A 144,179-nucleotide genomic window follows, 5' to 3' on the forward strand; every position below is an offset into this window, starting at 1 on the left:
TGCAACATGTGGAGCGACACCGATTGTGAAACATTAAAGTAAGGTATCAGATCAATTGTCTTAAGAGCACCTTTTTATGTTCAAGAGACTTATATTATTGTGGTTGGCACACAGACATCAGGGAGTCCTGCTCTTCCTTATATCCAGCACAAACATAGAAGCATGGAAAACCTTATATGGCAGTGCTGAGCAAGCTGTGCGGCTGTGAATCCAGCACTGAAGTGTTTACTTTGCTCCATCTATCTGAATGTTTGATATTGGGTATTTCAGCATTGTCCCATTCACTTGAATATTGCATTTTGATGGCACTGATACCCCGGCCGGTGGCCAGATGGAATATTGTCTGCTAAATCCTGGAGGATGCAAGGAAACCAAACTTAACAGAAGCTAAATGAAACCTGAAGAAGGTGTCATGATGGTCTGGGCAAGACAGAAAAGAAGTGGAAAAGTGTAGGACAACAATCAGAGAAGATATCACCTTTGAGTGGCTGTCATGCCAAAAAATGCTAGTAACCTAAAGGTTTGGGGTTAGTTAATCTGAAGGTTAATAGCATTCTGCAACTGCTTCTACCGTGGGAAAAGCATCGTAGCCACCGGCTTTCAGTCTTAGATGGATGGCCGGTATAGCTTCAGGCCCCACTCAGTACATACTGAGGGATGGCTGTAACCAAGCCTCGGCACTAACTGAAGGCAGTGTATTAGTGCAGAGACGGCTTTCAGTCAGTGCTGGAGCGTGGTTACAGCCGCCGCTCACTACGCACTGAGCAGTGAGTGAAGTCATGCCGGCGCGCCACTATGACTGAAAGCATGAAGTTAATTTCCTCCTGGTAGCTGTGCCCGAACGGCATTAGAATGATATTAACATACAAACTGACCCCATAGCTGCAGGCTAATAGCATTTGGAAACATGACAGGTACTGTAATTTCCCCCGGGATCAATAAAGTGTATTGTATCGTATCGTAGGTTCCCTTTAACTGCTGTTTATTCTGCCTCTTGATAGTCTTCGCACGGTCATCTCTTACAGTTCATTGCAGGTGATGAGAGAATTTGATTAGTCTGCTAGCTTTATTTATTTTTTTGGAAAAAAAATGTTTGTATCTGGAATATACATACTGTATAGGCATATGGACACCTGCACTTGCTCCCATTTTGGTCCTTTGGGTGTATCCTTATATTCTTGGAGCTATTAGCTCTTTAGACAGTGTCAGACTATGTAGGAATCCATCCTATTGACAAGGGGAAATGGTGACATTCAGCTGTCAAGTTATTCATACGTTTCAAGGGCGAGCAGAGATCTCATTCTTCACATGCGCCACCTCCGGCTCCATTTTCCTGAAGATCGCCGGAGGTCGATCTGCACATGCGCCTGCGCCATTTTCATGAAGACCGCCACCAGTGAGAGCGCTGCCGACAACTAAGATGGTGCCAGTCCAAAATTTAAATAAATGCATGATGATGAATGTAGCAGAGGTAGCAGAGGGGCCATGGCTGAGCCCTCTGAGCCGAAGACCCTACCCACAGCCCTGCACCAAAGTACAAAGCCCCGTGGAAACCGAAATGTATCATTATCATTTAATAAAAAGCAGGCTGCAGATTTTTACACTAAATGTATGTATTAAATCAGTATGACCGCGCCATTCTGCTCATACCTTTAGTTTAACATGGATTATCCTGACCCCATACTTTCTGATTACTTTTGACTTAGGGACTTGACCTTCACCTGTCCAAATGACTTTATAGGAACCACTGACTGGTATAGAGTTAAAAAAAAAAAAACAGACTCGACTCCATCACAATGTCTTGTACCAGCAAGTTTATTAAGAAAATCATATTCGTTGTCATATTTAGCGCAAAACAGTCATTTTGTTGTTTCATTGCCATTGTGAATTTTGGGACTGGGAGGAAGTCACCTGGTCATCGCCTCCCCTTTCCCACAAAAAAACAAAACAAGAAACTATGATACAATAACAGGCTTAGAATAAATAGTATAAGGTAACATTTCTTTTTTTTACATGATTCAGTTTTACATGTATTTACAGTTGTGAACATCGCTGAAGATAGCTACAAGCAGTGAACACACAATGTACATTATTACAGCCTAACTACAGATATTTATATCCTATTTGTACACATTAGATTGCTCATGCCGCTTACTACTACTGTGGTATGGCTTAAAGGGGGTTTTCTGGGATTTCAAGTTCAAACTTTAAAAGTAACGTCTCAAGGAGGGATTCTGCCCCCAATTTCCATTTTTTAAAGTATACAGACATTTAAACTTTATGTTTCATAGGCAATCCATGGGCTCCAATGCCGCATACATATGTGTATGTGTAGCAGAACCCATGGGTGATATGATATGATTATATCACATGATCAAATTAGAGTGACATCGTTTACTTAAAGGGGTTGTCCATTGAATACAAGTTATCCGTAAAATAGATGATCAGTGTGGGACCCCGATCATTTGTCGGAAAGAGGTATTTTTTTTTCTTTATCTACGATGGGCAATTTGTTTCCCCCAGTTACAGAATGGAGCAGCAAGACTGACGCCAGAGGGCCGCACCATTTATTGCTGGAAATAATGGAGTGCAGTGCTAAGAAGCCTCATAACATATTAACGGAGCTATAGGTGAGCATGGGGATAAAAGTTGCCCAATCTGATGATCGGTGTGGTCCCCAGCAGTGAGTGCCACCACCATCATCCTGTGGATAGGTGATACGGTAATTTGTTTTCGACAAACAGCCCCTTTAAATCCAGGAAAATCCACTTGAACGGCATTTCCTCTTGCAATAGATAATCAATAAATATGAGTTCTTGTTAAAAATTTTGCATATTTCCAAATTGTAACTTGATCAAAAAAATCTGCCATGTTATAACTTAAGTCTACAACAAATGTTTTTTATAAGGCAAACGTTCCTTACCACTGAAATATAAATTTGACGGGGTTGTGCAGGGTTAGAAAAAGATGGCCATTTTCTTACCTAAGGAAAAAATAGTGCTCCCATCTGGTCCACAGGTTGTGCGTCGTACTACACCTCTACTCCGTCCGCTTCCATATGAGCAGGATTAACAGATGCAACTTATTGACAGGTATGGGTATGGGATGTGTCTGCAAGAAATCAGCCGTGTTTTTCTAATTCTGTATAACCCCTTACTTCTCAAGCAGTGCTTAACTACTATACAGTGTCGGCATTTCCACAATTTTGGTAAAAAGATAAAAATTGAACATACAGTTTGTGAAGACAAAAATGACAAAACTGACAATGGTTGTAGTCGAACAGTGCACTGTATTGCTCGGTGGGCTCCCATGGTGAATGCTGTAGGAAGCTCACATACGTCCTGTGCATTGTAGAGACATCGATACATAAAAGTGACATTAAGGTTTTGGGTCTTGGATTGTTATAAACTAGGTAAATCATGCATCAGGTTCATGCTGCATCCAGCTCGAAGCAATATGGCCGTCTATAGTCTTTAGTATTTTATCTTCCATGTGTCTTAAGTTCTATCAATACTGATTCATTTTTTGTACAAGAATGTAACCTTACTAAACCAATGATCATAGGAGGTTTACACCTTTTGTAGGGTAATATTCAGTAATACTAGGGCTCCCTTCAGGCCACAGTACTGGATCCAGCGAGCACAGTTGGTACTTCTTTGCCCCCTTGCTATCATTGTGATCATTGGGTCAGTCTCCGTCCATTATTTACTGATACTATGGTGCCTATACTAGTAGGGGAAACGGTAAGGCTATGTTCACATGATGCGGATTTGCTGCAGATCCGCAGCGGATTTTTCAGTGCAGAAACGCTGCAGAGCCGCACTGTGATGTACATTATAATATTATTTAATGGGGAAAAAAAAAGTGCGGAATTGCTGCGGATTTCAAAGAAGTGCATGTCACTTCTTTTGTGCGGATCTGCAGCGTTTCTGCACCACTCCATGTTAAAATTCCGCAGTGGCAAAATCCGCAGAAAATCCGCACAAAATCTGCATAAAAACCGCGGCAAATCCGCGGCTGCGGATTCTGCCAGGAGATGCGGATTTTGTGCAGAAAATTCTGCACCTCTTTTCCTACGTGTGCACATAGCCTAAAGGTTCTTTCTGCTTACGGGGTACTGAACTGTCTGGGAAAGAAAGGAAGAAAGGAAGAAAGGAAGGACGGAAGAAAGGAAGAAAGAAAGAAATCTATTGAACACGCTTAGACTCTAGATAGTTGATGATTTTTCAAGTGATCTGAGTTTTATCAGTGTTTGTTCTGTTGCCAGTTTTTACAATCAGTGATTTTCACATACGGAAAAATAAATAAATTGCAAATATTCCCCTATCCTTTACAATGTTGATCACGGACAGACTGTACGCTGATGCCATCCGTGTGCTGTCCGGGATATTCTCCGACTCCTGTACTTGCATGGGTAATTTTGCTCCATAACTTTGCTCAAAAACGGACATGTCTCCATGTTTTTGTTTTTGCAGATACACTGTCCACAAAAACAAAACATGGACACGAGAAAAGCAGCATAGAACTGTATAGGTTTGTATTCTATCTGTGAAAATTGAAGTTAGGGCTAGTATACATCGGACGTATATATCTGTCAGTGGCAAAAAATTGATTTAACTTTCATATCAGATGTCGAGTACCCATATAAGTCTATGGGTTCGTGGGAAACATCAGACTGCACTCGGATGGCATCTGAGTAAGGTCTGATTTCCGCGGACTCACAGAATGGAGAAGGTGTAGAAATTTTGTTCTCCATCTTCTCCTCAGTGTGCTCCAATTCTGTCATCCGAGAGAATCTGGTCAAAATATGCCAACACTTGGATCAAACGTGTCATTTCCATAATCGACCCTTAGAAGACATACGAGATTCAAGGACGTCTGAATGAGGCCTGATAGTTATACCCGGGTAATTGCTCTTGCCCTGTGAGTTCCCCCTGCCTTCTCAAAAGAAAGTGAACCAGCCAACGTCATCTTATCAAATACTGTAATAATGGAACAAAAAGGCATCCGAGTGTGCTGTACATAATCCATTCTTGTGACTGAAATACCGTAAATGTATCCAACATAATGAATCAAGAAATACTGTATGTCATTAGTAGCAATATATTTTCATGGGCTAAAAACAAAGTATTTCTATCAGGAGCTGAATATCTGTGAAATATACGTATTTGTTTGGCACAAGGCACATTTTTAGAAGTGTGTTTCCAGCGCCTGTTTTACACAAGGCAGAAAGAGAAAGCCTAAGGCCAGTCTCACACGTCCAGATAATTCCGGTACCGGAAAAATCGGTACCGGAGTTATCCGTGTCCGTGTGTCCGTGAGCTCACGTGGCACATCAGTGTGGCACACGTGCGGCAGCCGTGTGCCGACTGGGTACCACACGGACCGTGCAGGAGACAGCGCTACAGTAAGCGCTGTCCCCTGCTTTGGGTGCTGAAGCCGGAATTCATTCCTTCTTCCCAGCAGCATTCGCTGGAGAGAAGGAATGAAAAATCATTGTTTTTTTATTTTTTTTTGTGGTTGAAATAAAGTTCCCGGTAACCATAGGGGTGGAGCCGCATATTCATCCCTGTAATGAGCGACACCACGTGACCGCTCATACAGGACAAGCTGTGACGCTGAGAGGAAGCATCGAGGGAGCTGGGTGAGTATTTTATTTCCGGCGGGCGGGCGGGCGCACAGGGGGTGGGAGGGGGTGGGAGAGGGGTGGTAGGGGGTTGGTTACCGGGAACTTTATTTCAACCACAAAAAAAATTAAAAAACAATGATTTTTAATTCCTTCTCTCCAGCGAACGCTGCTGGAGAGAAGAAATGAATGGCGGCTTCAGCACCACAAGCTGGGGGGACAGCACTTACTGTAGCGCTGTCTCCTGCACGGCACACGGACTGCACACGGACAGCATCCGTGTGCGGTACGTGTTTTACACGGACCCATTGACTTTAATGGGTCCGTGTGATCCGTGCGCTCCCACGAACACTGACATGTCTCCGTCTTTTTCAAACGGACACACGGTCCGTGAAAACACGCTGACATGTGCAGAGACACATTGATTTTAATGTGTCTATGTGAGTCAGTGTCTCCGGTACGTGAGAAAACTGACACGACACGTACGGGTGCCACTGACGTGTGAAACCGGCCTTAGGATGAGCCCCCAACCTGGGACCTGAGGCTTCACTGTACCAAAGTGGCGATGTCAATTAGTTTAAGATGTTTATCTAATCAAAGGAGTGTCCACGGCTGTGTTCAGACGTTGCAGCCGCAAAGCCATTTTTTTTGTTCTGCAACGTGCAGGCCAGTTTTGACAATATCAATAAATTGGGCATGGCTATACAATTTACAGTGGTTGCATCCAATATACACAGTCGTGGCCTAAAGTGTCGGCACCCTTGAAATTATTCCAGAAAATGAAGTATTTCTCCCAGAAAATGATTGCAATTACACATGTTTTGTTATACACATGTTTATTTCCATTGTATGTATTAGAACAACACAAAAAAAAAGAGAAAAAGGCAAATCGGACATAATTTCACAAAACCCCCAAAATGGGTCAGACAAAATTGTTATCATCCTCAACTTAATATTTGGTTGCATACCCTTTGGAATAAATAACTGCAATCAATTGCTTCCTATAACCACCAACAAACTTCTTACACCTCTCAACTGGAATTTTGGATCACTCTTTTTTTGCAAACTGCCCCAGGTCTCTCATATGTGAAGGCTCCTTCTCCCAACAGTAATTTAAGATCTCTCCACAGGTGATCAATGGGATTTAGATCCGGACTCATTGGTGGCCACTTCAGAACTCTCCAGCACTTTGTTTCTATCCATTTCTGGGGGCCTCTTGAAGTAAATTTGGGGTCCTGCTGGAAGACCCATGATCTAGCACACAAACCCAACTTTCTACACTACATTGTGACCCAAAATCCACTAGTAATCTTTAGATTTAATGATGCCTTGCACACAGTCAAAGCACCCAGTGCCAGAAGCAGCAAAACAACCCCTAAACATCTTTGAACCTCCACCATATTTGACTGTAGGGACTGTGTTCTTTTCTTTGTAGGCCTCATTACGGTTTCAGTAAACAGTAGAATGATGTGCTTTACCAAACAGATCTATCTTGGTCTCATCTGTACACAAAGTTCTTTCCCCAAAAGGATTTTGGCTCACTCACATTTTATAAAACTGCAGTCTAGCTTTGTTATATCTCTGTGTCAGCAGTAAAGTCCTCCTGCGTCTCCTGCCTTAGCATTTCATTTCATTCAAATGTCGACAGATAGTTCGCACTGACACTGATGCACACTGAGCCTGCAGGACAGCTGGAATTTTTTTGGAACTTGATTAGGGCTGCTTATCCACCATCTGGACTATCCTGCGTTGCAACCTTTCATCAATTTTTACTGCCGTCAATGTCCAGGGAGATTAGCTACAGTGTCATGGGTTGTAAACTTCTTCATTATGTTGTGCACCATGGACACAGGAACATAAAGATCTCTGGAGATGGACTTGTAACCTTGAGATTGTTGATATTTTTCAACAATTTTGGTTCTCAAGTTCTCAGACAGCTCTCTTCTTTTCTTTCTGTCCTCCATGCTTAGTGTGGCACACACACAGACAAGCAATGCAAAGATTTTTATCTGGATTCAGGTGTGATTTTCATATTGCCCACACCTGTTACTTGCCACAGGTGAGTTTGAACGAGCATCACATGCTTGAAACAATGTTTTTTACCCACAATTTTGGAAGGGTGCCAACAATTTGTCCAGCTCATTTTTGGTCTTTCGGGTGAAATTATGTCCAATTTGCCTTTTCTCTCTCTCTTTTTTTTTGTTTGTTTGTTTTGTTCCAATAGACACAAAGGAAATAGACGTGTATAACGAAAAGTGTAATTGCACTAATTTTCTGGAACAATTTCAAGGGTGCCAACACTTTTGGCCATGACTGTCTGTATTTATGTGCAACAGTCATGTGGGTGTTGTTAGCGTAGTTGATACATGGGCCCCAACAGACTAACTCGCCTCAGAAAAATGTTGTTCATTACAACCAGGAGTCATGTTTCATTTTTACAAGAGAATCTCATGATGAATGCTGGATTTTAATTGGTTGCTACGGGGAACAGGTATGCTTGTTGTTTGGAACAGTTTAGATATATGGAACCTTTGATTAAAAAATAATATACCAACCTTCAAGTTTTTACCAATAAAATTTACCTCATACTATTATTATATTATAGAAAGCATTTAGCATTAAACATTGTATGGTTTGATAACAATTGGGCTAGATATATTAAAACTGGTGCAAAGGAAATGTGAAGTAGTTGTCCATAGCAACCAATCAGGTCACATCTTCCATTTTTCAACAGTTCTCTAAAAGATGAGAAGTGGAATCTGATTGGTTGCCATGGGCAACAACTCCAATTTCCTTCCTTTATGTCCTCCATTTTGTGTCTTTTACAGAATCTGTATTTGTGTATTTTGCTTCAAAACTAAATCAACCATGTATTAACCAAATATTAATCTTCACAACGATTGTCCTCATTAAGATATTGTAATTATTCTTAATATTTCTCTTGAGGTTTTATTCATGTAAATTGAAATTTGTTGCAGTGCTGAATATTTGAGGGTACTTTTACAAAAATGACATCAGATGCATGAAGAAAGAAATCAGTCAACAACAGTAAGGATTTCTATTATGCCACCATAATGGAGAGACAGTGCACCATCACTTTGGTTTGGGTTTGGCACTTCACTTAAAAAAAAACACATTGGGGAATATTTATCAAGATAAATGTTATAGAATTTGGGCGTGATTTGCAAATAAAATAAAAAAAGAAATACTGTGTTTAATTACTAGCTTCATATTTATTACATGTTTTAGACACTTTTTACGACTTGTCTGACTAGAGGTTGTGGCGTTACTGAAAAGGGCCATGACTTATTAGAATCGGGGTCTGACAATGTGCATGTTCTGATTCTCTAAAGGGTCGGACGTTCTGATTCTCTAAAGGGTCGGACGTTCTGATTCACTAAAGGGTCCGACGTTCTGATTCTCTAAAGGGTCCGATGTTCTGATTCTCTAAAGGGTCCGACGTTCTGATTCTCTAAAGGGTCTGACGTTCTGATTCTCTAAAGGGTCCGACGTTCTGATTCTCTAAAGGGTCCGACGTTCTGATTCACTAAAGGGTCAGACGTTCTGATTCTCTAAAGGGTCCAACGTTCTGAATCTCTAAAGGGTCCGACATTCTGAATCTCTAAAGGGTCCGACGTTCTGATTATCTAAAGGGTCCGACGTTCTGATTCTCTAAAGGGTCTGACGTTCTGATTCTCTAAAGGGTCCAACGTTCTGATTCTCTAAAGGGTCCGACGTTCTGAATCTCTAAAGGGTCCAACGTTCTGAATCTCTAAAGGGTCCGACGTTCTGATTCTCTAAAGGGTCTGACGTTGTGATTCTCTAAAGGGTCCAACGTTCTGATTCTCTAAAGGGTCCGACGTTCTGAATCTCTAAAGGGTCCGACGTTCTGAATCTCTAAAGGGTCCGACGTTCTGATTCTCTAAAGGGTCCAACATTCTGATTCACTAAAGGGTCAGATGTTCTGATTCTCTAAAGGGTCTGACGTTCTGATTCTCTAAAGGGTCCGACGTTCTGATTCTCTGAAGGGTCCGACGTTCTGATTCTCTAAAGGGTCCGACGTTCTGATTCTCTAAAGGGTCCGACGTTCTGATTCACTAAAGGGTCCGACGTTCTGATTCACTAAAAGGTCCGACATTCAGATTATCCAAAGGGTCTGAAGTTCTGATTCACTAAAGGGTCAGACGTTCTGATTCACTAAAGGGTCCGACATTCTGATTATCCAAAGGGTCTGACGTTCTGATTAACTAAAGGGTCCGACTTTCTGATTCTCTAAAGGGTCCGACGTTCTGATTCTCTAAAGGGTCCGACATTCTGATTCACTAAAGGGTCCGACGTTCTGATTCTCTAAAGGGTCCGACGTTCTGATTCTCTAAAGGGTCCGACGGTCTGATTCTCTAAAGGGTCCAACGTTCTGATTCACTAAAGGGTCAGATGTTCTGATTCTCTAAAGGGTCTGACATTCTGATTCTCTAAAGGGTCCGACATTCTGATTCTCTAAAGGGTCCGACGTTCTGATTCTCTAAAGGGTCCGACGTTCTGATTCTCTAAAGGGTCCGACGTTCTGATTATCTAAAGGGTCCGACGTTCTGATTATCTAAAGGGTCCGACGTTCTGATTCTCTAAAGGGTCCGACGTTCTGATTCTCTAAAGGGTCCGACGTTCTGATTCTCTAAAGGGTCCGAGGTTCTGATTCACTAAAGGGTCCGACGTTCTGATTCACTAAAAGGTCCGACATTCAGATTATCCAAAGGGTCTGAAGTTCTGATTCACTAAAGGGTCAGACGTTCTGATTCACTAAAGGGTCCGACATTCTGATTATCCAAAGGGTCTGACGTTCTGATTAACTAAAGGGTCCGACGTTCTGATTCTCTAAAGGGTCCGACGTTCTGATTCTCTAAAGGGTCCGACGTTCTGATTCTCTAAAGGGTCCGACGTTCTGATTCTCTAAAGGGTCCGACGTTCTGATTCTCTAAAGGGTCCGACGTTCTGATTCTCTAAAGGGTCCGACGTTCTGATTCACTAAAGGGTCCGACGTTCTGATTCTCTAAAGGGTCCGACGTTCTGATTCTCTAAAGGGTCCGACGTTCTGATTCACTAAAGGGTCAGATGTTCTGATTCTCTAAAGGGTCTGACATTCTGATTCTCTAAAGGGTCCGACATTCTGATTCTCTAAAGGGTCCGACGTTCTGATTCTCTAAAGGGTCCGACGTTCTGATTATCTAAAGGGTCCGACGTTCTGATTATCTAAAGGGTCCGATGTTCTGATTCTCTAAAGGGTCCGACGTTCTGATTCTCTAAAGGGTCTGACGTTCTGATTCACTAAAGGGTCCGACGTTCTGATTCACTAAAGGGTCCGACGTTCTGATTATCCAAAGGGTCCGATGTTCTGATTCTCTAAATGGTCCAACGTTCTGATTCTCTAAAGGGTCCGACGTTCTGAAACTCTAAAGGGTCCGACATTCTGATTCTCTAAAGGGTCCGACGTTCTGGTTCTCTAAAGGGTCTGACGTTCTGATTCACTAAAGGGTCTGACATTCTGATTATCCAAAGGGTCTGACATTCTGATTATCCAAAGGGTCTGAGGTTTTGATTCTCTAAAGGGTCCGACGTTCTGATTATCCAAAGGGTCCAATGTTCTGATTCTCTAAAGGGTCTGACATTCTGATTCTCTAAAGGGTCTGATGTTCTGATTCTCTAAAGAGTCGGACGTTCTGAAACTCTAAAGGGTCCGACATTCTGATTCTCTAAAGGGTCCGACGTTCTGATTCTCTAAAGGGTCTGACGTTCTGATTCTCTAAAGGGTCTGACGTTCTGATTCACTAAAGGGTCCGATGTTCTGATTCACTAAAGGGTCCGACGTTCTGATTATCCAAAGGGTCTGAGGTTTTGATTCTCTAAAGGGTCCGACGTTCTGATTATCCAAAGGGTCCATTGTTCTGATTCTCTAAAGGGTCTGACATTCTGATTCTCTAAAGGGTCTGATGTTCTGATTCTCTAAAGGGTCCAACTTTCTGATTATCTAAAGGGTCCGACGTTCTGATTCTCTAAAGCGGGGGTCCCCAACCTGTAGCTCGGGAGCCACATGTGGCTCGCTGTCCCATAAATTGTGGCTCGCGACTGTCTACCAGCTTGGTGCATTAGTTCCAGGTCTAGCAAACAGGTATGAAGAGCACATCTCAAAATTATTAATTTTGTGAGCAGCCCTGCACTGAAGTGCAGATCTGGATGGATATTTACTGGTCTTAGGGGTTTAGAGATGTTTTAGGTATGGTACGCTAGAGGATGGTACTACCTGTTAGAGGAGGTGCTTAAAGCTGGATGTGACAGTGTGTTGGGTGTCTTGATGGGAGAAGGCTGAATGGGGGTATTGTGGGAACCCCTGGATGTCAGTTTACTGCTTTGGAGTGATTTCTGTGCAAAAGCTTTGGTTATCATTATACCTGTAATGGGGGCTTTGGTTGACACTACTTTGAAGGGGGTGGGAGCTAGATGTGGCTCGCGACCCTCTCTCAGTGCTGAATGTGGCTCGCGACCATTTCTCTAAGCTAAATGTGTCTCTCAAGGTCAGAAAGGTTGGGGACCACTGCTCTAAAGGGTCCGACGTTCTGATTCACTAAAGGGTCCGACGTTCTGATTCACTAAAGGGTCCGACATTCTGATTATCCAAAGGGTCTGAAGTTCTTATTCACTAAAGGGTCAGACATTCTGATTCACTAAAGGGTCCGACGTTCTGATTCTCTAAAGGGTCTGACGTTCTGATTATCTAAAGGGTCCGACGTTCTGATTATCTAAAGGATCCGATGTTCTGATTCTCTAAAGGGTCCGACGTTCTGATTCTCTAAAGGGTCTGACGTTCTGATTCACTAAAGGGTCCGACGTTCTGATTCACTAAAGGGTCCGACGTTCTGATTACCCAAAGGGTCCGATGTTCTGATTCTCTAAAGGGCCCAACGTTCTGATTCTCTAAAGGGTCCGACATTCTGAAACTCTAAAGGGTCCGACGTTCTGATTCTCTAAAGGGTCCGACGTTCTGATTCACTAAAGGGTCTGACATTCTGATTATCCAAAGGGTCTGACATTCTGATTATCCAAAGGGTCTGAGGTTTTGATTCTCTAAAGGGTCCGACGTTCTGATTATCCAAAGGGTCCAATGTTCTGATTCTCTAAAGGGTCTGACGTTCTGATTCTCTAAAGGGTCTGATGTTCTGATTCTCTAAAGGGTCGGACGTTCTGATTCTCTAAAGGGTCCGACGTTCTGATTCTCTAAAGGGTCTGATGTTCTGATTCTTTAAAGGGTCCGACGTTCTGATTCTCTAAAGGGTCCGACGTTCTGATTCTCTAAAGGGTCCGACGTTCTGATTCTCTAAAGGGTCCGACGTTCTGATTCTCTAAATGGTCCGACGTTCTGATTCTCTAAAGGGTCCGACGTTCTGATTCTCTAAAGGGTCTGATGTTCTGATTCTCTAAAGGGTCCGACGTTCTGATTCTCTAAAGGGTCAGATGTTCTGATTCTCTAAAGGGTCCGACGTTCTGATTCTCTAAAGGGTCCAACTTTCTGATTATCTAAAGGGTCCGACGTTCTGATTATCTAAAGGGTCCGACGTTCTGATTCTCTAAGGCTAGGTTCACACTGCGTTAACAGCAGCCCGTTCAACACATACGTTACCGGGCTGCTGTTAACGCAAGTGCCGACTTGTCACATCGCTAGCGCAGATAGAGCATCTGCTAGCTCTATCTGCGCTAGCAGTGACGGACCCGGAAACGCTGCAGCCCGCGTCCCAGGGTCCGTCACTCAATGACGGCACATGGCTAGCGCACGCCCATTGTGGGCGTGCGCTAGTGAAGTGCCCGACATAGAAGTTAATGGCGGCATTAACAGGCTACATTACACCGCGTTATGCCGCGGAGTAACGTAGTCCGTCTAATGGACGCCACAGATGCAGTGTGAACCCAGCCTAAAGCGTCGGACGTTCTGATTCTCTAAATGGTCGGACGTTCTGATTCTCTAAAGGGTCCGACGTTCTGATTCTTTAAAGCGTCGGAAGTTCTGATTCTCTAAAGGGTCTGATGTTCTGATTTTCTAAAGGGTCGGACGTTCTGATTCTCTACAGGGTCCGATGTTCTGATTCTCTAAAGGGTCCAATGTTCTGATTTTCTAAAGGCCTGTTGTTCTGATTCTTTAAAGGGTCCGAAGTTATGATTCTCTAAAGGGTCCGAAGTTCTGATTCTCTAAAGGGTCTGACGTTCTGACTCTCCAAAGCGTTGGACGTTCTGATTCTCTAAAGGGTCCGACGTTCTGATTCTCTAAAGGGTCTCATGTTCTGATTCTCTAAAGCAGGGATGGGGAACCTCAGGCCCCAGGGCCATTTACGACCATTTATCAGGCCCCCGGGGCAGATTCTCCAGGGGCCGCATTCTTGGGCAAGGAGGTGTATTTTGATTGCCACCAGCTCATTAATTTCTTCTTATTCTGTTAGCACACACACGCAGTGTTCACTACTGAACATTGAAGGGCATGCAATGAAAGATTACGTCCTGAAACCAGTGCCAGAGTCAGGATGTACTTTGTGGGTTGAGTTTGTACGGCCCCCGAAGGATGGTATATATATATATATATATATATATATATATATCCAAATGGCCCTTGGCAGAAAAAAGATTCCCCACCCCTCATCTAAAGGGTCCGACGTTCTGCTTCTCTAAAGGGTTGGACGTTCTGATTCAAATTGCCTGACCTTTCTTTATCTACCCTGATATCATCATCTTTCGGGGACCAGTTGGGAGGCCCTACGTACTCTAAATGGTTAGCTAAATTAGACAATATCAGCCGGTTTGGCTATAATTTAATGGAGTCCATTAGGCTCACTACCACACACAACCAATAATGAACCAGGTTCCTTACACCCTTGGCTGAAAGTATGCCAAGACAAGGTAACAGTAGGAGGACCCAAGGCATGTATCTCAGGGTCTTTACTAATTTGGGGGCATACAAAGTCATCCTCACCATCTTTGCATACCCTCATCACATATGACAGGGCATACCCTGGTTCTGTAATGAACTTAAGGGTCCTTTTAAAATATTGCTGTAGACCTCAGCATTTTTTATTTATACCCTTAGTAGTGAATAAACTACCCACATCTGTGATCCCACCTTTCAGGAAAATGGCCCCTTGATAAAGCTTGGCGATCTTATCCAGCTGAGACATGACGAAGTCTAAAAGCGTTGGTTGCATGGCTGTCTCCATAACGTTTCTAGACTTCTGTGGAGAGATCTACTATACATGCACATGCACTCACCTTTCCTATTTTTTATTTTTTTTTTAATTCTGGGTTTTATGGGGCTCCAAATGTTTTGACAGAGGCCTGCACAACTCTAACCTGGCTCTGTCTGTGATTGATGTAGGACCCTGCAGCAATTATAAGGGCTGCATCAATGGCACATGTTCTCTACCCTAAGATGATGCCATAATTATCAAAATGAAGTAAAACAAATCTAAAATGCAACCTCCTTCTTCAACTAGTTTTAGCCCATTACTCAAGTCTTATTGATATATGACCTAAGGATGAAGACAAGACTAAATCCATTTAACAAATAAAGACAATAATTATGAATATAATTGCTCATTAAATCCCAGTTCAATATACTGATGAGGGAGGAATGCTTTCTTCCATGGCACCAAGAATTTTTTTTTTCTATGCATGTTCCCCCATACACAGCCACTTAGTATACGCTAGGTGCAAATAATAAATTCGGTCCCAGGAGTAACATTGTTACTGATGAGACAGAAGGAAGCAGCAGAATTATTACATTTTTAGCACTATAGCGGCTCAGAACAAATCTTTCGTTATTTATTTGCCAGCCCCGTTGAGCCGAGTTTCCCACTGTGATTGATAAGTGCATTCATTGACACTGATAATGAAGAGGTAGTTTACTCTGCGACATCATTACAGATACTATCTGTCTGTAATGGGGAACATGGCTTTGGTGCATTGATAGAATCCCTGATTTCCTTTACATCAGAAACACCATTACTACAGCGCGATCCATCACTGGTCTTGTGATTGCTGGCAGATGCAAGTGCTTTTGTCTCATTGATTTCTTGAGGGCTGGATGCTGCAGATACCAGAGACATCTCTTTAGATGGCCTTCTGGGAATGAGAGATATTGCATAATCTGCAATAATAGCGCCAAGATCTAATTTACACGCCTGGTCAAATTCAGTAAAACCAACATTTGCATTAGCCTCACAAACCACGAACGATCCATTATCCTTCAGGAGAAGGTCGATGCCGCATATGTCCATCCCCAAGATGTTTGACACTTGCATAGCTAACAGTTTGCCTTGTTCACTAAGAGGGAACGTGGAGCCCACGCCACCTGTTAACACAAAATAAGGTCGGTTAAAGCATATTTTAGGCCGGGGGCTATAAAACCTTACGTTTCTTTCCATGCAGTTATTCTTTATGCAGCAGCTACATCAATTATCATATATAAACCAAAACTGTAGGAGTAGAGGAGAAGGTCGATGTCATCCGAGTGCAGTTCTATGTTTTCCATGGACTCATTGACTTGCGATTTGAATATTGGATCAAACTCTCATGTTCACATGTTTTTTTTTCCCCACAACGGCTCGGTCCAAGGAAAGAATAGGACATGTGCACGGCCCCATAGCATAACACTGGTCTGGGTGCGATCCGATGTTTTGTCAGATCACACTAGGAACATTAATACGATCATGTCCACATCTGCGCGTGTTCAATCATATACTCCTCACAGCTTCATTAACACTTACCCAAACAGCAATTACTCTGCATTCTGCCATCAGTGGAACTTCGCAACATGGATCCCACGACGCGTCCGCCAACAATCACCACCCGGATGTCTTTTCCATGAGACTCCTTTACATACTTCTGAAACAGATATGGCGCATCATGTCGCACTAGGTGGGATATGTCCAACAAATGGTGTTTATCCCGTGCAAGAAACACAGCCTTTCCTGGTGGACAAAACAAAACCAGTGTATAGAATGGCCACGGTAAAAAAGAGGTGCGTAACGTGCTCCATGGTACAAAGCCATTATTCAGGGTATTCTGATACCCATCTATTCCATTAGATCTTGGGCTGTATTTCTCATATGTTTTTATCTTTTACAGGTGTCCTCTTCAGCGCTCACTGTCATCTCTGCTGATTTTTTGTATGAGTGAGTCAATGAAAGCGTATTTCGAAACCAATAAACTCGTCAGTTTTCAAGTTCATGCAAGTACTTTATGGTGAATTTACTATATCAAACTAATTCTAGGTTTTTGTAAGTTATTTCCTGCTTTTGATCATAGCGTGAAATAAGATGTTATCTTATATGTTACTCAATATGAGGTGACTCACAAGTGCCGAAAACAGAACATGGACACTCTGATGACTCACGTGTATGGTATATCCTACATGACAGGATTAAGTATTGTGTGTGATCAACAAGTCTCTAAAGTTGGGATTTTTCTATTTAGAACTGATAGGTCTTCCACCTCCTCCTTGAAGTCAAGTAGTAATGTCTCGCTTACAGAGGCCAGAAGTCCCACCTACAGAGGTCAGGGGCATAACTCAAATGGGTGCAGGGGTTGCAGTCCAGGCCTTGGAGCCAAAGAGGCCACAAAATGTCCCTTTGACCCATATGAGAAGATCAGTATTATTAATGATCCATGACAGTTGGGAGTCCTGTTGGAGAATTTGCACTGGGGCCATCGCACTACAAGTTCCACCACTGGACATAGCCCACCTCTAGACTACATAAATTCTTTCCTCTCATTGCTTCTGAGGATATGCCATACAGGGCACCATGTATGACATTTGGTAGAATTGTGCCAAAATTAAAATTATAGAGACTGGGATATAACCTAATTTATTCATTCACCTCCACTAATTTGAAGAAAGACCCCCTGCAAGGTCTCCTTAATGAGCAAATTCCTCAAATACAATCTCATTCCCATACTTTTATCTTTTTAATTTTTCCAGCAACTAAATTCACAATAGCCTGCTCACAGAAGTCTACAGTTTTACCCTTTGATTTATGTACTAAGCCTGTCATCTTGAAAAGTTATGTTTACCTGCAGATACTGTCATGGCCGAAAGTTTTGGCACAAATGAAATTGTTCCAGTAAATGAAGTATTTCTCCCAGAAAATTATTGCAATTATACACGTTTTGTTATACACGTTTATTTCCTTTCTGTGTACTGGAACAACAACAACAAAAAAACAGAGGGAAAAGGCAAACTGAACATAATTTCACATAAAACCCAAAAATGTGCCGGACAATATTGTTGTCACCTTTCTAAAATTGTGGGTAAACAACATTGTTTTAAGCATGTGATGCTCGTTCAAACTCACCTCTGGCAAGTAACAGGTGTGGGCAATATGAAATTTTTATCTGAAACCAGATGAAAAGGGGAGATGTTAACATCAACAACCTCAAGGTCCATCTTTAGAGATCTTGATGTTCCTTTGTCCATGGTGAGCAACATAATCAAGATGTTTACAACTGATGGCACTGTAGCTAATCTCCCAGAACGTGGATGGCAGAGAAAAAAATTGATGAAAGGTTGCAACACAGGGTAGTCCAGATGTTGGACAAATATCAAAGACTGACCCTCACTTCCAAACAGAAAACATGTGTGAACAGGTGCATGCTAAGGGTAGCCATCTCCATATATAACTAACAAATAAATTTGCACTCTGTAATGCTATAACATACAAACATGAAATATATGAAATTGGATTTGCAATACTGCTCTAGAAAACAGGTAAAAATGAAGATACTTAGCGCATAGATTTGGCAATTCATGTGTGCCGAGCAGCCAAAGACAAGGTGATCCTCTTTGCTGGGAATCTATGCTAATATGATACTTCTGGGCTGCTAGCCCACAATTATATGGGTAGGCAGTGATTAAAACCACCATAGGCTGGGCACACATAAATTGGTGAATTTATGTTCTAAGTATCTTTATTTTAACCTATTTTCTAGAGCAGTAATGCAATTCCAGCTTTATATATTTCATGTCCAGATGGTGGATAATCAGCCCCAATCAAGTTCCAAAGAAATTCAAGCTGTCCTGCAGGACAGGAGATCCAGGAGGATCCCACTGCTGACACAGAAACATAATAAAGCTAGACTGCAGTTTGACAAAATGTACGTGAATAAGCCAAAATCCTTCTGATAAATCGTTGTGTGGACTAATGAGACCAAGATAGAGCTTTTTGGTAAATCACATCATTCTACTGTTTAATGAAAATGGAATGAGGCCTACAAAGAAAATAACACAGTACCTACAGTCAAATATGGTGGAGGTTCAAAGATGTTTTGGGGTTGTCTTGCTGCCTCTGGAACTGAGTGCAAGGCATCATGAAATCTGAAGATTATATCAAAGGACTTTGGTTTGCATTGTAGTGCCCACTGTCAGAAAGCTGGGTTTGCTACCTAGGTAATGGGTCTTCCAGCAGGACAATGACTCGAAATATACTTCAAGAAGCACCCAGAAATGGATGGAAACAAAGGACTGAAGAGTTCTGAAGTGGCCGGCAATGAGTCTGGATCTAAATCCCATTGAACATCTGTGGAGAGATCTTAAAATTGCTGTTGGGAGAAGGGGTCTTCAAATATGAGAGACCTGGGGCAGTTTGTGAGTCGCCCGGCAGGGCAGTATGGTACTTGGTACAGGGTGCGGTACTTAAAGGGACGTGTCGCAGTGGTGACCTGGTCCGTGGCCCTGGGCGCCCATGTTAAAGGGAAGGTCTTTAAAGGGGCTTTTGAAATAAAGAAAGTTTGTGAAGCCACCTGTGGTATTCGGTCAGAGGTGACCAACGCTGCTTAAAGGGGTCCTCTCGGGTGATGTTATGGCAGCCAGATGGTATAACTTCCCACAGGTGAAGTAGGTCCCCAGGGCTCCCGGTGAATAGATGGAAGATGGTGAGTGGTGCAGTAAAGAACGAAGGACGCAGTTGTGCAGTCTTTTTACCTGGTTTACTGATGGTAGCAGGTAGCCACAGTCCAGGGCACCAGATCACAGGTACAGGCAGGGTCCGGCCGGCTTGTAAGCGAGTTCTGCTATGTGTCTTAGAGTCCCACAAAAGCCTCGGTCTTCCGGCTACCGGTGTCTGCGCTCAATCAGGGAGGTCGCCCAGTCGCTGCTATTCTCCCCTGTTATCTCTCTCCTGTGCTTCACTCTCCGGCACGTTAGCTAAAGGCTGTTCTTGCTTCTGTATCTCGCTATCTAGGAGCTACAGCACTTCAGGCTGTACGGCCCCTCACCTGTCCTTCTGCCTCAGACTGCTCCAGTCTGCTGTCCGGCACCAACTGTCTAAATCTTCCCAACTGCCTAGCAACTGACTAGCAACTTGACTCCTCCTTCCGACCAAAGAGAGAGCAGCTCCCCTGATTTTGGGTATAGAGCTCCCCCTTGTGGCCTGAAGTCAGAATGGTGTTGTATGTGCCAATTACCTGTTAAAAGGAATCCTCCATTGCTTCCAAGCATGACATCACTCTCCCCGTGAGGAAAAACAATGCCACTGTGACAACCAGGACCCTGGGGCATCACATTTGCAAAAGAAGAGTGGTCCAAAATTCCAGTTGAGCGGTGTAAAAATCTTGTTGTTGGTTATTGGAAGCCATTGATTGCAGTTATTTATTCCAAAGGGCGTGCAACCAAATATTAAGTTGAGGATGACAACAATTTTGTCTGGACCTTTTTGGGGGTTTTGTGTGAAATTATGTGCAATTTGCCTTTTTTTCTCTTTTTCTTAGTTCTTCCAATACATACAAAGGAAATAAACATGTATATAAGAAAACATGTGTAACTGCACTAATTTTCTTGGAGAAATACTTCATTTTCTAGAACAATTTTAAGGATGCCAACGCATTCCTCCATGACTGTATAGGGTTAATCTGCAGGTAAATAGCTTTTCAAGCCTGCCTTATGGAAAGTGCGGCTATCAAAACAAAATGAATTTATTCCGGGGTGGAAAGTGCGGCTACCAGAACAAAATGAATTTATTCCCTCCCCGGAGCTGCCAGCTTTAAGTCATGGGGGTGTTCATGGGGAGGCTACAGTCAATGCTGACAGCACCGCTCATTTTACTTTGAATGGCTCTAAGAAAGCCCTAGCACTTTGATTGATATTCGTGCAGAGCCTGCTGTCCATCGCTGTCCTGTGGCATGCACACGCCACTGGTCACAGTTTAGTAAACTGTACTGTGAGCGGTGACTGCTGCCGCTCCACGCAGAGTAGAAGAGTGAAGTCTGACATTAGAGGTGAAGTCAGCTAGCAATCAACAGAAAGCGGGAGGCCCCAATAATGTTAATAACTTGGGAGGCAGAGTTTTACTCAGTGCTTTATCCCGCCCACTGCACTTAGGTACTCATTCACATTCAGCAAAAAAAGTGGGGATCTATCAAAATATGGGCAACAGAATAAAAATATACAGGTACCAGTGAGGTTAATTTTCTCTGGGACACATGCATAGACATGTTTTAGAGGGGGTCAAATTTACTGAAGATTCCCTGTAAATAAGACTAGCTTAGTGAGATGGATATAATATTTTTCTTCTTCGTGAGTCTTGGGGGAAGGAGGTCTCTACACAAATTGGAGGGGATTTTGCCCCATGTTAGCCACTATTCTTCTATTTCTTTATCCTGGCTTTGTTACATTACTGACTGTTATGTTCTTATCCTCCACCAGGATAATGTTTTGGGCTTTTTTTACTCAATCGATACAGCAGTATCGTCGTAAGCATTGTTAATTACTCCTATTTTATTTTTGTTGAAAAAGACAATTAAATCTTGAAACAGAACTGGTACATCGAGCCGTGCCTCCCACTTTCTAGGCTTTCCAAAGTCTTACCTAGGATTCCTCATTTTTCTACTAACGAACGATAGTGTATCAATAGAGGTCGTTGTAGTCACATTGGACCTCGCTGCCACAAGCCCATAGGACCCAGCTGTCAGGCACTGATTGTGAAGATTATGATGTTGGGTAGGAGCCCAGATACAGCCTTTGCATTAGGACCAAGCTTCTGGCTATGCATGGTACACCTCAGAAGGCCATTCATTAAGTTTTGGTTTTTAATCACTTATATCTTAATTGTCCAGCTGAGGGCTATTTTACTACAGCTGAAACACTGCCTCTGGCTACCAAATGAAATATCCATGGCTTTAAAGCACCACTTCGGCGGTATCGGAATGGTGCTACTAACGTAAGATCCCTTGCGCTAATATTATACTTCACCACCCGCCGTCTTCAGCTGTTCCCAGCACCGTTTCGGTCTTATGACGCCACCTTGTGCCCCCAACTTCTGACTAACCAGAACAGTCAGAGGTAATAGTCACAAGCTCTCGATGCAAGTCTATGAGATCCAGAAAAAGGCTTGGAAAGTGACCTCCGGCTCCAGCAAACACTGAACCGAAGTGGCAGATCACAAACTGCTGGAGACCAACAATAGCGGCGTGGATAACAGCAGAAGACTGTGGCTGGTAAGTATAAGGCTAAGTGCAGGCGCCTTACTTTAGAAGCACCACGCCAGCCCTGCAATAAAAAGAACCCCCCCTGGAGTGGTGCTTTTAACAATGATTCAATGTCAAAAAGTTAAAGAAACAGGTACAGAGTGTAGAGAAAGCCATTGTTTAGGTCATCGACTAGGTATACATCAAAATAGCAAAACTAAGGACCTGGTCAGGTCTCTCAAGCCTCCTAAACCACCTCCATTAGTAGAGTCCTAATTCTGCATCTCAATCAAGTCCTTCTATGGCGAAGAAGAAAGCAGCACTCCAAAACCTCGAAAGGAACGCAGTTCATTTATCAATCCCAATACAGATACCATGAAATGTTTCAGATCCTCTACACAGCCATTTTCGAGCTGAAACGTTGCATGGTCTCTGCATGGTGATGGGTTACTAAACCCCTTTTCCTTTGGACTTTCTTGAGTCATGCTTTGCTTTCTTCTTTGCTGTCCTAGAGATTTTGGGGACTCAAATCTATGTATTTGAAGCTTGAACCTACCCAGGAGGGATTCTTACTATGATACTTCCTTTTTTCCCCCAATCAAGTCCTTGATAGGCCTGACTATCAGCATAATGGTGGCAGTTTGGAAAACATTGGGGTACTAGGTAGAATATTCTGCTGCAATCCTCAACGTGTGGACATATCCTTACATTTCAAAGATCTGCACGCCCATATGTAGGATTTGGGTAGAATTGATCGAATTGACAGTCTCTTTAAGTGACATTAACCACATCCAGTACATAATAAATTACCTTGATGCCCTCGAGTGTTTTTCACAACAACAGGATATCCAAGAGGTTCTGCTGCATCTATCATTTTTGCAAATTCATCGTGTCCACCTGCCATGTTAAAAAAAAAATAAAAAAAAAAATAATGTAAGACATAAATTAATTCCCCCAATAATGTATACAGTACAGAGCAAAAGTTTGGACACACCTTCTCGTTTAAAGATCTTTCTGTATTTTCATGGCTATGAAAATTGTACATTCACACTGAAGGCTTCAAAACTATGATTAACACATGTGGAATTATATACTTACCAATAAAGTGTGAAACAACCGAAATTATGTCTTATATTCTGGGTTCTCCAAAGTAGCCACCTTTTGCTTTGATGACTGCTTTGCACACTCTTGGCATTCTCTTGATGAGCTTCAAGAGGTAGTCCCCGGGAATGGTTTTCACTTCACAGGTGTGCCCTGTCAGGTTTAATAAGTGGGATTTCTTGCCTTATAAATGTGGTTGTGACCATCAGTTGTGTTGTACAGAAGTCTGGTGGATACACAGCTGATAGTCCTACTGAATAGACTGTTAGAATTTGTATTATGGCAAGAAAAAAAGCAGCTAAGTAAAGAAAAACAAGTGGCCATCATTACTTTAAGAAATGAAGGTCAGTCAGTCAAAAAATTTGGAAAACTTTGAAAGTGTCCCCAAGTGCAGTGGAAAAACCATCAAGCGCTACAAAGAAACTGGCTCACATGAGGACCGCCCCAGCAAAGGAAGACCAAGAGTCACCTCTGCTTCTGAGGATAAGTTTATCCGAGTCACCAGCCTCAGAAATCGCAGGCTAGCAGCAGCTCAGATTAGAGACCAGGTCAATGCCACACAGAGTTCTAGCAGCAGACACATCTTTACAACAACTGTTAAGAGGAGACTTTGTGCAGCAGGCCTTCATGGTAAAATAGCTGCTGGGAAACCACTGCTAAGGACAGGCAACAAGCAGAAGAGACTTGTTTGGGCTAAAGAACACAAGGAATGGACATTAGACTAGTGGAAATCTGTGCTTTGGTCTGATGAGTCCAAATTTGAGATCTTTGGTTCCAACCACCGTGTCTTTGTGCGACACAGAAAAGGTGAACGGATGGACTCTATGTGCCTGGTTCCCACCGTGAAGCATGGAGGAGGAGGTGTGATGGTGTGGGGGTGCTTTGCTGGTGACACTGTTGGGGATTTATTCAAAATTGAAGGCATACTGAACCAGCATGGCTACCACAGCATCTTGCAGCGGCATGCTATTCCCTCCAGTTTGCGTTTAGTTGGACCATCATTTATTTTTCAACAGGACAATGACCCCAAACACACCTCCAGGCTTTGTAAGGGCTATTTGACCAAGAAGGAGAGTGATGGGGTGCTACGCCAGATGACCTGGCCTCCACAGTCACCAGACCTGAACCCAATTGAGATGGTTTGGGGTGAGCTGGACCGCAGAGTGAAGGCAAAAGGGCCAACAAGTGCTAAGAATCTCTGAGAACTTCATCAAGATTGTTGGAAGACCATTCCCGGTGACTACCTCTTGAAGCTCATCAAGAGAATGCCAAGAGTGTGCAAAGCAGTCATCAAAGCAAAAGGTGGCTACTTTGAAGAACCTAGAATATAAGACATAATTTCAGTTGTTTCACACTTTTTTGTTAAGTATATAATTCCACATGTTAATTCATAGTTTTGATGCCTTCAGTGTGAATGTACAATTTTCATAGTCATGAAAATACAGAAAAATCTTTAAACGAGAAGGTGTGTCCAAACTTTTGGTCTGTACTGTATATTGGCCCAAATGCAAGTGGATCCATTCAAAAACCCATTTACTGCTAGTTATTATGTATTATGTATACACAAGTACCGTTTACATCAATTTTTGATCCGGTCCTTGGCATTGATTATGGTATTGCTGCATCTGTCCGGTTTGACCACTCCGGTAGCTGATCTGCTAGCCACACCATTACTATGCAGAACACTTTGGCCTTGCTTCGGCTGACAGCCCTGTTTTAAAGGTAAATTCTATTTTTATGTTTCAGCACGAATAGAAAAGAATTCACTGTCCTTCCAATGAACCTGTAAATCTGTAGTGCATGCTGGGATTTATGTAATTACTAGGTGCTCTATGGCAAATAAATCCCAGCTGGCATTGGTTGCCCTCCATGTAAGAAGGCACTTGTGACGACAATGAGAAATCCCTCATCTAAGGGCATATTCACACTGATGGCAAAGAGTCCCTTTGCTGGGACCACCAGCGATCATCTATGGAGGACCTTGAAAACAATTATTTTTATGGAAGGGAAAATTGAAGATTACACAGTTCTATTAATATTAGGTTTGCATGTGTGATGCAGGACAGGACAGTTCCTCCCTATTTGCATGTGTGACGCAGGACAGGACAGTTCCTCCATATTTGCATGTGTGATGCAGGACAGGACAGTTCCTCCATAGTGAGAGAGGTATGTGCACTCAGATGACGGTGGAAGCACCAAGTTTTCCAAGGTGACGGTGTTTCAAGAAAAGCCAGGACTCGTTTTCCTAAATAGGCTTCACTGGACGCTTTGCCATTGTTTTTGTAGCAGTGTTTTTGCTATATATTGTCAAGTATATAAAGCGGGCATGCACAAAAAACAAACATGTTACTTCTTTTAACTGCTTCAAGGTTTCCAAACCCTGAAACCATTAAAAGAAGTGACATGGGCTTGAACTCCATATTTGCATGTGTGATGCAGGACAGGACAGTTCCTCCATATTTGCATGTGTTATGCAGGACAGGAACGGTCCTCCATAGTGAAAGAGGTATGTGCACTCGGCGTCTTTAACACAGCAATGTCATTTTGACATTGCTGTACACTATGTTAATTTTTTTGCAGCGCTTTTTCAGGTGGTTTCCAGTCTGAGACACCCTGAAAGAGACGTGGTGTGCACATACCCAACATTTTCAACTGCTTTCACTCTGAAACTCATTCTCCAGTGCAAGCTCCTGAACATACAGTCATTACCGCACTGTGAGATAGCAATCATTTTACACTGCAATCTTGCAAGTTATCGCCAGTATTGTAAGACGGCATGGGATATTAGACTAGATTATATGATAAGACATCAAATATAAAAAGTTGCCATAGAGCTCCAGCTTTGGGGTCTATTCTCACTTGCTAGTAGGCACTCTGGCATGATCCTTGCAATGTACGGGGGCCTCCATAGTCCTGTGCATTGCTGTACAAGCTCTGTCAGACTCCATATATACAGAAATATGTGCCCCAGGAGCAATGCTTTCTAGTGCATAAAGAGTCTGGAGTCTGATAGAGCATGCCACAATACATCGTACCTCCTTGTGCAAATACTAAAAAAAATTCCAGTGACAAGGCCACAGAGTTTCAACAAATCTCATCTACATGTTGCTAAAATTTCTTTGCAGACTTTGACTTGCACACCAAGTAAGCAGCGTGTGAATTTAGAATTGAAGTATGTTCTAAAAGTTGCATATTTCCTATAGGTTTCCAGTGCGGATTAAGGGGTAACATTTCTCCTTGTGGAGAGTGATAAGCCAGGCCTGGCTGGTCAGAGTGAGGAGACTTCTAAGCCATGCAATGCTCCTCTGGGAAATTAAATATGCAAATTGCCTCTTCAGAGAGGAAGATGGCTAGAACTCTAGTGCCACCTATTGGAAGCAATTTCCCAGATGAGCATGCATGACTTATACGTCTCCTCACTCTGACAAGCCAGGCCTGGCTTGTCACTCTCCACAAGCAGAAACTTTACACCTTAGACCACAGTCCAGAGCCTTTCACCTAGCCAAATCAGATCTCATACTTTTCACTGATGAGGGGCAACACCCCGAAGTCATATTGCAAGGCTCGTTAAAAGGTTCATATTGACTTTTAAGATCGCTGCTTCCAATTGGTGGCGCTAGGGTTCTAGTCCTTTTCCTCTCTGAATAGTCAATTTGCACAGAGTGCATTATTAAATTACAACTAAATGGGTGAGATTTCATCAATTTGCATCAACAGAATGCAGAATATTTCCACATGGAAAAATTGCAGTAGGTCAATTCATTTCGGATCTCACTCTTTGCAAGGCAAAGGGTGAAAACTGCAGCAAATCTGCAACAAAAATACACACCAAAATCTGCTTGTGACACTTGCAGATTTTGCTGCATATAAAGCCTTAATCAGACATCCGTTTTTCATGTACTTGTTCTAGCCATGTTTCTTTATGGGGCTTTTCGCATATCTGTTTGTTTTTTTTTTTTTGCCTGAGTGTCTGCAAAAGAAAAAGACGTCCATTTTTTATTCATGTCAAACTCTCCCAAATCAATGGGTCAGAGAAAAAATAAAAATAGCACACGGATGCCACACTGGTGGTAAAAATGGACGCATGGACCAAAAACGAATATACCCTGAATCTCTGAAACAGGGTTTAGTTGTGGAAAAACCTTCTATGTGTGAACACACCCTTATGACCTGGAACGGACTGGCCAATAGGGTAACAGGGCAATCCCCGGTGGGCCCCCAACCCCAATATATGGGCAGTACTTGGCATAATTCACAGAAAAAAAGCAGTATCTCATCATTCATTAACCAGACTTGGCAATTTATTATTATATAGAGATATAGGTAATTTGTGAGCGAGGGTAGCGTAATATTTGTATGCAGGGGAAAAGTGGGCCCCCAAAGTCAATGTTACTGGTGGGCCCTTGGCACCCCAGTCCGACAATTCTTATGACCACAACACCGGACCCCTGTGGTTTGAGTGTTGGAGGAGAAACTATGGAGGCCAAAATGCCGTATCCATAAATTGGTCCATGTATCGCCCCGCAATAGCATATCGTAAGGCACTAAAGTCCCCCATTGTACGTGACATGACTGGAAACAGCTCCTGGGACTTACCATAGGAGAAAGTATCTGGTAAAGGAATTCCATGTCCAGCTAATTCCTGAAACGTCCAGAACTTGTTAATGCAGTTTAAAATGGCTTGTGGGCGATTGACAAGACGGCAACCTAGCTTCTCAAGGTGTCGCAAAACAGTTATATCGCTATCGGATTGCACTGTCGGAGTTGGGACCCGAACCAGTATCACCTGAGGGTAAGCAGTCACAATCTTCTGGTTAATTTGCAACCCTGGAACACAATTGTATGAAAGGTTAAAACGCAGAAAGAAAATAAGTCTATATCACTACAATACACAACAAAATACAAGGGTGAGCCTGACAGCACAAAACGACTGTTCAAACCAAGCACACCAACATAGTCCTAATGCAAATTACATATTTAGCGTCGAAATCCTGTTTTGTTTTGCCAGAAATTATTCTTTATTCCAATAAAAGAGGTGCTCTTCTTACCCTTTCCATCTATCGCCACCCTCCTGTGGCCAGAGCAGACAATCGAGGAAAAGACAAGCTGAGAGATGTAAAACAAGTAGTGTACTGAACGGCTCGGCCGTGCAACAAAAGCCAATGCCATCCCCCAATGGGTTAAAACTCACCCATTTTGCCAGTAATGTAAAATACAGTGAATTCTACATTCATAATATCTGCACATAAAATCTGAACCAAATATGAAACATGTAATTCCAGCAAAAGCTATTTTTTCTTTTATTAGGTTTATGTTTCCTACAAAGTGCAGTGCTTGGTTTGAACAGTCATTTTGCTGATAATTAGTCATTTCATTGATTGTATTGAATTGATTTTTACGTGATGCGGATGGGTTTTGTTATGTAGCACACATAAAGATATATTTACATGCACATATTTTATGGCATTTTTTTGCCTCGTGTTTGCATAACTACGGGTGTGTTTGCACAAACTGTGGCAAAACACCACAGAAAGAGTGTAACTACAGTGTAAATACACCCAACACAGCCCAAAGTTAATAGGTGATAACTAGATTAGAGGGACCCCCACCGATCACCAGAAAGAGGCATATTTCTCCCCACTAGATTGCGCATGTTCATTCCCAATGAGACTGCTGGAAGAAAATGAGTGCAGCACTCTGGCAGTCCCACAGGGAACGAATGGAGGGGCAGTCGAGCATGCACACTGCCATTATGCTTTAAGAAGAGTTCTTGGTAACACGACTGTTTTCTCCATATCTGACCAAAACAGTTTGATTACTCTGATCAGAGTGGCATCTCGGACGTAGCGAGAGAGAAAAAAAAAGGTTCTCCATTCTGTCAGTCTGTCAAAATCAGACCTCACTTTCATCCAAAACCAGGAGTGGGTGATAAATACAGAAGTGGTGACGTGTTTCTATTATACTTTTCCTCTGATTGTTCCACTCCTGGTTTTGGCTTATAAATACTGATGTAAAATATTGACCAAATAATGAACATGTGAACAATTGCCTTAAAGCTATTCTCTGTGAATAGAAAAAATGAAATAATTAAATAAAATGTCATTATAAAAAAATTACTGAATATCTTTAATTAGCAAACTACAATAGTTTTGTCTAGGGAGGTAATCACTATAGAATTAAAATGGCTGTCTATGAGCACGTGCAGTAGGAAGTTCTGCCAACTCCATGTATGAAGAGAAAATGTAAACCCAGTGGCTATTCAGATTTAATACAGGAGATACCAAAGGTTCTGAGGTAAGAAGAGGCTGCACACACTGCTGTCCACCCTATCTATCTGCTCTAATACTGGAGATACCAGAGGTGCTGAAGTAAGAAAAGACTGCTCACACTGCTGTCCACCCCGTCTATCTGATCTAATACTAGAGATACCAGGAGTGCGGAGGTAAGAAGAGGCTGCTCACTCTGCTGTCCACCCTGTCTATCTGATCTAATATTGGAAATACCAGGGGTGCTGCAGTAAGAAGAGGCTGCTCACACTGCTGTCCACCCTGTCTATCTGATCTAATACTGGAAATACAAGGGGTGCTGCAGTAAGAAGAGGCTAATGCATGTAGAAAAGCCGCGGAGACACCATCACGTGTTTCTCAACGCAAGCAATGAATAGCCAGGTCTTTCACCAGGAAGGAACAACCACGGGAAGGGCAGCATCCAATAAAGGAAAACCACCTATGCCAAGCATGGTATCCATCCACAGACAGCTGTTTCGGGGTATTTGCCCCTCATCAGTGTGGAGTAGGAAACTGGCTATTAGGAGCAGTGCCTGGTGAAAAGACTATAAACATAAGGGTGAATGACTTCGGGGAGATCAAAACATCCAACACTGCGGAGACACCATCACGTGTTTCTCAACGCAGTGATCCAGAACACTGCCCCCATCCCTAAAGGGAAATATGCAAATGCATGTAGAAAAGCCGCGGAGACACCATCACGTTTCTCAACGCAAGCAATGAATAGCCAGGTCTTTCACCGGGAAGGAACAACCACGGGAAGGGCAGCATCCAATAAAGGAAAACCACCTATGCCAAAACATGGTATCCATCCACATCATCTGTGGATGGATACCATGTTTTGGCATAGGTGGTTTTCCTTTATTGGATGCTGCCCTTCCCGTGGTTGTTCCTTCCCGGTGAAAGACCTGGCTATTCATTGCTTGCGTTGAGAAACGTGATGGTGTCTCCGCGGCTTTTCTACATGCATTTGCATATTTCCCTTTAGGGATGGGGGCAGTGTTCTGGATCACTGCGTTGAGAAACACGTGATGGTGTCTCCGCGGTGTTGGATGTTTTGATCTCCCCGAAGTCATTCACCCTTATGTTTATAGTCTTGTCACCAGGCACTGCTCCTAATAGCCAGTTTCCTACTCCACACTGATGAGGGGCAAATACCCCGAAACAGCTGTCTGTGGATGGATACCATGCTTGGCATAGGTGGTTTTCCTTTATTGGATGCTGCCCTTCCCGTGGTTGTTCCTTCCCGGTGAAAGACCTGGCTATTCATTGCTTGCGTTGAGAAACGTGATGGTGTCTCCGCGGCTTTTCTACATGCATTTGCATATTTCCCTTTAGGGATGGGGGCAGTGTTCTGGATCACTGCGTTGAGAAACACGTGATGGTGTCTCCGCGGCTTTTCTACATGCATCTGTGGATGGATACCATGTTTTGGCATAGGTGGTTTTCATTTATTGGATGCTGCCCTTCCCGTGGTTGTTCCTTCCCGGTGAAAGACCTGGCTATTCATTGCTTGCGTTGAGAAACGTGATGGTGTCTCCGCAGCTTTTCTACATGCATTTGCATATTTCCCTTTAGGGATGGGGGCAGTGTTCTGGATCACTGCGTTGAGAAACACGTGATGGTGTCTCCGCGGTGTTGGATGTTTTGATCTCCCCAAGGTCATTCACCCTTATGTAAGAAGAGGCTAACACAGCATTAGAATCAGGCTTTCTGTCCCTATGTTATTCTTTCTTCAGATTGAGAAGAATAAAATGAATGTCAGATTTCCATTAATACATGGCAGCTGCCTGTGATACCACTTGATATATCATATTGATTCTTTTACTACTCGATGTATGCACACAGCCAACAACAAACCACTGCAGGCAGCATACTCTGAATGCCAACCTAATGCACAAGAAAAGTGATTGCAGAGACAAGCTATAATTATAGATCCATTTCAGCTAAATGGTTTAATGTGCTGCATTTATATTGATGACTTATGCCTTTTAAAATGTGCAGAGCTGCAAATGTTTAAATAACTTGGACGAGGAATATCCTGCACACCAAATGCACTTAATGCGGGCTGCAAATACAGTGATGAGCTGACTCATCTGCGCTACTTGTCACCTTCAATAAAAGGGAAATGTCAAACTAGGGCAGTGTGTCAAGTGCCTCGCGGAACAGACTGCATGGATCATAAACTGAGTGGTGTGCAAAATGCTAAATATATGACATATATGACATAATTACAGGAGCCGCCCAAAAGTAATAATCTGACATGTCACATTGTCGGAATATGTGAGATTGACTCTTCCGTATGGTGGTTGAAGAACTCAACAACATGCGCTACATATCGTGGGTTTTTGTGGAAATGTCAATTAACTGACAATTGTGTAGTAGGATTCCCCTTGTCAATGGTGGGTGTCACTACACATTGTGTTTAATCAGGGCTGATCGTGTTAGATATTGTAGGGACAAACCCTTACTGACCGGGGTATAGCAGTCAACTTATTCAAATTCATACATTTGCAGGAAGAATAGGGGTATGTTTCCACGGTCAGGAAACGCTGCTTATTTGACGCTGCGCAGAGCTGCAGCGTCAAACAAGCAGCGTCCAGATGTTCCAGCATAGTGGAGGGGATTTTATAAAATCCCGTCTCCACTATGCGTGGAAACCCGCACGCGGCGGCCCTGCGACTACGGACATGCTGCGCGTCTTTTCAGATCGCAGCATGCCCGTACACCTTGCGGGGACGCAGCGTCCCCGCAAGGCATATCACAGGGCCCTATGGGACAGAGCGATCATCCCGGATGTGAAGAGTTAACACATCCGGCATGATCGCGTCCCAGAAAGGGGGCGGGGCTTAGCGCCGAGCGGCTTCGCCGCTGCGGCGATACCGCCGGCCATCCTGACAGTGGAGACATAGCCTAACAGAGGGATAACAATGCAGAATGTTTTTCAAGTTACTAAAACCAAAAAATAAATATACGGAAATGTGCAAAAATTTTAGGCAGGTGTGCAAAAAAATGCTGCAAAGTAAGAACGCTTCAAAAATAGAAGTAATAGATTTTTTTTTCTATTTTTTTTTCTATTAACAATTTGTGAAGTGAATAAAGAAAAGAAAAATCTAGGAGAAATATTTTGTGTGACGGCTCTTTCACTGGAGAGCAGGACAGTAATGAGTGTGTGGAGACACTGCACTAACACCTATATTACATAAAGCACACTTAGGGCACGTGCAGATGACCGTTTTAATAGGTTGAGTGCTATCCGTGGTTTTGGCTGCTAGTATTCATACATATGTAATACTATGGGGCTGTGCACATGTCTAAAAAATTGCAGCATGCACGATTGACCTTTAAGAATCGGGAGGCATTCACCCATTCATGTCTATGGGTCCTTTAAAAAAATCAGACCCCACTCGGATGACATCCAAGTGCAATCTGATTTTCACAGACTGACGTAATCGAGAAGGTGGAGAAACTTTTTCCTCTCCACCTCCAAGAAAATCGGATCCCACTCTAGTCAGTCTGATGGGCATAATAGGACCAATTTTCTAGGATGGAGAGAAAATGGTCATCTGCACTTGCCCTTACTCTGCAGCTTTTTTTCAGAGCTGCCTAAAGATTTTTGCACAGTACTATATGTATGTATACAGTACAGACCAAAAGTTTCTAATTTAAAAAATGTTCTGTATTTTCATGACTATGAAAATTGTACATTCACACTGAAGGCATCAAAACTATGAATTAACACGTGTGGGATTATATACTTAACAAAAAAGTGTGAAACAACTGAAAATATGTCTAACATTAGAGGTTCTTCAAAGTAGCCACCTTTTGCTTTGATGACTGCTTTGCACACTCTTGGCATTCTCTTGATGAGCTTCAAGAGGTAGTCACCGGGAATGGTTTTCACTTCACAGGTGTGCCCTGTCAGGTTTAATAAGTGGGATTTCTTGCCTTATAAATGGGGTTGGGACCATCAGTTGTGTTGTGCAGAAGTCTGGTGGATACACAGCTGATAGTCCTAAATAGACTGATAGAATGTGTATTACGGCAAGAAAAAAGCAGCTAAGAAAAACGAGTGGCCTCATTATTTTAAGAAATGAAGGTCAGTCAGTCCGAAAAATTGGGAAAACTTTCAAAGTATCCCCAAGTGCAGTGGCAAAAACCATCAAGCGCTACAAAGAAACTCGCTCACATGAGGACCGCCCCAGGAAAGGAAGACCAAGAGTCACCTCTGCTTCTGAGGATAAGTTTATCCGAGTCACCAGCCTCAGAAATTGCATGTGAACAGCAGCTCAGATTAGAGACCAGGTCAATGCCACACAGAGTTCTAGCAGCAGACACATCTCTGCAACAACTGTTAAGAGGAGACTTTGTGCAGCAGGCCTTCATGGTAAAATAGCTGCTGGGAAACCACTGCTAAGGACAGGCAACAAGCAGAAGAGACTTGTTTGGGCTAAAGAACACAAGGAATGGACATTAGACCAGTGGAATTCTGTGCTTTGGTCTGATGAGTCCAAATTTGAGATCTTTGGTTCCAACCACCGTGTCTTTGTGCGACGCAGAAAAGGTGAACCGATGGACTCTACATGCCTGGTTCCCACCGTGAAGCATGGAGGAGGAGGTGTGATGGTGTGGGGGTACTTTGCTGGTGACACTGTTGGGGATTTATTCAAAATTGAAGGCATACTGAACCAGCATGGCTACTGTTATGATCCTTAGTGGTTGAGGATCACAAATTACTCCAGCAAGGTGACTAAACATAGGACAAGCTCTAGGGAGGTGGAAAACTGGACTGACTGCAAAACTGAACCTATCCAACCACACTAGAGGCAGCCGGTGAACGTGTCTAAAATCCTAGACGTCTCGAGCCAGCCTGAGGAACTAACTACCCCTAGAGAGAAAGAAAGACCTCTCTTGCCTCCAGAGAAATAATCCCCAAAAGATATAGAAGCCCCCAACAGATAATAACGGTGAGGTAAGAGGAAGGCACATACACAGGGGTGAAAGCAGATTCAGCAAAAGAGGCCCACTAATTCTAGATAGCAGAAAATAGAAAAGGGGTCTATGCGGTCAGTAAAAAACCCTTACAAAATATCCACACTGAGATTTCAAGAACCCCCACACCAACTAACGGTGTGAGGGGAGAAACTCAGTCCCCTAGAGCAACCAGCAAGTAAGAAATCACATTTTAACAAGCTGGACAAAAAACATGATGAACGCTGATAATCAGAAACTGAACAAACAAAAACTTAGCTTGTCTTGGAGAGACTGGGAGCAAGGTAGTCACCAGGAATCTGAAGAGCACTGAATACATTGATAGCAGGCAAGGACCTGAGTATCCAGGTGAGCTAAATAGGAAACCAACCAAGGATAACGAACCAGGTGATGAAGCCAACCTGCAGAAAGACGACACTACACAGTACCGCTTGTGACCACTAGAGGGAGCCCAAAAATAGAGTTCACAACAGTACCCCCCCCCTGAGGAGGGGTCACCGAACCCTCATCAAGACCCCCAGGGCGATCAGGATGAGCTGCGTGGAAGGCACGAACCAAATCGGCTGCATGAACATCAGAGGCGACAACCCAGGAATTATCCTCCTGACCATAGCCCTTCCACTTAACCAGATACTGAAGTCTCCGTCTAGAGATACGAGAATCCAAAATCTTCTCCACCACGTACTCCAATTTGCCCTCGACCAGCACCGGAGCAGGAGGCTCAACAGAAGGAACCACAGGTACCACATACCTCCGCAACAAAGACCTATGGAACACATTATGGATGGCAAACGATGCCGGGAGATCCAAACGAAAAGACACCGGGTTAAGGATTTCCAAGATCTTATAAGGACCGATGAAGCGAGGCTTAAATTTAGGAGATGAAACCTTCATAGGAACATACCGAGAAGACAGCCATACCAAATCCCCAACACGAAGTCGGGGACCCACACCGCGGCGGCGGTTGGCAAAGCGCTGAGCCCTCTCCTGTGACAATTTCAGATTGTCCACCACATGGCTCCAAATCTGCTGCAACCTATCCACCACAGAATCCACCCCAGGACAGTCAGAAGACTCAACCTGGAAAAACGAGGATGGAAACCAGAATTGCAGAAAAAAGGCGAAACCAAGGTAGCAGAACTAGCCCAATTATTAAGGGCAAACTCGGCCAATGGCAAAAAAGTCACCCAATCATCCTGATCAGCAGAAACAAAACATCTCAAATAAGTCTCCAACGTCTGATTAGTTCGCTCGGTTTGGCCATTAGTCTGAGGATGGAAGGCCGACGAAATAGACAAATCAATGCCCATCTTAGCACAAAAAGTTCGCCAAAACCTGGACACAAACTGGGATCCTCTATCAGACACAATATTCTCAGGAATGCTGTGCAAGCGAACCACATTCTGAAAAAATAGAGGAACCAAATCGGAGGAGGAAGGCAGCTTAGGCAAGGGCACCAAATGGACCATCTTGGAAAAACGATCACACACCACCCAGATGACAGACATTTTCTGAGATACTGGCAGATCCGAAATAAAATCCATGGAAATGTGCGTCCAAGGCCTTTTCGGGACAGGCAAAGGCAAAAGCAAACCGCTGGCACGAGAACAGCAAGGCTTAGCCCGAGCACAAATCCCACAAGACTGCACAAAGGAACGCACATCCCGCGACAAGGAAGGCCACCAGAAGGACCTAGCCACCAAATCTCTGGTACCAAAAATCCCAGGATGACCCGCCAACACCGAAGAATGAACCTTGGAAATAACTCTGCTGGTCCATCTATCCGGGACAAACAGTCTCTCTGGTGGACAACGGTCAGGTCTATCCGCCTGAAATTTCTGCAGCACTCATCGCAAATCTGGAGAAATGGCAGACAAAATCACTCCCTCTCTGAGAATACCAGCCGGCTCAGAAACTCCCGGAGAGTCAGGCACAAAACTCCTAGAAAGTGCATCAGCTTTCACGTTCTTCGAACCAGGCAGGTATGAGACCACAAAGTTGAAACGGGAGAAAAACAACGACCAACGAGCCTGTCTAGGATTCAGGCGCTTGGCAGACTCGAGGTAAATCAGATTTTTGTGATCAGTCAGGACCACCACATGATGTTTAGCTCCTTCGAGCCAATGTCGCCACTCCTCAAATGCCCACTTCATAGCCAACAACTCCCGATTACCAACATCATAATTTCGCTTGGCAGGCGAAAACTTTCTTGAAAAGAAAGCACACGGCTTCATCACAGAGCCCTCAGAGCTTCTCTGCGACAAAACAGCCCCTGCTCCAATCTCGGAAGCATCAACCTCGACCTGGAAGGGGAGAGAGACATCTGGCTGACATAAGACTGGAGCTGAAGAAAACCGGTGCTTAAGCTCCCGAAAGGCCTCCACGGCCGCAGGAGACCAATTAGTCACATCAGAGCCCTTCTTGGTCAAATCCGTCAAAGGTTTAACCACACCAGAAAAATTAGCGATGAAACGACGGTAAAAATTAGCAAAACCCAAGAACTTCTGAAGACTCTTAACAGATGTGGGCTGAGTCCAGTCATGAATAGCCTGGACCTTGACTGGGTCCATCTCCACAGTAGAAGGAGAAAAAATAAAACCCAAAAAGGAGACCTTCTGTACTCCGAAGAGGCATTTTGAGCCCTTCACAAATAAAGCATTAGCACGCAGGACCTGAAACACCATCCTGACCTGCTTCACATGGGACTCCCAATCATCAGAAAAAAACAAAATGTCATCCAGATAAACAATCATAAATTTATCCAGATATTCTCGGAAAATGTCATGCATGAAGGACTGAAACACAGAAGGAGCATTAGAGAGTCCAAAAGGCATCACCAAGTACTCAAAATGGCCTTCGGGCGTATTAAATGCTGTTTTCCATTCATCTCCCTGCTTAATGCACACAAGGTTATACGCACCACGGAGATCTATCTTGGTGAACCAACTGGCACCCTTAATCCGAGCAAACAAATCAGACAATAGTGGCAAAGGATACTGAAATTTGACTGTGATTTTATTCAGAAGGCGATAATCTATACACGGTCTCAAAGAACCGTCCTTCTTGGCCACAAAAAAGAATCCTGCACCAAGAGGGGAAGAGGATGGGCGAATATGTCCCTTCTCCAAAGACTCCTTTATATAACTCCGCATCGCGGCATGCTCTGGTATAGACAAATTAAAAAGTCGTCCCTTAGGGAATTTACTACCAGGAATTAAATTTATAGCACAGTCACAATCCCTATGAGGGGGCAGGACACTGGACCTGGGCTCATCAAATACATCCTGGTAGTCAGACAAAAACTCAGGGACCACAGAAGGAGTGGAAGAAGCAATAGACACCAATGGAGTATCGCCATGAATTCCTTGACAACCCCAACTAGACACAGACATAGCTTTCCAATCTAAAACTGGATTATGAGCCTGCAGCCATGGCAGACCGAAAACGACAACATCATGTAAATTATGCAGAACAAGAAAGCGAATCACCTCCTGATGAACGGGAGTCATGCACATTGTCATTTGCGTCCAATACTGAGGTTTATTCTCAGCCAATGGCGTATCATCAATTCCCCTCAGAGGAATAGGAAATTCCAAAGGCTCCAGGACAAAACCACAGCGCCTGGCAAATGACAAATCCATCAGATTCAGGGCAGCACCCAAATACACAAAGGCCATAACCGAGTAGGACGACAAAGAACAAATCAAAGTAACAGACAAAATAAATTTAGGCTGTATAGTACCAATGGTGACAGGTTTAGCAACCTTTTTAAGCGTTTAGAGCATGCTGAGATAACATGAGTAGAATCACCACAGTAAAAGCACAACCCATTTTGACGTCTATGACTTTCTCGCTCAATTCTGTTCAGGGTTCGATCACATTGCATAGACTCAGGTCCCTGTTCAGAAAATACCGCCAAAGGATGAGCAGATTTGCGCTCCCGCAAACGCCGATCAACCTGAATGGCTAAAGCCATAGAATCACTCAGACTTGTAGGGGTGGGGAACCCCACCATAACATCCTTAATGGCTTCAGAAAGACCTTCTCTGAAATTTGCAGCCAGGGCACACTCATTCCATTGAGTAAGCACTGACCATTTCCGAAATTTCTGACAATACACCTCTGCTTCATCCTGCCCTTGAGAGAGGGCCAGCAACGCTTTTTCTGCCTGATTCTCAAGATTAGGCTCCTCATAAAGCAATCCAAGAGCCAGAAAAAACGCATCCACATTAAGCAATGCAGGATCTCCTGGCGCCAGAGAGAAAGCCCAATCCTGCGGGTCGCCACCCAACAAGGAGATAACAATTTTTACTTGCTGAGCGGAATCACCAGAGGAACGAGGTCTCAGAGATAGAAATAACTTACAATTATTCTTAAAATTCTGAAACCTAGATCTATCTCCAGAAAACAACTCAGGAATGGGTATCTTTGGTTCTGACATAGGGCTATGAATAACAAAATCCTGAATACTTTGCACCCGTGCAGCAAGATGATCCACACTAGAAGTCAGAGTCTGAACATCCATGTCTGCAGCTGAGCTCAAAACCACTCAGAGTTCAAGGGAATGAAAGAAGCTAGACAGACTGCAGCACAAAAAAAAAAAAAAAATGTACTCAGGTCTTCTTTTAATCCCACTTCTGCGATGCAAAAAACACTTTTTGGCCTGCTATACTGTTATGATCCTTAGTGGTTGAGGATCACAAATTACTCCAGCAAGGTGACTAAACATAGGACAAGCTCTAGGGAGGTGGAAAACTGGACTGACCGCAAAACTGAACCTATCCAACCACACTAGAGACAGCCGGTGAACGTGTCTAAAATCCTAGACGTCTCGAGCCAGCCTGAGGAACTAACTACCCCTAGAGAGAAAGAAAGACCTCTCTTGCCTCCAGAGAAATAATCCCCAAAAGATATAGAAGCCCCCAACAGATAATAACGGTGAGGTAAGAGGAAGGCACATACACAGGGGTGAAAGCAGATTCAGCAAAAGAGGCCCACTAATTCTAGATAGCAGAAAATAGAAAAGGGGTCTATGCGGTCAGTAAAAAACCCTTACAAAATATCCACACTGAGATTTCAAGAACCCCCACACCAACTAACGGTGTGAGGGGAGAAACTCAGTCCCCTAGAGCAACCAGCAAGTAAGAAATCACATTTTAACAAGCTGGACAAAAAACATGATGAACGCTGATAATCATAAACTGAACAAACAAAAACTTAGCTTGTCTTGGAGAGACTGGGAGCAAGGTAGTCACCAGGAATCTGAAGAGCACTGAATACATTGATAGCAGGCAAGGACCTGAGTATCCAGGTGAGCTAAATAGGAAACCAACCAAGGATAACGAACCAGGTGATGAAGCCAACCTGCAGAAAGACGACACTACACAGTACCGCTTGTGACCACTAGAGGGAGCCCAAAAATAGAGTTCACAACAGGCTACCACAGCATCTTGCAGCGGCATGCTATTCCATCCGGTTCGCGTTTAGTTGGACCATCATTTATTTTTCCACAGGACAATGACCCCAAACACACCTCCAGGCTGTGTAAGGGCTATTTGACCAAGAAGGAGAGTGATGGGGTGCTACGCCAGATGACCTGGCCTCCACAGTCACCAGACCTGAACCCAATCGAGATGGTTTGGGGTGAGCTGTACAGCAGAGTGAAGGCAAAAGGGCCAACAAGTGCTAAGCATCTCTGGGAACTCCTTCAAGATTGTTGGAAGACCATTCCCGGTGACTACCTCTTGAAGCTCATCAAGAGAATGCCAAGAGTGTGCAAAGCAGTCATCAAAGCAAAAGGTGGCTACTTTGATGAACCTAGAATATAACACATAATTTCAGTTGTTTCACACTTTTTTTGTTAAGTACATAATTCCACATGTGTTAATTCATAGTTTTGATGCCTTCAGTGTGAATGTACAATTTACATAGTCATGAAAATACAGAAAAATCTTTAAATGAGGTGTGTCCATACTTTTGGTCTGTACTGTATATATATATATATATATATATATATATATATATATATATATATATATATATATATATATATATATACCTCACTGATTCCAAATACTGATTCTGTTTAACCATGTGAACTATATCTCTACAAATATATATGTGCAGATATATACAGTATGATCGCATCAGCTGTATTAACGCAGCGTGAATGTTCTGCAACTGAAGCTGAGTGAATGTGACACATAAGCTTCCAACTTGTCTACTAGATCAAAAGCAAGGTGGCAGCTTTTCACTTGCAGGCAAATGACTCTTGCTGGAACAGACAGGAAGCTCAGAGTATGTCTTACACTTCCACTGCATACATAAGCAGCACTGGAAAATATTCAGTGGACAAGCTCAGGGCAAGAGCAAAATTGGAGGTGACTTGTGAAACTGACTGACCTCAGCTGCTTCAGAACCCGCAGGAAGGATGCAAAGAAATCCATGTTAGCTGTCTGAAGAGCCGATGTGCCAGGGATATCCCTGATTCATAGATGTGGGTATTTTGTATACATGAGGAAGAGACTTTCAATTATAAGCTATGAAGAAGAGCCAAGCCAAAGGTGCAGAGGTAGAAGTCACACTAAGAGTTCACCCAAATGGCTGCAGTTAAAGTGTTACCCTCCTGTACCGGATCCTTGCTTTGCTTCCCTCACCCCGGTCCGCAAGACTCTGTTGTGCTCCATAGCAGGCTTGCAGATGGCCCGTCATGGTCCCATGTGAGTGGAGCGCCCCCACTGCCGCAGGGCCGAGGGGTACCCGGTACCGGGCCTCTGAGTCTCTGTTCTGGGGTTGTCACGGTGGCTAAGCCCGGTCCGTGGCCCTGCCTGTCAGGGGGACGTCCGGTGAAAGAGTGGTGAATGATAGATAAGGATGATGATGCGGTGTAGTGCCGGACGCGGGTAAATAACGAGGACACCAGGTTGCAGTCTCTTTACCTCTTTACTGAAGATCTCTGGGTCCTCAGTCCGGAATACGGTTAACCAGGCTGCGCAAGTCCGGCCGGTCCAATGGCACCTCCAGAGTTCTCTTTGCAGGTGGAAATCTGTGCCTTCCTGCTAGCGCTATGTGTTGTGGTCCTTCCCTGCTGTGCTTACGGAAAGTCCCCACAACTGTTGTGTCTGTTTCTTAAGTTCCCACACAACTCGATTAGATGATGTTCTGCTAATCCTCCGTCCCTCCCTGATGTTACGGTTAGGACGGCACCCGTTTGACGGGTAGGCTCGGAGCTCTTCCGGGACCCTAGAGTCGCCCCTCTCCACAAGTTGCCCCCCAAGACTGCATAGGTGATTTAGGTGAGACAGCCCGCCTGAGACTGACTGTCCTGCCGTAGGTTTGAAGTATTGCCTGAAGCTGTATATAGAAATACTTCCTCGGCGTTCCGGCCACCGGTGGTTTGCGCCTCAGTAGGATGTTGCCTCGGTCTTACAGCACGACTCCTACTGGTATTCTCCTTGTTGCTTTGATCTCGTTTCTCACTCAGCACAATCTATCTCGCTTCTAATCCTTCCTTGGGCACCGCCGCTATACTGAGCAGGCATGGTCCCGTTACGTTCTTTCAAGTTGCCAGGCCTCTGTCAGGATCCCACCGCTGACTGGGACCCTACCGAATCTTCCCCTACAACACCCTCTGCCACAAGGTGTTGCCTGGTTCCAACCCAGTCAGCTTTCTCCCTAACTTCCTGCCTGACCCCCAGTTTTACCAGTATGTGAGGAGTGGCCTAATGAATAGAACCCTTAGCTACCCCTGGAGGCCCGGCTGTGAAATGTATTGGTGTCTGTGATACCTGGTCAGATGAACTCCTTCAGTGCCATCAGACGTATCATGGCTTCCCTTAGTGGCGGAGCCACAGTACTGCAACGACCAGGACTCTGGGGCGCTGCACTCCCCCCCGGTTAAATCCAGTACTCCGGGACTGGGAAGAAAACAACAATACAGGTTAGCAAAAGACATACAATTTTGAAAATGCAATAACTATAAGTAAGCTTGAACAGAGCTTCCCTTTATGGGAGGTAAGGACACTTGAACGTTACAAACATAGTTAAACATTATAAATTACAGGCTATAAGTAACTCCTGTTACCCAACCGGGTATTCTACTCAGTGCAAAACTTGAACAATAAGTTAACATTGCCTTTAAGGACGTACACTTCCTATCTACTAAAGACTTACTTATAAAACATTATAATATTAATTAACTCTTTTTCTTTCATTCTCCTTCGTTATATCTGCAGGACCGCCTGTCCTAACGGCACCAGACCTACTGCCTCTCCTTTCTTTACAGGACCGCCCCTTTCATCCCGGGCCTACTGCCTTTTCAACTACTATACACAGTATAGAACATAACATTTACTTTCAGTTTGAAATCACTGAGCCATCCCCGTATGGCTCCTAAGAGGACTCACTGACTAACCCCGTACGGGTTTACTTTCTGTCTTCATTTTCTATCAACATTATCAACATTTCTCACAATTAACTAGCTAGTCACATTTAACTTTTTCACATTAGCATCATTATCACTTTACTGTTTTAAGGCAGTATTACTCGTAGGTACACAGGTGAACATCCCCTTTAAGAGGGGATCAAGTCTCTATGAGGTAGCACAGCTTCTTTAGCTACCAGTCCGTACTCAGCAAAGGCTCCGGTGCGGTATCTTCGCAAAGAGTCCTTCTTTAAGTAAAACCAGTAGGGAGCACCTTTAAGAAGGTGCAAACTATGTACAAGAAGTTTGTATCATGCACTGTTCATGATGGCGGCAGTTCTTGATAACAAAGAAGAAAATAGAAAATAACCAAAAAAAAACAGAAACAATAGGGATCCCGGGTCAACAAAGGGATCCCTTTGTGAGTTAACCCTGGACGGGTTTAGCAGCAACATGGTGAAAACAGTTAACTTATTTACATTCAAATAAAGCATTTTTGCTTACTCAGTCTTCTTGTAGTGTAGGGGGTGGTCTTCTTCCAGGCCTCACCCGGCCAACGGGTCGCCTTGGTGTGGCAAGGGCCGGTCCTGGCTCCAGCAGCGACAGGATCCCTCGCCGGGATGCCCTCCTAGCTTGTGGGCGAGCGCGACCCAGAGGCACGCGGTGAACCCGGACCTCCTGAGGTTCCGCGGGGACGGGCTCCGGCACCTTCTCTACAGAAGGCTCATCCTCCGGCGTTCCAGTAGCAGCCTGCAGAGCGACGCACCGCTGGACACCCCGAGCTATCCAGCCTGTTCCACCCTCTTCCCTCCTCCACCGGGTGTAGGTCACGGCATCGCCAGGCTCCAGGTCGGCGTCATACCTTCCTCCACAGGGCTCGACTTCCTCACGGTCAACGCAGACCTGCAGTGGCTCCCCGATCTCTTGGATAACTCCCTTTCCGTGTCGGGAGTTAAAGGAGACCACCACACCCCAGTGGGACGGTGGGGTTTCTTCCACACTGGTTAGATCAACCTGGGCTGCAGGCTGAGGTCTGTTCCGCCAGGCTGCCATGAGGCGCCGCAGATGTTCGGCCTCCGGCAGGATCCTCAGGCCCGATGCGCGCAGCTCACACTCTGCCGCGGCCTGGATGGAGGAAGCAGGGGACACTGGAGACAGGCGGACCTCCGTAGGCTGGCCCAGCCGAGCGATCACACGGGCATCGGCTTCCAAGCGGTAGGCTATCCGCCGGGCCTCGGCTGCGGCCACGCAGTCCTCGGACGACGGCCGGGGAGGTCGGCCCATCGTTGGCTCCGCAAGGGTCAGCTCCCGCAGTGATGGCGTATCCTGGGTTGCATCGGGCTGTTCAGCCTCTCGCCGAGTCTGGTCATTCCCATGCGGTGCTCCCGGCGTCGCTATTTTCGCTTCTTCTCCAGTGTCCTCTTCCCGCGGTCTCTTTCGTGGGCGGCCCCGTCTCCATGGTCTCCACCCAAGATCAGGAGGCGGACCTCGGCTGTTGACGGACACGTCCTCAGGACACAGAAATATTTAGACTGGGCGGCCATTGTCCTTCGCGCTCTTCAGCTTGTTTACGCCCACTCCACGCCCCTCTTCTTCTCCTGCGCTCTCCTCAGCGCTGTAATGGCGGAGGATTTTGGCGGTAAATGGCGCAGCACAGTCCTTGCAATAAAGTACAGTCCAAGCACAATAAATCACAGTTCCAAGGCACACATGACCTGATTCTTCAGGCTTAAGTAGATCCTGTTCGTGACGCCAAGATGGAGCGCCCCCACTGCCGCAGGGCCGAGGGGTACCCGGTACCGGGCCTCTGAGTCTCTGTTCTGGGGTTGTCACGGTGGCTAAGCCCAGTCCGTGGCCCTGCCTGTCAGGGGGACGTCCGGTGAAAGAGTGGTGAATGATAGATAAGGATGATGATGCGGTGTAGTGCCGGACGCGGGTAAATAACGAGGACACCAGGTTGCAGTCTCTTTACCTCTTTACTGAAGATCTCTGGGTCCTCAGTCCGGAATACGGTTAACCAGGCTGCGCAAGTCCGGCCGGTCCAATGGCACCTCCAGAGTTCTCTTTGCAGGTGGAAATCTGTGCCTTCCTGCTAGCGCTATGTGTTGTGGTCCTTCCCTGCTGTGCTTACGGAAAGTCCCCACAACTGTTGTGTCTGTTTCTTAAGTTCCCTCACAACTCGATTAGATGATGTTCTGCTAATCCTCCGTCCCTCCCTGATGTTACGGTTAGGACGGCACCCGTTTGACGGGTAGGCTCGGAGCTCTTCCGGGACCCTAGAGTCGCCCCTCTCCACAAGTTGCCCCCCAAGACTGCATAGGTGATTTAGGTGAGACAGCCCGCCTGAGACTGACTGTCCTGCCGTAGGTTTGAAGTATTGCCTGAAGCTGTATATAGAAATACTTCCTCGGCGTTCCGGCCACCGGTGGTTTGCGCCTCAGTAGGATGTTGCCTCGGTCTTACAGCACGACTCCTACTGGTATTCTCCTTGTTGCTTTGATCTCGTTTCTCACTCAGCACAATCTATCTCGCTTCTAATCCTTCCTTGGGCACCGCCGCTATACTGAGCAGGCACGGTCCCGTTACGTTCTTTCAAGTTGCCAGGCCTCTGTCAGGATCCCACCCCTGACAGGGACCCTACCGAATCTTCCCCTACAACACCCTCTGCCACAAGGTGTTGCCTGGTTCCAACCCAGTCAGCTTTCTCCCTAACTTCCTGCCTGACCCCCAGTTTTACCAGTATGTGAAGAGTGGCCTAATGAATAGAACCCTTAGCTACCCCTGGAGGTCCGACTGTGAAATGTATTGGTGTCTGTGATACCTGGTCAGATGAACTCCTTCAGTGCCATCAGACGTACCATGGCTCCCCTTAGTGGCGGAGCCACAGTACTGCAACGACCAGGACTCTGGGGCGCTGCATGAGCACCTGCCCAGGCCTATATAAGGCTCATTAAGACACAGACCTGTGACTTGGTATTAAGACATTAGTGCTTCTAAGACTCTGAGTTGCTCTAAGCACTTAGACCTGCTCTGCAGCTTACCTGCATTCTCCTGCACGTCTTCCGCCTACCTGAGGTTTCCAGCTTCCCAGCTGACTGCCTGGAACATCTTAGACGTTTTCCGCCTGTCCACAGTTGCCAGCTTCCATCTGCCTGCCATCTTCTGGACATCTCCCACCAGCCTGCGGTTTCCAGTATCCCAGCTGCATGTCCATAGTCTCCTGCATGTCGCCTGCCTGTGCTTTCCAACATCCCAGCTGCCTTATGGATGTCTATCTCCTCTTATTGATCTCCAGCATCCCAGCTGACTGTCCTTGGTTTCCTGGACGTCACCCGCCTGCCTGCAGTTTCCAGCATCCCTGCTGCCTGTCTGCGGTCTTCTGGACATCTCCTGCCTACCTGCATTTTTCAGCATATCCGCAGCCTGACTACATCCGCCTGGATGTCTTCTGCCTACGGTTTCCAGCATCTCTGCTGCCTGTCTGTGATCTCCTGGATGTCTCCCACCTGAGTTTTCAGTATCCCAGCTATTTGTGTCCTGCGTGCCTCTACTAGTGCTCTACTATTGTCCGTGTTCCCACTCGGACCTTGGGCTTGGAGGATCCACATCACCTGGTGAGCCTAACATAGAGCTGAGCAAACCAATTTGCAGTACCCTGGTCCAGTGCCCACATCAGTTTTTCTATGGCCATCAGATGGGAACACTGTGAACCACCTCCTACTTGTCTGAATTGCCTCTTCTGATTTGTAGGCTTAACAACTCAACATAATAATTGTGGCATGACGTGTGCATGATGTTGTGTCAGGCACTGTGGGAAAGGCTTCTGTCTGGTGGCCCTAGAATACTGACTTTTATCGGTTTGCTCATCTCTATCTGCAGTATCATAAAAAGCACACAGTGTATGTCGGGCTTATAATAGACTAGCTATTGAACCCGTTCTACGCCCAGGTGGCGAGCATTTATATTGGTATATGGTCTCCATCCTGGTATGTGCTGCTCCCATCTTGCTCTCCCATCCTGTCATGTGCTGCTCCATCCTGCGCCCCCATCCTGTCATGTGCTGCTCCACCGTGTCATGTGCTGCTCCATCCTGCATCCCCATCCTGTCATGTGCTGCTCCACCGTGCCATGTGCTGCTCCATCCTGCGCCCCATCCTGTCATGTGCTGCTCCACTGTGCCATGTGCTGCTCCATCCTGCGCCCCATCCTGTCATGTGCTGCTCCACCGTGTCATGTGCTGCTCCATCCTGCATCCCCATCCTGTCATGTGCTCCCATCCTGCGCCCCCATCCTATCATGTGCTGCTCCATCCTGCGCCCCCATCATTGCGGGCGGCTGTGCGGAGTGCGGGCGGCTGTGCGGAGTGCGGGCGGCTGTGCTGAGTGCGGGCGGCTGTGCTGAGTACGGGCGGCTGTGCTGAGTGCGGGCGGCTGTGCTGAGTGCGGGCGGCTGTGCTGAGTGCGGGCGGCTGTGCTGAGTGCGGGCGGCTGTGCGTAGCGCTGCTGGGTGCGGGCGGCTGTGGGTGGCTGTGCTGGGTGCGGTGGCTGTGCTGGGTGCAGCGGCTGTGTGTGGCAGTGGGCGGCGGCTGTGCTGGGTGCGGCGGCTGTGCTGGGTGTGGCGGCTGTGCTGGGTGTGGCGGCTGTGCTGGGTGCGGCGGCTGTGGGTGGCTGTGCTGGGTGCAGCGGCTGTGCGTGGCTCTAGGCAGCTGTGCGTGGCTGTGGGCGGCTGTGCGTGGCTGTGCTGGGTGCGGCGGCTGTGGACGGCTGTGCTGGGTGCGGTGGCTGTGCTGGGTGCGGCGGCTGTGCGTGGCTGTGCTGGGTGCAGCGGCTGTGCTGGGTGCGGCGGCTGTGCTGGGTGCGGCGGCTGTGCGTGGGTGTAGGCGGCTGTGCGTGGGTGTAGGCGGCTGTGCTGGGTGCGGTGGCTGTGCTGAGTGCGGCAGCTGTGCTGAGTGCGGGCGGCTGTATGTGGCGCGGCTGTGCGTGGCTGTGCTGGGTGCGGGCGGCTGTGGGTGGCTGTGCTGGGTGCGGCGGCTGTGGAGGGCTGTGCTGGGTGCGGTGGCTGTGCTAGGTGCAGCGGCTGTGGGTGGCTGTGGGCGGCTGTGCTGGGTGCGGCGGCTGTGCTGGGTGCGGCGGCTGTGCGTCGCTGTGCTGGGTGCGGTGGCTGTGGTTGGTGCGGCGGCTGTGCGTGGCTGTGCTGGGTGCGGCGGCTGTGGACGGCTGTGCTGGGTGCGGTGGCTGTGCGTGGCTGTAGGCGGCTGTGCGTGGCTGTGCTGGGTGCGGCGGCTGTGCTGGGTGCGGTGGCTGTGCGTGGCTGTAGGCGCCTGTGCGTGGCTATGGGCGGCTGTGCTGGGTGCAGCGGCTGTGCGTGGCTGTAGGCGGCTGTGCTGGGTGCGGTGGCTGTGGTGGGTGCGGCGGCTGTGGGTGGCTGTGCTGGGTGCGGCGGCTGTACTGGGTGCGGCGGCTGTGGGCGGCTGTGCGTGGCTGTGGGCGGCTGTGCGTGGCTGTGGGCGGCTGTGCGTGGCTGTGCTGGGTGCGGCGGCTGTGCGTGGCTGTGCTGGGTGCGGTGGCTGTGGACGTAAGTGGCGTAAGTAACAAATAGCTGTGGCATGAAGTGCCACAGGCTCATAGCACAGCAATTTGTTACTTGCGGAGGGTGAGTATACTTACCTATCCCGTTCCACCGACGCCATTCCGGGCCATGAATATCCCCCTGCTCCCGGAATCGGCGCCTGCGCAGTCCGCGCTTTCCGGCGCCATTTTCTTGAAGACACATTGCAGTGTGTCTTCAAGAAAATGGCGCCGGAAAACGTGGACTGCGCAGGCCCCTTTTCCGGCACCAGGAGGACAGATTTTCTGTGTCCTCCTGGTGCCGGAAAAGGCGCCTGCGCAGTCTGCGCTTTCCGGCGCCATTTTCTTGAAGACACACTGCAATGTGTCTTCAAGAAAATGGCGCCGGAAAGCGCGGACTGCGCAGGCGCCGATTCCGGGAGCAGGGGGATATTCATGGCCCGGAATGGCGTCGGTGGAACGGGACAGGTAAGTATACTCACCCTCCGCCTCCTGGCTCGTCCCTGTTTCTCTGTTGGAGATCGCGGTGTGCGTTCAGCGCTTACGTATACCGCGATCTCCTGGGAGCGTCGCTCTGTGGGGTCCAGACTGCGCCGGCGCTTGCGCTTGCGCAGTCTATAAAGGCTTTGGACAGAGTGACGCTCCCAGCGTTATATTATAGATTTTGCCAATTCTCCCGGAGCATCCAGAAAGCTCCCAGAAAAAGCATAGACCTCCCAAAGTAGTTGGACATCTTCTTGATGCCATATAGTCCTCTTAAAACCTCCTGGTTAGCAGCGTTTCCTGAAGGTCTCCTGTGTGTGGTGCCAGGTTGTTTGATCATCAGACTAAAGTCTCATTCAGACGTCCATTTTTCACGTACGTGTCCTGTGGTTTCTACTGATAGAACAAAGACACATTATAGCCTATGAAGATGTTCACATTTCCGTCAACTCACTCATTCAAATTAATGATTCCGTGAAAAAAAAAACCCATACAGCCCACAAATGCCATTTGTGTGTCATCCAAGTACTGTCCATTTTTACTGTTTGATGGGTAGGAGAACTGGATGTCAGGCTGCTGGTAAAAAATTGACAAATTATCAAAAATTTCATTAAAATTAAATCCATTAATTTTTAGTCACAATCAGAAAAACTGGACTTCTGAGGCCTTAACCCAGCTGTCCAGACGGACGGTCAGCTGGTGGGAAACATGATGTTTTCCAGTGAAAAGAGCATAATTTTGCAAAAAAAATCAGCAGTGCGCTCTGGACTCTAAAAGCTCCCTCAAGAATTTGGCCAGGTGTATAAACCTCAGTGTACAGCGGTCTACACCCTAGGTGACTATTTCAATTTTTAAAGGGGTTGTCCACTATATCCCCTTTGGTTACATAAAGGGATTATCTGGTTTATTTCCTCTTTACATATTGTGGCTTTCCAGTAGTAAAGTTAAACATAGATGGTTTCATTTTAGGGACACCCCTTATTTCTGGACCTGTAATATTAATGCTCATTAGAGTCAATTTCTATTTGAAAACCAATAGAAGTCTCCAGGGACTCTGAAGTTACGATTCATAAGACTAATAGAATTGTGTGTAATATCAGTGACCGAGTAAATATACGAATGATCCTGCACAGTGCAGATTTGGAGGGTCATATTCAAAGCCGGTCACATTCATAAGATAGGATGGCATCGTATGAAATTCAGCCGATTAATCGCATGTTGGATCATTAGACAATGAGGCTTGGGGCGCTTTCACATTGCGTTTCGGCACACGTTCGGTGGCGCCATTGGGGCTTATGTCTGAACCCCCCGCAAAACGGAATTTGAACGTATGCGTTTACTGGAGGCGGGCACGTAGTAAACTGCATCTGAGGGTCCGCCTCTAGTAGGGTCCTCCTCCAATAGGGTCTGCCTCCAGTAGGCGTATATGTCTGTAAATTATGCACCATTATAATCTACGGCCCTGTCGTCACATTGGTTCAAATCCAGTTTTGTGGGGGTCCAGATGTAAGCCCTGATGTGACAATTGAATGGGTTCCGGAACGCACTGTGAAAGCACCCTTAGGTGGGCACCATGAAAAATAATGGAGTGCACAGGAAATGGTATATAAAAAAAAAAGATAAAGCAGATACACTCACAAAAATCCTGGTACATCCACAAATTAATTTTTTACGATCCCATCAAAGAACTTTGAACAACAAGGAAAAAACTCAATTCCATTTTAGCATATGATAAAGCTAAAACTGGAAATGAACTCCCATTTAATGTCCAAAACCATGGACTATTAAGCAAGCGAATCCCCACACTAATATAAAACATCAAATAAATATAACATGAGATAATTACAAAATAGATACTGTGTATAACTGTATATATGTGTGGAGTACAGTTAAAGATCATATAAAAGGAGGGGGGAACAAAGGTCCCAGGGTAATTTGGATCGTTCACACTAATGATCCAACCACCAATATGTCATTATTGTAATCGGGCAGATCAGAGAGATTGGTTTAAAAAAAAAAAAGTAAAACAATACAGCGGGGTTACACAAAGTGCCAGATGGTTGGCTGCATTTGGTAGTTTTTGGTGAAAACAGTTTAAAAAACCCCTGCAATTTCTTTCCAATTTTGAAGCAAAGTTTGGAAATCCTAAATACAAAGTCTACAGAATTGTGGTTGCAGCTCTGGAGAATAAGAGAGGATGTAACTAATCCTGTCGGGGCATAAACAATCCAAACCTAGCGCAAGAAATAGAGTCTCTGTCATGTTGGACGCTATTCACACTAGGGCATCTGACAGACAGCGGTAATTACACATTCGTCCACTATACGCTCAGTGGCGCCGGCTAGACTTTATCCAGGTTGTCCGGGGTTAATCTAGCTGGTAATCGGGTTGGAGGCTGGGTCACGCCCATGGCCTTTAAATAGTCATTCTGGACTTTGGACGTCGCCGATTATAGCTTGTGTCTTGTGCCTGGTGATCTCGGTCTGGAGTGGTGGTCTAGGAGAAGAAATATCGTATCTGGTGTTGTATTATCCTTTGTCATATTTCTCCTTCCTATATTTGTGTTTGTTTTGCCCTGTGCACATTATAGTGTTTTTCTGTGAGTCTGCAGCGTGGTGCATTTTTAGTTTTCCCTGTCTGAGCTTTCTGTAGGGGTTGGTGTGTGGTCTTATCACTGTGTGGCGGGTGGAGGTTTCAGCATAGGACTGAAACAGGAGTCAGGGTCAGGCCTGGCGGCCCAGACAAGCACACTATCAGTGTAAATTCTGGGAGAGGGACAGACAGGGTTTTCCCTAGTCTGAGGGATATTGCAGGGGCCCGGGTAATCAGCTGTAGTCTACCCAGTACCAGCGTGACAGTCTCACCCAAATATGTCCGTGCAATTGGTCAGACCACGCAGCCCCAACGCGCGTTTCGCGTGGTTCTTGCATTTAGAAGTATATCTGTAACAAACCTGCTTCCGCTAAAGAAAATAAGTTTTCTGCAACAACATAGACAGAGTTCTTTACTGTAAGAGCAGTGCGACTATGAAAGTCTCCGCAATGGGATGCTGTCCTGGTGAATTCATTAACCATATTCAAAAGGGGGCTTTCTTGGGTGTAATAACATTACAAGTTATTGTTGCAAAATTTTTGTAGAAGTCTAATTGATCCAGGGGTTTATTGTAATCGTCATGCCTAGAGACAGGATTGAAAGAATTTTTTTTTTTGCGATGGGGAACATTGACGGGCGGGGCTGCCTTCCTTTCGGTCAACATTGCGAGAAAATTGGATGAAATGGATAGACTTACACCTTTTTTTTCAGCCTTAGATACTGTTTTTCCAGTATGATGTGCTTATGGTACAAACTGTGATACATATTAATGTCTGTAACATTCTATTTGCTCTTTAGAAACCACACAGTGTATCACTATCTCAATGGGATACAAGAGTAATACCAATTAGGAAAGTATGAGGGCGAGCCAAGATGGTCACTGCTGCAGCTACAGCATTGCCAGAGGAAGAAATGTAAAATAGACACATCTCGCAGTGAACATTCACTATGTTAATTGCCTTAGTACCCTGCAAGGAAATATGAAGTGACTAAAAGAATAAGCGCATATTCACATGTTGCAGTCAAACTATGTGGGTTTTTTTTCTTTGATCGCATCACACTTTATCTATAATATGTTAATACAGCCTTATGTTGTATATAGTGCTGTAATTTGTTTCTGCATCCTGTCATATTCTCCAGGTTGCCAGCACTGCATGTAGGGGCGAAATAGGACCCCAGTAGATATTTAGAGATAACGTACAACTCTCGGTACTTGCATCTCTCCAGCCGTCATCACCAATATACACTCTCTTATTAATAGCAAAGCCATAACTGCTCCAAGGTTTGGCCTGCCAGTATAAAGAGGTGGGCAGGATTTGCATTGATAGGACCCTGTCAGCTTGGATGCTGCTGCATCGTTTCGGGGATGCATCGTTAAGACCTTTGATGAAAGATTTTAGCACCAAAAAGGACAGCAGGGTTAAGGCTATATTCATATATCCAGCAGTCATCCATTAGAAAGGATCCAGCAGAAATTCGCTGAAAAAAAAAAATGATGTGTAGACACAACTTTTTTGCCCGACTTAGTCACATTGCAGTTGTTTGGGGTTAGAAACTAGGCAATTGTCCAGGGCCTCCACTATGTTAGGAGCCCCCAGTGTTTTTATTCCAAGGTTAAAACTGCTTAAGGACCTTGGGTTACATCGCGGTTATGTAACTATGTCACCAAAGCACCTGTAACTGCAGGAGTCTAATGGAACCAGGCTTGTATGTACCATATGTGTGTATAAATGTGTCAATATCCCCCATCCTCTGGAACTCCACGCCTCAACACGTCCGATTATCCACCACCCTCGGCTCCTTCAGATGAAACCTGAAAACCCATCTCTTCAGGAAAGCCTACAGCCTGCAACAACCATTCTGCTGCCTCACCACCACCTGAGCTGCTGCCTCACCACAACCAGAGCTGCCGCACCCTCGACCTTCTGTCTCTTCCCCATTATCCCGTAGAATGTAAAGGCCCCGTCTCACTAAGCGATTTACCAACGATCACGACCAGCGATACGACCTGGCCGTGATCGTTGGTAAGTCGCTGTGTGGTCGCTGGGGAGCTGTCACACAGACCGCTCTCCCCAGCGACCAACGATCAGGGGAACGACTTCGGCATCGTTGAAACTGTCATCAACGATGCCGAAGTCCCCCTGCAGCACCCGGTAACCAGGGTAAACATCGGGTTACTAAGCGCAGGGCCGCGCTTAGTAACCCGATGTTTACCCTGGTTACCAAAAAAAACAAACAGTACATACTCGCCTTTCGGTGTCCAGGTCCCTTGCCGTCTGCTTCCTGCCCTGACTGAGCCGCCGTACACTGAGAGCGCAGCGGTGACGTCACTGCTGTGCTCTCACTTCTCACTGTACGGCCGGCAGTCAGTGAGAGCAGGAAGCAGACGGCAAGGGACCTGACGGACATCAGAAGGCGAGTATGTACTGTTTGTTTTTTTTTACATTTACGCTGGTAACCAGGGTAAACATCGGGTTACTAAGCGCGGCCCTGCGCTTAGTAACCCGATGTTTACCCTGGTTACCAGTGAAGACATCGCTGGATCGGTGTCACACACACCGATTCAGCAATGTCAGCGGGGCCTCAACGACCAAAAAAAGGTCCAGGCCATTCCGACACGACCAGCGATCTCGCAGCAGGGGCCTGATCGCTGGTACGTGTCACACATAGCGAGATCGCTATGGAGGTCGCTGTTGCGTCACAAAACTTGTGACTCAGCAGCGATCTCGCTAGCGATCTCGCTATGTGAGACGGGGCCTTAAGTCTGCAAGGACAGGGTCCTCTCCCCTCTGTACCAGTCTGTCATTGTAAATTCGTTTACCGTAAATGATATCTATAACTCTGTATGCAACCCCTTTCTCATGTACAGCACCATGGAATTAATGGTGCTATATAAATAAATAATAATAATAAGTATGTGAAGTGTGTGCATGCATGTGTTTGTGCAGTGTGTGTTTATATAAACATGTGTATGTGTATGATACGATATATTGACTTTTTTTGCTTAACGGTAAATGCAGATTTTTCTTCGTAGAAAAAAAATAAGCCGTAACCCATCTTTCGGAGCAAACAATAATATAGGAACCAGTCTTATTTTTGGGGAAACACAGTATATACTAATGTACCCATTTATACCGTAGTATTATTCATACTTTCCCCGAATTCCCTTAGAAGAAAGAATCCCGTCTCGCAGACTCCTGCAAGACTTGTCAATTTCCAAAAGTTGGCAAATATGTTTTATGCAGAACCGTACAATGACAATGAATGACAATGATTAAATATTGCCATTTTTCTATTTTCACAACATAGCCATATTTTTTTTACAGAAGACACAGCCATGGATGTCTGAGTTTTAGTGAGCTTTTTAGAAATCGTCAGCAATCATTTTGGCTGCAAAATAGTCTTTGGAAATCCTTAATCTAAAGCTGTTACTCAGCTGTTTTCCAGGAAGCTCAGTTACTGATTAATTAAACTTGTCCGATAATAAAAAACAGATATAGTTCAAGAAGCATGACACATAAGTGACAAATGACGAATGTTAGTTAATTGCCAATTATCAATTAATTACAATATATTCTAGCAATTATGTAAGACGGATTAATGTGTTTGTGACATAATAACAGTGAAAGAGATTAAAGGTTTAGATTACACCCTGGGTCGCCTTCACTGTGTACACAAGCACTTTGGCTCACATAGGCTACGTTCACATTTGCGTTGTGCGCCGCAGCGTCGGCGCCGCAGCGCACAACGCAAACGAAAACGCGGCAAAACGCACGCTAAAACGCTGCGTTTTGCGCCGCATGCGTCCTTTTTGGCCGAAAGTTGGACGCAAAAAAAATGCAACTTGAAGCGTTTCTTGCGTCCAACGCTTGCGGCCATGCGGCGCAAAACGCAGCACAACGCATGTCCATGCGCCCCCATGTTAAATATAGGGGCGCATGACGCATGCGGCGCCGCTGCGGCGCCCGACGCTGCGGCGCTGACCGCAAATGTGAACGTAGCCTTATATGGGCCAGATAATTTAGAAGTGGGGCTAAACTGCAGTACCAGGCACGGCCACAGCCATATGTGCAGCACTGTTCCTGTTTACACAATGACTGACATGTCAGTGCTCTATGCCTAGCGATGCAGTACCATGATTTAGCTCTGACCTCTTCCTAATCACCATCAAATATTGATAGTCTACCCTAAGAATAGACCATTTAATATTTACATTTGAGAAAGTCCCTTTAAAAGGGGTCATCCTATGCAAACATAGGTCATGCACAGAATATGGCGAACTGTAAGTGTAAATCTATGGGTTAGCAGAGGGGACTCTTAGTAAGATTCTATGGGTTAATTAAGCCAAACAAGCCCTTCAAATCCCTAAAAATGTCTATATAGCCTGAAGATTTAATAATAATGATGATGATGATTATTATTTTTATTATATACTAGCTTTGTACAATAGATGTTTTAATATAAATATACATTTTGTATCATCAGAGAATTACTTATTGTTTAAATCAGTGTTGTTTTTTTGTGTTAACTCTATTATTTTTCATTTTTTTAGCATTACTTTTTTTCCACAGTAATATATTATCAAGTTAGAAATCTTGCAATTTTCATATTGGCCACTATAGGGCAATGCTAGACTCATACTTCCTGTTCTTTGCAGAAGACTCATTATCATCAGAGTCAGAATCATATTGACAGGTAATTCCTTGATACACAGTTGATAACACAAGATCCACCAATCACAATGAGAGATATCATATCTCACCTCCTCCCCCTCCCTTCACGATGCCCTTTGTACATGCTCATTAGATGCTTCAATGCAAAAGATAAGGTCTATGGCTGCTAATATGGATTTGCTGAAAGAACAGGAAGTAGGAGTGTAGAATATTCCCAATATCCAGTGCGAAAATAGCAAACTTTCTATATTTTTTTTAATACAGATCGTGATATGAGAAATATAAAAAAAAAAGTAAAGCTTAAAAAAAAAAATAAATTCACATATAAACCTGATTTAAAGGGAATCTTTCAGTAAGTGTGCCCCCCCTTAATTTAAATTTATATGTGCCCAGCATGCTCAAATTGAACAAATTGTATCTTTTATAGTTTCATTATTTTGCCTGAATCTTGATAAATCCCTTTTTTGTTAGGGTATGGAAAAGTGCTATGGGTGGGAAAATGCACTTAGTGAAACTCTGCATCCTCGGTTATTTATATTATTGGCACCTCCCTCTGTCTATTGCATGGGGGTCAAACTTACTAATAGATTCCCTTTAAGCAGTAATTTTCTGATTGCACATTCCCTTTAAATATGAATAGAATAGTATTATATTAAAAGAAAACGACAGGCATACGTCCAGCTTCCTCCAGATAATGAGACAAAACTAAATGATTTAATGGATCATCCAGTTAATCGTATTTGGGGATATCCAGAAAAAAAAATCCATTATGGATTTTGCCACAAATTCTGTATCATATCCATTGCAATTGACTTGCTGTGGATCCAAAATGTCAAAATGACTTTGTATGTAGAATGGATGAAATTTATTAAAGGGGTTGTCCAGGCTTGAGGCTGAAGTCACACTGCGCGCTGTCAGGATTTTCCAGTGCTGGCGCCAAGTGCGGGCAGTCATATGACCCCAGGTATGCAATTTATAATCACATAGCCACCTGCAAACTAGACGTGCAATAGAATACAAGTGAATTGAAAAAGTCTAGTCGGAATGTGGCTGAGAGTGTACAAATCACATACTTGTGGCGCTGGAGGGTGCTGACAGTGTGCAGTGCGTGCACTATGAGGATTCACAAGTCTGGAGTCACATAGAGCAACTGCACGCACGAGTCCCACTCTAAACCCAAAAATGAAATCACCTTATCGTTTATAGTGCATAAATGCTGACGCCTTTGAATAATATAATATATTTTACTACTATATTTTTGCAACCACAAATTTTAGGAAGCCGTATAATGGAAACCTTGACACAATTCTCACTGACATTTCTCCACATCAGTGCCTTTATATATTACTAGATGGTGGCCCGATTCTAACACATCGGGTATTCTAGAATATGTATGTGTAGTGTATAGCACAGCCCACGCAGTACATTGCGCAGCCCACGCAGTACATTGCACAGCCCACGCAGTACATTGCACAGCCCACGCAGTACATTGCGCAGCCCACGCAGTACATTGCGCAGCCCACACAGTACATTGCGCAGCCCACGCAGTACATTGCGCAGCCCACGCAGTACATTGCGCAGCCCACGTAGTACATTGCGCAGCCCACGTAGTACATTGCGCAGCCCACGTAGTACATTGCGCAGCCCACGTAGTACATTGCGCAGCCCACGTAGTACATTGCGCAGCCCCTTTAGTATATTGCGCAGCCCACGTAGTATATTGCGCAGCCCACGTAGTATGTTGCGCAGCCCACGTAGTATATTGCCCAGCCCACGTTGTATATTGCCCAGCCACATAGTATATTGCGCAGCCCACTTAGTATATTGCGCAGCCCACGTAGTATATTGCGCAGCCCATGTAGTATATTGCCCAGCCTACGTTGTATATTGCGCAGCCCACGCATTATACTGCGCAGCCCACATAGTATATTGCGCAGCCCATGTAGTATTTTGCGCAGGCCACGTTGCATATTGCGCAGCCCACGTATATAGCAATGTGGGAATGATATCACTGTTAAAAAAAAAAAGAATTAAAATAAAAAATAGTTATATACTCACCTTACATTGGCGCATGGATCCAGGAAGCGGTTACCGACGTTTGGGATCCACCGAAGCTCCGCTAAGCCGCTGGCGCCGCCGCCATCTTCCTTTCCCAGGATGTATTGCGAAATTACCCAGAACACTTAGCGGTCTTGCGAGACTGCTAAGTCTTCTGGGTAATTTCGCAATACATCGCCGGGAACGGAAGATGGCGGCCGGCGCCAGCGGCGCGACGAACTACGGAGGGTGAGTATAGCAGTTTTTTTGTTTTTTTTTATTATTTTTAACATTACATTTTTTTACTATTGATGCCGCATCAGCAGCCTCAATAGTAAAAAATTGGGGACACACAGGGTTAATAGCGGCGGTTACGGAGTGCGTTACCCGCGGCATAACGCGCTCCATTACCGCCGGCATTAACCCTGTGTGAGCGGTGAGCGGACAGCGTATGCGGGCGCCGGGCACTGAGTGCGGGGAGTAAGGAGCGGCCATTTTCTTCCGGACTGTGCGAGTCGCTGATTGGTCGTGGGCGTTTTGCCACGACCAATCAGCGACTTGGATTCCATGACAGACAAAGGCTGCGACCAATGAATATCCGTGACAGACAGAAGGACAGACAGAAAGACGGAAGTGACCCTTAGACAATTATATAGTAGATTAACTGGCGGCAAAAAACCCTAAATCTGCATATACCCTATTGACTTCTATGGGAGACCATTGTGAGCATGCTCTGTGAGGAGGGCAGAGATCGATGTACAGTATGGAGAAAGAAAGTGGACTCAATGTTATCTGGCTCCATACTTATGTTACCTTCCATTGAGATCTGCCCCACTGATCAGAAAGGGATGACATCGCCCAATGTGCACACCACAGACTGGAAAGTGTCAGCCCTTTTTTTTCACATTAATTTTCCCACTAAAGATCCCCTTTAAGACATCCATGTTTAAAGTAAAGAAATAAATCAACCTGACACAATATAACAAACTGTGCATAAATAATATATAAATAAAAGACATAAATTCATAAATAACACATGGAACATCAGCCTCACTAAATAAGATGTATAAACTCACAATAAAGCCACGTTCCCACGTTCAGTATTCGGTCAGTATTTTACATCAGTATTTGTAAGCCAAAACCAGGAGTGGGTGATAAATACAGAAGTGGTGACGGGTTTCTATTATACTTTCCCTCTAATTTTCCACTCCTGGTTTTGGCTTATAAATACTGAGGTAAAATACTGACCAAATACTGAACGTGTGAACGTGGCCGAAAGGAAGAAGGGCGGTGTTTGCTTTGGGAGAGTTTCCCCTTCTATTGCATGCTAACACTGCAGTGCCTGTGGAGAGGGGTAGCTCATTGGGAAAGGTGATGGGGCCATCATAAACTAAAAGGCTACTGCAGACTAAAGAACAAGCACTGTGTAACTACTACAGCCTTATATATATGGGTGTATGTGGGTCAACCACAACCATAACAGAAAAATAACAAATAAATGACACTATTGCAGGTTGTTCAGCATTTTTTAGACTTGGGTCGGCTCACTGCTCTGGCTCTGTATCTCAGGGGCAGAAATACCTGGGTCAGCTTATTGCTCTGTATCTCTGGGGTGGAAATACATGGCTCAGCTTACTGGTCTTGCTCTGTATCTCAGGAACGGACATACTTGGGGCAGCTTACTGCTTTTGGTCCATATCTGGGTCAACTAATTGCTCTGGCTCTGGTTCACAGGGGTGGACATACCTGGGTTAGCTTACTGCTCTGGCTCAGGATCTCAGTCGCGGACACACCTGGGTTAGCTTACTGCTCTGGCTCAGTATCTCAGGGGCAGACACACCTGGGTTAGCTTACTGCTCTGGCTCAGTATCTCAGGGGCAGACGCACCTGGCTTAGCTTACTGCTCTGGCTCAGTATCTCAGGGGCAGACACACTTGGCTTAGCTTACTGCTCTGGCTCAGTATCTCAGGGGCAGACACACCTGGGTTAGCTTACTGCTCTGGCTCAGTATCTCAGGGGCAGACGCACCTGGCTTAGCTTACTGCTCTGGCTCTGTATCTCAGGGGCGGACATACCTGGGTTAGCTTACTGCTCTGGCTCTGTATCTCAGGGGTGGACACACCTGACTTAGCTTACTGCACTGGCTCAGTATCTCGGGGCAGACATACCTGGGGTAGCTTACTACTCTGGCTCAGTATCTCAGGGGCAGACACACCTGGGTTAGCTTACTGTTCTGGCTCTGTATCTCAGGGGCGGACATACCTGGCTTAGCTTACTACTCTGGCTCAGTATCTCAGGGGCGGACACATCTGGGTTAGCTTACTGCTCTGGCTCAGTATCTCAGGGGTGGACATACCTGGCTTAGCTTACTGCTCTGGCTCTTTATCTCAGGGGCGGACATACCTGGCTTAGCTTACTGCTCTGGCTCTGCATCTCAGGGGTGGACACACCTGGCTTAGCTTACTGCTCTGGCTCTGTATCTCAGGGGCGGACACACCTGACTTAGCTTACTACTCTGGCTCAGTATCTCAGGGGCGGACATACCTGGCTTAGCTTACTACTCTGGCTCTGTATCTCAGGGGCGGACACACCTGACTTAGCTTACTACTCTGGCTCAGTATCTCAGGGGCGGACATACCTGGCTTAGCTTACTACTCTGGCTCTGTATCTCAGGGGTGGACACACCTGGCTTAGCTTACTGCTCTGGCTCTGTATCTCAGGGGCGGACACACCTGACTTAGCTTACTACTCTGGATCAGTATCTCAGGGGCGGACATACCTGGCTTAGCTTACTACTCTGGCTCTGTATCTCAGGGGTGGACACACCTGGCTTAGCTTACTACTCTTGCTCTGTATCTCAGGGGTGGACACACCTGGCTTAGCTTACTACTCTGGCTCAGTATCTCCGGGGCGGACACACCTGACTTAGCTTACTGCTCTGGCTCTGTATCTCAGGTGCAGACACACCTGGCTTAGCTTACTGTTCTGGCTCTGTATCTCAGGGGCGGATACACCTGGGTTAGCTTACTGCTCTGGCTCTGTATTTCAGGGGCGGACATACCTGGGTTATCTTACTGCTCTGGCTCTGTATCTCAGGGGCGGACATACCTGGGTTAGCTTACTGCTCTGGCTCAGTATCTCAGGGGTGGACACATCTGGGTTAACTTACTGCTCTGGCTCTGTATCTCAGGGGTGGACACACCTGGCTTAGCTTACTGCTCTGGCTCTGTATCTCAGGGGTGGACACACCTGGCTTAGCTTACTGCTCTGGCTCTGTATCTCAGGGGTGGACACACCTGGCTTAGCTTACTGCTCTGGCTCTGTATCTCAGGGGCGGACACACCTGACTTAGCTTACTGCTCTGGCTCTGTATCTCAGGGGCGGACACACCTGGCTTAGCTTACTACTCTGGCTCTGTATCTCAGGGGTGGACACACCTGGCTTAGCTTACTACTCTGGCTCAGTATCTCCGGGGCGGACATACCTGGCTTAGCTTACTGCTCTGGCTCTGTATCTCAGGTACAGACACACCTGGCTTAGCTTACTTTTCTGGCTCTGTATCTCAGGGGCGGATACACCTGGGTTAGCTTACTGCTCTGGCTCTGTATTTCAGGGGCGGACATACCTGGGTTATCTTACTGCTCTGGCTCTGTATCTCAGGGGCGGACACACCTGACTTAGCTTACTGCTCTGGCTCTGTATCTCAGGTACAGACACACCTGGCTTAGCTTACTTTTCTGGCTCTGTATCTCAGGGGCGGATACACCTGGGTTAGCTTACTGCTCTGGCTCTGTATTTCAGGGGTGGACATACCTGGGTTATCTTACTGCTCTGGCTCTGTATCTCAGGGGCGGACATACCTGGGTTAGCTTACTGCTCTGGCTCAGTATCTCAGGGGTGGACACATCTGGGTTAACTTACTGCTCTGGCTCTGTATCTCAGGGGTGGACACACCTGGCTTAGCTTACTGCTCTGGCTCTGTATCTCAGGGGCGGACATACCTGGCTTAGGGTATGTGTCCACGTTCAGGATTGCATCAGGATTTGGTCAGGATTTTCCATCAATATTTGTAAGCCAAAACCAGGAGTGGAACAATTAGAGGAAAAGTATAATAGAAACACATGCACCAATTCTGCATTTATCACCCACTTCTGGTTTTGGCTTACAAATACTGACGTAAAATCCTGACCAAATCCTGATGCAATCCTGAACGTGGACACATACCCTGAGCTTACTACTCTGGCTCTGCATATCAGGGGTGGACACACCTGGATTAGCTTACTGCTCTGGCTCTGCATCTCAGGAGCGGACACCCCTGGCTTAGCTTACTACTCTGGCTCTGTATCTCATGGGCGGACATACCATTACATAGGTGCAATCAGGAGCCCAATAGGTTAGTGGGCCCACTACCATCTTAAAAGTGGTTTCATACTAGCAATCAGATTGCATGCAAGGGTGTGAACTAATAAACTTTGTAGGTCAGAATTACTGGTGTATTATTAGATAGAAAACATTAAGTGCTTTATGATGAGTTATGGAATAAGAAAGGGCCCAAATCCAGTTCTTCCACAAGGGCCCACCACTATCTGTGTCTGCCCCTGCTGTGCCTAAATACCCTGGGTAAGGCAGAATGGTCTGTGTGACCTCTTTTCCTCCCAGGACCCACTATTACATATGCTGCAAATAATTAAGGTAACATTTTAATAAACTGAATGGAAACAATTTGTAATTGTATCAAACTAGTTGTAAATGTTCCTGATTAACCCAAGTGCATGGCCTGAAGGACCGGCTTTGAAGTACCATTGTCAGTACAGAAAGGCTAATGAAAAACTCTTGGAAAGCAGAGTCCTCTGTAATTAAATTGCAATGAGTTTCAGAAGATGCACTCAAGTTATCTAAGGAGAGGTTAGTAAAAGGATGGCTCTGCAGGGTGAGAGCATAGTGCCCCCCACCCTAACTGCAGGGGACCACCAAGGAGGTACCTTATGGATGAAAGTCAGAGATCTTACCCAGCTTGCCATCAATGACAGTGAGGGCAATCTGATCCATTAACACCAATGTGAAGTCCAGCTCCTGTTCGGTGCAGCGCTGCTTCAGTGCTTCCAGGATGTGCATCTGAGGATAGTCCTCCAGGATATTCCTGTCTGTCAGGAGCCACAGCTGAGAGCACATGGTGGAGGCAGCCAGGGCCAGCCAAAGACAAAAAGCAAGAATGTGTGCAGAGAATAAAGCAAGGTCAGCAGTGCCTTCCTCCAGCAGCAGCAGCAGCAGCAGCAGCAGCAGGGCCTGTGTGCAAGCAGCTAAGTGCAGGCATAAGAGGAGCCCAGGGTGCAGCAGCCATGCACCACCTATACACCAGCAGAGGGGGGCTGTGGGAGCCACACTCCACCATGCAAGATGCAGTGGGCAAACCCCTTGATGCAATCAATATGGGCGGACCCTGAGCACATCCATGGCAGAGCCCACCCTGCAGGCACTTTCCTGGCTGCCTCTGATCTGCCTGCTCTTTCTATGTGTCACTGCTTATTTGCACTTCATGGATCACGTCCCCACAGTAAAGAGCAGCGGGATCACCGGGCGCAGGATCCAGTTACCTGCAGCTCCCGAGGACTCTCAGGGAAAGGTTCCAGCGCTGCTGAGCGCATGGAAGGCGCTGGCCAATCAGCGGGCGGGATTCGGTCTTGAGACCGGGGAGCCGACCAATCAGAGCGCTCGGATGCGAGTGACTCGCTCGCTGGGTAGCAGGAGTGACCCCTTACGTGCTGGCAGGGATTGGGGCAGGGTGCTGCGCCCGCAATGCGCCGTGTCCTGGCGCTGACAGATCGCCCTCTCTAGTCTCTACAATTATTATTGGGTGCACTGACAGTGGCAGCACAGGGGCCCTTGTCCTCCATTTTCAGGGACAGTTTGTGGTCTCCATTTGTCAAGAGGGAGAGAAGAATAGCAAATACATTGCTAGCATGACTGTTAAAAAATGACAAGCTCAGTTTTTTTTTGTCTAGTGTATGTTACTGTTCAGTTTCCCACTATCCCTGCTTGTTGTCAGTGAGTAGAAACATAATCTATGTCTGAAAGGTCTCCTCCTATGAAATCCCCTCCGTTAGGCCTCATAGAGGTGTCGCGTGTAAAACATTAAATTATTTCCATCAGTGTTTGGTCCATGCAGGACATTTTTTGGAGTACCTTACAGGGGGTGTCCAGGACTATTTTTTATTTTTACTATGGGTCTACAAACAGGCAGGTTCACAGATATCATACAGCTACCTGCGTGTTGTACCCAGCGCTCCTGCCAGCGAATCATCTGCTCATGGTCAGCAGAGCAGCTCTTCCTCTTCCTGGCGATGTCATGCTGATTGACAGCCGGCTCCCCGCAGGTGCACGGTGCATGGACTGGCCGGCGGTTCTCCTGATCCGCATAGAAATACATAAAGCGGTCACGCTTGGGTTGGGAGAGCCACAGCCAGTCCATCTGAGTTATACAGACGTCAGACTGCGCTCTTAGGCAGCGGAGAACCGGCTGTCAATCAGCATGACATCAGCAGTCACAGAACAGAAGAGAAGCCGCTGCTGTGCCAACGTGATGTCAGCAGAAGCCGCGGAGTCGCCGGCAGGAGAAGTCAGTGACCGCTCTGTGCTGGCAGAGATCTGCGCTGGGCAGAACAGGCGGGTATTTAACAACTACCTGCCTGTTAATGCTTAGGCCACACAGTAAAAAACTTAAATAGTGGATAACCCCTTTAAGACAAACGTATTTTCAGATCCAGTGTTATCTTACGTGCTAGTGCACAAGGGCTACATGTCACCCAGACCTGGAATCATGCGAAAACCAATGTCAGCATATGCTCATATGATCCAGATTAGTGCATATAAAGAGCAGATAGATCCTACACCGGATGAACCCACGGAAATTTGCATCGGTGCATTGCGTCCATAATTTGCAGATGAACTGTCTGTACTTAGCCTTTGTCATACGCAAAAAAAAAACCAAGTCAGCGAAAAACGGATCGAACTGGGATGCACGTAAGATGACATCAATTTTCCGTTCAAGGTTTTCACGGACCCATACAGCACGTGTGGACAGTCCAATAATTGGGAGCCAGGTTTTACTAGAAATGCTCGCTTCCCAATTATCAGCCCATCTAAGGCACTTTTTATCCCTGATGCCAGAAAAAAATGGACATAGTTTTGCATGAACACATGGCTCGTGTAAAGACATGGGCATGTGAATAGCACCATAGACTAGAATGGTTTAAAAAAAAATTTCTACAATAATTGCAATAAGTGCTTCTGCAGATGATTGACAGGTCCCTCCCTATGCACACAGGAGGGATAGACCTGTCAATCATATGAAGCGATGCTGGGAGAAGCCGGCCAGGGGCACAGCCGGACTAGTTTTGTCTCTGACTATGGTCAGATCCTTACTGTATTTAGAGTTAATATATCTCCCGCAGCCAGGATCCCATTCATTCTGCCTGTGGTTTGGGCGGCATGAATCAGATGACAGGTTCCCTTAGTCTGCATTGACACAATTTGTATTTTATTCATTTTTGATGTTGCAGCATTCCTGGGACACTTGCTGTTTTTTTTATGTAATGCGTTTTTTAGTGCATTTTTTTTGCATGCACTTTTATCTGTTTTTGACCCTGTTGTTTTGGTCTCCTTATGGTTCGTCATGCATTAAATAAGGCTCCTATGTTTTTGATCCTTCTAACTTTATTGTTGCAGTCATGTGCAGTTTATATGTTTGTTTTTTTTTTACCAGAGAATCTTCCATATCTAATGCAACTCTATGGGGTAAATCTGCACAGAAAGTTCACCAAACCCGCAAGAGAAAAGGACAGGGTGCGGACCTGAAGCCACAGGTTAGTTTATGCAGCGTAAAAGGAAACGCAGTGGACAAGAGGTTTCTATAAATCCCATCAACTTTGCTGGAACTATGAGGCAAAAATACACAGCATCACAAAGTCATCGAAGGAAGGCGGCCGTAAGGCTCTATCTAAGGGCTGTCCCACACGTCCAGATAATTCCGGTACCGGAATAAATCGGTACCGGAGTTATCCCTGTCCGTGTGCCTGGGAACTCACGTAGGCCATACGTGCGGCACACGTGTGCCGCCCGTATGGCGAGTGGGTACCACACGGAGCGTGTGGTACCCACGCGTGTGGTACCCTGCATCGTGCTGAAGCCGCGATTCATATGTTCCCTGCAGCAGCGTTTGCTGCAGAGAAAATATGAATAACAGTGTTTAAAATAAAGATCTATGTGTCCGCCGCCCTCCCACCCCCTGTGCGCCCCCCCCCCCCCGCTGTTCTGAAAATACTTACCCGCCTCCCTCGCTGCTTCCTGGTCTGGCCGCGGCTTCTAGTGTATGCGGTCACGTGGGGCCGATCATTTACAGTCATGAATATGTGGCTCCACCTCCCATAGGGGCGGAGCCGACTATTCATGATTGTAAATGAGCGGCCCCACGTGACCGCATACAGTAGGAGGCACGGGGCAGAGAGGAAGGAGTGACAGCCAACGTGGGAGCGGGTGAGTATTTTCAGGACAGCGGGGGGGGGGGGGCGCACAGGGGGTGGGGGGGCGGCGGACACATAGATCTTTATTTTAAACACTATTATTCATATTTTCTCTGCAGCAAACGCTGCTGCAGTGAACATATGAATCGTGGCTTCAGCACCATGTGGGGGGGACAGCGCTTACTGTAGCGCTGTCTCCTGCACGCACACGGACCCCAGACGGAGAACGTCCGTGTGAGGTCCGTGTTTTACACGGACCCATTGACTCTATTGGGTCCGTGTAATACGTGCGCTCCCACGAACACTGACATGTCTCCGTGTTTGGCACACGGAGACACGGTCCGCAAAAAATCAATGACATCTGAACAGATGCATTGATTTTTATGGGTCTACGTGTGTCAGTGTCTCCGGTACGTGAGGAAACTGTCACCTCACGTACCGGAGCCACTGACGTGTGAAACCGGCCTAATGCAACTCATTGCTTTCTGTTCTCTCTGCAGCTGTTGTGGAGCAATGGTACCATCATTGTAAGCTACCTACAATGAGATGCATGGGCTTGCCGGGTTTATAAAACCTATTGAGGCATATTAACTTATTGGCGGGACCTCCATCAGTTATCCAGAGCACAAATTGGCTAGAAATGTTGTCTCCTGCTCTGTAGAACTGAACATGTACAGGTATGATTTCAATAGGCACGGTGTAGTGACTCATTTATGCCATGTGGTGGCGATACAGGGTAATTGAGCTCTTGCTGCCGCATTCCCTATAGAGGTCTGGGCAGCCGGACACCCTATAATCAGCTGCCGAGACCCTTCTATTCACAAGTGATTGTCCAAAACATGCATGCCTTTAAGGCCACGTTCACACGTTCAGTATTTGGCCAGAATATTGATGTATTTATATTATACTTTTCCTCTGATAGTCCCACTCGTGATTTTCGCTTACAAATACTGATGTAAAATGCTGAACATATGAACATGGTCTTAATCTCATGTCATAAAAATATCTCCTATCCATTAAATAGAAAAATATGAACATGGATGATATTCATGTGATATCGTTTTATATTTCGCTGGGGGCCATTAACTTGCATAAGTGGGTTTGATCTGCAACACGGATCAAAGGAAGATATGTCTCTATTTGCAAAAATATCTGATTGCAATTGTACCAAAAAAACTGATGTATGAAACTGGTCACCGTGCCCCTACCTCTCCCTGACTGCTGATGTCCGCGGAAAGAATCAGTCCTGTTGGATTTCGATATGCCTGATTCTCCATTTTTATGAGCGTTAAACTCCCTCCAGCGATGTTGGAGAACACACACATTCTTGATCAATTGTTTAGCTGATAGACTTCAAAACTATTTGCTCAGAATTTGGCATAAGCCTCAATAATGACCGAATATAATCAATTGACACATATTTGTCTGGGCTTCAGATTGGGCACGAAGTGACTGTGGAATCCAAATCAATCCATAGAAAAGAGTCAGGGCTCGGTCAGACGTCCGCGATCATCTCCCCGATCTCAGATTGCATTGCACAGACTGATTGCGGATCTACTGACATGATCATGACGGTTTCATGTATTTTTGACCCTGTCATGCTTGTTTCAGGAGACACACGGTCAGTCCGAGCATTGCGATCCAAGATCGGACTGATGATCATAGACGTCTGAAAGTTCCGTAAGGCTCCATTCACACATTCCGTTTTTTTCTCGGACAGCACACTGAATCATAGTTTTTTTTTTTCCATACGCACATCAGTTTTTTTTTAAAAACTGCTTGTTGTCTCTGGTCCATCAGACTCGGAGCCTGTCCTATTCTCCTCCGCTTTGTGGATCAGACGTGGCCACTAAAGTCCATGGAAAACAGATGACGCACTGGAAACAGACTTTGTACTTCAGAAAGCCATCCTTTTGTAACCGACTCATTGTTAAGAGTCAATAGATAGAAAAAGCTCAGATAGTACCTGCTTTCTTGGGAAAAAAAAATGGATGCGACGAAAGTGGAAGCAACTAGGATGACAGATGAGGAAAAAAAATCGTTCCATATCGCTCTGAGGGAATGAGTGGATATAGCGTAAAAATATAAAACTCAAAAAATTATTTTAAAGTTTGTTCTAAGTTGTATTTTAGGTGTTGATTTTTTTTTTTTATTATTATTATTATTCTGGTAATGATTTTACTCCACATTTCAACTTTATTTTACTTAGGAGTCAGATGAAGCAGCTGGACCTCAGGCACTGGAATTATCTTTCCGACCGCTGTCTAAGGCCCCCTTTACATGTCCATGTTTCCAGTACATGTGGCAGCCATTTTTTTCAGAGTTGCCACACATTAGAGTCTGCTGCACACAGATCTGTGTAAATCACACGGCGACACGTTCGTTTTTCACTAGCAGAATGGATGACTAGGACCAATACAAGTCTATGGGACCATGGAAAACACGTCCTGCACACGGATGGCATATGTCCTAGCTATACATACAGGTGTAGGGGTTGCAATCGCACCCCGGCCCGGGAGCCTAGGAGGCCCTAAAAGTCCCTTTGGCCTATAGAAAAAGACTATTGCTATTGAAGATTTAAAATATTTGGGGGCCCCATTGGAGCTTTCGCATCGGGGCCCATGAGTGTCAGGTTACGCCACTGTGTACATATGTATGTTTCCAAGATCCCCAGAACATGGCGAGGGCCCGGCTGGGTCCCGACCTGTTCTAGCACTCATGGGTATAGAGATACATAGAACAGTCAGTAGAAACCAGATAACAAGGCTGTGTTTGGTTCTAACACATAGCAGGGACCTGACTGGATCCGATGGCGCCAGAGACGCCGCCCTAGGACTGTCCAGAATGGAGTTTAGCTCTTTCACAGGTTTTGGAGTTTGCAGGTACAGAGGCAAGGGGAGAAGGTTTAGGTTCAGTCCATAGGGCAATGACTCAAAGGGGATAAAGGCTAGTGTATGGCCATATGGTCCCTTTCTCTGGTATGCTTTCTGGTCACTTCGGAAGTGGGGACCGGGTCGAGTAACGTGCTGAGAAGGGACCAAGGCTCATGCCCCTTGCAGTCCAGATCACCCATGATGTAACATCACCCGGTAATCGACATGATCCACCTGCTTATATCTTTCTTCCTCAGAGGTGGACACCCTGTGTCGATACGCGTGGGGTTCCACTCCCACCATGGATGATATTTTGTCTGCATAGTGGGCACTCACTCTAGCAGAGAGCTAAGTGTTGTTTTCTTTGCCAAGACTTTATATTTACTCTTGTACCCTTTGTAATTCTTTCTGGTTATCTTTTGCATGAGGCTTCTTTTACATATACCGTGTTTTTTTGCAGCCCGTTATTGTGTGTCTTTTTTTGCGGGCCGTATTGCCGCAATTTTCAAGGTCTGCCTCAATAAAGGACCGCAAAAAAACTTGCAGATTGCCGTTTTCCAGGTTCCCAAATACTATAGCAAAAGTATTGGGAAAGAAAAAAACGTCGGTCCGCAAAACCGGAAGTGACGGCGCACCTCATAAACAACCTTCCGTTGTTTTTGCGGCCCCATTGATTTACAATGGGGGCCGTGTCCGTAAGCCATGAAAAAGATCGAGCAGGCGCTATCTATTTTCACGGCCTCACAGTGCGCCGTGGAATTATTGCAGCCTGTTTTTGCGGCCCCATAGAAATCTATTGGGGCCGCAAAAACGGGCGGCAAAATCACGGCAAGTGTAAAAGTAGCCTGACACGGACTATTTGGGATCTTGTATCCTCAACACAGTGTACTTATGCGACTTGCCTTATACCTTATTGCTGGTATTCATACATGTATCTGTACATTTGAGGAGTCGGTTCACAGTGTTTATATTTTTGGTATATTTTATCACTTTGCATTACGGCACTTTGAGTCAGTGGTCGCATGTTTTGCCCCCGAATCTATGCCATGCCATCTGTGTTGGTTTCCCTAATAGCCATATCATAGGCTGTTGGTGGTATGTGGCTTTTTGTAGACCATAATTGTTTTTTTTTAAGTGTTTTTAATCTTTTTTTTGTTTTCCCACATGTTGTCCTTGATGTTGTGATAAATAAATGTTATTCCTTTTTTTCATACTTCTTTTTTTCTTTTGTTTCTTTGCTTTAAATATAAAGTGACTAAAAAATATAGTAAAATAGGTTAAAAAACAAAGCTAAATTATTATTGCATTTGCGCCTTTTTTTGTCTTTTTATTGCTGTTTTTCTCCATTTAGGCCTCATGCAGACGTCTGTGATTTTTCTCTTACATAAAAACTAATCATCGGTATTTTGGCTTCGAGTTTTGTGAGTGTTTGGTCCGTGTTTCCACCAGTGCTTTATCAGTGGCATCTGTGGCCTGTCCATGGTTTTGACAGACTATTATGGGTAATTTTGATCTGTGACTGGGATTAAAAAAAAAATCTCTGCGACCTATGAAAAACACTGATAGAACAGGACTCGCAGACGTGTGAACGAGGCCGTATCGCCGCCGCTCTAACATTTGTCCGTCATTGTGGGCAGAGTTTGGAGTTTTTATATGTTTTTCGCTGATTTATCAATTCTGAATTTTTGCCAAAGGTATTCTAGCCCCCTCGCTCCCTTCTTCAGTGATTTTTTATGAATTTTTGTGCCATTTTTGTTTACATTTTAGCAGAACATCCAAGTTTTTGTGGTGACAAGTTTAAAGACAAAAATAAAAATTTAGGCTAAAGTAAATGAGCTGCGTGCATGAATTTTTGAAGAGTCTCTGCCTCATTATTCCCTGGAGAAGTGTCATTCAGGGTTCTGGCAAAGATAGGCGACAATACAAACGAATGCCTGAGGTAGACTGTTTTGTTCGTGTTGATAAAGATAACAGTTTTTGAATTTTTTTCCCCCCTCTTCCAGTCCGCCACATTCTCGCAAGGCATGCCGGGAGTTGTAGTTTCTCCGCTCCCTTGCATTTGTTCCTCTCCTGGCCGACACGTCGGGACCGCACGGAGCTGCAGATCAGGTCAGACGCCGCTTATGAGACCATAGAACCGGGGCCGAGGGCCAGAGGCTGGGCTGCTGGAGCCCCGGGGGCCATGATACCGGGGGCCGGGTGTCAGCAGGAAGCCTCGGAGGCAGCAGCGTAGGGGGCGGTAGTGATGACTGGTGTGAGGGGAAATAGCGCCTCGCTGGGGCCGAGGACTCGCTCGTACAGCGGGGGCCTGTGTGTGCAGAGCCCTGGCTGTTGCTGCTGGTGGTGGAGGCCTGGTGGCCCTCGGGGGCCCGTGTGTCACCCTGCAGATGACAGGCCGCCCTGGACACGGCCTGCTGCCTCCAGCCGGGGGCACAAGTCACGGCTCCAGGGGCCCCGGGTGGCCAGTGCTGGCTAGCAATTAACCCCTTACTCCCTGACTGTATATTGCATGGCCCAAGTCACACGATGCGTCTGTGGAGCGATGCGACTCGCCAGCGCCGCCATTTCCGTTAATTTTACAGTCGCTCGTGTTTTAGCTTCTTATTGGTGTCTTAGAAGTGACCGACATAACATCTGTCACAGCTTTTGGTGAGCGACAATTCGCGGGGACACGTGTGGTCTCCAATGTCGGGGGGCACGTGTGGTCTCCATGTGGGGGGGGGCACGTGTGGTCTCCAATGTCGGGGGGCACGTGTGGTCTCCAATGTCGGGGGGCACGTGTGGTCTCCAATGTCGGGGGGCACGTGTGGTCTCCAATGTCGGGGGGCACGTGTGGTCTCCATGTGGGGGGGCACGTGTGGTCTCCAATGTCGGGGGGCACGTGTGGTCTCCAATGTCGGGGGGCACGTGTGGTCTCCAATGTCGGGGGGCACGTGTGGTCTCCATGTGGGGGGGCACGTGTGGTCTCCATGTGGGGGGGCACGTGTGGTCTCCAATGTCGGGGGGCACGTGTGGTCTCCATGTGTGGGGGGGGGGCACATGTGGTCTCCAATGTCGGGGGGGGGGGCACGTGCGGTCTCCAATGTCGGGGGGGGCACGTGCGGTCTCCATGTCGGGGGGGGCACGTGCGGTCTCCATGTTGGGGGGGGGGCACGTGTGGTCTCCATGTGGGGGGGGCACGTGTGGTCTCCATGTGGGGGGGCACGTGTGGTCTCCATGTGGGGGGGCACGTGTGGTCTCCATGTGGGGGGGCACGTGTGGTCTCCATGTGGGGTGGCACGTGCGGTCTCCATGTCGGGGTGGCACGTGCGGTCTCCATGTCGGGGTGGCACGTGCGGTCTCCATGTCGGGGTGGCACGTGCGATCTCCATGTCGGGGTGGCACGTGCGGTCTCCATGTCGGGGTGGCACGTGCGGTCTCCATGTCGGGGGGGCACGTGCGGTCTCCATGTCGGGGGGGGGGGCACGTGCGGTCTCCATGTCGGGGGGGGGGGGGGCACGTGCGGTCTCCATGTCGGGGGGGGGGGGGGGCACGTGCGGTCTCCATGTCGGGGGGGGGGGGCACGTGCGGTCTCCATGTCGGGGGGGGGGGGGGCACGTGCGGTCTCCATGTCGGGGGGGGGCACGTGCGGACTCCATGTCGGGGGGGGGGGGCACGTGCGGTCTCCATGTCGGGGGGGGGGGGGGGGCACGTGCGGTCTCCATATCGGGGGTGGCACGTGCGGTCTCCATGTGGGGTGGCACGTGCGGTCTCCATGTCGGGGGGGGGGGGGCACGTGTGGTCGCCATCATTGTGCTGCTATATGGATGTTCATTACAAGTTGTCGTCCGGTCACAGGGTCCAAATAAAGCAAGTGGTCCGACCGCTGAGCCTCGAAATGTGTCTGCAGAGTCAGGATGGCAGTGACTTCAGAGATTCTGTCATGTGACAGGAGTGTGTGGGTTATCGTCATCTGCCCCAATATCCAGGACTGTCCCCCTTCATTAGTGCCTACGGTCTGGCTAGGACGGACCTGTGCAGAATGGTGAAGAGCACTGAAATTTAGAAAGACTTTCCACTACGTGTAGCTTCACTGTACTATGGCTGATGTAAAGAGTAATCTCCATGGAAACTTAATTTATATTTACTTTTTATAATTTATTTTGTATTATACTCCAGAGCTGCACTCACTATTCTGCTGGTGCAGTCACTATGTACATACATTACATTTCTGATCCTGAGTTACATCCTGTATTATACTCCAGAGCTGCACTCACTATTCTGCTGGTGCAGTCACTATGTACATACATTACATTTCTGATCCTGAGTTACATCCTGTATTATACTCCAGAGCTGCACTCACTATTCTGCTGGTGCAGTCACTATGTACATACATTACATTTCTGATCCTGAGTTACATCCTGTATTATACTCCAGAGCTGCACTCACTATTCTGCTGGTGCAGTCACTGTGTACATACATTACATTTCTGATCCTGAGTTACATCCTGTATTATACCGCAGAGCTGCACTCACTGTCCTGCTGGTGGAGTCACTGGGTACATACATTACGTTACTGATCCTGAGTTACATCCTGTATTATTATACTCCAGAGCTGCACTCACTATTCTGCTGGTGCAGTCACTGTGTACATACATTGCATTACTGATCCTGAGTTACATTCTGTATTATACTCCAGAGCTTTACTCACTATTTTGCTGGTGCAGTCACTGTGTACATACATTACTGATCCTGAGTTACATTCTGTATTTTACTCCAGAGCTGCACTCACTATTCTGCTGGTGCAGTCACTGTGTACATACATTGCATTACTGATCCTGAGTTACATTCTGTATTATACTCCAGAGCTTTACTCACTATTTTGCTGGTGCAGTCACTGTGTACATACATTACTGATCCTGAGTTACATTCTGTATTTTACTCCAGAGCTGCACTCACTATTCTGCTGGTGCAGTCACTGTGTACATACATTGCATTACTGATCCTTAGTTACATTCTGTATTATACTCCAGAGCTTTACTCACTATTCTGCTGGTGCAGTCACTGTGTACATACATTGCATTACTGATCCTGAGTTACATTCTGTATTATACTCCAGAGCTTTACTCACTATTTTGCTGGTGCAGTCACTGTGTACATACATTACTGATCCTGAGTTACATCCTGTATTACACTCCAGAGCTGCACTCACTATTGTGCTGGTGCAGTCACTGTTTACATACATTACTGATCCTGTACTGATCCCGAGTTACATCCTGTATTATACTCCAGAGCTGCACTCACTATTCTGCTGGTGCAGTCACCGTGTACATACATTACATTACTGATCCTGAGTTACATTCTGTATTATACTCCAGAGCTGCACTCACTATTCTGCTGGTGCAGTCACTGTACATTACATTACTGATCCTTAGTTACATTCTCTATTATACTCCAGAGCTGCACTCACTATTGTGCTGGTGCAGTCACTGGGTACATACATTACTGATCCTGTATTATACTCCAGAGCTGCACTCACTATTCTGCTAGTGCAGTCACTGTGTACATACATTACTGATCCTGTACTGATCCCGAGTTACATCCTGTATTATACTCCAGAGCTGCACTCACTATTCTTCTGGTGCAGTCACTGTGTACATACGTTACTGATCCTGTACTGATCCCGAGTTACATCCTATATCATACTCCAGAGCTGCACTCACTATTCTGCTGGAGCAGTCACCATGTACATACATTACTGATCCTGAGTTACATTCTGTATTATACTCCAGAGCTGCACTCGCTATTCTGCTGGTGCAGTCACTGTGTACATACATTGCATTACTGATCCTTAGTTACATTCTGTATTATACTCCAGAGCTTTACTCACTATTCTGCTGGTGCAATCACTGTGTACATACATTGCATTACTGATCCTGAGTTACATTCTGTATTATACTCCAGAGCTTTACTCACTATTTTGCTGGTGCAGTCACTGTGTACATACATTACTGATCCTGAGTTACATTCTGTATTTTACTCCAGAGCTGCAGTCACTATTCTGCTGGTGCAGTCACTGTGTACATACATTGCATTACTGATCCTTAGTTACATTCTGTATTATACTCCAGAGCTGCACTCACTATTCTTCTGATGCAGTCACTGTGTACATACATTACATTACTGATCCCGAGTTACATCCTGTATTATACTCCAGAGCTGCACTCACTATTCTTCTGGTGCAGTCACTTGCGTACATACATTACATTACTGATCCTGAGTCACATCCTGTATTATACCCCAGAGCTGCACTCACTATTCTGCTGGTGCAGTCACTGTGTACATACATTACATTACTAATCCCTAGTTACATCCTGTATTATACCACAGAGCTGCACTCAGTATTCTGCTAGTGCAGTCACTGTGTACATACATTACATTACTGATCCTGTACTGATCCCGAGTTACATCCTGTATTATACTCCAGAGCTGCACTCACTATTCTGCTGGTGCAGTCACTGTGTACATACATTACATTACAGATCCTGCGTTACATCCTGTATTATGCCCCAGAGCTGCACTCACTATTCTGCTGGTGCAGTCACTGTGTACATACATTACTAATCCCTAGTTACATCCTGTATTATACCCCAGAGCTGCACTCAGTATTCTGCTAGTGCAGTCACTGTGTACATACATTACATTACTGATCCTGTACTGATCCCGAGTTACATCCTGTATTATACTCCAGAGCTGCACTCACTATTCTGCTGGTGCAGTCACTGTGTACATACATTACATTACAGATCCTGCGTTACATCCTGTATTATGCCCAAGAGCTGCACTCACTATTCTGCTAGTGCAGTCACTGTGTACATACATTACATTACTGATCCTGTACTGATCCTGAGTTACATCCTGTATTATACTCCAGAGCTGCACTCACTATTCTGCTGGTTATGTTGGAAACAGTCAGTACATATTTCATCATACGGACAGCTGACAGCTTTGCTGCTGTGGGACCTTTAGCTCCTACACCCTTTCACTACACAGTGCCATAGATGAGTAGAGGGAGCTCTCTGCATCACTGGAGATGCTTGGAGATTTCTGCTCTGAAGAGTTCTGGATAATAACATATTCTGTAGCTGAGGAGCAGTACAAGTGATGCCGTATAGATATATAGTTGTTCAACGTTTTTATGTAGAATATGTTTACTGTCTTTGCGACTTTTTTTTTTTTTTTTTTATTGTTGCTAAATTTTCAAGGTTTGTGACTGTGACATCTGTATGCTTTTTTTCTGGTACATGAGTCTCTAATATTGGCAGATCGAGTGATCCACAAGGTTTATGGAATGAGTATTCTTGCTTTTGATGCTTACCCACGCACGGCTGGAGTCATCAGATACCCAAACTGTGGCCTAGAGGAAGAAGTGGCCTAAAGACTTGGTTTATGCAATTTTGGTGGAAATCCCGATATGTAGGGATGGAAATGATCCATTGTGCGTGGCCACAATTATTAGCTGAAAGGTGGTTTTGTTTTCTTCATGATCAGACATTTAGGTATGAGAAGGGTTAATAGATAGACCCCTGTACACATTGGATAAAAGTCGATTGAACTTGATGGGTTCAGTGGGGAGACAAGCCACTGCCAGAGGCGGCTGGAGGAGTCTGGAGGGGGTTCTCATGCATCACAAGGCAGCATTCTGTAAATGTTTTTGTGGGCAGCTGTGTCATGTGGTCTCCAGTCTGACTACCAAACCAATACATGCTCTCCTGCGTGGTCTGGAGGTTAGTCTCTGACTTTCTGTATGCTACAGTATGTGAATCGCCTATCAAATCCCTCCTGTCAGCTTGAAGAACAATCTCTTCCTACCCAGCTTGTCCCTCTTTGTTCCTCTGTATGCCTCCTATTCAGCTGATATTATATAAGAAAGCAATGCTATAACAGTCACTGGGCGTGCTGTGTGCAGAATCTCCATTGTATCCTATGAGATGCTTCTTTAGCCGGTCTCCTTCTGTAATTACTGAACATGGAGAAACCTTTCACAAGCAGGAGGCAGGTTCATGTAGTTTATCTTCATGTAGACTGTGCTACTGTGTGCCTTTGGTCTTTATGGCCTTAAGGGAGATGTTTTGAGTGGAGATTCAATGTCTGATTGTTTGCAATATTCTAATACATGTCCATAGCAGTTCCTCAATGTTTTAAAAATCTGTCTATCAGTAAATTATTATTTTTTTTTTACAGCCAGAGTATTAAAACCGGTCCTGGTCTCATAGGAGGTGCATGGCTTATTACAGGACACCCACATAAAACCTATGAAAAGAAGATTCTTAATGAGACAATGGATTGAAATGGAATGCCCAGGACTTAGGATAGTACATTGACATCAGATTAGTGGGGGTCCGACACCCAGCATCCCCTTATATAACCTGCTAAGCAGGTCTTGTAGTGGCTGGATGTAAAGAGGGTATGGAGTCGGGACACCACATCTCTGCCCTCGAGAGTAGTGGCCGCACCTCGGTACCAATTCTCAGCTACCATTCACTTCTATGGAAGTTGAACTGTTCTTCAGAGTTTGAGCACTACACCGTGTACGGATCTGTGGTTTCCCGGCTTTGTACACCCTCTACTTACGGCCACCAATATCAAGACCCTACAATGTAATAATTTGGCACTCAACTTGTTTGCGTCAGTTGCTTTAGAAAGATTTATTATTGCAGTCCAAAATCAACAGTTTCGGTCTGAGCTAGACCTTCTTCAGTAAACCGACTGCTCTTGTGGTATGCCTAGTAAGTATAGCTGTACATCATAATTGGCCAATAGGTATGTGGGGGCACGCTCAAAGAGACGGGGGAGAGTAATCTCCCAAGTGTAACCATACATCTAGTGTGGCATTGAAGTGCAGAGCTCCAGACAGGTCGTAAGGAGGTTCCCTATGTGAGTCCCACTAAGAGGAGAAGGTTTAGCGTTGATTTGTTAAACGAGACAAATAGGCCAAACCTAGTGTATGGAGTACAGTGGGTACGTAGCTGTAGTTACAGTAGGCATACCTATTAGATGAGCGGCCCCAAGTGTAGCAGGAAGGCGGCGTACCTAATGCGGTGTCCGCCGCTAGTTGGGGAACCTATTTTGTGCACCAACACAGCTGTGCCACGATATACTTCACTACAATATCAAGACCCTAGACATCCCCTTTAAGACTTATTTACATAAACCCTCTTTAGGCTGGTTCAGCGCACAAGGCGAGGCTGATTCACTAGTCCGGTCTTACTTTCAGACAGTCTCAAAAAGTTCCAGATTTATCCCAGTGGCTCATGCTGGATGAAGAATCTTGTTCATCTTTGGTCTGGTTTAACTTTACACCATCTATTAGTTGGTTAATTAAGTTACGCCAATAGCGTAGCATATCAGCCTTGGGTTTTTCGTTAAAATGCCACATTTCATGGACTCTCTAATAACTTTTTTTTTTTTGTGTGTGTGTGTGCACTAAAGATGCTGCTGTCAGATGATGCATTAAAAGGGTTTTCTTCAGCCTATGCTTTCCCTAGCTAAACATAATGTAATTTGCAATCCTCACATTCCACAGAGTCTCTACAGCACATGACAGTATAGGCTCCTTTTGCATGACAATTAGCGGAATTATATTGTCAGCTGCCAGTGGGGGGAAGGAGACTGATTCTGTTAGGGGTCTATCCCAGTGGCAGATATATATTTTTGTTGTAGAGCGTTTGGTATGAGAATGATTTATGGGATAACCCCTCATGCCTGTCTTTAGTGTAGACCATCAGTATGTGATCACTGGTTTCCAGGGCTCAGACAACCCCCGCTCCTCCCCCACTAATTCTAATGCTAGTTCAGTACAATTAAACAATGTGTCCCCCTTTAGGGAGTTCTTTCTTTTACTTAAATGCAAGCAGATTGTGCTCAGATTCATATTTTTGCAATTTACTGCAATACCAAATTTTGCACTGTCAAGCTTTTACAGGCCGCATAATGAGTCAACTGTGAAACCCTCAGTGAGCTTGTTACTCTGTTTATCTGTCTTTTCCATGCTCTTCTCAGCAGATTTCTTACCTCAAAGTTCAGCTCAACTTAAGATGGGGTCAAGAATTGGCACAGAGTACCAACTCTTCATCAGACCGAGCTCACTAACTGATTCTCAGTGTACTCATTATGCTGCCAGCAAGGTGAAGCGGAATAAATTGCCTGTAAAGGCAACGCTGTACAATTTTTTTTTTTTTTTTTAAATGTTTTTTCTATTGAAAGACAACTGGAAAATTGATTAACACCCAGTCCTAAGTAATAGCCTCATCTGACAGCTAAAGTGGTGCCAGATGGATGAAAGTGAACAGATTGAGCACCAGTGACCTAAAACCTCTGAACGGCGACCTGTCACTTGCCATAAATATGTAATTTGGTGTAAATGCCGCTGTTCTCCTGAATCCGGCGATGTTTTTCTTTTATTCCTGCGCCTCTCCGTTCCTGAGATACGGCCTTCTCTTCCCTTCATTTAAATCTAGTCTTGTTAGTCAAGTGGGTGTGATCAGTATATTTTGTTTATGGGGGCCATGCCTCTAACTAAGACTAGATTTATATACCGGGAAAAAGGGGCCATATCTCAGGAACGGAGAGGAGCAGGAACAAAAAAAGAACATCTCCGGATTCAGGAGAACAGCGGCGTTTACACCAAATGACATATTAATGACAACTGACAAGTCATCTCTTCGTTACCCTAGACAGACTTTCATTATAATTGTGAGCCCCTCGTTACCGGATGATATTTTTTTGTCATTTCTGGCAGCTTTTTTCAGCTTCGACTGCAATGTGTCTAGGACATAATTGCTTCTTCAGTAAATGGTCCTCGACCATGCTTCATATTCTCTGTGGTGGCACTACGGAGATTTTGGCATCTCCTGCCAGCGTTCCCCTTTTATTGGAGCTTATTATTGAGGGTCACAGCAGCAGGGATTCATCCCTTTATTATAGGGGGACCCTTTTAACAAGAGCCTTGTTTTAGATGTGGTGTTGTCTTCATTATGTGGAATAAAGACTGTAGTCAGACGGCACGCTACTATTTACTTACAGTAATGGAGACGTCGTCTCCATTTTGCTCCGCGCAAATTAATCATCATATAGCCCAATGGGATTCGATCAGTTTTGTAATTTTGCCACTTCTTTTACAATTCACAGTGAAGTGCCCTCCGAGGACCCCGTTCCCTTGTAGCTTGTGCATGCCCACTTACTACAAAGGGCCCCGATATTCTGCAGATCAGTGCCATAATAACAGCAGCAGAAGTTGGCATCCAGGAGCCAGCCAGAGGCGAGATTGGCATTGTCTCCCCGCTTTGTGCCTGCTGCTGCTATGCTAATGGCCTTTGATCTTTTGCTGCTTTTAGGGAGATGATTGCCATAAGTGTGATGGGAATCCTGCCGCGTCAAGCACTTGCGAATATACAGGTTAACCCTTCCATGTGTGGCTGGAATGTTTCTGCCGCTCTGGCATCCCCTAAGGAAGCCTGCAAGGGAATGATCATATTTAATACATGAGGCCATGTTCCCACCAGTGGAAACACTGCAGAGATGTTGTTTTTCTGCTCCAAAATATGCAATAAAGTCTGCACCATTTATTGCATTTTTGTTTTGTTGCTGCTATTTTTTTTTTTTTTAACCGCAATTTTTCATGCTTCCCCCCCCCCCCCCCCCCCCCAGACTACCCATAAGTCTAAAGGGGCTGAGCAATTTCACGAAAATAAATCACATCTGCTTTGCTTGAATTAGTGCATTTTCCTTATGAAAAAAAACCATGCTCCCCTGAACTGAGCGTGCATATGTATGGGGAGATCAAACAGCTAGGGTATCTTGTGTGTATGGCCACCCTTAGCTTTATAGTGACATCCTAAGCCCAGATATTATGAGGTTAAGTTGCTGAAGGTGCAAGTAACTTTCCCCTTATCGCCCTCTGATCAGGCGCGGGTGCTGCACGCTCCCCGGGGCTTTCAGATCTGACCTTCTGAGTCCACATCTACAGAGGGGGCTTCCTCGTGGTGAGGATGGCGCTGACTAAGCCTCTCGCTGTGCTGTCACTACTTATCGCAGGTCGGTTCCATATGAATGATGCGTGAATCATAGTAAGAGGTGTGAAATGCTCCGTCACATACAGGTGGCCGCCTACCAGTAAGTGTCAGCCACACATTATCAGAAGGTGAAAAAAAAAAATCCCTTCTGATACAAGGCCGACGCTGGCTTTTCTGATTGACGATATTGAAAACTGTTCTTGCCGAGATGATGAATATTGAGATGTCACCTCGCATGATGTGTTGTGGCAGGAGGCCATTTATGGAGGTGATAGATTCTGTTTTAAAAGGAATCCGTCATTTGGTGTTTGCCACCGAATCTGAGAGCATTATGATGTAGGGACTGAGACCCTGATTCCAGCAGTATGCCACATACGGGGTGGCTTGCTGCAGGTTTGATAAAATCCAAGTTTTATCAGCAGGAGATTATCACTTGGGACTAATAAACCTGTTGCCATGTAGTCCTCCATATTTGAGCTCTCCACCACTGATTGGCAGCTTTCTGCCTATGCACAGTGTACATTGCTATCCATCTGGAGCTGATAACAGCTGTTCAGTGGGGCACACCTTGTGTCGAACCCCCACCAATAAAGATAGGTCAGTCCCCTTTTAAAGTGACCTGGTTTGGTGACACACCAGGGACATTCACCTATCTCAAGAACGTAGCCCTCGTTTGTCCCCTGGCACCGCTGTTGACAGCATGGCTGCCTCCATTCATTTCTGTTGAAGTGTGCTCTCATGTGTTCCCACCCCCATAGACCTCTGCGGTGCCCCCCACCCGAATCTAATCATTTTCATTATGACAAATCCTTTAATTGTGACAGAGTTTCTAAAAAATTGTCTAAAAGAAAGCAATCAGGTTACAGTTCAGATTTCATTTTTTAGGTTTGCAGATGAAAGGGAATAAGATGCAAGATCAGACTACACATAATTTGGTTGTAGTCTGTTACCATAGAAACATATAGGTCTACATAGGAGCTGTAAACACAAAATGAGAGGACTTTATTTATTTATTGTTTATTTCTTTAGCAACTAGAAAGTTGCTTTATTTTTCATAAATAAAAAATAAAAAAAATGTGATGGAGGACAGAGTCTGGAAACCTTTGCCATTGTGCTTGTAGTTTATGTAGTTTATTACTAAATGTGCTGCTTTTCAAACTATTCGTAGAGAAAGAAAAAAAAAAAGGAAAATGTAATAATTGACCATGAGAAAGCTGTTGGTGCCGGTGTGCCCCCTGGTCCCACATGCAGAGGGGCTTCCTTTGCTGGCCGCTGCTCTGCGGCTGTGAGAAGGTGAATCGTCCGGCTCGGTCTAGTTACAGCCTCGTCTCACAAGCTGTTTTTAGCGCGGGCTGCTGACGCCCGGGGCCACGTTGACCTTGGAGGCCATGTTTGCGCATTATGAGTGACGCCGCTGTTACTCTGCCAGTTTGTTAGTTGCACTCACGTGTGAGCCGGGGCGTATTTAGGATCCAGCTGTCACAAGGGTGTTACAATCCTATACTGGGCAACTACGGCCACAGGACCTTAATTGATCCCATAGTCGACCCCACATTCATGCACTAGCTACAGCCCCATAGTTCTTTTACAAACTTTTACATGTTTTTCCATTCTTTTCTTAGCCTGGCGGCCATCACGTGACTCCCCTGTTTGGCGATCACTTGACTTCCTGTCCAATGGTCACATGACGAAGAATATGGATGCAGATTTTTATTTTTTTTGCCCATATTTTCTTAATATTTAAAGCACCATCGTCACGGATTTTATCATGGCTGAATGGTCATGCTGCTGATTTCATTCATTTCGATCAGCCAGAAATATTCATATAAGGATAGGTGGGCTAGAATCGGGGGTTTGGAAGTCGGTGGATGGACTCTTACGACATTCCTACTGTGTCCTAAAAGGAGCCTGGCTCGGGGGGGCTGGCTCTGAGGAGCCTGGCTCGGGTGGGGGGGGGGTACTGGCTCTGAGGAGTCTGGCTTGGGGGGGCGGGTTCAGAAGAGTCTGCTAGCGCCGCTCTCATAGTGCACACTTGCACTTATGTTCCTTTGTATGGGGGAATCGGGTGGGATGGTCTGTTGTGTATGGGGACTAAGCTCGTGAGTAGTGCGCAGTGCTGGGGTCATCTGTCTATTAGCACAGGTGCGCTCTGTGGTGGTCTCAGTATCTTCCTATCCAATGTACCGCAAATGCTTCCCATAAGCCGTACTGTGGAGCCCGCAATCATCAGATACGGTTATTCCCGCAGACACCATCTCATCGGTAATTCATGTTGGAATTCTCTTCTGCCGCCTACAACGTAACATCGAAAATATGTCTACAATGCAAAATTGTAAATGTGGAGAGAGAATGCACATGCTTTTATGGATTTTTTTTTTTCAGTACTATATGGATATCATAGTTTGTGTTTATGGGATATAGGCCTCTGTTTATAGGTCAGACACCAAGATCAGTTGTTCATTTTAATATTTCTTTTGGTTTGATCCCACTAGTGGGTCCAGGCTTGGAGAGTTCCTAGAAGTCGCTGTGTTTATAAATCAGCTGCTGAATCCTACATTTCTCGTTGTTTTCCTCTTTGCTATTTTTTGGTGTACCTTGAATATCTTCCATGCCCGGCTGGTCTTATTATTATTATTATTATTATTATTATTATTATTATTAATATTTATATAGCACCATTGATTCCATGGTGCTGTACATGAGAAGGGGTTACATACAAGTTACAGATATCACTTACAGTAAGCAAACTAACAGTTACAGACTGATACAGAGGGGCGAGGACCCTGCCCTTGTGGGCTTCTACAGGATGGCGGGGAAGGAGACAGTAGGTTGGGGGGTTGCAGCAGCTCCGGTGTTGGTGAGGCGGTAGCTTCGGTAGTAGTGAGGAGGCAGCGGGGTCAGTGCAGGCTGTAGGCTTTCCTGAAGAGATGAGTTTTCAGGTTCCGTCTGAAGGATCCGAATGTGGTTGATAGTCGGACGTGTTGGCGCACAGAATTCCAGAGGATGGGGGATATTTGGGAGAAGTCTTGGGGGCGGTTGGGTGAGGAGCGAATAAGTGTGGAGGAGAGAAGGAGGTCTTGGGAGGACCGGAGATTACGTGAGGGAAGATAACGAGAGATTAGTTCAGAGATATATGGAGGAGACAGGTTATGGATGGCTTTGTAGGTCAGTATTAGTAATTTGAACTGGATACGCTGAGGGAATGGGAGCCAGTGAAGAGATTTGCGGAGGAGTAGCGAGGAGAGAGATGAGTCGGGCAGCAAAGTTAAGGATGGACTGGAGAGGTGCAAGGGTGTTAGCAGGGAGGCCGCAGAAAAGGATGTTGAAGTAGTCAAGGCGGGAGATGATGAGGGCATGCACAAGCATTTTAGTAGATTGACGGTTGAGGAAAGGATGGATTCTGGAGATATTTTTGAGCTGGAGGCGACAGGAGGTGGAAAGAGCTTGGATGTGCGGTTTGAAGGACAGGGCAGAGTCAAGGGTTACTCCGAGGCAGCGGACTTCCAGTACGGGGGAAAGCGTGATGTCGTTAATAGTGATAGATAGGTCAGGTATGGAAGATCTATGAGATGGAGGAAAGATGATGCCTTTGTCGTCTTTGTGCTTCCCCTGATCCTGGGCAGCAGGGCCTCTCACTACTGGTGACTGTTTTGTGCAGTTTTCAATATGTCGATGTTTGTATCGGGGGTCGTGGCAGCTCCATTTCTTTCTTTCTTTTTTTCTGTTTATGGAGGGTGGGGTGGGGGATTAATCTGCAATGGCACCTCTAGCATGGACACACAGGTAGCCTTATCTGTGCACTTGGCCGCTGAACGTGTTGGCGCCACATTAATATCATGACATTGCAGTTTCTGGTGTCCTCCCCAGCATTTGCAAACACACACAAGGCAGCAATAAAGAACGTGGCGGGATGTCGCCTGTAGCTCCGCAGATAAGTGTGACTCTATCACACCGCTCATTTCCTGACAAGCGCACGGGCAGATTTGCTGTCAATGTCGTGAGGCTGGAATTACAATAGCATCTTAGGAAATCGCAACTTTATCCTGTAGGCTGCGTAATACACAGTCCTTGCATGATGGGTAGCTCATAAATTAGGGATCTCATCAGGTGTGTTTTTTTTTTCCAATGCCCCACTCAATCTGCCACCACTGACATGCAGTACTTTTTCAGGCACTGTTACTTTAAGGGTTAAATAAATTGTCACTCATCCACTAGCAGTGACTGCGTAGAGTGGTATGGGTCTGAGCTGTCAGTCGCCCACCGACTGTAAGAACCTTGTCCCTTGTGTTTCTCCGCACCGTGTGCCACTCCGTACCAAGTCTATGGCACTGGGAGAAATAGCCAAGTGCAGCGTGACCAGCACTTCTTTCCACTCCGTGGTCGTGCATTATGGCAGGGGGACACTGGACCCTGTTATGGTCAGACTACACTGACAATTGGCACCTGTTCCTTCACGAATAGTAATTGGTGTGAACTGGAATATCCCTTTAACCCCAGCCGTGCCCTAATTGTGGACCCTAATGTGACTTGCCCATTAGCAGTACATGGAGACCCTATTGGCTGAAGTTGCACCCTTATGCCACGCACCCTGAGGACCATGCCTGACTGCACATGTACCTGGCTATTTTCCGTGCCTGTGCCCTGTAACAAGGGGCACAGGTGAATCTGGATACCCCCGAGAATGCGCAGGATGTCAGAAAGGCTTGGCCATGGCGCAACTTGTCCTCAGGGATGTCAGGCAAGCCATATTGGCTGTGATTTGGGCACAATGTCACCACCTCCTGCTTAAAAGAAAAAAAACAAAAAAAAAACACCCCAAAAATTAGAATAATCAGGGGAGCAAAGGAAATTAGATAAGATCAAAATTTGCCCACTTTTGACCCGGTGACAGATCCTCTATAAATTAATTTTCTCCTGATGATCAAAAAAACCCCAAAACCTGATTCCTTCCTCAAATGTTGACCTACCTGTCTGCTATGCAGAGTGTATGTGTATTATTATATACTGTCTGCTCGGATTATGGAGGCTGCGTCCTTACATGACAGATGTGTCCTTCAGACGAGCGCGGATGAGATGTATTAGTAATAATGGCAGGCGCCTCTCGCCACTGCACAAAAATCTGCAGAACAGTAAGAGCGTTTTTCGGTGCTAGATTTATTTTTTTTGTAGGGAGAGTGTCCGCGCCCCAACTATACAGTAAAGGGTGACTGCTTGGACTCTCAGCAATAAGATGTGATGTTGTGTTAGATAATGGTCTGAGGGTTCAGTATTAATTAAAGGGAGGTGTCTGGGACATGTGTAAATAATTATGGTTACTTTACTGTTACATACTAGTTTCTTCCTGATGACTGAGGGCGAGCGGGCGGCTGCAGGGAGAATATAACTTCCCTGCGGTCGTACTTCCAATTTGCTTGCCGTTCATGTTGAAAATGGTATTTACATACAGACTACCTAACCTTCTTTTGAATGCTCACAGGTTCCTTTTAAATAGATCTTAGATCTATAGAGGCTGGTGTGCCTACTTTTAAAAATCCATGTTAGAATAGCTGTATAATCCTGATAATGAAACAAGCTTACAACATGCTCACTTCATTAACAGGTAAGAAATCGTAAAAAAAAGAGATTCTATGGTCATTCTGACGTGGATATTCACAGTAACTACACCAGCCTCATCAGTTCTTTTTAATGTACTACTAATGCAATGTTTCTGAGAAGTGTAATTTGGGGCAGATTATTCGATTGTGCTGGATCTTTTTTTTTTTTTTTCTTGGTTCAGCACCTCCGTGTTATTTTTATGTTTTTTTTTTTTTTGTTCACCTTTCACCCATCATTCAGCTGGTACACACTAATGGGAATATGAATGCTGTAAAACCTTGATGCCTAGCCGTGTCCGGTGATATGAGGATGGCTCCCAGTGGCTGACATCAGCTCGGCGGTGAAGGACTGGAGCTGCGGATGCCGAGAGCCATCCTATATGTTGTGCAGAAGGCAGGTAAAAGGCAAACATCCTGCCCCGTATCCTCTTTCCTCACACCCATCAGTAACCTGGGCTGAACTTCAGCCGATATGTGCTATATGCTGCGCCCCTCGGCTGCAGCTGGATACTTGATAAACTTCTTATCTACCCAAATCCTATGAAATGCTGCTTTTTTGTTAACTTGGATCCCAATCCTTCCATAGTTGCACTTGTAGTTCTGGAGTCATAGTTGTTCTTCTTTTTGTTTGCATTGTCTGTGGATCTGATGGATGGATGGATTCTCACTTTTACACATGGCACCGTAAAGGCATATGGCGGCCTCTGTCCCCTGCAGGCTCCCATGTTATAAAAAATAAGTGTAATGCTGATTGCCTCAGTGATCTAATCCTTACAGCAGAAGAAAGCTATACTGACCGGAGTTGGCTGCAGTACCAGGTACAGTCACAACTGTATTAACGGCGCCGATGTATACATCATGCATAGAACTTGTACCCGTTACAGTCTATGGGCCATTCGCGTGGCCATTTTATTTTCCCAATTACAGCCGTTTCCAAAGAGCCTCCGTTGTTGGAGGTAGATAAAGACAGAATAACACAGACAGAAAAGATACAGGCTCAGCTCCTGAGCCCACATCAAAGCAGGGAATTCTTTTGATGCGGGCTCAGGAGCTGAGCCTGTATCTTTCCCATAAGATGATGTCTGTGTCATTCTGCCTTTATTTACCTCCAACGACAGCGGCTTTTAACCTGTTAAATATCACAATCTCTCACAGCAGCATTGAGGGTATGTGCTCACGTCAGGATTTCTTGCAGAAATTTCCTGAAGAAAACCGGAAATTTTCTGCAAGAAATCCGCATTTTTTTTTTCGCGTTTTTTTTCCCGTTTTTTTTTTTTAGCATTTTGCAAGCGTAATTAGCTTGCAGAATGCTAAAGTTTTCCAAGCGATCTGTAGCATCGCTTGGAAAACTGATTGACAGGTTGGTCACACTTGTCAAACATAGTGTTTGACAAGTGTGACCAACTTTTTACTATAGATGCTGCCTATGCAGCATCAATAGTAAAAGATAGAATGTTTAAAAATAATAAAAAAAATAAAAAAAAAGGTTATACTCACCTGCAGACAGCCGATCTCCTCAGCGGCGTCCGTTCCTATAGATGCTGTGTGTGTGCAGGACCTTCGATGACGTCGCGTGGGCGGTCACGCGACCAATCACAAGACCGCGACGTCATCGCAGGTCCTTCACACACAGACCATTTAAAGGAACGGAAGCGGCAGCATGCCTCCGGGGCCATCGAAGGTGAGTATATCACTATTTTTTATTTTAATTCTTTTTTTTTTTTTAACAATTATATGGTGCCCAGTCCGTGGAGGAGAGTCTCCTCTTCTCCACCCTGGGTACCAACCGCACATAATCTGCTTACTTCCCGCATGGTGTGCACAGCCCCGTGCGGGAAGTAAGCAGATCAATGCACTCCTAGGTGTGCGGAATCCCCGCAATTCCGCAAATTTAATGAACATGTTGCTTTTTTTTCTGCGATGCGATTTTTTCTCGGAAAAAAATGCAACATTTGCACAAAAAATGCGGAACACCCTGTAAATAATAGGAGGCATATGTAAGCGTTTTTTTCACGTTTTTTTCACGTTTTTTTCACGTTTTTATAGCGAAAAAACCACGAAAAATCCTGAACGTGTGCACATGGCCTTACAGTGATTGGCCATGGGGTCCTCTGTTCTAATTGCCCACTGGCTCCCTGTATAATCAAATCACGCAGCCTCAGATTGCCATGTCAGCCGGCGGTCTGTTGAGGATCACCATGTCTGCCATGATGGTACTTCTGTGAAGTCCAGCCTATAGCGGTCGGTCATTGGAGACCATGATTTTTACTATATACTCCACTACTGTGGTATTGCCGTATATAGTACCAGTGATCAGAGAATCGCAAGCTCAAGTCTCCCAAGGAGACTGCGGTACATGGAGAGCAGAAAATTAATATTTTATTTCCTATATATATATATATATATTTTTATTTTTTTTTTAAGAAAAAGATAAATATATATTTTATTTAACATTTCATGTGTGTTAAATTATATCCATAAAAGCATTAGCTCACCACGCAAAACACAAGCCTTCAGACAGCTGCATCGACGAGAAAAAAACTGAAACCGTTCCTGGTCTCGTAGAATGGCCACACGTGCAAAATGTTTATTTATGAATTTCTGAATTTTTTTCCACCTCTGAAGTATAAAACAAAACAATCTATACACATTTGGTGTCTCTGTAATCGTACTGACCTGAAGAATCATGTTTCTGGGGCTATTTTGACACATAATAAATGCTAGAAAAATAAAAAAAACAAACAAAAAAAATTAACAGTCGCGCTATTGTACTTAATGTGTAATTTTGCTCCACTTGGATTTTTTTTTTCCAGTAAATCATATAATCAAATGGATGGTGTCATTCAAAAGTGCATCTTGTTCTGACAAAAACAAGACCTTGCGTTGGCTATGTCGATATTAAAAAAAATACATAAATAAATAAAAAAAATAAAAAAGTTATGGCTCTTGGAAAAAGAAGAGGAAAAACAAAAGGGCAAATAAAATGGAAAATCGCCATGTTGGGAGGGGGTAGCCAAGTTTAGGAATTTTATTTTTTTTTTTCTTAAATGAACGTCCCGTAATTGGGGCTAAAAACTATTTTTAAGTTGGGTTTCAGCAATAATTTTGCCAGCCAATCGATATTACCTCTAAAAAAAAACCTCTCACACTTGGAGCAAAGTCTCAGAACACCGATATCTCTGTGTTGTAATGACTTAGTAGTAACGACGTCGATATTCCTCTGCGCTCGGCTGTGTGCGAGTCTTGCGCCGTTGGTTTCTGAGCTGCAGTGTGGAGATGAACTTCAAGGATTCCTGAGAAGGTGTAAGGAGATGGTATATTGGAGGTCGTCTCCATGATTTGGCGGCCGCTCCTCTGCTTGCATCTTTGTCATTGCGCTGCAGCTTTTTATGCAGAAGTGTGTATTGCGACACAAGGGTTGGCGATGATTGCAGAACCAGTGCGTGGCGCAGGGCTTCCCTTCTGCTTTCAGCGAGGTTCCAGTCAAATATTTCATCCCCTCCTCCGTACAGACCGAATGATCCTGTTTATTTTGCAGAACCATGTGTCCTAACGGGGAATCCCATACGGTCCAAATGTGAATCCATGCTAATGCCAGAGACACGGCCTGTCATTGCCCCTCCTCATCTGCTTCTCGTCTGCAATGAGGCATCGATATTTTTTGGGATGGTATTACACCAGGCAGTGACATTATCAATGATCTAACTCTGCCCTTATAATGTACCTTAGCTCCTTTTACAGCAGTACTGCCATCATGTGTGACGCTGTGCATGGTAAACCATGAGGGGGACGGCACAGGCCTCTGAGATGGAGGGCTGACGACCTGCCAAAATTACTGATTTTTGCCATTCCGGGTACAAATGAACGCACAAAGTGGGTGATTATGTTTCAAAAATGTGTCTTTTTGCAAAGTATATCACTTATCGATAATTGATTGACTGCTGGGGGTCAGAACAAATGTAACCAAGAATCCCGAACATGCTCACCTCCGTGGCAGATTCTTGGGATCATTTGGGGTCCCTCTGGTCGGACGCTCAGCGATCCTTGTTCTGTCAACAGGTGATAGCTTATATACTTGACACAGCCTCTTTATATGATCGCAGCATCCTGATCTCGCTTAATATATAATATGCAAATATCCTCTTCAGAGATGAAGAGCACAGGAGCTGTGGTGCCATCTTTTGGGGTAGAAATCCTAAAAGTCATTATCGACGCTTTAACAGGCTTTGCCACATGACTTGGGATAACAAGCCAAACCAAACACTCTGGTTGCAGACACATGTTTCAGGGTGTTTGCCCCTCATCAGGGTAAAGCAGATCATCTGATTTGGCTGGATGAGAGGCCTCTAACAGGCTCTAAAGGGTAACATCTCTCCTTGTGATGAGTGACATGCCAGTGTAAGGAGACGTATAGGCCAAGCAAGCCTATAGAACTAGCAGTCTAAAAGTCAGCTTCCTCTCTGGAGAGGATATTTGTATGGCCTTTAAGTCTCCTTACACTGTCTTGGCACTTTCTACATGGCGAAACATTCCTACTTGGACACCTTAATGGATAATGTGCAAAATAATCTGTAAAATCACTTTATTTACTTTACTTTAGTGCATGCTGGGAAGTGGGGTAAAGGATGTTCCTGGTCCTGTAGTGCTGTCAGAATGCTGAGAAAAGTCGCCCTGTCCAAAAATGGGGGAAGTTCCTGGACATATTAGACTGTATACATTTACCTTGTGAGGGATGAGAGCAATCTACAGGTTTTGTGTGACCGTACAGGTATCTGACAAAACAGTAAAAAGTTAGCCTCCAGTAAAATTGGTTACATAGCTGTCTATTGCCTCAGTCACCTGACTGGGTGGTACTGTTGTTTTTATTATTATTATGTTCGGCCTGACATTGCCTCCTCTGCTGCTGTGAAAACCTCCAGTGACTCATTATCATCATAGAGCATGGAGCTGAGGATGAGTCATGGGGAAAGTCAATATTTTGTAGGAATCCTGATGTCAGGTTTTTTTTTTAAATCCAGGTACGATCATGCCAAGATGTGCAGGTGTACAATGCAAAATCCCCCACAACCGACGCTGACCGCCATACTGGATGTGGGCCTGCACTTGGTACAAGATCCGGTGGTCTGTACCCGGCCAGCACACAGCCAGCTGCTATGTAACCTATAGATGTAGAAACGTTTCTGGGTATTTGTAGGATACAGTAGGGACTGGGAGCAGGGATTGTCGTGGATGTTCTGTCACTCATGGTCCCGTTTCAGCCCATTGATTAGTGCTGATCAGCTAGCAGTCGTTTACGCCTGAGGAATGCTGGTGAGAATTAATGCCGGTGACATCTCCTGTGCCCCATTATACGGTATTGGCGGTGACCTCTCATGCGCCCCATTATATGGTACTGGCGGTGACCTCTCCTGTGCCCCATTATACGGGACGGGGTGACCTCTCCTGCGCCCCATTATACGGTACTGGCGGTGACCTCTCCTGCGCCCCATTATACGGTACTGGCGGTGACCTCTCCTGTGCCCCGTTATACGGTACTGGCGGTGACCTCTCCTGTGCCCCGTTATACGGTACTGGCGGTGACCTCTCCTGCGCCCCATTATACGGTATTGGCGGTGACCTCTGATGCGCCCCATTGTACGGTATTGGCGGTGACCTCTGATGTGCCCCATTGTACGGTATTGGCTGTGACCTCTCCTGCTCCCCATTATACGGTATTGGCGGTGACCTCTCCTGCGCCCCATTATACAGTATTGGCGGTGACCTCTCCTGCTCCCGATTGTACAGTACTGGCTGTGACCTCTGATGCGCCCCATTGTACGGTATTGGCGGTGACCTCTGATGCGCCCCATTGTACGGTATTGGCTGTGACCTCTGATGCGCCCCATTGTACGGTATTGGCGGTGACCTCTGATGTGCCCCATTGTACGGTATTGGCTGTGACCTCTCCTGCTCCCCATTATACGGTATTGGCGGTGACCTCTCCTGCGCCCCATTATACAGTACTGGCGGTGACCTCTCCTGCTCCCGATTGTACAGTACTGGCTGTGACCTCTGATGCGCCCCATTGTACGGTATTGGCGGTGACCTCTGATGCGCCCCATTGTACGGTATTGGCTGTGACCTCTTTTGTGCCCCATTGTGTACGGTATTGGCGGTGACCTCTGATGCGCCCCATTGTACGGTATTGGCGGTGACCTCTGATGCGCCCCATTGTACGGTATTGGCGGTGACCTCTGATGCGCCCCATTGTACGGTACTGGCGGTGACCTCTCCTGCGCCCCATTATACGGTACTGGCGGTGACCTCTCCTGCGCCCCATTATACGGTACTGGCGGTGACCTCTCCTGCGCCCCATTATACGGTACTGGCGGTGACCTCTCCTGCGCCCCATTATACGGTACTGGCGGTGACCTCTCCTGCGCCCCATTATACGGTACTGGCGGTGATCTCTCCTGCGCCCCATTATACGGTACTGGCGGTGACCTCTCCTGTGCCCCATTATACGGTACTGGCGGTGACCTCTTCTGCGTCCCATTATACGGTACTGGCGGTGACCTCTCCTGCTCCCCATTATACGGTATTGGCGGTGACCTCTCCTGCGCCCCATTATACGGTATTGGCGGTGACCTCTCCTGCGCCCCATTATACGGTATTGGCGGTGACCTCTCCTGCTCCCGATTGTACAGTACTGGCGGTGACCTCTGATGCGCCCCATTATACGGTACTGGCGGTGACCTCTGATGCGCCCCATTATACGGTACTGGCGGTGACCTCTGATGCGCCCCATTGTACGGTATTGGCGGTGAGCTCTGATGCGCCCCATTGTACGGTATTGGCGGTGACCTCTGATGCGCCCCATTATACGGTACTGGCGGTGACCTCTCCTGCGCCCCATTATACGGTACTGGCGGTGACCTCTCCTGCGCCCCATTATACGGTACTGGCGGTGACCTCTCCTGCGCCCCATTATACGGTACTGGCGGTGACCTTTCCTGCGCCCCATTATACGGTACTGGCGGTGACCTCTCCTGCGCCCCATTATACGGTACTGGCGGTGACCTCTCCTGCGCCCCATTATACGGTATTGGCAGTGACCTCTCCTGCTCCCCATTATACGGTACTGGCAGTGACCTTTCCTGCTCCCCATTATACTGTATTGGCGGTGACCTCTCCTGCACCCCATTATATGGTATTGGCGGAAACCTCTCCTGCGCGCCATTATACATATGTCGGGGGGAGAGTTACCACAACCCAAGGCACATGCGATGGTCCCACTGATTTAGCGTGCTTTTCTCTTATGTGTTTGAGCAGCTTTAGCCGTGGAGCTGAATTAGTTATATAAATCTGTTACAGACCCCATGGAAGTATACGGAGCCACGGTATATCTATTGTAATTCCCTGATTTCATATGGAATCTGTACGGTGAAAACTTGTATTACATTAGATGCCTGTTATGAGGCCATAAGGGAATTCTTTGCCTCGTTACATGGACTATTTAAATTCATTAGTACTGGACCATAGGGGCAGTGTCCTGCTGTACATGTTCCATGTCAAATTGCAGGACCCCTTAAAGAGAGTCGGTCATTCCAAACTGATGATAAATGAAGCGCCTAATCTTGTAGGGGATATGGCTCCTTCACACTTTTAGTGTCTAGTTGCGGCCTTTGTTCTGCTGGTTAATCAAATATGCTGGTTAGGCTCCTCAGTGCACCCTAGGTGTGGCCAAGAGACTCCGCACACCTTCCTGCCCACTGTTTTTGCAGTCACCTCCCTCACTGGTGATTGACAGCACTGTCTGCGGGGAAAGCTAAGGCCATTACTGTCAATCACTGATGTGACATGCAAAACCATTGAGCAGAACGGTGCACTGAGCTTTTGGCCACACCAGGGGTGCACCGAGCATCCTAATCATCATGTCTTATTAAATGTCAGATTCTGCAGACCATAGGAAGCGATGAGACACTAAGGAGCGATTTTACAAGGCAGTGTGCTTCGCTTATACCGGCAGCAGGGTCTGACGGGCTCTTTTGGACCCTGACCCTATTCAGCCCAAGAACGTCCCCAAAATCCACAGAAAAGCCTCGTACGGGCGAATGTAGTGTAAGCCATGTGTCTATTCACTGGGTGACAGGAATAAGAAAATACCCAGGTATACCAGAAAAGCTGCAGAGTGATTCATCCTCCATGAGTGTACATAAGAATTGATGGCTGTGGGAGGGTGCAGAGCTGTAAATTCTTCTGGAAACCCCCCCTGGATGATAAGTTTCGCACGTCCATTGTGTAATCGAGGTTTATGGGAATTTTTTTCGGTGCAGTCACAATTGTACATTTATTTCTTCTAGTAATAATGAGATATATTCTACTCCTTGGAAAGGATCTGATCACAAGAAAAGGAGACTTTAGAAACCAATAGGAACCACTGCAGAATGTGTTGGATAAAGAGGGGCCCATGACACCAATGTGACTGGAGCATAGAGCTCGGACCTGAGCATAAAGCTCGGACCTGAGCATAAAGCTCGGACCTGAGCATAAAGCTCGGACCTGAGCATAAAGCTCGGACCTGAGCATAAAGCTCGGACCTGAGCATAAAGCTTGGACCTGCACATCTTTTCCCTCTCTCTGGTGGATGTAATGGCGGATGCGATCTCCGTGTTCTCTTAGATAACTGTTGTACATGAGGTTTCGCTTGCCGTGACGTCGCTTTGTCAGGTCACCTCTGCCCACACTGACGTGTCCCCCGTTGTTTTTTCAGCTGGCTGCCTTCCTGTCCAGATGGGTTTACATGAACGGCGCTACACATCGGTGCCATCACACACGAGGTGAGGTCTCTGCCTTCATTTCCACAATGTACCTGCCATGTATCATTAGTGACAGTCTGGCGCTTTGTGATCTTTGGCTCTCCAGGTCTTGTAACGCTCATACCTCCCAGTGTTTACTTAAAGGGGTATTTCCGTCTCCAGGCTCCTATCCCAATATGTAGTAGGTGTAATAATATTAGCAAATACCTCCAATTAGAAATGTAGTATAGTTCTTCTGATTAGCTATGTCACTTACCCAATGTGCAGGGCATTGCAGTAGCTTAGGTATCCATGGTTGTGACCACTACTATATTAACAGTTGTTAGTAGTCGTAACCGTGGATACATAAGCTACTGCAATGCCCCGTACATGGAGTAAGCTACATGGCTAATCAGAATAACTATATTACATTTCTAATTGGAGGTATTTGCTAATATTATTATTACACCTACTACATATTGGGATAATGTGTTAGAGATGGGAATACCCCTTTAATTCCTGGACTGTTGCTCTTTCTCCACCAGTCTCCGGAAATACACTGCAGCGTTTTTTCTATTTACCTCCACCTTTCCAATTACATCCAGTCATTGGCTGCTGATCGGCTGCAGCGGTCACAGAACACTGTTTATGTTGTGGGACTGGTGGGGACAGAGCTCGCAGTGGAGGAATAGAAACCTTTTGAGAAGTACTGTAAGTGTGCTTTTCTTATGCTGCATGTGGGGGATATTCATAAAAGGAAATAGTTAACAGTCCCTTGAAAATACAACACTGTTGTCAAAAGTTTCCTAAAAAACAGGGCAACAAATACTTTGGGGTAACTTTACACCACCTATCTAAAGATACTGCAAATGTATCATCCAGCAAGAGCCACTGATACATTTATTACTTAGAGGTATTCCTATCTCCAATGTCCTATCCCAATATGTAGTAGGTGTAATAATATTAGCAAATACCTCCACTTAGAAATGTAGTGTAGTTCTTCTGATTCACTATGTCTCTTTCCTCATGTGCAGGCAATGCAGGACCATTGTTACGACCACTAGCAACTAGCTAATATACTGTCTCTATATCAGTGGTCGTAACCATGGATACCTAAGGTCCTGCAATGCGTTCACATGAGGAAAGAGACAGGGCGAATCAGAAGAACTATACTACATTTCTAATTGGAGGTATTTGCTAATATTATTATTATTCCAACTACATATTGGGATAGGATCTTGGAGATGGGAATACCTCTTAAGGTACCGTCACACTAAGCGACGCTGCAGCGATACAGACAACGATGCCGATCGCTGCAGCATCGCTGTTTGGTCGCTGGAGAGCTGTCACACAGACCGCTCTCCAGCGACCAACGATGCCGAGGTCCCCGGGTAACCAGGGTAAACATCGGGTTGCTAAGCGCAGGGCCGCGCTTAGTAACCCGATGTTTACCCTGGTTACCAGCGTAAAATGTAAAAAAAACAAACACTACATACTTACATGCGTCCCCCGGCGTCCGCTTCCTGCACTGACTGAGCGCCGGCAGTAGCAGGGCACAGCGGTGACGTCACCGCTGTGCTGTGCTTTCATTTTCACTTTGCGGCGCTCAGTCAGTGTGGGAAGCGGACGCCGGGGGACGCATGTAAGTATGTGCTGTTTGTTTTTTTTACATTTTACGCTGGTAACCAGGGTAAACATCGGGTTACTAAGCGCGGCCCTGCGCTTAGTAACCCGATGTTTACCCTGGTTACCAGTGTAAAATATCGCTGGTATCGTTGCTTTTGCTGTCAAACACAACGATACACGGCGATCGGACGACCAAATAAAGTTCTGAACTTTATTCAGCGACCAGCGACATCACAGCAGGATCCTGATCGCTGCTGCGTGTCAAACTAAACGATATCGCTAGCCAGGACGCTGCAACGTCACGGATCGCTAGCGATATCGTTTAGTGTGACGGTACCTTTAGGTGTAAGGGTGTATTCACATTTTTGCTCAATTTTCGGTTCAGAAACTTTTCAAATACCACGAGCTTTGATTAGAGAGCTTCTGCTTCGATAACTTGGATAAAAAAAATCTCAAGGTGAACACACCCTAAGGCCATGTTCACACTTTGCGGTTTTTATCGCGGAACCGCCGCGATTTTGATGCTGCGGGTCCGCAGCAGTTTCCATAGCGTTTCCATTTACATGTATACCCTATGGAAACCGCAAACCGCTGTGCACATGCTGCGGGAAAAACCGCGCAGAAACGCAGCAGTTTACATTCCGCAGCATGTCACTTCTTTAGTGCAGAATCGCTGCGATTCTGCACACATAGGAATGCATTGAACCGCTTACTTCCCGCATGGGGCTGTGCCCACGTTGCGGGAAGTAAGCGGCTAATGTGCGGGTGGTACCCGGGGTGGAGGAGAGGAGACTCTCCTCCAGGCCCTGGGAACCATATTTGGGGTAAAAAAAAAAAGAATAAAAATAAAAAATCATGTTATACTCACCTCTCAGCGCTGCACGCAGCCGGCCGGTCAGAGTTGCTGTGCGAACAGGACCTGCGGTGACGTCGCGGTCACATGACCGTGACGTCGCGGTCACATGACCGTGACGTCACGAAGGGTCCTTCTCGCACATCATCTTTGGAACCGGACCGCCGCGTGCAGCGCCGAGGAGATCCGGACATCAGAGGGTGAGTATAACCAATTTTTATTATTTTTAACATTACTATTGATGCTGCATATTGCTGCATATGCAGCATCAATAGTATAGGCGAAAACCCGAGCGGAAACCGTGGAACAAACCGCGATAAATCTGCAGGGATAACCGCAGCGGTTTTGCCCTGCAGATTTATCAAATCCGCTGCGGGAGAACCCGCAGAGGGACGCCGCAAAGTGTGAACATGGCCTAAATCTGGTTTGTTTGAAGGCGGTGTAAGAAGTTTTCTGCTTTGGGCAAATCCCTTTTTAGTATGAGTCCTCTCCTAATAAGCTGATCTCGAGGTGATCAGCTGCAGCATGTGGGGGCAAATCTGTGAGTGCTTATTCTCCCTGCAGCGCCACCTTGTGGGGAACTGAGACATTACATAGGTCTCATGGATGTTACTGTAATGCCTCTATATGTGGGGTCCTCCAAGTGGTTCTCTATAGTCGACCTTCCCCTATGTCACCGGGGCGCAGTTTTTTTTTTTTGGTTTTTTTTTTGTAAACCCGAATCTCCTTGCTGCTTTCCTCCAGTGGATAGGACACAGACTTTTTTCCTTTGCATTAAATTTGCAGCTTCCCATCCTGTACGTCCCCGGGAGACATCGTCATCATGTCCCGTTGGAGCAATATACTACGTGACATGCATATTCTAGAATACCCGATGCATTAGAATCGGGCAACCATCTAGGTAATAAGAATATTCGGCAAGCGAGCCGCTTCTGGGCCACTTTACATAACAAAATGCAATTTTAATGAGGAATTGCAGTTAATAATGTAGATGGGTATTATGGTAATGCGGGAGGCTTGTTCTGTGGGAAAACGCTGAATATACCTGTGGGCAAGTACATGATATTATTCCTCGCTCGGCCCTCGGGACCCCCCAGGAGGGGTTTGCAAAATATTTCAGTTTAATTACTGTGAGCTGATAAATATCAAATTGCTTCTTTTTTTTTTTTTGGATTCCCGCCCTCGTTTTATCCCCCTGCAGCCAAGCATTGGCTCAAAAACATGATCTGGAGATCATTGAAATATTCGAAATACATAGACGCAGGAACAAGCGCTGTTTCTTTGTACTTAGTAGGGGCAGAAAGAGCAGGGTTTTTATTTAATATGGTTGAAGTATTAGCTCTGGATTTAGGCCAGTTTTTATGTGAGAGCCCTTGAATAGTCGTTAAAAAAAAAAAAAAAAAATTGAAAAAAAATTAACTGCTTTCTTCCAAAAAATTTGTGTCACACATGTCCTTTGTTTGTGTCTGGTTCTGTAGCTCAGCTCTGTATGATCTGGCCAGGTGAGAGCTCTCATGTATTTCCAAATCTAGACAACCTCCTTTAATTTTTGTGGCGTATGCACACCCCTCCCCTATGCAAACCCCTCCTGGTTCTCATGATCAGTGGTCAAAAATCAACCAGTCATATTTGTTTTAAAAAGACCCCTTCACGTGGGCTGATCGCCATCAAATGGACTTTTATAGTGGAAGCCGGCCCAGATATAAGCCGATCAAACAAGTTTTGATCCAATTTTTATGTTTCTGTATGGTGTCACATCCCCTCCTGCCAACCAGGGGATGTGCTACTGATAATGTTCCTTAAAGCAGCCCTAAACAATGTCCGGGGGCCCCCAGGGCCCGACCTCAATCTGAGCAGCTTTGAGCCATTTCTCCTATTGGGTCTGATTTGTAGGACTCTGCAGGTGTACAATGAGTAGGATCAATATTTTCTTTTTTTTGTGTGTTAAGCTAATCGTAAATGCAGAAAGGTCTCAAACATGAAAAGGTTAATACAGCCTGAAGAAGCTATTTGGGTACAATCGCTCATTGTAGTCAGATCACCTTGAAATTGCTGCAAAATGTTACTTTAAGGGCTCATTTCCACATGCCAGGCACACGTCCGTGTCTCGCATGTGGAAACCAAGCTGTGGAGCCGGCACTCCAGAGCGGAGCGTGCGGCCGCATAGGAACACATGGAGCTGCACAGCTCCGCTCCTGAGTGCCGGCGCCAGAGCTTGGTTTCCACATGCGAGATACGGACGAGTTTCTCGCAAGTGGAAAGGGGCCCTAAGGGTATGTGTCCACGTTCAGGATTGCATCAGGATTTGGTCAGGATTTTTCATCAGTATTTGTAAGCCAAAACCAGGAGTGGAACAATTAGAGGAAAAGTATAATAGAAACATATGCACCACTTTTGCATTTATCACCCACTCCTGGTTTTGGCTTACAAATACTGATGAAAAATCCTGACCAAATCCTGAACGTGGACACATACCCTAAGATGATCTAAATAATGTTTGATGTTGCAATACTTCTTTTCTCCTATGGAGGCACTGCAGAGAAATAAAACACCTGCTGCTAAACTGCTGATCAGAAGAACTTTCTTTCAGAAAGCCACAGAGCTCCTTAAGAAAAAAAAAATTAATGTAATCCCCCACCCTGGAGTTTTGAATGAAAAATTATGAAGGTGCTTTAGATTTCTTATGTTATTTATTTTTCTTTCAGATTAAGCATCGGTCATCCTTACATTTGGAAGTCTTAAGTTACGCTACCTAAACATTTTTCCTGATTCTTTTCCACCTGAAAGCACAGGATAAAAAAAAAAAAAAAGAAAAAAGTAAAAGGAAATATATAAATAAACTGAAACCCCCAAAATGACTTCCGAACTTGAGAGCAGCCTCACCTCTATGGACTGGCTTCCCCAGCTGACAGTGAGAGCTGCCATTCAGAATGCCGACTCCAACCAGAACACCCACGGATCCGGGATCTCCAAGAAGAGCGCCCTCATCGACCCCAACACAACACTGGACCAGGAGGAAGTACAGCAGCACAAGGACGGGAAGCCCCCCTATAGTTACGCCAGCCTCATTACTTTTGCTATCAATAGCTCACCCAAAAAGAAAATGACTTTGAGTGAGATTTACCAGTGGATCTGTGATAACTTCCCATATTACAAAGAGGCTGGAAGTGGCTGGAAGGTAAGCGATGGTCTTGCAGGACATGTACCGCTAATGTCGGACCTCTCGGCACCATTGTTTAGTCGTTACCTTCAATCAAATTTTGTCTGCCTGCAGTCGCCACTAGAGGGAGCTGCTCCCATACTGTAGAAGTACAGAATGGAAGTTCTGCATGTGATGGAAGCAATTACAGCTTTCTTAAAGGGCTTATCCAAACCAGGGAGGTAAAAAAAGAAAATGGACCCGACCGGCTCCTTCCCTGCCAGTCTACTGGGATCAATGTCAGGAGGTTGTCACCTGAGCGCTGCAGCTGATTGGTTGCGGTACTCGCATGACGCTCTATGTTGATCCCAGCAGGCCAGTGGAGGAGGACAGTATCGATGGGCAATGGGTAGTTACCTTAGAAGGTAGACCTTCCCAGTAATGTGTCCAGTGCTGGTGGTCTCAGGCTCCGCAGCTCCATTGCTCACAACACATTTTTGAAGCAGTGTTCTCTTGTAAAACAAAAAAAGTGAAATTCATAATTTATTGTGGATTTTTGTGTGTTTTTTTTTTTTTTTTTTAACCTTTTCGGCGCTTTCTGCTTTTTTGACATCACATCCTTGTCTTGTATAAAACCATACTTGGGTGTGTTGAGTTTGGAAAATGAGTTCCCATTCAAGTCTATGGAGAAGTATCCATCAAAAATGGATTAAATAATTCTGAAACAATTAACATTTATTTTATTTTATACTACTATATCATTATTATTTATGTAGAAAAATTGCAAATCTTGCAATTTTCTTATTGGCCACTAGGACTAATATTAGACTGCCACTTCCTGTTTGCCACTTTAGCCACAATAGACTGATCAAGAGGCTACTAAATTGTATTCAGTATGGTCATTGTGATGACAGGGTGAGGAGGAGGAGGTGAGCTGTGCCATCACTTGGTGAATGGTGGATCCTGTGTTACCTAATGTATATACAGGTGTTATGTCATTGTACAGGAGGAGGAGGAGGTGAGCTGTGACTTCACCTATTGTAAATGCTGGATCCTGTGTTATCTACTGTATATAGAGGTGTTATCAGTCTTTGTCACAGCTCACCTCCTCCTCCTGTACATCACTGAATATGAATGGTGGATCCTGTATTATATACTCTATACAGAGGTGTTATCAGTCATTGTACAGGAGGAAGTGAGCTGTGATATCACCTATTGTGAATGCTGGGTCGAGCTGGGGCCGTGAGGATGGATGTGGGGCAGTGAGGGCGGGTGACGCGCTGGGGCGGTGAGGGCGGGTGACGCGCTGGGGCGGTGAGGGCGTTTGACGCGGTGAGGACAGGATTTAGGATACACTACCCACCTCACACATTCCCTCACATATTTCCCAAAAAGGCCGGTGACGGTGTTATTCTCCATACAGACTATTTTGGATCCCATTATCACCTGACTAGCGGCAGCGCCTGTGACTGGGGACGGTGCATACCTGGGCTGACAAGACCCGACCTGCCGCCACTATAAAAATAGCTTCACATAGTGACTCTACAAATAGGCTGATCCCGTCATAGGGAGTCGTGTAGTGTTATTACCTATCCACAGGAAAGACCATAAGTTTCCTATAGCTGTGGACCCCCCCACCCTGAGAGCGGGGCTCCATACTCCCCCAGAAAGAAACAGTGATCTGCCATAGATTGCAGAGAACAGCACTCGGCTTTTTGACAATGAACAAAACAGATCTCTGCTCCCCGCTGTCGGGGGTCTCTGCGGCTCGCTTTCTGAGGTTTCTGCTCCCCGCTGTCGGAGGGGGGGATCTCTGCTCCCCGCTGTCGGAGGGTGTTTCTGCTCCCCGCTGTGGGGGGGGGGGGATCTCTGCTCCCCGCTGTCGGGGGGGATCTCTGAATAGAATCCTAGGACCCACCATCAGCAATGACTGCGGCTACATAATCCTTTTCTGGGTCCATTAGAGCCTAATCACTAATAGGTAAAGGGGTTGTTCCGAGTTTGGAAGTTATGGATAGGGAAGAACGTTCCGATTCCTCGAGGTCTGACCATGGGGACCCCCATCACTCCCTGAGAACAAGACCGCACATGTACACTTCCACTCCATTAATGGGAATGAAGAGCAGACGAGCGCAGCGCTCGGTTTTCTCCAGTGGTCCCTCGGCCTTTGTTCCTTTTGGGCAGGCCTGCTCTCGGGAGCGGTGGGTGTCCCAGCAGTTGGACCCCCAGCGATCCGGAATTGTCCCCTATCCTATGTATAGAGGGTAACTTTTTTAATCTTCCGTTCTGAGCCGAGCAGCCTCCTCTACGTCCTAATAGGGAATGGGCGTTCTCCATGTCATAATTCACAGTTATATGTAGATGATGGGAGTAGTAGTTTACGCAGAAGTAAGCCACATGATGGGGATACATTTTCTATCCCTTACAGTAATATAATGATTTTATAGACAGTGATCTGTATACATTTAATTACAGGCCGGGATTTATTGGGACCGTGAAGGAAATTGTGTAAAGTTTGCCAATAAAACTGCAGGGGTTTGATAGACAAAATAGGACAAAAATTAAGAATCTCGACAAGGAGGCTCCTTACTTTGGCACAGGAGTGCCGACCATAGGTGTATGTTCACACCTGGCTTTGTCGATGCATTTTTTTTTTTCTCCATGTAAATGAGATTTTAGAAATCTTTTTTTTTCCCTTCTTTTCCCACTAAAGAATGGATGGAAAAACTCTGCGAAATCTCCAAGTGTGAACAAGTCCTAATACTGAGCTGGAGGAGCACTGTGCTGCCCTGCAGTTTGTGAATGAGTCCTAAGGCTGGTGTAAAAAAAAAAAAAACCCCCTCCCCCACCCTAAATGCTATGAAAATCCAGCAGCTGGTTGTTCCTAGATTACTGTGTAGTTCCCAGCAGACGTCCTGACACCGGGAGATTTCCTCCAGAGAGAGAAAGTTTCCAGATGTGCAGCCCCAAGTCCTGCATCTCTGAGGGGCTGCCGACCCACCAGAAGGAATGTGCGAGAAATCGAATCCCCAAAACGAAGGCCTCCTGGGTCTGACGCAGCATGAAAAACGTACTGGGGTCTCTGCTAAAGGTACCTTCACACGAAGCGACACTGCAGCGATAGCGACAACGATGCCGATCGCTGCAGCGTTGCTGTTTGGTCGCTGGAGAGCTGTCACACAGACCGCTCTCCAGCGACCAACGATGCCGAGGTCCCCGGGTAACCAGGGTAAACATCGGGTTGCTAAGCGCAGGGCCGCGCTTAGTAACCCGATGTTTACCCTGGTTACCAGCGTAAAAGTAAAAATAACAAACAGTACATGCTCACCTGCGCGTCCCCCGGCGTCCGCTTCCTGCACTGACTGAGCGCCGGCCCTAACAGCAGAGCGGTGACGTCACCGCTGTGCTTTGCTTTCACTTACGGCCGGCGCTCAGTCAGAGCAGGAAGCGGACGGCAGGGGACGCGCAGGTGAGTATGTACTGTTTGTTTTTTTTACTTTTACGCTGGTAACCAGGGTAAACATCGGGTTACTAAGCGCGGCCCTGCGCTTAGTAACCCGATATTTACCCTGGTTACCAGCGTAAAACATCGCTGGTATCGTTGCTTTTGGTGTCAAACCTGACGATACACGCCGGTCTGACGACCAAATAAAGTTCTGAACTTTATTCAGCGACCAGCGATATCACAGCAGGATCCAGATCGCTGCTGCGTGTCAAACACAACGATATCGCTATCCAGGACACTGCAACGTCACGGATCGTTGTCGTTCTCGTTGTAAAGTCGTTTCGTGTGAAGGTACCTTAACCCTCTGCTTCACTCCGGGTGGTTCCTGATCACAACTGCTGTTAAGGAGGAAGCCCCCTCCCATATGGGAAGCATCATGGCATCCTGTGCAGAGCAATTACCATGTGGCCACATACACTTTCTAGTGGCACCCCATCTGTTACTCTGTTTACTCCATTTTCAGATGTCCCCTGGATTGGTTTAGTCTTCGAGCAGCCACATAATGTGTCGAAGCACTTGTGACCACCAACAATAAAGTAATACTAAAGGGGTTGTCCTACCAGTATTATAGGTACAGGTACTAAAAAGTCATCCATTTCCATTTATAGCGCCATTTGGTGTTCAGACTGTGTTACTTTGTGCATCTCCATCTGCTGGCGGACATGCATGCTAAATTTCTCTCCAAAATCTTAGTTTTACTCTTGAGTAGCCCTCCTTTATTCTCAGCTGCAGCCTATACAACCTGCGATTAGGGGAAAGACCAGAGCCAGTGCAGTTGCACAGCAAGAGGATTTACTGGTGAGCAAGCAAATACTATTCCTTTTCACTGCTCCAGACTCCAAGGTGCAATATGTCTAACCATTTAAAGCTGCCAGATGGGGAAGTAGACCGGAAATGTACTGCAGTCTATATTTCCTGTTGTCAGAGGGAGAAGGAGAGTGATTGGGAACTTGCTTGAATGAAAATGTACAGCTGTCAGAGGGAAAAAGACCCTGACTGGAAGCTTACTAGACACTTTATTTATCCTTGCCAGAATCTAGCTCATAAAAAATGTCCCAAAAGGCACTGCTCAGTCAGGTTCCTTCTCCCTCTGCACCATGCTTGCAGATACCAGAGGGGGAAGGAGCCTGACTGACCAATTACCGTAATTGCCTTTTGGTACTTTTTTATTAACTAGATTTTTTGAATAACCCTTTTAATTGATGAGATGGTCCATTTTATCTAAATATTTTACTAAAATTACTAGGCTAATATAAAGCCTGCAGTATTTCGTCTATGGAACGTCTTCCACAAGTCCCTTTTAATATTTTAGGACAAGAAAATTAAAATGTGGAGTAGAAATCATTGGCCCAAAAAAATGTTTTTTTTTCTCTCATTTTTGCTGGATTCTGTAAATTTTCGGTTCCATTTTCTTTCGTCGTTCATTTAAGTTTCTGATTTTAGAGGATTTTTTGCATTTTTGAAGGCGCTTCTGTCGATCCTCACAACAGACATAAGAAGAATTCCTGGGATTTTACGGCCTTTGATGTTGCGCACAGGTCTGATGTCTGCTTCTTCTTCTGCCGTATTATGACCATTATGGTGTAAGCGAAGAAATAAAATGATTGTGCCGAACAGTTTCTGTTCTGGAAGGAATTTCAGACTAAGATATTACTCGGGCGTGTACAACATCTTTTGCCGTGGGAGGCATTTATGGAACGGCCATGGGTCAGACCTGATGGACTCACTCTAATAGACACTGACCCGAAACGCGTCTCTGAGATCCAACTTTTAGGCTCTTGGAGATTTGTGGCATGGGGTGTAATAATGTGATTATTGCGCTATTTTGGCACATTGGCAAGTCTTATTCTAATCCACCAGTCTCGTGAGCTAAGAGCCCCATAGACCGAGGGGTAAGGTATAGATCATAGCTTGCTTGGCAAAAGAAGGCCTAGGGCAGAAGAGACCTGGTCTACAAGAAGCCTAGTTTGCACTTCTTCTTGGGTAATGACAAATTTTCCCATCAGTCATGATACACTCGAGACCCGTCCGTCCTTCCAGGTGTCTTCATGGACTTCGTAAAGAGGAGGAAAGCGAAATATGTCTTCAGTGGCTGCATCCAGGGAATAGATGGTAAAGTTGGCCATGCTTGGGTGGTTTTCTGCCATGCTTGGGCTAGTGGTGGTCCAAAGAATTGGAAATCTCTGTAATCTGTGACAATCCCCTATGCACTACAGGGGGGACATATTTTAAAGAGCGCCCATTCACATAGATGAATTTTTGGCAAAACAGATAAATATTGAAATTGTATGGGGGTGTCCTGACTCTCGCCAACACGCCAAGTGTTGAGAAAAAGAAAGATGAGGCATGTTGGACTTGGATATGCCCAGTCAGAAGATAAGCCACAATGGTGATTTGTTTTCAAGCTTGAGTTTGAGTTATTACTTAGCATTTTACCGTATTTGTCATTTTTTTTTACGTAGTCTCCTCTCTGGCTTCATCTGGTGCTTGAGTGTTTCTCCCAGACTGATACCCGAGCTGTGACGTCTACAGACGGCGTCTTCCCCGTCGCCCATTACGAAGTGTTAGGTTACGGTATTTTCGGCGTATCCTCTGCACCCGGGGACAATGCAGACGGAGGCTGGGGATGTGAGATAAAGCACATGGCCGTCGCAGGGAGCACCTGTCTGCTTTACGAGGCACATCTTTTAATAACCATCGAGTCACGACAGCTGCGCTCTGGCAAGTGGATTTTTATAATGGGAGCGCAGCCTCGTTTTATAGACGGGTGCGCGTAACATGGCAGCTGAAGTGCAGTGAGATGTGGTCCATGCTGATGCCCTCGGCACGGACGTGATCCCCTGAGCGTGGCGGCGGTGTGACACTCGACCTTCAGCTCTTGTCTATTGAGTTCACGTCTGTCCATTCATTCTCGGCCGTCTCCTCCGGTTGCAATTGTTGCCTACGCCGGTCATAAATCTCAGTATAGTTAGTTCCTGGCACTGATGAATGCAATTATCACTTATGCGTGACTTGGCAAACAGAGCTCTTTGCTTTTCCGCTGTTGCCAGGGTATCATGGCAGATATCGTCTTTTGACAGGGGGGGGACTAGAAGCAGAGGAGGCAGATCCGCAATGCTTTTCTGTGCCGTGACTCCGCAGCAGCCACGTGCTTTGCCAAGAACCGGCTCAAGTGAGGATGTCGGCACCCCGTCCGCAGAAGAACGTGCCAGTGACGGGGCGAAAATAGATCTCATTGGCTAATTAGGAACCAGCGGCTAACGAGGTAGTGCAAAGTCACACGGACCCAGGATCAAAAACAAATAACGGGGATTTGGGGGGGGGGGGGGGGGGTCCTAAAATAAATAAATAAAGCAAAAAATATATATATTTTATTGATTAATTGACAAAATACAATAGTAATATAATAAGTAAGTTTATAGATGTCAATGATCACAATTCATTCCACATTTTCGACTTTTTATTTTTATCTGAAAAGATTATTTATTTATTTTTTAAATCTGCCATACGGTTTCAGAGATATTGACTTTTTTATTCAGTGGTGTGTGTGTGTTTTTTTTTTTCTTCAGGGGGCGTGGCTCAGCAGATAATTATGCAGAGCAGCCTAAGGACACGCCCCAGAGGATCCTGTAAACACCGGCCGCTTAGTAGAGATCATAAAAGTTAGCACTATATGAAAAGGCCTATATCTCGGGAACCGTATGGCGTTTTTTTGTATGTTTTTCTTTTTAAGTGGGGCATTCGGGGAGTGGGGTTTCATTTATGACCTTGTGACAGATTCTTTTTAACCGAAGAACATTTTTATTCAAGACCTTTTGGAAAGTGGCTTGTGGTGGCCATACAGATGTATGGGATACCTGGTAATAGTTGGTTGTGCCGAGTCCTTTATGATATGACGTAATGATGAACATGGTATATCCTCTTCAGTACATTACCTGGCATTGCATGGTGACTCTGTCGGACCATCCTTAGTGGGTCTCTTGTTGCTGATACCCACTACATGCCAGGGTCCTTATGTCCTGAATGAGCTGTAATACCAGCCGTGTTTCCCATACACAGGACAGGACCTGTTTCTGGAAGAAAAACGCATTTTTCTGATCTAGATCTAACATTCCACAGCAGGTTGGTAGATTTCACAATCTTGTCGTCTTACTGACTGCTTCCAGGGAAATTTACTTGCAATTTTCATGTCATCTGTGTCTTTCTGTAAAGTTGGCACTGCCATAGTTACTTTTCCTTTAAGAGAAGGGCTACTTTACTTTTTTTTTTCCCGTGGAGCATTATCATTAAGACTCTATATTATAAGAGAATACGTTAGCAGGTTTTGCTATGTAATCATTATTACATTGTGAAGTAGGGGCAGAGACCCTGATTCTAGCGATGTGTCACTTAGTTTACTGGGTTCAGCAGTTGTGTTGGGCTTGATTGTAGTTTGTTTTTTTTTATTTTACCAGATCAGGTGTTTGTGCAATTCTCGGATGTATATTTGTAAGTTTATCGTTTTTGTGTTTTTATGGATATTGCAGTTTTGACCTACATACAGGAAAAAAAAGTCTTCATGGCTCTAATCAAAGGAGGGAAAAAATAGACCGTTTTGGAGTCATAACTTCAGTGCATGGGTGACCAGGGCGGCTTCTGTCCAGATCACGCCACAATTGCCATGCCCTATTAAATGCTACCCTATGTGTCAATCACGTTACTAAAAACTGAGCCCCGACTAATACAATTTTTGTGCTAATACAGTTTCTGGTCATTAGGAGTCGGGAATATAGGGAGGTTTGTAAATGACATCTCCACACCAAGACCACATTGCTTGCCTGTATATCTAAATAGCCACTAGGAGGTAAAAAATAATGTTTCCCATCCTGCAAAGGTCTTGCCTTCCATATAGTATCATGGCTCCCACATAGACCTCCATACAGTATAATGGCCACACATGGCCCTCCATACAGTATAATAGACCCCATATGGTCCTCCATACAATACAATAGGCCCCACATGGCCCTCCATACAGTATAATAGGCCCCACATGGCCCTCCATACAGTATAATGGCCCTCCATACAGTATAATGGCCCTCCATACAGTATAATGGCCCTCCATACAGTATAATGGCCCTCCATACAGTATAATGGCCCTCCATACAGTATAATGGCCCTCCATACAGTATAATGGCCCTCCATACAGTATAATAGGTCCCACATGGCCCTCCATACAGTATAATGGCCCTCCATACAGTATAATAGACCCCTTATGGCCCTTCATACAATACAATAGGCCCCATAATGCCCTCTATACACTATATTTGGCCCCACATGGCCCTCCATACAGTATATTGGCTTTTCATACAGTATAATGGCTTTCCATACAGTATAATGGCCCTCCATACAGTATAATAGGCCCCACATGCCCCTCTATACAGTATAATAGGCTCCACATGGCCCTCTATACAGTATTATAGGCCCTGCATTGCCTTCCATACAGTATAATGGCCCACCATCATTGCTTTAAAGTGCCTGGTGTTGCGGACCAAAGTTTGATGTGTGTCTTAGAGGAAGAAAACTTTTTTATTTTACTTAGTACTTTCTGATGACAAATTTGCAGCACTGAGGTCCTGGGTTCAAATCCAACAGAGAACATATGCAAGGAGTTTGTGTTATCCCCGTGTTTGTGTGGGTTTCCTCCAGGTTCTCCGGTTTCCTCCCTCATTACAAAGACATACTGATAGGGAATATGGATTGTGAGCCCCGATGGGGACAGTGATAATAATGAAGCGCTGTGGAATATGATGGCGCTATATAAGCAATGCAGAATAATAATAAAATAAAAGAAGCTATATTGGTTCACTGGATCGGATCGGTGTAAGTCGGACCCCCACCGATCATGCACTTGCTCCCTATACTGTGGTTACGTGATAAAAACAGTTCATGGAATAACCACTTTTTAAATGATTTTTTTCACCATCCCAATCCATTTTTTACTTGGCCAGCACATCAAAGATGGTGTATGAAACAACTTTGCTGTACAAACTAATGTGTCTCCATGGTAATAGACAACAAAAATCTATTAATTGAAGTCATATCATGCAGGTTTATACTTTCCTCCATTTCTTTATCTACTGTCAAAGGGGTAACTTCACTTCTTGTGCAGAGTGGCATACGTGTAATGAGACTTATAGGCCATGCAATGCTCCTCTGAGAAATTATATATGCAAATTGCTTCTTTAGAGAGGAGGAGGACTAGAACTCTAGCGCCACCTATTGAAACTAGCAATCCTAAAGGTCAATATCGACCCTTTAACGAGACTTGACTTGGGATAAAAGCCAAACCAGAATCTCTGTTTGCAATCACATGTTTCAGGGTGTCAACCCTCATCAGTGCAAAACAAGAGATCTGTTTTGGCTGTATGAGCGGCCCCTGACTGGGGTCTAAGGAGTAAAACTGGTTGAAAGACTGCAAGATCAGACTGGTACAGTGGAGAAGCATAGATCTGCAAAGGAGCTGTAGAACCAAAATGTTAGGATCACAGGCGACTCTTCTTAACCCTCTTCTTTTTGTCTGCAGAATTCTATACGACACAACCTGTCATTGAATAAGTGCTTTCTGAAAGTGCCTCGATCCAAGGATGACCCTGGAAAGGTAATGGCCACAAGCCGGAGGTGTACGGTGCCATTAATCACATCACGCTCCTTACATTTCAACTTTTTGTTGTTTTTAGGGTTCCTATTGGGCAATAGACACAAATCCAAAGGAGGATGTGCTACCGGCTCGGCCAAAGAAGAGGCCGCGATCTGGAGAGCGGGTATGTACGTATGTATGTGTCTGTGTGGGATTGTACTGTATGGAGCAGCTGCACAATGGCCTCCACATTATTATTTATCGGTAAAATAGGCAATATATAGTGGTTATAGTAATAGAAATTACAGCCTTATGATAGAGAGGCTGCAGTGCGGTCGTAAATGTGTGTCCACTTTTCTTCCTTCACAGCATCGCTCCTGGCCAGTCGGCTGTGCAGGGTAGTGCCGTTTGGCCGCAGTTCCCGTGCACAGTCGGGGCCGGGTGAAGGGGCCATAGTCTGTCATTGCAGCCCCTACATTCTCAGGAGCAGTAGGGGCCAGAAATCAATGCGATATTAATATTGGCGCAACCATTTCTGGATTTTTGGGTATCGGTTTAGGGGCATATCACTCACTTTGTAATGAATACAAGCCATATTAGCTTTTGTCCTGATTTCTCTTTTCCAGGCCTCTACACCATACAGTATAGATTCCGATTCTTTGGGAATGGATTGTATAATCTCTGGAAGTGCCTCTCCAAACATGGCTATCAACACTGTGACTAATAAAGTAAGTGTCATATTTGCCGCTAATAGAAGTGCGGAGGGGACGCCCGATCTGTGAGCCGATAGAACATACTGGGCAGGCTCTGTCTTCACTTGTAAAAAGATAAACTTGGCAAAACCGAATACTGTATACTAACAGAAGACAGCATTTTAACCAGTTTGTGAAGCTACTGTAAACTGTGGAATTGGTGTTCTTTTTTTTCTTTTTTTTTAAGAGCTTGCTCCAAATCCCCCTTTTGGCTTAACGGAGTCAGCTATCCGGACAATCCCTTTATTACCTATCCACAAGATGATGCTGATCAGTGGGTGACCCATGGCTGGGACCTGCACTGATCGACAATAGGTGATAACTTGCTGATTGGTGGGTGACCCATCTCTGGGACTTGGACTGATCGACAATAGGTGATAACTTGCTGATTGGTGGGTGACCCATGGCTGGAACCTGCACTGATCGACAATAGGTGATAACTTGCTGACTGGTGGGTGACCCATCTCTGGGACCTGCACTGATCGACAATAGGTGATAACTTGCTGATTGGTGGGTGACCCATGGCTGGGACCTGCACTGATCGACAATAGGTGATAACTTGCTGACTGGTGGGTGACCCATCTCTGGGACCTGCACTGATCGACAATAGGTAATAACTTGCTGATCGGTGGGTGACCCATCTCTGGGACTTGGACTGATCGACAATAGGTAATAACTTGCTGATCAGTGGGTGACCCATCTCTGGGACTTGGACTGATCGACAATAGGTGATAACTTGCTGATCGGTGGGTGACCCATCTCGGACTTGGACTGATCGACAATAGGTGATAACTTGCTGATCAGTGGGTGACCCAATTCTTGGACCTGCACTGATCGACAATAGGTTATATCTTGCTGATCAGTAGGTGACCCATCTCTGGGACTTGGACTGATCGACAATAGGTGATACATTGCTGATTGGTGGGTGACCCATCTCTGGGACCTGCACTGATCGACAATAGGTGATACCTTGCTGATCGATGGGTGATCCATCGCTGGGACCTGCACTGATCGACAAGTCCCTGGTATAAGATGGTGCTGCATGTGGCATGCTCGACCACCACTTCATTTATTCTCTATGGGGCTGCTGTAAAAATCCAAGCGCAGCACTCGGCAGCCCCTTAAGGAAAGCCTGGAGGGCTGGTGATAAATTGCACACTGTGCTTCATTCAATCGCGATTAAAGTTCCCCCCCATCTCTTGATCATTGTGAGTCTCAGTGGACTGAACCCCATGAATCGCCAAGTGGCTAGCTGATCATTGGTGTTAATCAGTCTTTTTAAATATTGAAAGTAGTCAGAATTTAACATTTAGCTTCATGGATGTGTAATGAGAGAACAGATATTTAAAGAGAGCGTGAGAAAGATGTCTCATGCTGGGAGTTGTAGTGTTGTAATAACTGGAGAGACACTTGTTGAATATCGCCGTCTACTCTGTAATGTGGTCAGTTTGTCCTGAACAGCTCAATAGCTATGGGAGGTCTCCTCTGCAGGGGGTCTCTTCTAGGAGGCCTCCTCATAAGGGGGGTCTTCTCTGCTCGGCAGGGGTGGGTGGGTGGGGGGTCTTATCTGCGAAGGGTCTCACCAGCGGAGGATCTCCTACATGGGAAGCTCCTTACACATGATCCAGCCATAGAAACCGAGACTTTCTGCTCTTCCGCGTCATCACTTTGGATAGTACAATATTCAGTATGTACATATAATATTTATGGCACACGTATATTTTCTTTTTTGGGGGAGAAAGAGCAGCAGGTTCCTGAGGTTTCCAGTACAACGCCCATTATCTGTCCAGGTCGAGTTTTACAGATCACCTCATCTGAGATCATTCATTGAAGACCTGAAAAGGACATAAATAATGAGTTATATAAAATTTTAAAGCTAAAATGGTTATAAAAATCGCTGAGGACGACTCGTATAGATCACTCTGCTCATCAGAGCAGGATAACAGCAGTGCAGAGCTGGCTTGTTGAGGCCAAGAAGGCTGCTCCTAGGTGGCCATTGGAAAATGCTGAAGGAGCCGCAGCCAGAAGCCCTGCACGTGTTGTACTTCTCCGTGTAGTAACTGCAGAATAATTTAGGCTAGTTTCACACTAGCGTTTGCATGAGCTGCGGAGGGCTGCAGACTTCCTCCGTGAAGCCCCGCCCTCGGCCGCACCTCCGCCTCTAGCTCCGCCTACTTCTGCATGCGGCCGGCTTACAGCCTGTGTACCTGTCTTTAACATTAGGTGCGCAGGTCGTGCCGCAGTATGCGGATGCTTCCGTATGCGTCCTTTTGACGATGCGGCAAAAAAATGAAATTGCTACAAGCTGCGTTTACGCTGGTCGCCGCATCGTCAAAACGACGCATACGGAAGCATCCGCATACTGCGGCACGACCTGCGCACCTAATGTTAACGATAGGCACACAGGCCGCATGCCGGCCTCATGCAGAAGTAGGCGGAGCTAGAGGCGGAGGTGCGGCCTAGGGCGGGGCTTCATGGAGCCTTAGAGGTTTTCTTTTTTTTACAACCTGTTGACCTCCTGCAACTGCAAAAAGTATCCTTAGCCGTGTGAGCTGCCCCCGGCCACCCATCCCGGCTCGTGTGAGCTGCCCCCGACCACCCATCCCGGCTCGTGTGAGCTGCCCCCGACCACCCATCCCGGCTCGTGTGAGCTGCCCCCGACCACCCATCCCGGCTCGTGTGAGCTGCCCCCGACCACCCATCCCGGCTCGTGTGAGCTGCCCCCGACCACCCATCCCGGCTCGTGTGAACTGCCCCCGACCACCCATCCCGGCTCGTGTGAGCTGCCCCCGACCACCCATCCTGGCTCGTGTGTGCTGCCCCCGACCACCCATCCCGGCTCGTGTGAGCTGCCCCCGAACACCCATCCCGGCTTGGATTTACTTTCTAGAATGCTTGGTGACAGCTGAGTGAGCGCTGTGATGGCTGCCTGATTTATTGTCACCCAGCTTTCACAAAAACAGTTAATGAAGCTGTTGACATCTTGACGAACTATTAGGATCTAACAACTGTGGAGATTGTGTCTAATTAGTTTTTTTCCTTTCTCTATTTAGGTAACTTTATACAACACAAGTCAGGATGGCAATGACAGTCCTAGAAGCAGCCTTAACAACAGCCTTTCTGATCAGAGTGTGGCGTCCTTAAACTTGAACAGCGTTGGCAGCGTGCACAGCTATACACCGGTACGTATGTGTGCACACAGCGTATATAAATACTGACCCACCGGCAACAAGGTCAGACTGTGAAGTCTGTCAGTGCTCGGTGTGAACTTGCTCTCATCTGTGTAGCTAATGCCAGTGGTGGACCTGCCAAAGCTCTTGTCCTCCAGTGAATGCCGATCAAGCTGCATGGTGCTGGCTGTGAGCATCGGTCTCTCTATAGGATGTCAGTCCCTAGTGCTACTTAATATGGAGTCTGTTTCTGGCAATATGATCAGAACATTCTCACCAGGAGCCGCTGGAGGGCATTTTATAGGGCTCTGATTGTGCTCCTCCTGTTCCTCAAGAGGCAAAGGAGCAGATAATCGTCCTGCTGCTTTGTAGATGCCCTTTTATTGCCCTCATCTAACAGTCCATGTCCTGGTATCTAATCCATACAACTTGAGACTTTGCTGGTAGACGTAGCAAAGCTTCATGTAACGGCACGTATGGATGAGCCATCCTGGAGGATCTGGACTACCTGTGCGACCAGACTGGGCAGCAGGTAGCTTCCCATGCTACCAGTGGTGAAATGGACACCATCAAAACTAGGGAAGAATTATAGAAGATGAGAGGAACGGTCTGTGGCCACCATCTGCAAAATCACTTAATTTTGGGACTTATCTTGCAATTGACTCCAGAGCTCCTCGTATCCCTTTCATTTCCAAGGTAGCAGTTGACATTGATTCGTAGTCACTTCTGCTTCACAACTGGACAGATTGATATCACAGAACTTAAAATGCAAGATTCCTGAGCTTCTATAATACACACGCATCCACACCGTCGATGACAGCGAGGATTTCTATCTGGCACTCATGACATGTTTGCCTTGGAAATGTCACTGATGGTGTAGGACTCGTCACATTAATCACTAGATGTAATTGTGGTTGTGGGAATCGCTAAGGGTATGTGCACACGTTGCGGATTTCTTGCAGAAATTTCCTGAAGAAAACCGGAAATTTTCTGCAAGAAATCCGCATTTTTTTTTTTGCGTTTTTTTTCCGTTTTTTTTGCGTTTTTTTTAGCATTCTGCAAGCGTAATTAGCTTGCAGAATGCTAAACTTTTCCAAGCGATCTGTAGCATCGCTTGGAAAACTGACTGACAAGTTGGTCACACTTGTCAAACATAGCGTTTGACAAGTGTGACCAACTTGTTACTATAGATGCTGCTTTTGCAGCATCTATAGTAAAAGATAGAACGTTTAAAAATAATAAAAAAAATGCTTATACTCACCCGCAGACATCAGATCTCCTCACCGGCGTCCGTTCCTATAGCTGATGTGTGCGCGCAGGGCCTTCCATGACGTCACGGTCACGTGAGCGGTCTCGGCCAATCACAGGACAGTGACGTCATTCGGCAAGGTCCTTCACCGCACACCAGCTACAGGAACCGAAGCCAGCGTGCAGCACAGAGGCGGGAACACTTCGGGGGCCATCAGAGGGTGAGTATAGGACTATTTTTTATTTTAATTCTTATTTTTTTACCAATTATATGGTGCCCAGTGCGTGGAGGAGAGTCTCCTCTCCTCCACCCTGGGTACCAACCGCACATAATCTGCTTACTTCCCGCATCGTGGGCACAGCCCCGTGCGGGAAGTAAGCAGATCAATGGACCCCTAGGTGTGCGGAATCCCCTGCAATTCCGCATTTTAATGAACATGTTTTTTTCCGCGATGCGATTTTTTCGCGGAAAAAAAGGCTACATTTGCACAAAAAATGCGGAACTACCACCATGAAGACCAAGTAGATCTTCAAACAACACCATGAAGACCAAGGACATCTCCAAACATCACAATGAATACAAAGAAGATCTCCAAACACCACCATGAAGACCAAGGACATCTCCAAACAAGTCACGGGCAAAGTTGTTTAGAAGTACAAGTCAGGGTTGGGTTATAAGAAAATATCCCAATTTCTGATGATCCCCCAGATCACCATCAAATCCATTATCAAATGTAAAGAACATGATACCATAACAAACCTGCCAAGAGAGGATGCCCACCAAAACTGTCAGCCTAGGGAAGGAGGACATAAATCATAGAGGCAGCAAAGAGACCAGAGGTAACCCTGAAGGAACTGCAGAGTTCCCCGTACACTCCAGAGAGGTGGCCTGTATGGAAGAGTGAGCAGAAAAAGGCCTTTACTTACACACAAAAATTGTAAGATTTGTTTTGAGTTTACCAAAAGACATGTGGGAGACTCCCCAAATGTATAGAGGAATGTGCTGTGGTCAGATGAGACCAGAATTTAACTTTTTGGTCACCCAAGGTAAATCCTATTTCTGGGGCCAAACCAACACAGCTTATCGCTCCAAGAACACCATCCACACAGTGAAACATGGTAGTGGCAGCATCATTTGGAGATGTTTTTTAGCATCAGGAACAGGGAAAATGGTCCAAGTCAAGGGGAAGGCAAGATGGATGGTGCAAAATACTGGGATATTCTTGAGCAAAACCTGTTTCAGTCTGTCAGTGATTTGAGACTAGGACGGAGCTTCACCTTCCAACCATACAATGACCCAAAGCATACTGCTAAAGCAACACTCAAGTGGTTTAAGGGAAATGTATAAATGTTTTGGAGTGGCCTAGTCAAAGCCTAGAGCATGTTCCAATTGAGAATCTGTGGTCAGACTTGAAGATTGCTGTTCACCAGAGGAAACCATCTAAGCTGGAAAAGATTTGTCTTGAGGAATGGGCAAAAATCCCAGTGGCAAGATGCGGAAAGCTCATAGAGACTTATCCAAAGCGACTTGCAGCTGTAATTGCTGCAAAAGAGGCTCTACAAAGTACTGGCTTTAGGGGGGTGAATAGTTATGCACACTGAACCTTAGTTATTTTGTCCTATTTGTTGTTTGCTTCACAATAAAAAGAAAACCAAATGTTCACAGTTGTAGCCATGTTCTTTACGTGAACTGATCCAACCCTCTTGTGGCACACTATGGCTTGCCTTTTATGTGCCAGTCCTAATACTAATCTAGTCGGGGCAGTATGATTCTAAATAATTCTGTTCATGCACAAAAAAAAAAAAAAAAATAGGTAGGACCGTGTAAGATTATGTTCATTTTTTTAAAAAAGTTCAGGAGCGAAAATCATGGAAAATGTAAATTTTAGCACAAATATATGGCTTGATCCCTAATTTTCATCTTCTCCAGAAATAATTACGTGAAATCTGTTTAGGCTACAGTGCTTCTGACTATGTTTTGGCATCTAAAATCCATAAAAGTATAAACTTTATTACAATATATTCAACAGGACGACTAATGAGATGTCCCTCACCAATACTGCTCTACTACTGCCAGAATAATATGCTGCATTTTCTTGTATATCAGAATGTGCACAGTGACTTTCTGCCCTAATAAATTGTGTTTTTGTTTTTTCTCCTTATTGAATCCTAGGTATCGAGCCATCCTGAGCAAACGGCTCCAACATTAACGCAGCAGTCGCAGTACAACACGCCAGAGCGAGAAAAACTTTTCCCAGAATATAATTTTGAAGATCTCAGCGATTCATTTCGAAGCCTATATAAGAATGTCTTTGCTCAGTCCATAAGCCAAGGTAGGTGAAGTGGAAAGGATCTGGGCACTCATGGACGGCACCCTCAGTCCATGCTCAAAGCTCCAGGCTGGATGACCAAGGTGGACTCGCACACCATTTTATTCTACATACCCTCCCTAAATGCACTTGTCTTGCTTGCGGATTTGCATCTTTTCATTGTCTGCTGCAAATCTGCTTGTAAAACATGGAGTTTGAGATTAATTCGTCATCCCCTTAAATGAAATCAGATGTGAATCCACCCTTCTGATGCCTAGTTGTCACTTTTTTTTTCTTCTTAGGAGCCCCCCCCCCCACCACCATCTACATGTAAATGACGAAATAACTTGCTGCAGATTTTCAGGCCGCAGCGTGCCCCTAATATTGTGAAAGTGGCGCTATATTCGCAGCCGGTCTTACCCCATGGTGGCATCCACAGTGACATGTGCTGCGTTTGCTGTGCATTATTCATGATGTCTGCAGCACGGTTTTTCTGCCACGTGGGCATACCATAATCCTGCAGTAAGAAGCAGGAAACCATTACAGTCCTGCAAATAAAGGCTGACTGTGTTAGTGCCAGTGATGAAGTCTTATGTAATAACAGTGCTCCCTTCTTCTTTTTTATTTTTCAGCAGGCCTGATGAATCTCCAGTCCGAGTCCTCGCAGCAGACACATTCACCCTGCTCATATCAACACTCCCCCAGTAGCACAATGAGCTCTCAGCAGCACGGTAGCCAAAATAACCTGACAAATAGCCACGCAAGTAGTCTTGGCACGTCTGTGAGTGACTCTATGGGACAAGTGCACATGTCCCACACTCCTATCCACACACAGCAGTCCCCGCACTCACCACACATCCATCACACTGTCGTACACCATCAGCACCCCAACCAGCACACATCTCACTGTCACCAACCGCAGCACTCTCAGCAACGCGCCCCGCACCCTGCACAGCATTCACCGCATCCTGCACAGCACCCGGCTCCGCATCCTGCCCAGCAGCACCAGCATCTACAACATCATCCAAATCATCAGCACCAACCGCTCACACATCAGACCTCTCTAACACAGCAGTCGCTGCCTTGTAATTCAGGTAAGAACAAGTCCTCGGATCTCGCTTTACATGTATCAGTAGCCTCCTCCGGCCACCTGACCGCGCCGACTACCGCAGCTACCATACACATCAGCGGAGGGTCATTAATTAGGCACTGTCCACCTTTGCAATATCTCTTAAAGCCTCCATGCATCAAAAATTACTTTGCAAATAGTCTTCATTAAAAAAAAACAAAAAAACCAAAACAGATTGTTTTGGGTATGCAGCTCCAAAGCAGACCTCTGTGTCCATACGGTTACAAACTATGGATGTAGTCTGACCATGCAGCCCTACATTGGGGGTGCATGGAAGGGAGTAACATAATCGGTCTTCTAAGGGTCTTTCTGTAGCATATATCCAAGGAGACACATAGATCTATGTGGGAGCTGTGTGCACAGAACGGTAGGACTTTTTTTCAATGCAACTTATATCTATCTATCTATCTATCTATCTATCTATCTATCTATATTGGAGCAATAAAAAATGCAAATATCAACATATTCTTTAAAGTTGATGGTGCCTTTGTGCGAGGGTCCGCATACTAACTAGAGCTGCCTTTTGCAATCAGTAGATGGCACGGTCTTATCTGTACACTTGTGTGGTATGAGTTTCCACGGTGTAGTTCTGCGCTCGTGAAGAAGAGAGTGTTTAGTTCTCACTCCCTGGTGCGTGGACAGGAATAATATTGGGATATTGTCTTGAGTTTTCGGATTCTATTCATAGCCCCGATTTAATTGAGATTATGAGATGGAGGAGCACGTTGTGTCTGATCTGGGCTTCTGCTCAGCAGGATTAAATGCGCTTCCTTACCCGAGCCGCTCTTCTTGGCCCAGATGAACACATGACACTACGGCTTGTATGTTCACGGGCAATCGCCAGCTTAGTACTGATACCGGCCACTGGCTTAGAAAATGCTGGGGGTTGTAAGATAAGACTTATTACAGCTCATAATTGCAGTGTGGTTCTGTTCTGAAAGAAATGGCTGGATTACAGTGAGGGCACTTACTCTGCTTTCCCAGACGCCTGAGTGGTAAATTTGCCCATTTATATAGCAGTATATCTATATAATATTAGATTTTTTTTTTTTTGCCCTTCAGACTGGTACTCAACTTTAGACATGCTCAAAGAAAGCTGCCGTATTGCCAGCAGTGCCAACTGGTCGGAGGTGGATCTCTCCCAGTTCCAAGGTTGGTATATGACGTGAGGGATGTGCAGGGTTTTCATTTTTGGGGGGAGAAGGGCTCCAGAGCGACATGGAATTGCCGGAGACATAAACTGCATTTTTGGAACTTTTTCGTTTCTCTTGCAAAATGGCCTCTTGTCCCGTTGCTCTTCAGTATGCATCTGTTGTCCATTTGTAATCCAAACCTGTGTGCAATTTATGGCGCAGCGTCCCAGGGATTAACCGCGGAGTTTGCTTCTCTTTCTTTTGAGATTTGGCAGACTTAAAAGTACAGGTCTTGTGAAGTGTCCATAAAACACACAGATACAAGGGGCTCCTCCAACATCTCTAGGTTACATATACATCTCTCCCAGAGTCCGCTGCTGATTTATGGACACCTATGACCGGCCTGGGATTGTGAATTTACAACTTCCACATTTATCCTGCTTTGGTTTCCACAAGTGTTTGCTCATCCTTGCCGTATAAAGTGGCACGTAACTGTGAAGTCATGTGCCTGCAAATCATGTAGAGAGTCACAAGAGGAGAGAAACTATGTTCCAGCACCGCCAGCGTGAGTGGGAAAGGATCCTAGGTCGGAGCAGTGAAAAATGCTTCAGTGTGAAACACAGAAGTTTGTGGCCACTAACGGGGGTTTTCTGTACTTTTTTACACATACACACAATGGCCGCATCGACGAAAACGGGGGGTTGGTGGGGATGTCGGACCCCATTCTAGAGATCAGATATTCATCACGTATCCTGTGGATAGGTCATATATGTATTTCTTATAAAGCCCCTTTACATTTAGAGTTATGGAGCCTTTACTTACTTACTGTATTGTTCTGTAAGTGAGTTCAATATGGAGTGGAGTCTGTTCCGGAGAGCCCACTCCATATTGAGCCCCACTCCATATTGAGCCCCACTCCATATTGAGCCCCACTCCATATTGAGCCCCACTCCATATTGAGCCCCACTCCATATTGAGCCCCACTCCATATTGAGCTCTTCTGTAGGACAGTGCCACTGGGATTTCTCACCAGTAAGCAAAATTTAGGACTGCAAAATCAATGGTCCCTATTATATGGAGGATATTCAGACGCTGCACATTCTTTGGGACGTGGGTATTTTTTAAATCACTTTCTATGTTTATAATTCAAAAATACATTCTCTGCCTTGTACTCAGGTTTAATGGAAAGTATGAGGCAAGCGGATCTCAAGAACTGGTCACTGGATCAGGTGCAGCTTGCCGACCTGTGCTCCTCGCTCAGTGAATTCTTCAATCACACCGGGTTTATCCATCCACAGAGCAACGTCCAGTCACCTGTATGCCATGGTAACATGCATAATACTAAACCCGCACAGCACCTCGGGACAGGTGAGAGGAGACCCCAAAACCAAATGGAAAAAATATATCTGGCACTTTGTGTTTCTGAGGCGCCGTTCTCATCCCTGTTCCTTCAGGGGGTTCCAGTATATTGAAATAACTTTGTACTCCGCCATTTAGTCCTAAAAGACCCGATAACATGCGAATGGGATCTGTATGTAAATGGATCGGTCATAGTGAGCTTGACAGCCATGAAGTAATCTGATGTAGAACCCTGCTAAGAAATGGCGGACCTGTAGTGATTAACTGTCCGCTTAGGCTACTTTCACACTAGCGTCGTTTGCAATACGTTGCAATGCGTCGTTCAGGAGAAAAAACGCATCCTGCAAAGTTGTCTGCAGGATGCTTTTTTTCCCCATAGACTAACATTACCGACGCATTGCGACGTATTGCCACACGTTGCAACCGTCGCATGACGTGTTTTGGCAGACCACCGCCACAAAAAAAACGTTACATGTACCGTTTTTTTGTGCGTCGAGTCCTCCATTTTCGACCGCGCATGCGTGGCCGAAACTCCGCCCCCTCCTCCCCGGACCTTACAATGGGGCAGCGGAAGCGTCGTAAGACTTCTTCCGCTGCCCACGTCGGGCATTTATTTCACAGCATACGTCGGCCCGACGCACTGCGACGGGCCCGTACCGACGCTAGTGTGAAAGCAGCCTTAGTGGCCTAATTCTAAGCTTTGCTCAGGAGCTTAGACTTAGGTCTTCCTAAAATATACAGTGGGGAAAATAAGTATTTGATACACTGCTGATTTTGCAAGTTTTCTCACCTACAAAGAATGGAGACCTCTGTAATTTTTATCGTAGTTTTTTTTTTTTTTTTTTTAAAGAAGCCTCCTACTCTGCACTCATTACTTGTATTATTTACACTGATTTTAACTCGTTACCTGTATAAAAGACACCTGTCCACACACTCAATCAAGCACACTCCAACCTCTCCACCATGGCCAAGACCAAAGAGCTATCTAAGGACACCAGGTACAAAATTGTAGACCTGCACAAGGCTGGGATGGGCTACAGGACAATAGGCAAGCAGCATGGTGAGAAGGCAACAGCTGTTGGCACAGTTATTAGAAAATGGAAGAAACACGATGACTGTCAATCTTCCTCGGTCTGGGGCTCCATGTGTGATCTCGCCTCGTGGGGTAAAGATGATCTGAAAAAGGTCAGGAATCATTCCAGAATTACACGGAAGGACCTGGTAAATGACTTCAAGATAGCTGGGCCAGAGTATCAAACATTAATATTAGTAATACACTACACCGTCATGGATTAAAATCCTGCCGGGCACGCTAGGTCCTCTGCTCACTCCAGCAGATGTCCAGGCCCGTTTGAAGTTCTCCAGTTACTATCTGGATTATCCAGAGGAGGCATGGGAGAAGGTCATGTGGTCAGATGAGACCAAAATAGAACTTTTTGGTATCAACTCCACTTGCCTTGTTTTGGAGGAAGAAAAAGTACAACCCCAAGAACACCATCCCAACCGTGAAGCATGGTGGGGGAAACATCATACTTTGGGGGTGATTTTCTGCAAAGGGGACAGGACTACTGCACCGTATTGGTGGGAGGATGGACGGGGTTATGTATCGCAAGATTTTGGCTAGTGATGAGTGAGTATAATCGTTACTCGGGTTTCCTCGAGCACGCTTGGGTGGTCTCCGAGTATTTTGGCGCGCTCAGAGATTTAGTTTTTGTCGCCGCAGCTGAATGATTTTCAGCTGCTAGACAGGCTGAATACATGTGGGAATTCCCTAACAAACAGGCAACACCCCTCACAAAAAGTCATTTTATGTATGTATATATATATGTATGTGTATATATGTATATGTCCTTGAGAAAGGCTACTACATCCGAAACGTTGCCACGCCGTTTGCGCAATAAAAGTCAATTTTTCAGTTTTTTGTGCCGTTTTCCTCTTTTACATATATATAATTTTTTTGTTTACGTTATTTGGCATAAAAGAAAGTTACATATATAATATATTAGTATATATATATTTTTCCCTGTGTCTCAGGAAATGTATATCTAGACTCCAGGCAAAATGTTCCTACATCGATGATGGGACCCCCGGGTTACACTCACTTACCACCTATGAGCACTACAGGAACCGGCTTGTCAGGTATGTGAATGATCTGTAGATAGCCGAGCTCTGAGAGGCAGGTAGTGGGACACTGAAGCCTTTATCATCTCCATTTGCTGGACACTTGATTACAATCTGTTTTACCTCCAGGTAGCAGCCACCTCAAGGGAATTTGTCAGTAGGATTTTGCTATGTAATCTAAAAGCATCATTCTGCATGGGCTGAGACCCTGATTCCAGCGACGTGTCACTTAGTTTAATGGGTACAGCAGTTGTGATACAATCACAGTTTTCACTTTTGCAGATTTAGCAGAGGTTGAGCTGTATGTAACTCTGCTCACACTGCAGCTTTCTGTGTACATTGTATAGTAAAAGAGAGCTGCTAATCCGTGCTGGGAGCACGGCTGGACTAAAAGGCATGAGGACAGTTGTTCTGTAGTGATAATCTCCTGATGATAAAACTTTGATTGTACTAAAACTGGAAAACATAGCCCAGTAAGTGATATATTGCTGGAATCAGGCCCTCTACCACTACATCATGGTGCTCTCAGGTTACAGAGCAAAAAATCCAGGTGACAAGAGTTCTTTTAATTCTTAATTGGTATTATCTTTAATCAAGAGATTTGAAAATTGTCATGGCCCCATGATCTCTCATGAGCAAGTAGAAGCTCCCAAAACCTTTACTTCTATGTGTGAATGAGATCAGCAGCTCCTTATATCTAGGCTGTGCAGTTTTGATGTTTTTTTTTAATGTTACTAGACTTTTATATTACTCAAGTAATTGTGTATTTGCACTTGCAGCCATCGATCCCTCTTAAATAGATTAGATTTATAAAGTTTTTCAGATAAATAATTCATACAGTATACAGACAAATATTGCACACTGCATCCAGATCGCCACACAAGGTTCCGATAAATGACTTTATACCATAGTGGCCAAAAGTTTTGTTTTCCCAAAAGATTTTTGCATTAGTGTTTATATATTCTTTAGTCTGATTTTTCTATAGTTACTGAAGGACAATTATGATTTCCTAAGTTTTTACACTTTTATTGACCAATACATAAAGTTTATGCATTAACTTAAGGGAATATGTCAGCAGGCTTTTTTACTATGTAATCTGAGAGCAGCATAATGTAGTATAAGAGATTGATTCCAGTGAAGTGTCACTTACTAGGCTGCTGTAGTTTTGATAAACACCTGCTGATAAAACTGTTTTTATCACAGGACTAGTAAAGCTGCTGCCAGGTAGTCCAGCCACGCCCCCACCATTGGTTGGTTGCTTTCTGTATACACTGGTAGAAATAGCTGCCAATCAGTGATGTGGGCGCGGTTATATACAGCTCATTTTTCAGAGCACTGCTAGATCTGCAGCAGAGAAAACATGGATTGTATCAAAATGACAGCAAGCAGCCCAGTAAGTTATATACCACTGGAATCAGGGTCTCTGCCTCTATGTCATGCTGCTCTCAAATGGGGTAGCAAAACCTGGTGATAGATTCCTTATAATATTTCCACAATTTACCCTTATTTTTCTGGACGTCTGCAATCCTCTCACTAAAAGATCTAAAAATGCTGAAGCAGCAAACTTTGTGGAAACCAAAATTTTGTGTTAATCTCAAAGCTTTTGTCCATGACTGCACAGTGCCCAGAGAAAGGGCTTCACACAGCCACCTGGATAAAATCTGGAATACATCCCCCCCGGATTAGCTGCAATAATAGCATAATTAAATGTGGCATGTTTGCTGGTCTTTGGGGAAGAATTAATATCACTGTCCATAATGGAGTAGTTAAGGGTTTAATGTCACAAGGAGTCTCTTGTTGCCATTAAAGGGATAATTATTAATATGGAATTTATTTATTTGTTGTTTTTTTTTGTGTGTGTATTTCATTATCAGGGCACCACGGGGTAATGAACCAGCCTCACATGATGCCGTCCACAAATTTTCACATACGCCGCCCCCTTCCTGCAGACGACATCCAAGATGATTTTGACTGGGACTCTATTGTATAGCACTTGTACTGATACAATAGCTCTATTGTCTTGTTACCCTTGCTTCCCCCCCGTGTTGTCGGTATAAGTGACCATGAATGTGATATGAAAAAAATTAAGGTAAAGACGGCCAAGCCAGGAGCGAAAAAAGACACGCAACTGCTAACGATGATGACAATCAGAACTGTTCATAGCAGGATGATGATATCAATGTCTAGGAGCTCAGCTTGTAAATCTGCGCCCTGCAATCCGTTTCTCAAACTACAGTCCGCAGCATCTCCAGCCAGGGCATGCTTGGAGTTGTAGTTTCCCAGCCAAGTCGAAGAGCGCAGCCGTAGATCACGTTCTCCTCTGCCTGATAATCTGCAGCCGCTCACTATCGTCTTGTGATTATTCAACCGAAATCTGGACAGAATCTCTCCGAGCACTTTCACTTATCAATGTGCATTTCATTATCCCTACCTGGAAAGGTGGCGTATCTGGGACCCCTTCAGTCCTTTTTTTTTTTTTTTTTTTTAATTGTGATTTATTTAAGAGTTAGAAATAGTTTAAAACTTTTGCTCTTCTGTTATTCCTTTTTTTTGTTTGTTTTTTCTTTTGTTTTGACATTTTAATTGTTACACTGCCATGTAACAGGGCGACTGCAGTCGGATGGCGGGGTAGGGTGCGTCTGTCAGTGCCACGCCGATCAGATCAACAGATTTGTTCTTGTTGGGACATGTTTTGCCTTATTTGTGAAAGGACGGCTAATACATCTGTAGGTGACACACAGCACGAAAACAATGGGGAGCAGAAGGATGTCAAAAGGGGCTAGGCAAAGGGCGGCTCCTGTCCTTTCATTACAGTACAAGTGTATGCCCAGATCCACCATTGCTCATGATATAATGTTGACTGCCATTCTCTGCAGATTTTCTGTGAAAATTTGCACTTGTAAAATATGCCGTAGATTACGATGTATGAGATTTTGTAAATACCATACATTGGCTGTATGCTCAACCTTACAGAAATTGACGTGTTGCAGATTTTATACCCTGGCCGACATCCTCGGTACATGTACGACACATGTCGGGTGTGGGTGTTTTGAGCAGGCTCAGTAGCTGAGCCTGCATCATATAGAGTGTGGGTGTAGGCTGTGTCATACAGCTTCCACTTGCCTCTTACAGCAGTGGCAGAATTCCAGTGGGCGAGCATTCCGGTGCCCATTGCTATAATGAAGTATTGCAGTATATTGTACAAGCAAACAAACAAGTTTAGTTTCCCTTGGGATATTAAAAGTAAAACGTAATTCGTTTTTAAAAACCTAACAGAAGAAACCCACTTGGTATGGCTTACCACCCTTTTCATAACTCAAAAAATAGAGAAATAAATGGAAAAAAAACTCTAGAATTGCTGTTTTTGCTGTTTTTTTTTGGTGTGGTAAACTCACCAAAAAATGCACTAAAGGATCAAATTGTGTGTACCCCAAAATGATAGTAATGAGATGTACAGCTCACCATGCTAAAAACAAGCCCTCGTGCAGTTCCATTGAAGGGATACTCTATTAAAAATTAATTTGTGTATTATAAAGAAAAAAAGTTTACAAGTACGGTATGTTATCGCCATATTGTTACCGACCTGAGGAATTATTTTTACCAGATCATTTTTACACTGAACTCTCTAACAAAAACAAAAAATAAGTTTGGAATTTTGGGTGGTTGTTTTCTTTTTTAAGCATTTGAACAATTTTTTAATGGTGACTTACAAAACTACAACTAGTCCAATGGCTGCTGACGTAACAATAAATAAAAGTTAATACTTTTGGAAGAAGGGGAGAGAGAAAGATTAAAAAAAAAAAAAAATCAAACGTGAAAAATGAAAATTGGCCGCAACAGAAAGGGGTTAAAATCTGCAGCATGTCCATTTCTGTTAATTTTTACTGTGTATTTTACCCCTTTTTCATGAAGAGGGGTTACATTTGCATGTATTTCCTGGAAAAAGCTGCATTTGGGCCATCTTCTTGATTTTTAAGTGCATTAGAAGCTACAAAAATTGTTCTTTAGTCCGAACTGTCCGCCAAGTTTGATTCTGTCTGATCCAACTATTTCTCCCCAGGGCAGGAATTGCCTTTTAAGCCGTTACGATGAAAATACAGATTCAATTGAATCAGAAAATCTGCGGTAAAAGCTGCTGCCGCATTATGTTGTATGCACCGAAGTCATCAGGTTGCTACTTTTAGTTATTGGTTCCCCCAACCACTCTCTTACCTGTCTAGATCCCCTTCCAGCCTGCTAATCCCGGACTAAACTTTTACAATCAATTTTTAATAGTATTCACCAATTACACAGAATATGTCTGCTAGTATGTTCTGAATATTGCAAAAATCTGTTTGAACCCTTCTAACGTTACTGTACATGGCTCACGCTGTGACAGATGAGTTTGTGATTCTCCTACCCCCATTGTTAAACGGATCCAGTCTCGGTAGTTGTGTGTCACTTACTGAAGTGTTCCGTCCTTCTACAGGATAGAGTTGTAGCAGGACTACATGTCCCAGTATGTATACGGTCTGTTATCTGATCAGTGATTGCCCTCTACCATGAGAGTGTGCGCTCTGCAGACTTAAGGTACCTTCACACGAAACGACATTATAACGATATCGCTAGCAATCCGTGACGTTGCAGCGTCCTCGCTAGCGATATCGTTTCGTTTGACACGCAGCAGCGATCAGGATCCTGCTGTGATGTCGCTGGTCGCTGAATAAAGTCCAGAACTTTATTTGGTCGTCCGATCGCTGTGTATCGTTGTGTTTGAAAGCAAAAGCAACGATACCAGCGATATTTTACACTGGTAACCAGGGTAAACATCGGGTTACTAAGCGCAGGGCCGCGCTTAGTTACCCGATGTTTACCCTGGTTACTAGCGTAAAATGTAAAAAAAACAAACAGCACATACTCACATTGCGTCCCCTGCAGTCTGCTTCCTCCTCTGACTCAGCGCCGCAAAGTGAAAGTGAAAGCAGCACAGCGGTGACGTCACCGCTCTGCTCTCACTGTACGGCGCTCAGTCAGTCAGGAAGTGGACGCAGGGGGACGTGAATGTAAGTATGTGCTGTTTGTTTTTTTTAGATTTTACGCTGGTAACCAGGGTAAACATCGGGTTACTAAGCGCGGCCCTGCGCTTAGTTACCCGATGTTTACCCTGGTTACCAGGGGACCTCGGCATAGTTGATCGCTGGAGAGCGGTCTGTGTGACAGCTCTCCAGCGACCAAACAGCGACGCTGCAGCGATCGACATCGTTGTCGCTATCGCTGCAGCGTCGCTTCGTGTGAAGGTACCTTTATTTACATTTCTACGTCAGACAAGAGATTGTACTCTGTGGTGGTCAAGATGGCAACAATCAGCAGAATATGGCCACGGTCAATTGTGTTTGCGGTTGCCAGGGCATGCTGGAAGTTCTAGTTCCCCATCAGTGGAGATGGCTATAATTTTGCGACCACTGTTAGTATAGCAGTCGACTAGTTCACCTGTCATCGGCTGCTTTATTTGAAAAACACAGCGCCACATCTGTGCACAGGTTGTGTGTGGTATTGCAGCTTTCCCCATTTACTTCAGGGCGGCGGAGCTGTAATACAAGACCCACAGGCTCTTGTGGTGTTTCTAGAAGAAATCAGCCATGTTTTTCTAATTCTGGACAACATTGATTAAGCCCCAATGCAAGAAATCACATCCCGGCATCCACTATTAGTCACAAGAGCTGCTTCTATTGCTTGTAGTGTATGCTTGGATCTGTAGTTCCTCAGTTTCTGTGGGTCGGTTGCTCTATGTTGCCTATTGACTCCTCTGGTCCCTCATTGCTTCTTTGTTATTGTCTTTTTGTTCATTTTTTTGTGCAATATCACCATTACATTATCATTATGTTTACATTTGTGGAGCATATTTCCCTAGTCGTCTAATCGAGGCTTTTAGATAAATTGTTTTCGGGGGTATAAATTATTCACATTATGAATATTTTTTGGGGGGGCGGCTGATGCACAGGACAACAGAAATTGATCAAAATTGTCTCTAAGTAAAGTCTGGCCTGGTAAAACCCATAGCGACCAATCACAGCTCAGCTTACATTTTCTCAGAGCAGTATATGAAGTGAAAAGTGCTCTCTGATTGGTTGCTAATGGCAACGTGGCCTAGCAGTCTGGATCAGTGAGGCCTAGTGTCCATTTTGGCACAGAAGATGTGTTTCTATGGTGCTGTAGGTGTCGCCACCTGTTCCTCTTATTATTATTTTTTTTTTAAATAGTTGTAGGTACAGAACGTGTCATTTTAGGAAACTGTAAAAATAAAAATTATAAAAATAGCATACTAAGTAGGTTGGGGAAAAAATAGTAAGCAGGCAGCCGGTAATCATGGTCTGCCAACCGTAATCTTCAAAAGGTTTCTCAGAACATGCTGGGAGTTGTGGTTCGATGAGGTCTCAGCCGGTTACCGATATATGGAGTCTTAGTTCCCCGACATCAGATGATGGGAGTAGTGTCACTTATTGCTTTACAGCAGTCATATAAAGGCAGCGGTTACCCTCTCCATGAACGGAGCGGTTTTGACACCCCTGCGCAAGGAGGAGGAATCCCCAAATTTTAGTAATAGAACATTAAAAGATCACTAAATGTATTTAAAGCAGTTGGATTTGATAACACGGCTGCTTTCTCCCACAGACAGCGCCACCCCAGTCCACAGGTCGTATCTGGTATTACAGCTGTACTGCACTGTCGGTCAGTCCAGCCTCACACCCTGATGAAGGAGTTATTTTAGTTGCTAGGCAGTGAGGCATCAATAAATTTCAAATGAGGGTAATGGTTCCGGCCGCACCAACTCCCTTTAGTAAACTAAAACAATAAAAGATACCAGATATAAATCCAGTGGATTACATATGTTTTAATAATAATAATCTGATTATGGATATACACTAGCTTAGCGGATCTTAATTGTCTGTCCTTTAATAGTTTTATTAAAAGTCATGTTTTATTATAGTCTTCAATTAGGATTTAATTGCCTCTGGCAAACTGTAAATTATTGAGCTGTATTACCAGACACGACCTATGGACAGGAGTGGAGCTGTTTTTTTTTTCTGGGTAAAGATTGCTCCAGATTTCTCCTTGGGACCCAGGATGTTATGAGTTACCCCTTTCTTTAGGCTCTGGCTAGAAATCCTCTTTAAAAGGCGCTTTTGTGATTTGGCGCATGTATCCCATGCACTTAGCTACTCTGAAAAGAATCATGGGACTGCAGCGCCATAGAATTTGTCACATGACTTTTTATTTTCTAGTTACTGATTGGCTGAGACTCATCATGTGTCTCCATAGAATCTGGAAGTACTTTCTATAGCGTTTAGCACTTTTTTTTTAGGGATGTGATTATTTGTATTCTTAAAACTGTATACAGTCATAGAACCAGGTTCTGTTTAACAGGGTTATCATTAATTATCACAATGTTACATATTTTTGTTAATGTTCTGTTTATCATTGGAAGCATGTATTAGACAGATTTTAATAGAAAATGTTTAATAGAGGAACAGCCTTGTTTTTGGTGTCCATTTTTTTGCCATTTAACAGCCTATTGCAGCAGCCTCTGTTTTCCTGCTGCTTTGGCTACAAAGTCATCTCTTGCTACTATACTTACTGTGGATATGACTTGCTACCGTTCCCCTTAAGGCCACTTTCACACTAGCGTCGTGCACTGCCGTTTTGTAGAGAAAAAAAACGCATCCTGCAAAAGTGCTTGCAGGATGCGTTTTTTCTCCATAGACTAGCATTAGCGACGCACTGCCACACGTCGCAACCGTCATGCGACGGTTGCGTCGGACCGTCGCCACCAAAAAACGTTGCATGTAATGTTTTTTGGTGCGTCGTCTCCAGCATTTCCGACCGCGCATGCGCGGCCGGAACTCCGCCCCCTCCTCCCTGCACCTCACAATGGGGCAGCAGATGCATTGAAAAACAGCATCCACTGCCCCCGTTGTGTGGCGCATTCACTGCTAGCATCGGTACGTCGCAACGACGCAATTCGTCGTGCGTCGTACGACGCTAGTGTGAAAGTAGTCTAATTCTGATGACTGCAGCCTTATGCGACTCGCACCCCAGTAGAAACCAGAAGTAAATGTTGTCAGAACACGACTGCTGTGTATCCTGCGCCGTACCTGCTAAAGTCAGAAAAAGTGCAATTCAAGGTGGTCACATAAAGGGGCTGTCCAGGCATATGGTATTGATAACCGATCGCTATCGGACCAGTGATGGGCCTCACTGATCAGCTGTGTAAGAGAATAGGAGCTTTTCTGCAGTACCTGGCAGCGGCCACAGCACATTGAGGGGAGCTGCGTTGTTCAGCTCCGTTCACTGTTTACATTCATCTGCCACAGGAACTAATAGCAGCTGATCAGTGGGGGTCCTGGATGCTGGACCCCCAACAATCTGATATCAATCACTTAATCTAAGGGCACAGTCAGACGGCTGCATAAATTGGACTGAAATCGTAGTGCAATGTACAAACTGGCTGGCGGCTCTCTCAACCAGAGCGTGACAGATTCATTGGAAAATATGAAGTGGTCCTGTTGGTTCAGGAGAGCCGCCAGCCAGTCTGTTAATTATAGTCTGATCTTGATCCAATTTATATGGTCATGTGCCAGCACCCTAAGGATAGGACATTAGTAATGAGGGAGCGTGCTGGGATAAGGTGTTATCTGAGCATGCCCTGGTGCTAGCCGACTCTTCGGTGTACTCAAAAAATATGTTTGAGCCCTCGTTGCTGTTAGGCAATACCTGCTTGTGTTGCTGCTGTCGAACAGCTGCGGGGATACTAACCTATTATGATAGCACCCGAGCATGCTCAGATAACACCTTATCCCAGCACGTTCGCTCATCAATATCCTATGCCTTCGACAACGCCCTTCAACACGGCCTCCTATTCAGACCGGACCTAATGATGATATACGAGCGTCCGCCTCCCTTACCCACATAATGTATATCTATAGGTAGTACCTACCTTGTTCCATCCCGGCAAAATGTGTCTTCACCTTTGAAACGGAAGTTAAAGCAAATGTACTTTTCCATTTAGGAGCGTGTTTTAAGCCGCCATCTTTGTCTCTGTCATTGTATAAGAAACAAGATCTGTCCCAGCGCGAGTGTCTCGGTGCATTTGTGGCCCTAGTGAGTCGGTGTCATTGTTCGTTCTGTCCATGTAAATAATAATCTAATTGTCCTGTCCGAGGAGCGAAGCAAGGTTCTGGGAAGGAGATTTCAATAGGAATAGACTATTTTGATATTGTTCATTAAGAGGATGATCTATGTGTACATATCTATATTGTATATATGTGATGACAATGAATTTGGCTCTTTTTTTTTTCTTTTTGTGCAACACTACCTTCTCCCCGTACTGCTGTTTTACAGTCAGTGTTTTAATGTTTATACTTTTTTTTGTTATTGCACGGTTTAATACATTTGCTGAATAAGACGCAGCACAAACTCTTGTAAAACTGGGGTGCTGTATCATTACAAAAAGTGTCATGGGATTGTTGCTGTCGGATCTGATATGCATGGAAGGCACTTAAAAAAAAAAATATAATTAAAAAAAACATGCTAATAAGTTTCTTCATCTCTTTTGATGTTGCGGTTGTATTTTATGCCTTCATATTGAACATGGCGGTCTATTTATGACGGTGACACGTTCTGAACACAGGTGCCATGAAATAGGGTTGCATAAAGCCACTTAATGAATTCAGCATCTCTTCTGCGTGGCATGCACAGTGTCAGAATTGCTACTCCAGTCTAGGACTGGAGTAGCATTTCTGGCATAAAAAGCCACGTCACTTTTTTGGTTAATTTGATGGGCCGGTATGGCTATGCCCCAACTTTGCTTATTTTGGCGGAGCCGAATAAAACTTGAAAGGCTGAAAACCACAAAAAGTTGCAAAAATTTTGCGACTTTTCAAAGCTTTTGCGAATTCTGGTATTATGGTTTTAGCAAATACGCTGTGTCCCCCAATGATTGGCTCGGAGAAAAGGATTTTACGGTGAGTACACAAAAATCCCTGTTTTTTTATTTCTTTTATAATGAAAAGTTTTACAACTATCTATATCATATAGGTGGTGAAATCTATGGCAGATCTGCAGCAAAATGTGTATCTTCCTTCCATTTTCCGAAAAATTAGGATTTGTTTTATGTCAGCGCTTTTCTGACCAACTAAACACACAAAAATCCATAGAATAATAGCTATGATTGTTTTTATTTACAGATTTTCACAAAAAAAACAAACTGAGAATGATGTAAAAAAATACTGTCTGCAACATAAAAATGAAAATCACTAGTAAAATGATTCACTTTATTGGTCCATCCAACCTTAAGCAATAAATTAGATAAATCTTTTTTTTTTGCAAATATATTTTGACAACAGGAATGTCAGGTCTCGAATCTTCAGGTATTGGGGGAATCACTTGTGTACAGCTCTTGTCTGGTAAAACAAGGTAGAAGTTGTAATCCAGCAACAGCGGAAGAACAAGACTCTGCGCACCCTGCGATATATAGGTATATAGATAGATTTCTCTCTGCATGCTATGAAAATACTCTGCTCTGGTTTATGGCTTGAAGGTGGACTGTAGCTCTTTAAACGCAGCCTTCCTCTGCTCCTTCTCTTCCGCTTGTCTCCTCTTCTCCTCCTTTTCCGCTTTAATTTCTTGCTCAAATCGGCTGCCATGATTAATAGCCTGCACCTTAAACATAAAATAAAATCCACAGATGTAGACCTGTTTCGCAGGCGAACAGATTTATCACCAAATATCGTTCTTAAAGCCGCACCAGACCCCAGATTTATAGTGCACAAGCCTAAATTGGGTGCGTTAGGAACTGGAGTACATCGCTATTGAAATTTAAGCCACCGTCTTGTACATTTTTATTCACTTGGTGGTCGGGACTGGCGTAAAAATGGAAAAAACTTGCAAAATTTCAAGGTGTTTTTGCCCCAGAAAAATAGCGAAGACACCTTGATAACTCTGGCCCTAAATGTTTTCTAATAAACATATACATCCCTGCTCATTCTGAGTTTAGGAGTCAAGTAGGTGGTCCTAGCCTTTCCTGTATAACTGTGCCTATGTGAGGTAGCTGTCAATCACTGATTAGGACCACCCATTTGATTTCCCGCCCTTCCCTTTTTTTAACCCTTTCACCCCTGGATGATTTTCCACTTTTAATTTCTTCTTCCCCTTCTTCCGAGAGCCATAACTTTTTATTTTTCCAGGCAAAGCCGTATAAGGGTTTATTTTTTGTGGGCAGAGTTGTACTTTTGAACAACACCATTCAATCAGCCACAATAGTGTACCAGAAAATGGGGAAAAAAATGGCAAGTGCAGTGATATTGCAAAAAAAAAAAATGCAATTGTTTTTGGTGATTTTTATTTACCATGTTCAATATATGGTAAAACTGACCTAGAAATATGATTCCCCAGGGCCGTATGAGTGCGCAGATAACTATTCAGGTTCTCAGAAAATGGTGACAAAAGCAACCCCTTTTTGGACAAATTTCTGAACATTCTCATTTTTCTGAGGCTGGGTGATGGCTTGTTTTTTTGCGCCATGAGCTGCTTTTTTTTTTTTTTTAACTGATACAACTTTGGGGTAGGTACAATGTTTTGATTGCCTTTTATTGCAATGTTGCCGTGACCAAAAAACCCCCCATAATTTTGCCGTTTTGATTTTCTTATTATGCCTTTGACCGATAGGATTAATTTATTTGATATATAGATAGATCGGACATTTCTGAACATAGCGATACCAGATATGAGTATTTTTTTATGGGGCAAAAGGGGGGTGATTTGAACTTTATTTTTTAAACTTTTTTTTTTTTTTTTTAAACTGTATTTAATAGTCCCCTTAGGAGACTTCAAGCTGTGATCGTCTGTGCTTCATAGAAGGATCTTGAGGACGGGCATGGAAATCTTCAGGAGACCCTTGGTTGACGTGACAATCAGTCGACGCCCCGCGAGCACGTGACTGGAGCGCCAATGGGCGAGATCGATGACTCTCTTCCTGTCTGCTCGTATTAAATGCCACTGTCAGTGATTGACAGAGGCATTTATCTGGATAACAGCCCAGGGTGGATATCTGATCCACCCGCTGCTATTAGAGGCACTTGATAGCTGATTAAATCAGCCATCAAGGGTGTGAGCCTGCATCACAGGCAGGGACACGGCCGATGACGTGAATATGTAATCGGTAAAATAGGGGATAACCTGATGAGAGCCAGGTATCCAAACAGTGGATATTTTCATGTTTGACCTCTGCCCCAATCATAGTCTATGGGACAAGTGGAACAAGCGCAGAACTCTTCTTTTTTCAGCGTCACTTAAGAAAGGGCAGCGCAGCGCTCCATGCTCAGGACCACCTTCAAATGCAGGACCTTATTGGCACATGTGGTGGGAGCTGATAATACAAGTTCTCATCTCTTTTACCTTTCCACAAAGATCTTCTCGACATCAGAAAAGATGGGTGAGTGCCACCACCTGCTGAACGCAGGGCTGTGGAGCCAGTAAGCCAAACCTCAGACTCCACAGCCCTGGTTGTACCCGCGAGCACCATTCACATGGTCTGTACTGATGCCTACAATTAGTGGTATTAGGACAGTCTGAATGTTCAAACTGTGGTGATGGCCTGTTCCATGCCGAGGAGGTACTGGCTGTGTTACACAGCTGGCACATGCCTATAACAACAGTAGCTACCTCTGACTGCTATTGTTTAAGCCATATAAAGTGAACTTGTCGACAGGTTTGTGCACAGTAACCTACACACACAGTCAGGTCGGCGCCGTTATACTAATTAAAATGATACCTGGTGCTGAAATCCGTCTTGTGGTTCTTGTTTAATCTTTTTTTTTTTTTTTTTCAGTTAATGAGATTCTCATGTTTCAGACTTCATCACCAAGTATCATGTTAATCAGTAATCCTGCTGACAGATTCCCTTTAAGTACCACAGTCACTCACCGTCAAAAGAATTTACTGTAAATGTCCTGCTTGCCATTGCGTTTGTGCACTCCATTAGACCCCGCGTGACGTGATTGCAGGATGTTAATAGCTACCAAGGCTGCCATCTTTGTCCTATGGGCTTTTTTGTTTTTTTAGGAAAACGTCAATTTACAATATTTACTTCAATAAACTTTGAATTTTTTATAACCACTAACGTACTTTTTTTCTAATAAGTTTGGTATTGCTGTAATTGTAATGACCTGGAGACTCATATTGTCAGGTCACAATGCGCAGCGGAAAAACAAAACTACAAATAGTGACAATGTTTTTTTTAATTCTTTTTTCATTTTATCTCACGTGTAACTTGTACCCATTTTTTTACAGCTCGTCCTGAAAAAAAAAAAGCCATCCCAAAAAAAAATGAAAAAAAAATGCCCATTTTTAAAAGGGTTATTGACTTTTTTTTTTGGTCATTCTCCCAGTGTTATGTAATTTTGAAAAATGAATGCTCCAGTGATGAGACTGTATAAAATTTCACATTTATTGGATTGATTAAAATACTGTAGTAAAGGTAAAAACCACTTAGAATTTGCTGAACCTACGCGTTTCTGTGTATACATTAGACTAAGGCTACACAGCGAAACACACAGGCTCAGGAAATTCGATGTGGTTTTGTCCTTACTACTTAAGTATTTTAATCAATCCAATAAATATAACATTTTATACCCCTCGTCTCATCACTGGAGGAATCCTTTTGCAATGTTTGGCTTGTTGCATCCCTGACTCCTTGCCGCAGCTACAGGTGTATTAAATGCTGGTGAGACGACTTCCCTTGCCCAGCTTCCCTACATTTGCCAATTTTATCTAATGGCTTTATAATCATTATTTAGTAATGGGGATATAATCAATTTGCAGTGCACCGCTATCCGGTTGTTGTTGTTTTTTTTTTTTTTTTTATAATAGTCCTGAGCCGGAAACGGCATTGGGTGCCTCTGTCTTCTATAGGTGCTTGGATATTTAAAGATTCTCGGCTTTCATCTAATGTGTATGGGAACCTATAGACGACCACTGGAATAAGGCGGAAGTCAGGAAATAAAAGCGAATCTACCTCTTCAGCCTCGACACATGTAAAGTTTGTGACTGCAGATTGCCCCAGAACGACCGCCCATTAACGTTTGACAGCAGATATTGGACGACCTCAGTCTACAGCGATGTTTTTGAAGCAGGGGCGTAGAGAGCCACTGACACCAAACAGCTCCTAATCTTGCAGGAGCTGTCGTTTTTGGCACAAAGAGTTAAAAAGCCCTAGAGCAAAGTCTTTCGTATGCCAGAATAATGGTGCAGATCGGAGATGTGCATTTTTTAAACTACAGTTCTATTTGTTTTGCTTATAAATTATAAATTTTTTTGGAACACATCGTTAACAAATTGTGCGAGAGGAAAATGTAAGCTGAAATATGATTTGGCAGAATCAAATATCAAAACTTTTTGTTATCTGTAGTTTTTACAAAAAAAAAATCACGTATCTGCTGAAGCTCTGCTAGTCTTCTCGGCACTGAGTAATTCAGTAATAATCTTCTTTGCATTAGCTGACACTCTTTCTGTGGAGGCAGGGATACCAGGGACTCATACAGCGAGGACTGCATAGCACAGCTCATCAGTGAGAGGACTAGCAGAGCTGCAGCAGATAACAGTACTTTCACTCAGTGACCCATTATTAGAAGCAGGTTCTCCTCCATCCCTACTGTACGCTGCTGACAGGTGGGGCTGCAGATATCTGGTGACAGGCTCACTTAGAATAGAAGACATCTTATTAACCCAATTACCTTTGCTTCAAAGAAACTCTTGGCTCCTTTCACACCTTCAATGGAAACATCGATTTCTGAGAGTCTTGCAAGAGCGTGCAACCCGCTGTCCTCTTCCAGCTCACCCGCTGCAGCTTTGCGGAAAATTAATAGGAACTTTAAAGAAAGAAGAAATAATAAAAAAAAAAAATGTAATAAACCTAAAACGTAAGAAGGCAAATCTATGAGGGGAAAAAAAAGGAAAATAACCTTCCCTTACATTTATTCACATTGATCCTAAGTTATATAGCTGGGAGACAATAATCTGCATATTAAATTAATAAATACATATCTTGTCGGCTCCTGCAGTGATTTTACAGAACACAGCTTTTTTTCTAATATATATATATATATATATATATATATATATATATATATATATATATATATATATATATATATATATATATATTTTATACTATATACATACATACATACACATATATATACATACATACATACACACATACTAGATGGTGGCCCGATTCTTACGCATCGGGTATTCTAGAATATGCATGTCCACGTAGTATATTGTCCAGCGCCATAGTATATTGCCCAATTACGTAGTATATTGCCCAGTTACGTAGTATACAGCACAGAGCCACGTAGTATATTGCACAGCGAAGTAGTATACAGCACAGAGCCACGTAGTATATTGGCCAGTCACGTAGTATATTGCCCAGCCACGTTTGTCACAGGTTAAAAAATAAACATATACTCACCTTTCAGAGGGCCCCTTGTAGTCCACGGCAGCTTCTGGTCCCAGGGTTGGTCTGAGCGCAGGACCTGTGATGACTTCGCGGTCACATGACCGTGACGTCACGTCAGGCCCTTTCCGCGCAGGACTTGTGATGACGTCGCGGTCACATGACCGTGTAGCGGTCACATGACCGTGACGTCACGTCAGGCCCTTTCTGCGCAGGACTTGTGATGACGTCGCAGTCACATGACCGTGACGTCATGGCAGGTCCTTCTGCCATACCATCTTTGCCACCGCAACCTGCAACGGAAGATGGCGGGCAGCGCGAGCGGCTCAGCGGACTACAGAGAGTGAGTATAGCAGGTTTTTTTATTTATTATTTTTAACATTACATTTTGTACTATTGATGCCGCATAAGTTGGGGACACACAGGGTTAATAGCGGCGGCAATGGAGTGCGTTACCCGCGGCATAACGCGGTCCGTTACTGCCGGCATTAACCCTGTGTGAGCGGTGACCGGAGGGGTGTATGCGGGCGCCGGGCAGTGAATGCGGGGAGTAAGGAGCGGCCATTTTTTTCCAGACTGTGCGCATCGCAGATTGGTCGCAGCAGCCATGACAGGCAGCTGGCGAGACCAATCAGCGAACGAATAACCGCCACAGACAGACAGAAGGACAGACAGAAGGAAGTACCCTTAGACAATTATATAGTAGATTCAATTCATATATCCTGCTGGGGGAAGAAGAGAGCGCAGTGGAGATAGCAGCGCAGTATGTGAGCGCGTGCCATAGACTGCGAGAAAGACAGCCATGATATGTCATGGACTTCCTTACCCCCACCCTGTACCCCATCCATTGTTCCCACAGTCCCCATCCATTGTCCCCGCAGTCCTCACCCATTATCCCCACAGTCCCTACTCCCTACTGTACACATGCTTTGGCAAAACTAATGTTTATTTGGTCCTGCCAATAAAGCTTCATTGAATTGAATATATACATACATACATACATACATATACATGCATATATATACATACACATACATTCATATATATACCGAGAACCGCTGCAGTGTGAGTGAACGGTAGAAGAACGGCTGATTTCCAGCAGAGCCGCGGAGTCAGACAGGGCTGCAGCCTAAGCCCAACGCTCTTCAATATCTACATCAATGAGCTGGCCACCACTCTGGAATCTTCCACAGCACCAGGTCTCACACTCCATGATGCCCAGGTGAAATTCTTGCTGTATGCAGATGACCTATTGCTGCTGTCACCAAAAGAGAAAGGTCTCCAAGAAAACCTTAAAATCCTGGAGAAATTCAGCTCTACGTGGGCACCACCGATCAATGCAAAAAAAAACAACATCATGGTGTTCCAGAAGAGAAAGCCAAGACCGAACCAGCACCTTCCAGTCATGCTAAACAACTGCGCTCTTACAGAAACGGACAAATATACCTACCTGGGCCTGGAAATTCATCAGTCAGGGAGCTTCAAACAAGCTATAGAGACATTGAAGGACAAGGCCTGCAAAACCTTGTATGCCATCCGAAGGAAACTCTACCATCTGAAGCCACCAGTGAGGGTCTGGCTAAAAATCTTCGATGCCATAATCACCCCAATCCTCCCATAATCACCCCAATCCTCCCATACGGCAGCGAAGTCTGGGGCCCTCACACATACCCAGACTGGTCAAAGTGGGATTTTAGTCCAACAGAAATATTCCACCTGGAATTCTGTAAACACCTTTTCCAGGTCCATCGGAGCACCACCAACAATGCCTGCCGAGCTGGGCAGATTCCCACTGCACCTAGCCGTCCTGAAGAGGGTGCTGTCCTTCCAGGCTCACCTACAGAGTAGCAACCCAAGCTCCCATCACCATAAAGCCATGCTACATATAGGTTGTCCCCACAAACCAGGACCCCCGGAACAGCTTATCCAAACCCAACCTGACTGAACCGTCAACCAAAACAACTTGACAAAAGCCACAATCAGGAAGATGGTAGGAGGGGCAGGAGAGGTACGTCAGTGTCTGGAGGAATGAAATCAGCAGCTCACAGAAACTATCCATGTACCAGAGCCTACAGAGAGACTACAGACTGGCTCCATATCTGGAGAAACTCTTGGACCCCAGAGACCGCCAGATCCTGAGCCGGTATAGACTCAGTGCCCACAATCTGGCCATCGAGGTCGGCCGGCACAGACAGAGCTACAAGCCCAGGGAGGACAGACTGTGCCTACACTGTGACCTGGAGGATGAGACCCACTTCCTGCTACACTGCCCCAAATACTCAGCAGTGAGGGACACTCACTTCAGGAGACTCTACGATCTTTTCCCGGATTTCAGCACCATGAAGGAGGAAGAGAAAACAGATATCCTGCTGGGGGAAGAAGAGAGCGCGGTGGAGATATCAGCGCAGTTTGTGAGCGCGTGCCATAGACTGCGAGAAAGACAACCATGATATGTCATGGACTTCCTTACCCCCACCCTGCACCCCATCCATCGTCCCCGCAGTCCCTACACATTATCCCCACAGTCCCTACTCCACTTGTGCTTTGGCAAAACTGATGTTCATTTGGTCCTGCCAATAAAGCTTCTTTGAATTGAATTTATACATATACACACATATACACGTACATACATACACATACATATATACATTCATATATATATATACATACATACACATATACATACATGTAAAGCGCCATGGAACATATGGCGCTATAATTATACATACACATACATATATACATACATATACACATATACATACATACATACACATATACATACATATATACACATATACATACATATATACATACATACATATACACATACATACATACATACATATACACATACATACATACATACAGTGGGGCAAAAAAGTATTTAGTCAGTCAGCAATAGTGCAAGTTCCACCGCTTAAAAAGATGAGAGGCGTCTGTAATTTACATCATAGGTAGACCTCAACTATGGGAGACAAACTGAGAAAAAAAAATCCAGAAAATCACATTGTCTGTTTTTTTATCATTTTATTTGCATATTATGGTGGAAAATAAGTATTTGGTCAGAAACAAACAATCAAGATTTCTGGCTCTCACAGACCTGTAACTTCTTCTTTAAGAGTCTCCTCTTTCCTCCACTCATTACCTGTAGTAATGGCACCTGTTTAAACTTGTTATCAGTATAAAAAGACACCTGTGCACACCCTCAAACAGTCTGACTCCAAACTCCACTATGGTGAAGACCAAAGAGCTGTCAAAGGACACCAGAAACAAAATTGTAGCCCTGCACCAGGCTGGGAAGACTGAATCTGCGATAGCCAACCAGCTTGGAGTGAAGAAATCAACAGTGGGAGCAATAATTAGAAAATGGAAGACATTCAAGACCACTGATAATCTCCCTCGATCTGGGGCTCCACGCAAAATCCCACCCCGTGGGGTCAGAATGATCACAAGAACGGTGAGCAAAAATCCCAGAACCACGCGGGGGGACCTAGTGAATGAACTGCAGAGAGCTGGGACCAATGTAACAAGGCCTACCATAAGTAACACACTACGCCACCATGGACTCAGATCCTGCAGTGCCAGACGTGTCCCACTGCTTAAGCCAGTACATGTCCGGGCCCGTCTGAAGTCTGCTAGA

The 144,179-nt window shown here is 45.2% G+C and overlaps 3 protein-coding genes across 3 annotated transcripts in view; 1 reads left to right on the plus strand and 2 right to left on the minus strand.

Annotated features, from left to right (window-relative positions):
- Positions 1–14,950: 14,950 nt before the first annotated feature.
- On the minus strand, positions 14,951–63,883 carry RIMKLA (ribosomal modification protein rimK like family member A). The gene is made up of 5 exons (XM_077257475.1): positions 63,278–63,883; positions 27,812–28,042; positions 22,925–23,011; positions 16,423–16,626; positions 14,951–16,007 (listed from the first exon to the last, which is right to left on the minus strand). Exons 1-5 carry the CDS (start codon positions 63,438–63,440, stop codon positions 15,559–15,561), a joined length of 1,134 nt encoding a protein of 377 aa, XP_077113590.1. The 5' UTR covers positions 63,441–63,883; the 3' UTR covers positions 14,951–15,558.
- A 7,768-nt stretch (positions 63,884–71,651) lies between these two features.
- FOXJ3 (forkhead box J3) lies at positions 71,652–128,828 on the plus strand. Its single transcript, XM_077250226.1, has 13 exons — positions 71,652–71,769; positions 96,059–96,125; positions 101,268–101,740; positions 111,769–111,843; positions 111,923–112,006; positions 112,449–112,550; positions 115,628–115,756; positions 119,166–119,325; positions 119,934–120,395; positions 121,493–121,582; positions 122,740–122,931; positions 124,957–125,061; positions 126,918–128,828. The coding sequence occupies exons 3-13, from the start codon at positions 101,417–101,419 to the stop codon at positions 127,031–127,033; spliced, it is 1,839 nt and encodes a 612-aa protein (XP_077106341.1). The 5' UTR covers positions 71,652–71,769; positions 96,059–96,125; positions 101,268–101,416; the 3' UTR covers positions 127,034–128,828.
- Positions 128,829–135,238: 6,410 nt separating this feature from the next.
- The window catches only part of LOC143764557 (EF-hand domain-containing protein D2-like), a 25,254-nt gene continuing 16,313 nt past the window's right edge, over positions 135,239–144,179 (minus strand). The window contains exons 3-4 of the mRNA XM_077250227.1: positions 139,812–139,946; positions 135,239–135,741 (exon numbers count right to left, since the gene is read on the minus strand). Coding sequence (XP_077106342.1) covers positions 135,607–135,741; positions 139,812–139,946 — 270 coding nt within the window. The 3' untranslated portion in view covers positions 135,239–135,606. The remainder of the gene's footprint in view (positions 135,742–139,811; positions 139,947–144,179) is intronic.

Source organism: Ranitomeya variabilis, chromosome 4 (genome assembly GCF_051348905.1).
Source record: "Ranitomeya variabilis isolate aRanVar5 chromosome 4, aRanVar5.hap1, whole genome shotgun sequence".
NCBI classification, from domain to species: Eukaryota; Metazoa; Chordata; class Amphibia; order Anura; family Dendrobatidae; genus Ranitomeya; species Ranitomeya variabilis.

Excerpts from the sequence above, each read along its gene's own strand:
- RIMKLA (XM_077257475.1), bottom strand. The coding sequence starts at position 63,440 with ATGTGCTCTCAGCTGTGGCTCCTGACAGACAGGAATATCCTGGAGGAC. Across the intron at positions 23,012-27,811 it reads ACCAGATACTTTCTCCTATG|GTGGACACGATGAATTTGCA; the intron begins GTAAGTCCCAGG and ends TTAACATGGCAG. Across the intron at positions 16,627-22,924 it reads AAACACTCGAGGGCATCAAG|GAAAGGCTGTGTTTCTTGCA; the intron begins GTAATTTATTAT and ends TTTGTCCACCAG.
- FOXJ3 (XM_077250226.1), top strand. The coding sequence starts at position 101,417 with ATGACTTCCGAACTTGAGAGCAGCCTCACCTCTATGGACTGGCTTCCC. Across the intron at positions 101,741-111,768 it reads AGGCTGGAAGTGGCTGGAAG|AATTCTATACGACACAACCT; the intron begins GTAAGCGATGGT and ends TTTTGTCTGCAG. Across the intron at positions 115,757-119,165 it reads GCGTGCACAGCTATACACCG|GTATCGAGCCATCCTGAGCA; the intron begins GTACGTATGTGT and ends ATTGAATCCTAG.